At 51.4% G+C, this 106517-nt stretch overlaps 1 protein-coding gene and 1 pseudogene across 1 annotated transcript; both read left to right on the top strand.

The window, feature by feature from the left end:
- Nucleotides 1–16057: 16057 nt before the first annotated feature.
- Nucleotides 16058–102951, top strand: PRMT8 (protein arginine methyltransferase 8). Its single transcript, XM_057557709.1, has 11 exons — nt 16058–16364; nt 16458–16590; nt 51378–51563; nt 64745–64900; nt 67046–67109; nt 80066–80208; nt 80778–80865; nt 87756–87871; nt 93066–93216; nt 101295–101416; nt 102160–102951. Exons 2-11 carry the CDS (start codon nt 16516–16518, stop codon nt 102241–102243), a joined length of 1185 nt encoding a protein of 394 aa, XP_057413692.1. The 5' UTR covers nt 16058–16364; nt 16458–16515; the 3' UTR covers nt 102244–102951.
- LOC103013677 (forkhead box protein R1-like) lies at nt 77977–78591 on the top strand (annotated as a pseudogene).
- Nucleotides 102952–106517: the final 3566 nt, after the last annotated feature.

The following is a 106517-nucleotide window of genomic DNA, read 5'->3' as shown; positions in this document are numbered from 1 at the left end:
CATTCATTCATCTAACCACCCTTTATTGAGAGCATATCACTTCTTTGGTTCAAGATGAGGGTTTCAGGGCTTCCCTGGTGGCGCAGTGGTTGAGAATCTGCCTGCCAGTGCAGGGGACACGGGTTCGAGCCCTGGTCTGGGAAGATCCCACGTGCTGCGGAGCAACTGGGCCCGTGAGCCACAACTACTGAGCCTGCACGACTGGAGCCTGTGCTCCGCAACAAGAGAGGCCGCGATAGTGAGAGGCCCGCGCACCGCGATGAAGAGTGACCCCCACTCGCCGCAACTAGAGAAAGCCCTCGCATAGAAACAAAGACCCAACACAGCCAAAAATAAATAAATAAATTTAAAAAGAACTTAAAAAAAAAAAAATGAGGTTTCAGCAAAATTGGCAATCTCACCCTTCCATCTCAAACTCCCAGAAATGACAGAATATATACTTTAAAAAAATATAAGCAGTGCCAGAAATCATAAAAGGATGTCCCTGGTACATCAGAAATGGACGAATTCCTGAAGGATGGAAAGTAGTCAAGATCAGATTGATGAAGGAACTCACGGCTCCAAATGTCCCTATAGAAGGATTACTAAGAAATGGGCTCCGGGGCTGGAAGTGGCAGACGTGGGGCAGAGGGAAGGCAAGCATACATGAGAGGGTGAGCAGCTGGGGTTACCAGGAGGATCAGGCAGGCGGGTGAATCCCTCCACACCTCCGTATCTGACCCCCATGGGGCAGGCAGTGGGCAATAGAGATTGCTTGGATGCTTGGGTTAGAGAGGCAGAGCAGTGTTCTGGGTGGCTGACACAACCCAGGAAGAAGATGTCCACTTCTACACTCCCTGCTCACTCACTCTCCCAGGAACAGGCACTTTCCCTTGCTTATGTTGGAAAGGCTGGGGTAAAACCTGCCCCACCATATATCCAGATCCTTCCCTCTGCTGACCAGGCCCACATGGACTTTCTGATACAAAAAAATGAGCGTGCCTCCAGGATTCACCAAAAAGATGTGCAAAAGGTACGGATTGCAGCAAACAAAAGTTCACACTCAAGGAAATGCTGACCGTGTAAGCAGAATAGGACTTTTCCAGAGCCTTTGGAATAAGTACAGCTATCGGATCTGTAAAAAGTCAGCCAGAGACCTTGGAAACTAAAAGTGTTCACAACGACACATGTAAAAATCAACAAATGGGCTGGACCAGCAGAGTGTATGTAACTGAAGAGAAATTCGTGCACTGAAGGAGTTCTCTGCAGCATGTGGTCTAAAGGACCACGAGATGGAGCTACGGAAAGAAACACTGAGATGCGGAGGGCACATTCTGTCCACAAGAAGTTTCCAAAGGAAGGAAAGGCTGGAATGGAAAGAATAAAATAGAAAAGAAACACTGCTAGAAAATCTACCAGGAGATAGAAAAGAAACCATTTAAGACAAAAGCCCAAGATTAAATAGGATGACCAAGTGCCAAGTAGGGAGAATGACAAACACCTATAACTAGTTACAGCACAACCACAAAGTCAGAGGAAGACTACTAGAAAAAACAGAAACAAAAACTTAACAACTTCCAGAGAGAAAGAGGGGAGGGGAAAAAGATGATCTAAACAGAAGAAGGATGAAGAGGACAACAGACCTCTCACTGGCTACACTAGAGGCAAAAAGGCAGTGGAACCACGGGCATGAACCCTCAGGGGTGGGGAAGACAGTGAGCCAGGAATCTGTCCCCAGTAAAACTCTCCTTCAAGTGTGTAGGGGAAAAGAGTCGTTTTGGACATTAGGGATTCAAAGAGTTTACCATCCACTGTCTCCCTCTAAAAAAATTAAAACTGATCACAAAAGGCAGGATAAAAGTGGGAGTCAAGAACCTCCTTTTGGCCAACTGCACACACTTCTGTCTCAGAAAGAGACAGTCAGTTTGCTCCTAGCTGGGGATGAGTGGACTCACCCATCGTCTCCCCAGGACAGCTGGCTGAACAGAAGCAACTGCCACTATAGAAGGTCTTTGGCTGCCTTTGCGCGGTCACCATGGTAAAGTGTGCAATGGACCTAATGCTGGCGATCTCCTCTCAACCCCCATCAGAGCCCTTGCTTTTGTCTCTGGAGCCTAAAGAGGCATGGCTACCTGGCTGGGGCTGCCAGCATCCCATGAAGTGTTTGCTGTCTCTTAATTCTCAAATCCATCCCATGAGTGTTCAGAGGGGATGAGGCTGGGAGAGTCTCTCTCTCCAAGCCTGATGCTCTGGGTGGCAGTAGACACACCTGTGTGACCTTTACCCATTGGAAGCAGTGCAATGACAGACTTAGGTTGCTAAGAACATCAGGCATATGCCTGACTGGGAGGTCTGCCCAGTGGCCTGGCCAGTTTGAGAGACTGACAACTGTGCTGGATGGAGGGGGAAGATCCATCAGGAAGTGGCCCTGATGTCTTTGGGGAGGAACAAAGGAAGGAAATAAAAACTGTTGTAGGAGGTTACAGGTACTAGAAGTCCAGGCGAAGTCACAGGGTGCTGCTTTAGGACACCTGGCGGGTGGGAGAGGAGGCGTAAGGGGCTGCCCCAGGGTCCCCGGAGTCTGAGCTGGCAGAGCCGGTCCTGGCTGGTAAGTGGTCTGGATCCCCTGGCAGGCCTCTCCACAGAGAAAGGCTTGGAAGCTCTTTAAAAATTCATGCTATTAAAGTAAACTTCTCCCTCCAATTTCTCTCCTCTGCATAATTGTGTCTGAGAAAACCAAGCGGGGTTAATGTTCCAGGCATGAGTTTGTGCTTCCCTGGTGGCCGCTGTTCGTGGCTGGGCCTGGTTCCCTGTGGGCCAGAGCTGGTCCCAAGCCTCCTTCACCCACATGGGCCTTGGCCCGGGTTCTCCTTGGCTCTCCAGGTTGGGGGAGGCTGGGAACCAGCCGTGCCCAATCGGCTGTCTTCAGAAGGGCCCCAGGAACTCGGCTAGTGTTTTTATTATAGTCCTAGACTGTGCAATCTAGTGGGGGGCCCTTGAAGCCCTATGTCCTGCCCCCTGGCTCCAGGCATCACTAGATTTAAACCGTTTTCCTTAGATAACTGTCTTCATTGTTTAAAAAAAAAAAAAAAAAAAACCTCCAAAGACACAGCTACCGTGACATCTCTTGAAAAGGCTTTCCTGCTTTTCACTTGCTGATGGCCAAGAAAGGTTAAATCACTCCTGTGCAAGCCCTCTGGGTTCAGGGGAAGGACCAGCCTGAGGGCTCTCCCCACCCCCGAGGAACGCTGGACACACATGGCCTCGTGCCATCTTTGCCCCGGAATGAGGAGGCATCTTGGTTCTTGAACCTGCTGTGTAGGCTACATATTACATGTTTTTACATGTTACCTGTTAGTGTCGGGTTCGGCCCTCCAGTTTCTTTATTCATGCTTCAGGCACGATCCACTCATTTGAAAGCATCTCAAGGGAAGTGGAGGACACTGTGGAAGTGAGGGCAGAGAGGAAGAGGCAGTGGTGGTGGAGAAGATGGGAGAGGAACAGGAAGTCGTTTGTGACTGCCTTGCCAATAGACGCCCGGCGGTCCCAGTCCGCGGATGCTTTGCGTGGGCACGGAGAATGCGGAACCCCGGCTGGCATATTTCTCCATAAGTTCCCAGCTAGAGAGACCCTCTCTGCAAGCCTCACTTGGATGCAGTATTTTAGAACAGGTGATTCCTACCAGGAGACCATGAGCATTTGAGATCCTCAGGGGGAAGAGGTGGCATTTAAGCTTTCTTTTTTTTTTTAAACAGAAAAACCACTGTGCAGATAGGTAGGGTTGGGTGTTCTTGTGGCCCACGTGCTGGAGCCCTCGGAGCACAAGCTTTCCCAGTACTTTTTCTTTCCCTTCCTCATTTGTTTGGAGCTGGGGAAGCATCTCTCCTCTGGATGCCACCACGAGTTCCCAACAACAGAAGGGAGAGTTGAACGTGACCCACGGACTCAGCTCGTCGAAACTCTACAGAGGAAGAAGGGTGACCGGGAGCACCAGGGACTCGAAGGGCTGGGACAGACCTTAGTCACCCCCTCCCACTTCTCTCTTGATAACTCCCTCCCCAGGGTCTTCAGCAACTTGTGGCAGAGCTGGGATAACAATTTGAGACTCCTGGTTTCAGTTCAGTGCTTTTTCCCAACCCCCCTCCCCAGAGCTCCATGCTTTGTCTGCAGCCTGCCGACCAGGGCACAACTTATACCATCAGGCAGCAGAATGAAACCCCGGTGTAACCTGATTGGGAAGAGTGCGGGGTGAACTTCCACCCCAGAACAATGCTCCCATCAGCATGGAACTGATGCTTGACCTTCCACCATTAGAGATTCATTCCTTTGTCACTTGGAGGTGAGGCCGGCTTCCAGAGTCTCCTCCTGAAATTTACGTACCTCTGGGAAGGCCACCCGTGGCTGACAGCTAGCAACCCTCTTGGGCTGTTTCTCCAGGAGAGGTGATAGCTGATGGTGGTAGGGGTGGAGGCGAAGGCGGGACAGAAAGATATGAAACTCGCTGAAGCAGGAGGACAGAGCTGGGGCTGGTGTGAGAACGGGTCCTCCCTGTTGTGGACTTTCCATACATGCTACCACCCACCTGCCCACTACATGTAGGACAGAACATGACCAGATACACTGGTGAGAAATTCCCGTCACCGAGGCATGAGCAAATGTTTGGAAACTGAAAGGGAAAGACAGGGCTGCCCACCCACCTGCCCTGAGTACGCCCAGCCCGAGCCATCGACACTGGGGCAGGTCCCCTCTGCTCCCCCAGGCTATCATTTGCATGGATTGACCAGCATGGGCGCTTTCATCCATGGCTGAAGAACAGAGGTGCTTGTGCTGTTATTTTGTGATTGGAAGACAGGCGAAGAGACCGAGGCAGCAGAGGGGATGGTGTGTGTGATCTGTGTTCCACCCTGGCACGGGGCCTTGTGTCCTGGCAGATGAATGGAAGGGTTAGGGTCAGAAATGGAAAGGGCCGTTTCCCCAGAAGGCCCAGTGAGACTCAGAGCACGAGAAGTGAGCTTGGGGGCTCGGCAGATCTGCCCCAGCTTCTGCACGACATCGGGAATTGACAGGTGCACAGGGAGACAGCAGCCTCCACGGCCATCAGCATCCTCCTGAGGGACATTGACAACGTGGGCCATGGCAAGGCTCCGGGAAGCAAGTTCAAGGTTACTGGACGTTGACCAAGGGGAGCAGAGACGAAGAAGACTCAGTGTGAGTGCGTGCAGTGTGGTCCTGCAGGGTCTCCTAGAGACTCTTAGTAGGGTCTTCGGGGGGTTAGGGCACTATAAGGGATTCTCTGTCACATGAAGTTTCAAGAAGAGGAACTTTGGACCATTGTTGCTTAGTTGTGACACAGGGTGGAGTGGCCTGGTTATACTGGAGTTCCTCTTACACCAGCCGAACCCTGCCTGAGATGCTGATAGACAAAAATGCCTCTGATCCCAGGACAGGAAAGGAGCCCTTGGTCTTGCTTAGACAAAGTCCAGTGGTTCATGGGTGTAATCTCCTCCTTCCCCACCCAAGTCAAGGCCATGATTCTACAGGACTGGAAACTTTGTCCCAAACTCGGCTTGGGAAAGGGCAGAGTTTTCAGGGACTGCACTATCCAATCAGGAGAAGAAAGGGGGAAGCCTACCCTTGTCTTATGAACTTGAGGGTAAAATGAGGCGGAAGGAGGGGGATGAGATTTGCTCAGAGCCTCCCAGCCGGAAACCGTGACCTGAACCTTCCAGGGCTGGTTTATGGGACAGCGGGGAAAGATACAGGTGGAGATTTGTTTCAAAAAAAAAAAAAAGGCCATCTTCGCAGGCTGCGGCAGAGTCAGGGTGTATAAGCAAAGTTGTTCTGATGTCATTCTCCCCCTCTTCCTCCGCCATCCACCTGCCAAAGTGCCGACTCCTTCCTTCCTGCCTGCGATTAATCCTAGTTTGTTCAGGGTGCATTCACTGAGTCCTGAAGCTGTTGAGTGGCAGATTTGGCCACTTGCATAAGCTGGGTTTTCCAGAAGTTAAGGGAAAAGGGCAATGTCCTCCATACCTGCCAGTATGGTATGTGACCCAGGGTGACACCCCTCGGGGCAGTTACTAAGCAGATGTGACAGAAAGAGCTGCAGCAAGAATACGGTTTGATAGGTACCATTTAGATGGAGTGGCCCCGTCTCGAGCCATCGCCCGGCTGACAGATACTGGGCCTCTGGGGCTGTGCTGTTCGGAGAGCCGAACAGAACAGCGGATGCAGTTTTACAGAGTGAAGTTGGTCACATCCACACCCAGCGCACCGTCGCACCCGTTTACTGAGGTGTGCGACGAGCCTGGCTCTGGGTCAGGCCTGCTGCACCAACCTGACCCACGTTTGTTTTTTTTTGTTGTTGTTTTGTTTTTTTTTTTTAACGTTTGTTTTTTTTTTAATTGAAGTAGAGTTGATTTACAATGTTGTGTTAATTTCTGCTCTATAGCAAAATGATTCAGTTATGTATATATTTTTTCTTTTTAAAATTCTTTTCATTATGGTTTATCACAGGATATTAAATATAGTTCCCTGTGCTCTACGGTAAGACCTTGTTGTTTACCTACTTTATATGTAACGGTTTTCATCTGCTAACCCCAACTTCCCACTCCGTCCTGCCCTCCTCCCCCTCCCCCTTGGCAACAACAGGTCTGTTCTCTATGTCTGTGAGTCTATTTCTGTTTTTTAGGTAGGTTCATTTGGGTCATATTTTAGATTCTACATATAAGTGATATCATATGGTATTTGTCTTTCTGTCTGACTTTCTTCACTTAGTATGATCATCTCTAAATCCGTCCATGTTGCTGCAAATGGCATTATTTCATTCTTTTTTTATGGCTGAGTATATTCCATTGTATGTATGTACCACATCTTCTTTATCCGTTCATCTGTTGATGGACATTTAGGTTGCTTCCATGTCTTGGCTATTGTAAATAGTGCTGCAATGAATATTGGGGTGCATGTGTCTTTTTGAATTATGGTTTTCTCAGGGTATATGCCCAGTACTGGGATTGCTGGGTCATATGCTAATTCTATTTTTAGTTTTCGGAGGAACCTCCATGATGTTCTCCATAGAGGCTGCACCAACTTACATTCCCACCACCAGTGTAGGAGCGTTCCCTTTCCTCCACACCCTCTCCAGCATTTGTTGTTTGCAGACTTTTAAACGATGGCCATTCTGACCGGCACGAGGTGCTACCTCACTGTAGTTTTGATTTGCGTTTCTCTAATAATTAGTGACGCTGAGCAACTTTTCGTGTGCCGATTCGGCCCACCTCTTTTTGCAGGTGGGGATCTCGGGGCTCAGAGAAGTGGAGCGATGTGCCCAGAGTCACAGAGGAAAGTATCAGGATCTGGATGTAAAACCAGGTCTGTGTTCTTCCTCCTGGTGGAGTTGTGGGGAGGCATGGGCTCTAGGCTGTGTTCAGTCCCCCCACTAGGAGCGTGCTCGCCTCTGGGCTTGGTGTGGACTCAGTGCCCGGCTTGGCACTGCTTGGCCTGCAGTCACTGCTCTGAGGTCCCCAGGCTCCCCCTCCTCCCGTGAGGCCCTAGGAGAGAAGCGGCATGTCCACGGGAGAGGCCCTTAGCTTTCCCAGCATATTTCCATCGCAGGAGAGGGAAGCCCTTCCCTCCGGAAGCCACAGCTGCATTTGGATTAAACGGATACCTGGACGGTCCATGGAACCGAAGCCACTCTTTCCTTGCTGTGTGATTTTTAAATGTCACCCAACCTTTATGCAGTTTTTTCCCATGGAATAACCCTGAGAGATATGTGAGGATGATAACTGATTTTTGTTTTCCCCACAGGTGAATCAGCCCCAGGGTGGACCGCCCCTGATAGGATGAGAACTCTGGCCGGCTTCTCCAGCAGCCCAGCTGGCCGCTGTCTGGACCATCGCCCATGGCCAACGTTGTGTGCTGGGGACAACACATTAATCTGAATAAATTTTGAAGCCAAGACTCATGAGACAGGTATAAATTCTATTTGCACGTACCTGGAAACATAAAATGAGGCAGACAAGCAATTTTTGGGTAATCTGCCAGTTTGCACGATTCATGCATTGATAACGGATCACTGAGACCTGACAGGGTTGTCATTGACCAGAGCGCCGCAGCCTGGGCTGTCAAGAAATTCACTGGTTTTCCCATTGAGCTCTGCTCCTTGGTAAGCGTCTGGGAAATCAAGTGATGACTGATTATAATGACTGCTTGGTGATGACTTTGAGACCGCTAAAGTCAAACAGGACGGTTTAAAAAAATGGAATCTGCCCTTTGACCTCTGGAAAGCCCTAATCCTGGCCCAGTGCTGGAGTGACCATTGTAATGAACATTAGCTGCAGGCCCCCTTTGTAAATCTCCGACTGGACAGGAATAGACCTTCCATTTGATCACTCTGACACGTCGGGGGAGAGGGTGTCCCACTCCTCAGCCTTTGTTTTGGTCATCAGAGTTGAGTTTTGGTTTGAGATGCATGTGACCGGCCTTCGTTGTTATGTGGGTGTGGTTAGAAACATAATTCATGCCAGACATGAAAAGGACAAAGCAGAAAGGGGATGTGGGGCTTGTCTCATGCAAACCCCTTCTTTTAAAGAAGAGGCAGGGGGCTCAGAGAGGGAAAGTGACTTCCTCAAAGCCACCCAGCTATTGAAACGACAGAGCTGGGACGAGAGCACAGATCCGATGGCCCCCGGCAGTGATGCTTTTCCTCCGCATCACGCCGTTACTGTCCCACGTGGACAGACATGGTCTTCTCCGCAGAGATGCTGGGAAGGAAACTCACTTTTCTTAGAATGCTATTTCCTAGGAAATGTGCTTAATGCTTTATCTACATTGGTTCATTTTATTCTCCCAATGCATCTGCCAGAGAGCCATCACCAGGAAGCCACTTTTACACCGAGGGAGAGGCTACCTACTGGTCTGTAAGACCACAAAGCCCAGGCCCTTTCTCCCAGGCTCTGGCCAAAGGTCTCTCCTTCCTTTTGCTTCTTCTTCCCTTGGCCTCTCTCACACTTTCAGGCATCCTCTGATAGCCTGAAATGGGAGGTTTTAAGTGGTGTAAGGTTTCCTTGGGTTAAGGGGTCATGGGTGGGTCACATCTTATGGGCAAGTCTGAACACGACAAATGTTATCTCAAAAGGGACCAAACAAGACTCCTCTGGGAAGTGGAGGTTGTGGTTTTCCAGGTGGCGGGTTTCTATCAGGCCCCCTGAAAAGTGGCAGTGGTATCCTGCCTCCAAGCCAGGCTCTCCTTCCGGCACAGCCTTCTGGAAGGAACGGGAAATGAAGGTGGCCCCGAAGGCCTGAGTATCCTCTGTGGCCATTGCACCCACGTGGCAGGTAATTGATGCCTACTTTTTTTTTTTTTTTTTTGTCTTTATTATTTTTCAGACTATAGAGCCTCTTGGTAACATCCAATTCATGCCCGGCTGCCTAGACTTGGAATCTGGTTTCCCTCTAGGGAAAAATACCCCATGTCTCAGCCCATCTCGTGAACACTTTGCCAGGCTGTAGAGCTCTTGGTGTAGAAATGCCTTTTAAACAAGGATCGTGTCTTTTATCTCATGGATCTTCCCCCTCAAGTGCTTAATCCAGGGCTTTGAATGCAGTAAATATTTTTGTACTTGACATTGGAATAGCAGAGGGGAAGGAAGGCTGGATGTGCACCTTCCAAGGGTTCAGGCTACACTCTGAGGAATCAAATTTTGGAAAGGATCTGGCAATATATATTAAAATGATATCACTTTTGGGAAACTATCGTATGGAAGCAAAGCTCCTGTTCATAAGGGTGTATGTAAAAGAACATTTATTGCAAAATTGCTTAGAGTGACATTCAAGATACTTAGAATGACTTGAAAATCCATCAGTAGGGTGCTGGTTTACGAAAGCATGGCTTATCCACACGGTGAGACGTTTTACAGCTTTTAACAATAATAACTTAGATTTACATGTAATAACATGGAAAGGAGTCTATCATACACTGTGTAACAAAGAAACCAAGTTGCTGAGCCATGTCTATTACTCCATGTCTATACAACACATATACAGACTTTCAATTTATGATTTTACGACTTTACCGTGGTATGAAAGTGATGCGCATTCAGTAGGAACCATACTTTGAATGTTGAGTTTTGATCCTTTCCCGGGCTAGCGATAGGCAGGGAAACCCTCCCTCATGATGCTGGGCAGTGGCAGCGACCAGGTCTCCCCGTCAGCCCCGAGATCACAGTAAACAACCGACATACTTATAACCGTTCTGTACTCAGACAGCCGTTCTGTGTTTCACTTTCAGTTCAGTATGCAATACATTACATGGTGTATTTGACACTTTATTATAAAATAGGCCTTGGGTGAGATGATTTTGCCCAACCGTAAGCTAATGTAAGTGTTCTGAGCATGTTTAAGGTAGGCCGAGCTAAGCTGTGATGTTTGGGAGGGTTAAGTGTATTAAGCACATTTTCGACTTACGATATTTTCCACCTGGGAGGGTTTTATCAGGAGGTAACCCCATTGTCAGTCAGGGAAGATCTATTCATACGTTTGCATGAGAAACGAATGGAGGATACACAGCAAAATGTTAGTATCACCGTAGAGGGGTAATATTTTACATTTTAAAAAAATCTAGCAGAGGTTTATATTAAAGAAAAAACCCTTTGGGAATGGAAGAAATAGATCAGGGTGGTTAAGTGGTCCAGAAAGGAAACAGGTGGAATCAAGCACAGCTTTCTTTGCCGCCTCCATTCTCTGTGCACCTTCAGGTAGGGCCACCCCTGAAACTCCAGAGATCAGCCCTGCACTAGGGCAGGTCACAGTGTGTTATATGCCCCAAGAGGCACCAGTACTTAATGCTTTTGGGGGGCCAAGGCTGCGAAACTTCCCATCCATACAAGTTTTGGAAGCACACAAGAACTTTGGTATCTTGATAAAGAAGGTGTCCCCAGCCTTACCTGAATGGAGGCTACTATGCTTCTGGTCCAGGCCTTAAAGCCTCCAGGGTCTCCCTGTCCGTATCAACAGATAGCTCTTGCAGGGCCTTCCTGACTATAAGCCATTTATTATACCTGTATTTAACCTATGAGAACCAATCCATATGACCTCTGATAGTACCTGAATCCATAACCAACTCCTCCTGGAAGATAGGTCATCAGGGTAGGGCTGTCTTTTCATCTTTTAGTCCAGAATGCCTGGCACAGTGCTTGGCTACTGTAGTAGTTGTTGTATAAGGGCTAATGGAAGAAAATGTGTGTTAAGTTACTGCACCAGATAGACTGAGTTGATTTCTAGCTGGCTTTGGGGGGACTCAGGAGAGATTTTCCAGAAAAAGGCGAGCCTTTATGAAAGACTTGAAAAAGAGGAAAGGAGTGGCGTGTACAACTTCCACCAAAAAGATAAAGCTGATTTTTGTTGTGATAGCATTTTAGAAAGAATATTTTAGTATCTTTAAGGGCTCTGCTACTGTGTCCCTCTTCTGCTTTCTCCAGAGAACTTTGGGTTCCATCGTAGGCCACTGAGAAAATGTCTGGATGTCTTTTGAGTCCTTTTCACCCTGAGAGAAAGGCAGGTAAAAATAGTCTAGCTCTTCTGGGGCCTAAAACACCAAGGATTAAGCTCTGAATGCAGAACTACTAAGAAAATGCCTCCCAAATATAGTGAGAATAAATAGTCAAACCAAACAGTATCACATCCAGCACAAAACCACAATGAGTTGATTCAGTCAGACATTATCCGAGCAAGGAAGAAATAACATTCTGGTTTTAATGGCAAGAAAAAAAAAAAAAAAGGGAAGAAACCCAAATTACTTTGCAGGCGTTGGTGGCACTCTTACAAGTTGTTTTTCGGAACACAGTTTAAGAAATAATTCAGCCTTGGGTTGGGGAGGATTAGGACTGCAGAGGCTCTTGTGCAGGAGAACTTCCCAGGTGTGGGGCTGTCTGGAGGCTTAGCCAGGTAGTCGGCTGCTGCAGCCTTGGCTTGTCTCCCATCTCCCAGAAGACACGAAGCACACTGCTGGGTTCGCTGCTGGGAGGTGGTGATGGATAACGGCTGTGGCCTGATTCTTGAGGAGCCATGGATTCACTGCAGCGTGTCTCGGCCATATGTGAGCCCTGGCCACGTGTGAGGTTCCCTGAGGAGGAAGAGGGGGAAGACACACGATATTTCTTACACAGCCCCTTTTATTGAAGCAACCACACTTGAACAAGCTAGAATCTGGGCTTTCCCAGGCAGTATGGTCTGCAGGTCGGAGAAACGGCATCCTGGCCCCCAGGCACTGGATTTTGGGAGGCAGCAGAGGAACGGTTGGTTGGCTTCTGGAGTAGAGCTACTACACACAGTCTTCACCTTCCGGAGGCCTGGGAGGAGATGATTATGGGGTTGCAGCTTGGGGTGGATGGAACTTCAGAGGCCTTGCTCAACCTTCCAGGGTTTGCAGCTCTGCTACAACAGCTACCCCAAATCATTAGTCCAACTGAAACCTTCTAGTGACAGGAGACTAAATTTCTCTGCGGCATCTCATACAGCGGGATAACTTGTCCAGTTATAGCCCTCCACCAAGGTTTCGTAACAACCTCTGCATGCTCAACCAACCACCGCACAGCTTCACGCTCTCAAGCACCTCCTGCTCCTCAAGAACCTCTGTGTGAGGGCTGGATAACGTGGGGTTGTTGTAGTTTTGGGGGGACTCGCCTGTGACTTGGGGATCTTTCTCTGCGGGTCTTTTTATCTCCTCCAAATATCCTTATCCAGCTATCCTCAACCATGACTACCCGTTAGCATCACCCAGGGACTTAAAAAAAAAATCCAGACGCCTAGCCCTCACTAGATCGTAGTCTCTGGGGGTGGAACCAGAGCACTGGCATTTCTAAAAGTCCCCAGATGATTCTCAACAAGGTTGAGAGCCACTCCCTTGTTCCTGGAACCTGGGTAACCTCTTGAAGATCATGCCAGCATCCTGGATTCGCATGCCGACTCTACCACTGGGGCACTTCTCTGTGTTTTTGTGTCATCTGTTATGATGTGGGGACAGTGACAGCATCTCTCTACCTCAAAGAGTTGTCGAAAGAACTTCATGAGGACACATCTGGGAAAGTCTCCAGCACATAAGGGCTCTATCAAGTTTAACTCAGAGCCTAGCACAGTGCCTAGCAAATGTTAGCACAATGTCCGTGTGGTCTGACCATAAGCCAGGCATTGTTTTAAGCATTTTACATGTACTATTCAATACATTTTGTTGCACTGAAGATCTAGCGTAAGAAAAATGACATAAGCAAAATGTGTCTTCGGGACCTCTTTACCCAGTAGGACCTACTGTCCAGACGACTCATTTAACTAACATCCTGGAGAACTTCCTGTACTCCTTGTCATACGTCCTTTTGCCTCCCAGCAGAGTCCTTTCCAAAGCTCTTCTACAAAAGTTCTCTCTACGTCAAAGCCTCCAGGGTGATTAAATTAAGACCTGTTCAATGGTCATTCCAGTATCTTTTGTTGCCTATTGCTAAGCCCAGGGCCTATTCATGAGCTAGGTATATAAGTGATGCCCAGTAAGTTCTTCGTGGAATGACTAAATCTTGCAAAAGACTCTGTGACATACCTATGCAAAAGAGAAGGAGAAAGACCGAATTCTTGTGAACAGTGGGGATGGTGAGAAAATGCTACCGCAAAATGCCCACTATGTGCTAGGCACTTTTTATGCATCATGAATTTTCACAGCTCCAGGAGATGGGTATCCAGGTAATCTTTTGCTGTGTAGCAAATTACCCCCAAACTTAGTCTCTTAAAAGTAACAGTTATTTTGCTTGGGAATTTGTAAAGAGGTGGGAGCGTAGAAGGGGCAACTCCTCCCTGCTCCAAGGTAGCTCTGCAGAGGACAGGAGTGTCCCCTTTCAGGACTGCTCAGGCTTGTCCTCCAGCCACCCTGGAGGCCTAGCCTCCTCAGGCACAGCCCCGGGCTGGCTCGGGTTTGGATGGGTTGGACTACCAAACTCTTTGCTATGAGAATACAGCTCTCCATCTCAGCCTCTCCACTCCCCATTCCAAGGGGAGCCGTGCTTGGGGAGAAGCCAAGCCAAGCAAAAGATTTCAACAGAGAATGGAGGAAACACACCCACTGAGGTTCTCATAGCAACATAATCACGCACAGGCAGCAGCCTATTTCGGTGGGAGCTTGTCTGAGCTTCCCTCCCCGCCCCGGTTAGTCACAGAATGGATGCACTGCGCAGGCTGCAGCAGTGTGAGGTGGGGTAGGGTCAGGGGAGAGCGCTGGGCTGGAAGCCAGGGGCCTGGGGAGCTGCTCTGAGATGCTCCGTCAGCTAGCTGATGGATCACAGACACGTGTCCTCTCTCTGATCTCGGGGTCCTTCTCCGTCAAATGAGAGGATAGGACTGAAGAACTGGGAAGATCCTTCCTGGTTTCCGTTGATTGTACAAGTACTGAGCCTCTCTTGGTAGGAGATCAGATGTCTCAAGATCTTTTGTCTCTGAGAAGGATGCTTAGAGAAAATGGGGTTCAAGAGGGTAAAGGTCACTCCTTAGATTCAGCTCATTTGCCCCCCACCACCTTCTGCGTGTTGGCAGGATGTGAAAGGGAAGGAGAATGACCAGGTGTTGCCAGACTCTGCTCGCTCATCCTGAACACGCATCCAGGTTTGTGGTCTGAGAGAGGAAAAGGTTAAGGAGGTTAAGGTCATTCTTTCATTTAAATGTACTCCTTCCTCAACACACACACACACACACACACACACACACACTCACACACACACTCACATACACACTCACCCATTAACTCAAGCCTCTTGCCCACTCTCCATCCCCTCCTCTCCTCTCCCTCCTCCACTTATTGCAACGTATCCTCTCTTTCCCGAGGACCAGGTGATGGAAATGTCTTTAGATCCTGGCCCATTTCGTCAATGGACTCTGGGGTTAGTTGAGGACAATCAGGCTCACACCTCCTGGCTGTCAAAGGTGACGTTAAATAACAAATAGGGCATGCATGCAGGACTGCTCTGCCTAGGTAAGCACAGGGGTGAAGTGAAGAGAGCCAGGATGCCCAAGGAGCCCCTTTTAGGTCCCTGCCCTTGACTTGTGAACTGAAAGCTTGAAACTGCAGCTGTCTTCGAAGGAGTCAGCCCCAGAGGCCTGTTGTAATGGGGGACACAGAGCGCCCCCCCCCCGTTTTATTCCCCACCCGCCTGACAGATGGCCAGTAAGACAGAGAAAAAGAAGCTCTCAAAGTGAAGACAGGAATGCATTGTATAAAAATTCACACCCCCTGCTGCCGCCCAAACTCCCTTAAAAAAGGATCAAGAGAATCCTAATGGGTACGTGACATCCTCCTTCTCTCCCATAAAAGGGACTTCAAAATCTGGTGATGCTGGGGGAGGGGTGAGGAAGGAGAAGAGAGATGTGTGGGCAGGGGGCTGCCAGGGAAGACCGGGGCAGGGGGGGCGCGGCGGAAGGCTCACGCATCTGACTTTCTCCCACCCTCTTTCCCAGGCTACCTCTGGCTGAACCTTGGTCCCACCCTCTCGGCCTGGGCGAGGCTTGGAGCCCCAGGCCATTGGAGAGGGAGAGTGGGAGAAAAAAGGGGTCATGATGCCACACGTAGCCCTAGAGTTGAAGGAGTTGAGGACCCTCCCTCATCCAGGCATCCACCCCTTGGCTCCCCAAACCCCAAACGCGGAGGGAGGATGCAGGAATTGGCAGCGGAGCGGGAGAGCTGGGTGGGGGGGAGGGCTGGGATGGGGGCGAGGTGACCGTGGCCCAGCCTTGCCCAGGGCCCGTCCTCGGTGGGAGGACGCACACCGGGTCCGAGGACCTGCCGGAGCCCAGCCTCGGCGCCTGCCTTCTCTGAGCCTCACGCGTGGCCCGGCTGCGTCCGCGCAGCCCTCGCCCCCCGCCTCCCCGTCACCCCCTCCCCCCCCAGCAAGTTGTCCACGGCGCCCGGGAGTGGAGGCGGCCCAGAGACCCCCGGAGCCCGGGCGAGGGGGCGGCCCGGGGCGCGGGGGCCCTCGGTCTGCGCCCAGCAGCAGCCTCCCGCCCGGCCCAACCTCCTCCCCGCCCCCACTCACCGGCTCAGCCCCCGGGAGGGACGCGCAGGAAGCGTGTTGCTTCGCCCGCTGATCGGCAGAAGTTGAGAGGAGTTGTCGGCTGCCTCGGCCGGCCGGACTTTGCGAGCAGCCGGCGAGGAGCCGCCGCCGCCGCCGCCGCCTCCGCGGAGCCTTCGGGGCTCCCTCCCTCCTGCCTGGCCCGCAGCGCGGGTGGAGAGAGGCGGGGAGGGGGTCGCGGGCGCGACAGGAACTCGAAACTGTGTGAAGGAATCCGAAGCCGATGAGAAGGGAGGAAAATAAAACAAAGTGGAGACTGCAGGAAAGACTCCACCGTGGTTGATGGTACCGGCTGATGCTCCAGCAGAGGGGCTGGGTTGGGCTTTTATTTTATTTTATTTTTCCTCCCATTTTTCTCTTTCTCTCTCTCTTTTAAAGCTACACCAGCTCTCTCTTTCTGCACTATCTCTGTATCACCAAACCCTTGCTGGCTCTTATGGGCATGAAACACTCCTCCCGCTGCCTGCTCCTAAGGAGGAAAATGGCGGAGAACGCGGCCGAGAACACCGAGGTAAGGAGGCGAGAGGCCGGGCTCGGAGACCCCGCAGCCCGCCGGGACCCCCGCGCCGCGCGCAGCCGCCGCCGCCGCCGCCGCCGCCGCCGCCGCCGCTCCGCACCTGGTGCCAAACTTTCCCAGCTCCATCCCGCTTGCTTCTGCCGGCCGTGTGCGCGTGTGTGCGTGTGTGTGTGTGTGTGTGTGTGTGTGCGCTGGGTGCGGGAAAGACAGTGCCTGTCTCAGGCCCCCTCCCTCTTGAAAATGCAAAAGAGTCGCTCTCACCCCAGCTCCCTCTCCTGCCCCCCGCTGCTCGCTTTCCACCACCACCACCCCAACCAAGTCCCAAACCCTGGGCGGCCGCGCTCCCCTGCCCTCCCCTCTGGGCTCCGTTAGGGCTCCAGAGTGCCGGTTTCTGCCGGATCGGGATGGGTGATCCGGGGGCCAGGTCTGCTTCCTGCGGCGCCTTGACCGTCTTCGGCCGGCCGCTGCCTCGGCGTTAGCCTTCAAGCTCGAGCTCTCGGTCCCCGCAGCACCGCGGAGAGCTCCTGGCCGCGGGGATGGGGGTCGGGGAAGGGGGCCCCGCCGCGCCGCGCCGGGATGGCACTTGGGCACCACCAACAGACCCTCGCGCCCAGATCCGGGCCGGGGAGAGGTCTGCCCTCCAGCACCTACGAGCCGCCTCTGGGACGCTAACCCCGGGGAGGGAGCTCGGGCCGCGGCCACCTTAAGGACCAGGGACAGCGCCCGCGCCTGCCGCAGCCGAGCCCACGCGGGCCGTGGGGCCTGCGCGCCGCGCTGCAGCGGGAAATGGGTCCGCAGCCGCTCGTCCCGCAGCAGTTCCCAGGAGGTCGCTCTAGCTCCGCAAATTGCGCTCTCGTCCCCCGCCTCCGGCAGCCCAGCGGCTGCCCTTTCTGTACTCTGGAGTTGGCTCGGTGCCGCAAAGAGCCCTGCTGGGATTTGCGTCCGGCGACTGGAGGCTGCGTTCCTTGGCCTCGCTCTGACCCTGCTGTCATTACAACTGGGTTAGCCCGTAGGCTCTGGGCACCTGTAGTCACGAAGGGGATCCGCGTGGGCAGCCCCCTTCGTGGAGGAACGGTGCGCCGAGGGGGGGGGGGCGGAGTGGGGTATGTGTGTGAAGATCATCCCTTACTCGGTGGCAGGAAAAAGGCAGAGAGCAAATTCCCGGGCTCTATTAATAGCCGGGTGTCTGGTGGGGCTGCCGTGCGCTTCACATATGGTTACGCATATGCAGCGTGGGGCGGGATGGAGGTGTGGCACGGGGATTGTCCCTCTGTCTTGCTGGGTTGCAGAAAGGGGCAGAGACCCTTCCCGATCTTCTTCCCTTGAGTTCTGAACTGCAGCTACCCCCTAACCCCACCGCGTAGGCAGCAAAGCTTTTAAAATCCCAGTTCTCTGAGAAACTAGAAGCAGCATGCATCTGGCAACTGTCGATTTCGAAACAAACACGCTCTGGGGGAGAACAGTGGGGTGTTCGGGAGCTAACGCTGTCGCCTTGAGTTAGGGCAAAGCATGCACGCCTGCCGTCCCCTCGCCACTTCCTCTTCCCCCCCGCCCAGGCGAGCAGACACTCAGAATGATGTGTAGTGCAAGGCAGAGAACTAGCCTTACCAATCCCCTCGCCCTCCTCCCTCCCATCGCCCACCTGCAGAATGGGTTTCTAAAACTAGCCCAGAGTCCAGGCTGCACTTCCGTAATCTGTTGGACCAGCGGGCACGTAGCAGTCCCTACAGCCGTGTGGCTGGAGCGCTAGAAGCAAGAAACAGCTTCTCTCTGCCCATCCCCCTACCGCTCGGCTTCTAAAAAAAAAAAAGTTTTCGCAGGTCTCTAGCCGCCCCCCCCCCCGTACTCCGGTTGTTGCGCCGGGTCTGGGTGCAGACCCCGGCCAGGTTCCGCAGTGTGCACGGCGATGTGAGCTTCCCCACCTCGGCCCGAGTTCAAGGAGTCCGGAGCAGGCAGAACGACGCGCGCCAGGCTATTTTTACATGCTTCCCCCGCAGCTCCGCGCTCCCCCTTCTCGGCAGTTGCACATGCCAGCTCTGCTCAAGGCATCAATGAAAACAGCAGTATAGGCGGCCGAGCTCCTGAGAGCAAAAAAAGAAAAAAACAAAAAAAGAAAAAAAAAACCCACGTCGAACGCCTGGCACAAAGGGGGAGGGGCAGATCCAGCTGGGGGCTCCGGGAAGGGGAGTGAGTCTGGGGTTCAGTTCTTCACAGCTTCCCCTGAGAAGGGGAAGAATTCAGACTTGGTCAAACGTGCCCACTGGAGGCATCCAGGCAGCGTGACAATCACTTGGTTTTCTTCCAGGAACTGGCTGTTTTTGGAATGAGCCAGGACTAGAGCAGTACTTCCAAAAGTGAGGTGTTGTGGGTCTGCCTGCATTTATGGTGAGAGGGAGGGAGGCAAGGATGCCTTGTGTGTGTGTGTGTGTGTGTGTGTGTGTGTGTGTGTGTGTGTGTGTGTTGTGTCTGTGGTGGTAGCGCTCCTTGTTTTTTAATTCAACACATCTTTATCGAACACTGACTGTGCCAGGAATGATTAGGCTCTCGAGATCCAAAGATGAAGACACCAGGCCCCTGCCCTCAAGGAACTCACAGTCTGGTGGACTGTAGTGCCGGATGATCCAGATAGTTTCGGTAGCACCTTTTCCTGCCTTTCCTTGGCGTGGTTTACAAGCACTTTATCTCATTTCATCCTCACCATAATCCTGTGAGATGAGCAAAGATTGGTTTTCATTTCTTAGCCCCATTTTACAGGTGAGGATGCCGAGGCTGAGAGGTCCAGCAAGTTCTGAAAGTTACCTGGTCAGCTAGGACAGACAGCCTTGGAGCACAGACTGCCCCCACTTCTGGTTCACTGCCCTTTGCCCTACATTGCTACTTCTATTCTATTATTATTATTATTATTATTTTGGCCACACCGTGCAGCATGTGGTATCTTAGTTCCCCGACCGGGGATCGAACCCATTCCCCCTGCAGTGGACGCAATGATTCTTACCCACTGGACCGCCAGGGAGGTCCCTACGTGACTTCTAAGAAGATGCCACGTTTGGATGGCAGCAGGAGAGAGGGATAGGGAGAGAGGATGTTTGGGGAGGGAGAGATGCGGTGTTGGGACAGGCAAGGGTGACAGGGAGAAGGTGACCTCTCGCGAGGTTTTTAGGGAGAGATGTTCTAATCCTTCGGCAGGAAGGAGAGAGTGGGGAACAAAACTACCTGCTTGTGAGCAGAGCCTCCCTTGACCAGGGAAGCTTGGAGCTGGGGCGAGGAGCATCCAGCGTGCAGGCTGGGTGGGCACGGAGAGTTCCGTGTCCGCTTTTTCTGGCTCTGTCCCTCAGATGCGCTTCTCCCCCTCAGCCGAGGGCATCATCCCCTGCTCCGCACGTGTCATTAGAAATCTTCTACTGTCTGGTCTCCTTCCCAGCCCGCTGTCTGTGCAGAGACCACCGCCCTCACTCTGCCCTCACTAAGGCAACAGCCTCTCTCCTGTCGTCCTCTTCTCTAATCCAGCCCTCGATGGGCTTTCAGAAGCACAAACCTGCTCATGATCAGACATTGCTTTCAAAACTTACCATGTCGCCCTGTTGCCTTTAGGACACAGGATAAAGCCCATTTCCTTAGCCCTTCAGTACCTGCCCCGTGCAGTTCTCTGCAAACACTGACTTCATGTCTGAATGCCTTTGTGCTTCCTGGTTCCTCTACCTGGGCTACTCTACACACACACACACACACACCCCACCACCGCCTCTCTGGAAACAAAAGATCTTCCTCAACCAGCAAGACCCAGTTCAAAGGTCTCTTCCTCTGAGAAGCCTTCCCAGATAGGCCATTTATCCTCCACCCCATGGTGAGTGAGTTTTCCTTCTCCTTCTTCTGTGCTCCTAACGCCTATCTCTCACTTTTCCTATTACAAGATAATTGGCTTTTTTTTTAAACATCTTTATTGAAGTATAATTGCTTTACAGTGGTGTGTTAGTTTCTGCTTTATAACAAAGTGAATCAGCTATACGTATACATATATCCCCATATCCCCTCCCTCTTGCGTCTCCCTCCCACCCTCCCTATCCCACCCCTCTAGGTGGTCACAAAGCACCGAGCTGATCTCCCATTGGCTTTTTTTTTTAAATTTTATTTATTTATTTTATATTTATTTATGGCTGTGTTCGGTCTTCGTTTCTGTGCAAGGGCTTTCTCCAGTTGTGGCAAGTGGGGGCCACTCTTCATCGCAGTGCGCGGGCCTCTCACCATTGCGGCCTCTCTTGTTGCGGAGCACAGGCTCCAGACGCGCAGGCTCAGTAATTGTGGCTCACGGGCCCAGCTGCTCCGTGGCATGTGGGATCTTCCGGGACCAGGGCTCGAACCCATGTCCCCTGCATTGGCAGGTGGATTCTTAACCACTGCGCCACCAGGGAAGCCCTCCCATTGGCTTTTTATATGTCTATTTCTTCAGTTGGATAATGAACTTTTTTGGGGGAGGGTGTCTACCCTGGTCTTAACACTGTGCCTGACACAGAGTAAATGAAAAATGCTAACAAATGTTGACTGATTCAGGGGATTATGAACAAGCTCGTGAGCCTTCTGGGTGTTAATCACTCACGGCTTTCTGAAAATTGGGCCTCCCATCTCCCACTCCTGTGCTTAGGTTATTGTGGACCCTGAAAACTCAAAAAATGAGTAGAGTTTCTGGGAATCGAGGTGCTGCAAAGCTCAAAGCACGGGTACACTTTGGTTACCCGTGTACCTGCTTAAGAGTCCGTTATTACTGACTCTTCCCGTGGGGTGTTTGTCTGAATAGCAGATAAATGGATTAATCACAATGTCCAATTATGAACCCTGGGGGATGATGGACCCTTCTGAGCTTCTGCTTGCTTTACTGGTTCTCGGTGAAAGCCTGATGCATTATGTACAGTGCGACTCCCTGATTGGGGTTTTCGCACCTCAAAGGAGAACCCCCAGGGGTGAGAAAACAGTTTTAGCAAAGGAGTCATTTTGGAGACTGGTTTTTGAATGTGCTATTGACTTACCGGCCTGGGGAGAGAGAATAATTATGGGCTGGGAAAATTCCTACCATAGGACAGTGGGGTTAGGGTACCAATGGGTAGCTGCCTTGTGAGTTATGGGGAGAGCTGGGCTGAATTCCGACGTGGTGTACATTGTTGGTTTTGGCTCATGGTTCCCTCTTCTCAGGGTTTTCGGCTCAAGCGTGTGGTCCTATAGCACAAAGGTGAGGGGAGGAGAGGAAAGAGGGCAAGAGGAGGCTGGACCCAGGCCCACTTCTCTGGGGTCTGCATCGTGTCTCTTTCCGATGAGCGTGGGGCTCTGGAGCCAGACTGCCTGGCTTTACACTGAACTCAGTGGACGTGTTGTTATGATGAACAAGTCCCCGAACCCCTCTGGGCCTTGTACGGCTGTTGCGATGATTGAATTAATTAATTCGTGCAAAGGGTTTAGAGCATGGTGAGCTCCCGAGGCCTGCAGGATCGTCAACCTGTCAGCTTTTAGGAGTCGCGCCAGAAAAGTGCCAGCTGGATGAACTCTCCTACTTCCTTATTTCTCCAGCTGAAGCGATCGCCAAACCACAGTCTACATCCCTCAGCAAACACGGATTTCAGCCCTGAGCTGAGCTCAGGAGCATTAAGAAGATGCCCACGTATCTTTTGCGCCCCCCCCCCGCCCCCGAGAGACTTGGCTCTTCAGAGAGCCCTCCGTTGGCTTTTGGCTGTCAAAGAGGGTGAAACCACACTCCCGTCTCTGACTCGGGAGTGGGTTTCATTTCCTCCTCGGCGCAAACTGCGATGTGAAGTGATGATCACATTCCAGCGTGGAACATGCAAAAATCTGTAAAAACAGCATTTACACCTTGGAGTCTACGATGCCAGCAGGAAAAAATGGGCAATGTGGCGAGATGTGAGCTGCCAAGGTAACTGGAAGTGGGATCGTGTTGTTGTGTGACAGGCAGGCGTGTTGTCCCATCGTGCACCGACTTGGCGAGAGGAGGGGAAGCGCCGGCGGGAAGGGCCCTCCGGAAGGTTACTCTGTCCGCGCTTCCAGCCCTGAGCCCACTTCCTGCACCCACGACGCAGTTGGCCCCTTGGTTGCTTGTTACAGAGCTTCACAGGAGGCAACTGCCCCAAACCCCTTGTGCATCTCAAGAGTCAGGAAGTTAGTTCTGCCTTAGGTCTGAGCTCCATCTCTTCCATTGCAATTGGAGTCACCTTGGTTTATGTTATTCTAAAAGGAGATTAAAAACCGTCTGGCTGCCTTTGCATTTTGGGCTGCAGGAGGGGTGTCTCACCCTCTTTACCAGCCTCTGTTCGGAGTGATTCCAACCCCTTCCTCTGAAATTCTGGATTAGCCAGGAGAGGCGTGTTTGAGAAGACATGCCCCTCCGGTGGTCCCCGGCCCGCTGGATATTTCACACATCAAATGGCTTTTCTCCTTCACTTGTTATTAGAAGTCCCTCAGGCATCACGGCTTTCTCCAGATTTGTAATGGGTGACCCATAAGCAAAGATCTCTTTTTAAAGTGTAATTTTATAAGAGCAAACAGCTCGATGTATACATTTTCATAAAGTCATAGAATCTTAGAGCCGGATGGAAACTTCAGATCATTCAAATTAAGAGACGGGAAAACATTCCCAATATCAGAGTGCTTCGGTGTTGGTGTCGGGTCCATGTTTCCTCTTAGGTCAATGCCATTTCTACCTCCTTTAGCACTGGCTTGACTGTTTTTACATTTGGTGCTAATTTTCTGGTATATCCTGATACGTAATATCGAAAACCAGTGTTTCCCTACGTAAGATCTAGGAATTGTGCATAGCAAGATCTCTCTCCTTTTCGTACGACACGTAAAATGCTTCGGCATATATCGTCTTGTTTAATGGGTGCTATCATACATTACATACATACACACATATGTTACCTCCTGTACGCCATACATTACATGGCAAGTTACATATTATTGCCATCGTACAGATGAAGAAACCAAAGCACGGAAAGTTAGTGTTACTTGCCCAAGATCCCACAGCTAGTAAATGATGGAACTCAAACTCTGGTTTTCTAGCCACTGAGACCTCTGCTTTTTCCAGTCCGCCGGGCTGTGAAGACAGCAGAAGGAACAGAGTAGACACTTAAAATACAAAGAGAAAGAATGGAGAAATTAACAGGAGAAACAAAGAATGGTGGATTGGGAAGAAACCGAGGAAAAGACACCAGCCCCGGCTTTCCTCTCCTACTTTCAGTTCTCACTGCTATGCCCCGTGGGTGGCGGGGACCCGGTATAACTTGTGGCCAGGACAGTCTTCGTTCCTCCCGGATGTCCCTGGGTCCGGGAGTCCTAGCTGGTGGGCCAGGCAAAACTCTTGACTAACAAATTGTACCTTTTTGGAAGCTGGACCGAGGCCACCATGAACTCTCATCCAGCTTCTTGCATGGGATGAAATGAATAGCAGAGACTTCAGGACAGGAACTTGGTTTTTTAAATTTATCTTTGTAGTTTTATTTCATTGTCTAGGGCTCGTGCAACAAAGTACCACAAACTGGGGGCTTAAATAACTGAAATTTATTCTCTCACAGTTCTGAAGGCCAGATGTCTGAATCCAGGCGTCAGCAGGGTGGGCTCCTGCTGGAGGTTCTTAGGGGGAAATCTGTTCCCTGACTCTTTCCCCGCTCCTGGTGCTTGTCAGCTATGCTCTGGCTGGTAGACACAGCACTGCCTCTCTGCCTCCGTCTTCACGTGGCCTTTTCTCCTACGTGTGTCTGTATCTCTTCTTCTTCTAAGGACACTAGTCGTATTGAATCAGTGCCCACTCTGTCCAGTATGGCCTCATCTTAATCCGATTACATCAGCGAGGTCCTTGTTTACAAATGAGGTCAAATTCACAGGTAACAGGGGTTAGGGCTTCAATACATCTTTTGGGGGGACTTGATTCAACTCATAACGTCACCCAACATGGTGCCCACACGTAGTAGGTCTGAGTAGAGAGTGGCTGTCAGATGGCAACGAATCTGTAAAGAGGGATCAGAATAGTTGCAGAGTCAGTGAAGGTTGTCTCTCTCCTTTTTTTAAAAAAAATTTTTATTTATTTATTTATGGCTGTGTTGGGTCTTCGTTTCTGTGCGAGGGCTTTCTCTAGTTGCGGCGAGCGGGGGCCACTCTTCATCGCGGTGCGTGGGCCTCTCACTATTGCGGCCTCTCTTGTTGCGGAGCACAAGCTCCAGACGCGCAGGCTCAGTAGTTGTGGCTCACGGGCCCAGCTGCTCCGCGGCATGTGGGATCTTCCCAGACCAGGGCTCGAACCCATGTCCCCTGCACTGGCAGGCAGATTCTCAACCACTGCGCCACCAGGGAAGCCCTGTCTCTCTCCTTTAAGTCTCTCTCCTGCTGCTCGCCCAGTGTCCATCTTGCCCACTGTTTCCGCAGAACCTTGGTCAGGCCCCCTTTCCTTGAGTTGCAGCAAAATTATAACAAGAGCTGCCATTTTCATGTCCCTATTTTGTGTTGGGCGCGCTGTTCAGTGCTTCGTATGCATTGCCTTGTTTAATTTACGCAACATTACAAAGCAACTCTTCTTATTCCCATTTTGTAGTTGAAGAAATGGAAACTCACAGTGGTTGGTTGTCTTGATGAAGATTATAGGACCAGTACGTAGTCCCATACTACAGTCCTGCTGCCGACCGGGGCCTCTTCCCCCTCTTTTTTTTTTTTTTTTTTTAATTTTTATTTATTTATTTATGGCTGTGTTGGGTCTTCGTTTCTGTGCGAGGGCTTTCTCTAGTTGCGGCAAGTGTGGGCCACTCTTCATCGCGGTGCGCGGGCCTCTCACTATCGCGGCCTCTCTTGTTGCGGAGCACAGGCTCCAGACGCGCAGGCTCAGCAATTGTGGCTCACGGGCCTAGTCGCTCCGCGGCATGTGGGATCCTCCCAGACCAGGGCTCGAACCCGTATCCCCTGCACTGGCAGGCAGACTCCCAACCACTGCGCCACCAGGGAAGCCCCCCCCCCTCTTTTATTCACATCCCCAGCGGGAAGCTCGTCCTCGCTTTTGCCCACACCAGGTCCCACCCACTGAGAGCCTCTTGGGGGCTGGAAGGAACTGGTAAACGTCCACGTGTGGGAGAGGGGGAAGCTGGCTGGAGCCTGCCAGGAGCCTGCCAGCCTGTACCCGGCTCCGTGTGTTCAATCCCCTTGTCCTCACGGAGGATTTGCTTTCCATCGTTGCCAGAGAATTATTGTAGTGGTAGCATTGTGAGCCCATTCCTAGCTTCCGTGGAGGGCTATTCTGGAGGACGGGAGCAGTAAGGACTTTCTCGGCACCTTCCAAACAGTTAAGCCACGTGGGTCACTGGCTTCTGGGCCTGAGGCAGTTTTGTGCAGAGGTTTGGGGCGCAGGCCCTGGGGCTCGTGCCTGGGTGCAGACCTCAGCCGGGCTGGGTCCTGGCGTGCACGCATTACACCGTCATCTGTGCCCAGTTTCACCATCTGTGTCGTGGTGGTAGCACCTTATCCCGCGGAGCTATTATGAGGGTTAAATGAGTGACTTCGTGTGAAGCTCACGTAGGTACATGGCAGACGCTCAAGATGAGCTACGATTTATCATCCGGGCTTAGCCGGTGGTGTCTCAAAGGGGCGGGGGGCGCACAGATGGATAAAGGGCCTCCACTGGTGACGTGATGGACTCACTGATCCACACGTTCTCAGGAGGGACAGGGTTTTCCACGCCCCGCGGGTTGGCCTGCCCCACTCCACACGCACACTCAGTGTTGGGCTCCAGGGCTCCGGTGTTCGCAATGTCCACAGCAGGAAAACAAAACCTCACGGAGCCCCTAGGGATGGAGAGAAGTGGCAGATGGGCACCCACCGCTTCAGACCTCTTGGCCTTCTCCGGGCGCCCCCAAGCCCTGCTGCTGGGACAAGAGCCACTCCTACTGCTTGATAACTGGATTGATGTTCCCCACGTTCCCACGGTGGGAGAACAAGGCCTGGCGGGAGGGGAGGAGGGCAGAGGTGTCACCCAGGCAAGCGCCGCAAATCAGGTATTAATTACCGAGTTAAACACCCTGTCCTCTTGGCCATGAATCCAGTAAAGGACATTCACCGGGGGTGAGGCCCAACCAGAGGGTGGTACAGCTGAGACCAAACCACTATAAAGGGAACGGCGATTAGCAAATCCCTCCTTCAGGTTCCCATCTGTAGCTCTATTGTGAAGGATCATCTCTTGTTAGCTGAAGGGAAGGAAAGGGGTGGCCTTTAACAGCTGGAGCTGCCAGAAAATGAGAGGCTGCAATTCCCCCAGACGCATTACATCCAAGGGCTTCATCTTGCCCTGACAGGCAGTTATGACAGCACTTCTCTAAGGAGACGCAATCAGAGAATCCCACAAAAATGACTGCAGCCCATCACAAGGGTAAATGGGATCCTAATTAAGGGATGTTCTCTATTAACGTGCATCAGTGGGATGTTCTCTATTAACGTGCACCAGTGCAATTCTTGCCTTCAGGTACCTAGCAGGGGAGTGATGAATATTTATTGAATGGATAAAGGAAATAAACTTGCACATCACACGTACACCAGCCAACTTCCTTTTGTTACAGAGGCTGTCTACTCCCAGCTCTCCAGAGTGAAAGCTGCGGTTCCCAGTGTACAGTCGGGGAGGGATTTGGAGGCAGACCTGAGTTTGAGTCTCATCCTCATCCCTCTGGGATTAACACCCATTTTTATAATCCATGAAGATTAAATACAATCACAGGAGAAGACAGAAAAAAAGAAACTCGACACATGTTTTCACCTTTTTCCTCCTGTTGTAACTTTGCGTTTATTTGCTTAGCTTTTGTTTTGCTTTTGGGGGAAAATTTGCAGTGCAAAGTGGGAAGAGTCCTTTCGGATTTCAGCGCGGGTGGATGTAGACAACCTCGTGCAGGCTGCGGGGCGGCGGGTGTGTTTATGCGTGGAGGTGTGGACACGCACGTGAGTCTGCGGGGCCGTCACGCAGAAGCACGTGCTCGTGCGCTTATGTACTTGTCACGTGTGGTTTGTAGTTCACAGCAGGTAACACACAATGAGGTGCACATTTAACCACTAGCCTGGAGCTCTGGGGTTGACCCAGGGACTGATGACTCAGTGTGGTGGGGTGTGTTGTATGGGGGGGCACCTGGGGGTGGGGGGGCAGGGAGTGAGGCCCTGGATGGGAAACTTGTAGAGCAGATCTGAGGGTCAGGGTCAGGAAGGTTAGCAGCCCTGGCTTTGCAGCTGATGTACGACCTTTGTTACGTAGCTTGGGTGCTGTTTTCCTTGGGTGGGGGCTGGGTGGCCACCCTCTCTGGCGCTACACGCTCTCTCCAGGCCATCTCACGCCTCTTCTCTGATGTGCTGATGATTCCCAGGCGAAGCCCAGACCCGGCCCCCGAGCTTGGACTGTATGTCTGGCTGCCCGCAGGACACCTCCGCTCAGGGGCCACACAGGGACCTCAGACTCCTCAAGGCCCCTCCTGGTGTCACCGCTTCCCCCCACCTCTGCCCCCTCCTGCTGGTCCTCATCTTGCTGAGTGTGAAGTTACCCAAGGCACAGGCCCCGGCTCCTCTGCCCCGTCTCCATGGCTGTCCTGGTGATTCTGCATCTCATCGGCTTGTCCTTTGCCCTGAGTTTGTCCTCCTCTTTCGGGTCCCACTTTGGCCGGCCTGGGCACGCCCCCCCCATCTCTTGCCTGGATCTCTGCATCACCTCCTGGATGCCCCCCACACAGCCGCGCCTGGCTCTGGTCTGTCCTCACAGCAGCACGAACATGCCTTCTGAAGTGGCGACCTGACTGTGCTTCTCCCCTCCTCGGACGCCTTCAGTGGCTTTTCCGTTATCATCGGAGAAGGACCCACCTCCTTGCCGTGGCTTAGCTGGCTCTGCAAGCTCATGCCCCTGAATGCTGTTCTCTGAAGTCCTTCCCTTCCGCTCCAGCTACACTCACCTCCTTCCCTCCCCTCATCACCTCCTACTCTTCCTTCAGGTCTCAGCTTAGATGTCACCTCTTCCAGGAAGCCTTCCCTGGCTCCACCCCCTCATCTAAGTCAGGCTTAGCTCTCCCGCCATGTGATCCTACAGTACCTGTGCATCCTCTGTCACGGTGCGCATTGCTTTGTACTCACTGGCTGACTTCCTCGTCTACAAGTCCACCGTAAACTCTGTGAGGGAAGGGGCTCCGTCCGTGCTGTTCACCATCGGATCCCAGCACCTAGCACAGCGCCTGGTACCTGTTAGAGGTTAAAAACCTTTTGTTCTACGAGTGATCATTGTGACATATACCTTTCCTGCACTGAAAATGTTCTATGGATGCTGGCGTTTAAATCATTATCTATGGCTCCCTTCCTTCTATGCTGGTTGGGACTGTCAGTCACCCAGCGTCCCCTAAAGAGGAAGTCTCTGAGGTCATAGCCATCATCTGCCAACCCAAAGCAAGGCTGCAGGTAAGCTGCCCCAGACAGATGTTCACCGCTGCGCGACAAGGGCAGGACTGCAGAGAGAATGGTGACACTCAGTGCAAACTGGGTAAGAGGAGATTTTCAGACAAACAAGGATATACGTTTTGTACCCTCCTGAACAGGCAAGCCTTAAGTCTCAGAAAGGGCGGAAGGGGGCGGTCAGGGCTATGCCTGGGCCGTGGGGGGAATTCCCTGCACTTCTGCGGTGGGAAGAGGGGGCAGAGAGACTGTGGAGATAGCTCTGCAAAACCTCACTCGAAGCAGGGCAGTCTCGGGGTTTGTATCAGACAATGTATTTTCTTCCCACTAGGCCTGGTGCTTCATCATCGGCTGATGTGAGCAGGGGCCATGGTGGGGTGGGGGAGGCAGATATGTCCAGACAAGGGGTCTGAGCAGCCCTGAGCCTCCGGCTCCTAGCTGCAGGCTCTCGGGGGCCCCAGGCTCCTGCGCCGGGGCCGGCGCTCTGCAGGAGGATGCGACTTCGGGCCCAGCTGCTCCTGAGCGTTCTTTATTCACGGCTGTCTTAGGCCGGCACTGTCATTCACTCTTCTATTTATAAAGTTAAAAATAAGATGCTCCATATTCCAGGAGGGAAAGAAAAGCAAACCAGCGGCTTGGGCTGCCGGTACAGCAGGGCCCTGGGATTCTGTCCACACGGCCAGCTCTGGTGGCTTTTCCTGGAGGCGTCACTGAAGCTCGGCCAAGCCTGTGCCCACCTCCCTTTCTTCTTCCAGCTCTGCTTCAGCATCAGAGACCAGAGCTCTCAGCCCCGCCCCCACCCCTGGAGGGTACTGCACATGCCCTAGTCAAGGCAGCTGGGTTCCATCCTGAGCACCAAGGCGGCTCGGCCTCGGCCTCCCTGGATTATTCACTCTGGTTCCTCGGGCCCTCGGCGGATACCAGGTAGCCTGGGAAGAGCCGAGAAGCTTGAGGCAGAACCCGCGGCCCTGACTCTGTTGCCATCTGCCCTCTGCCTCTCAGTCACCCGTGTGAGAAACGCCTGAGTTGGTCCTTGTCTATCGCACCTGATAGGGCGGCCCTGAACTAGACGGAGGCCAGGGCATGAGGACCTTTGGAAAGCGGGGAGGCTTTGTGCAAGTCTTAAGCTTTGCTGTGACTCGCCTGCTGCTTGCTGCAGGCGCCTTCCAGGCCAACCTTGTGCCTGTTCCCCCTGATCGAGCTGCCAGCGGGGATGGAGACAGCTATCACCATCCTCCACATGGCTTCCCCTTCCAGCCTTGCCCACGTGTGCTAAACTTGTGCTGTTGAGCACGCGAGATGCTTTCCCCTCGAGGTGGCAAATGGTGTAGAAAGTGGAGGTTTGGGGAAAAGCAAAGAGGTGCTGTCAGTCTGGGTTTGGCGGGGAGCTGACCTCTTCTAGGATCCTGACTTGAACAAGGGCGGAAGGGGAGGAAGCTGGCAGGCAGGTGTTTGTCCGGGAGAACGAACCTCTCTCCGGAAACCTCTGCCTGCGCTTCTGCTCTCCGCCTGCCTGCTGGCTCGGGCTCTCCCTTCCCCAGGCTGGGCCCTCTGCGCTGCTGAGAGTGATGGCTCTTTCCTTTTCAGGCAGGAGAGACGTGCAGGGCTCACGGTTCAGCTGGCGGGGCAGGCAGCCTCAGCTCCTTGGCCCCGGGCTCTGGGGGCCTGCATCTTGGAGAGGCTCCCGTCTTGGGCAGTGGTTCCTTTAACCCCCGCATGACCAGACACTTGATGTACCATGGGTCTCGCCTGTTCCGAACGCGTACGGGGTAGAGGGAACGAAGGGGAAGGTTTGAGTTTCAAACCTGGTAGCGCCATACTTCCTCGTCTTCCCCAGTGTGCGCTGCTGGACCGTTATTTCTAAAGTACTGGGACCTGGCATGTCTCCCAGGGTCCAGGCCGAGCCCGGGTGTTGTATCCCTTTGGTACCATGGCTGGTACCAGCAGCCGAGCGCCATGCCAGGGGCCCAGAGGAGGGGTGATGCCACGGCCATCCCTGCAACCACCGTCCTCTGACATCTCCTCGCCCCAGGCCTTGGAGCCCCCTTGTTACCGACTGCAACGGCCTCTAATCTCACCTGGTCAATCGACGGCATCAGACGCTGTTTGTGTGTCGTTTTTCCCCGATTCCCTCTCCTCTTTGGGGTCCTGTGTCCTCCTTCCTCGCATCTCTCCCGCACCTGTGACTGTTCTCTCTCCAGCCCTCCCGTGGATCCTTCTCCCTTCCCCCCCCGTAGTGACGCTGACCCCGGCTTCCCATCCCTGGATGACCTCATCCTCCTGCACGTCTTGTGACGTCCAGACCTGCACTCCTGGCTGGGTTTCTCTTCCTCAGTGTGCGGCAAGCACTTCAAGTCCACCCCGACCCAAACCGAGCTCCCTACCTTTCCTCCGAGCTTGTGCATCTGTTCCTGCCCCGGGCTCCTGCCTCCTTGAAGGGCACTAGTCAGCAGTCATACCAGGGGCCTCCCTACACTCACTTCCCCGCCCCCAACCCCAGAGAATTTGCAAGAGAATCCTGCCAAATCTACCTTCTTCCCATCCTTTACTTGCATCTCTTTCTCCTTATCCCGCTGCCTCCAATCAGACCATCATTATCCTTTGTCCAGATCACTGCAGCCGCTGCCCTGCTTCTGTCCCTGCCCTTGCCAGGTCGTCCTCTTCGTGACAGCATGATGCCTGCACTCCAGGTGGCCTCAGTGGATGCCGGCTGAGCGAGTGCATGAGCTATGGGTAGAGACGCTTTGCTCAGAGGAGCAAAGGCGGGTGTTTGTTCTGCAGCTGCTGGACGTTGTGAGTTAACATCAGGGTCACCGTTCTTCTTCTCTTCTGGCCCTGGTGGAGATGCTTGGGTATTAAAGAATTTAGGTTTGAGCTCACGGGGTTCAGGAGACCTGGGTGATAGTCCAAACTCTGCAGCTTGCTTACTAGGGGACATGTCTTTTCTGAGCTGTCTTTGACCCTGAGAGCACAGCAAAAATCAAAATCAGGGAGCTTGAGGTTCTCTGCTGCTGTGCGTTTTTACCAAGGAGCCTTATCCTTTAGGAGGAAGAAGGACAAAGATTATGACAGGGCGTGAACCTGGAGAGGTGGCTGAATCCGTAAGGAGAGGTGCTCTGGTCGTTCCTTATGTGAAACGTCGTTCAATCCACCCGGCATCACCCCACTCTCCCAGAAAGTGCTAATGGGGGACTTCCAGGCTGTCCTTCTTCCCCTTGCCGTCGTGACAAAATGGGCTGGGTCTTGAGGGTTCCAGAAGCCTCTCTGCAGAGCTCTGATTTACTAACCCAAATAGGGCAAGTGCCTATTGAGCAGATAACTCTTATTTAAGTTTCCGTATGTTTCGGGGTGAGTGGGGATTTTGTATTGAGGTTGAGGGGCTGGCTGAGTGACCCCCAGGGAGTCCCTTGGACCCTTTGGGCTGGTTGATCACATCTTACCTGAAGCCAGGGGACAGGACCAGTGAGTCACTGAGATACCCTTCAGGTTTCCGGCGCTGACTCTGCTCTTCCCGTCGCAGTGTTCAGCGCATGAATTGTGCTTGTGACAGGGTGCATACCCTCTTCTCTCTCCAAGGTAATCTCCCTGTCACAGTGTCTGTCTACACCTCACTGTGCCTGGACCTTTTTGGAAAGCCGGCCACTTGCCTCTTGTGCGTCACTTTCCCGTCAGTATCAGGGAAGTGTGTGGTACCCAGCATATGAGTAAAGAGAACACCACAAGTCACCAGTGGGAAATGTTTAATAGCGACGGTTTTAATTCAGCCCGTTGCCTCGGCAGAACCATTCCCTACAGCGTATTATTTTGCAGTACTTTATCCCGTCCAATTTTAGATAATGAATAGCCACAGTCATATCCATGACTGTGGCTAGATATGGCTCTAGTGATTTCATCCAAGGAGCCTAGTGTGACTTAACACATCTGGGAATCCTTTTCTAGGCCCCAAATCCTGAAGGACAAGGAGGGGCTGGGCAGAGAAACAGGCAGGAGTGATAGCAACTGTCCTTTGGAGAGGGGGGCTCCGAGGAGAGGTCCGCTGTCAAGGTCAGAGAGTTGACTTCAGGGCCAAAGCCGGGCTCTAAGCCCTGACTGTCCCATGTGTCAGGTTGCTGTGTCTATTTCCCAGTCTCGGCTAAATCCATCCTCTCTCCTCTGCTTCCTGAAAGGTGGTCTCTTGTCCCCCCACAGAAAGCCAAAGAGCTCAGTTTCCTTCGAGGTAGGTGCCTGGATGGCTCTGTGCCAGAGCCCTGGCCGGGGCTGGAACCAGGACCCTCCCGCTCACCTTGCTGGGATCCCGTGCCGGGGACCAGATCCGTGCTGGGGTATGGCTGGTATTTCTAGCCGCAGGATGTGGTTTGGAGAGGAGTTGCTCACCCAGAGCCTTGGAGCCTTTCCGATTCCCCCAGCTCTTTCACTGGGGATCCCCAACATGGCTGGATTAGGGGGTCACCCTTCCCCAGGGGGAGGGGTATGCATGAAACGATGTGCAAGCGTGCTGGGGTCTTACATCTGCTCTCCTCATGTGCTCTCCATCCTTCTCCAGCCTGCTCTCAGCCCCAGAAAGCTGAACGGCATGGACTGGATCAACAGGCTCCCGTCCCACCCCAGCTCCCCCAGGCTGCTGGCTGGCAGGTTCCACGGTGGGCTGCTGTGAGCTGGGGGGCCGCCAACGGGAGCATCCGCAGATCAGAGCAGGGAGGGGCGTGAGCTCAGAACAGCTATTCCTCCAGCTCCTCCCCCGTGGGGTCCACCGTCCACTCTTCCCCTAAACCGAGGCTTCCACGTAGCTTCTCACGCAGCCCTCACCACCTCTGGGCTCCAGTAACTTCTCTCTTCTTGACCCCTGACACGTAGAGGTCACCGTGGGGTCATCTTACCAGCACCGGGGGCTTCCGCGAAGCTGCTCTTACGAACAGAAATACTTGATGGTGTTCACCCAGCACTTACTCTGCCCCAAGCATCTTCCCAATCTCTTTCCATAGATAATCTAATTTCATTCTTAAATAATCCTGAGAGTAGATGCTAATAATGTCCCTGGCTTGCGAGAGAGGGAACTGCGACTCAGAAAGATGCAGTGAATGTCCCCGAGTCACGGAGCAAGGAAGTGGCGGATGCTGGTTCCAAACACGAGCAGCCATGTCCCAGGACCCAAGCGCCTGCTGGTTACTGGTGGGATCCCTGGACCAGCCACGCCCGCCTCATCTGGGAACGTGGGAGAAATGCAGATTCTCAGCCCCGCCCCAGGCTGACCTGCTCCGAGGCTGGAGGGTGGGGCCCGCAGTCCCCTCTCCAGGAGTGGGATGTCCCCCGGGGTTTGAGGACCACTGCTCTCACTGACCCCGGCTACCTCAGCTGCCGTCCCTTTCCCCCAGCCTTGCGTGGCTGGACTGGCGTGGCTGGGTCCTCCTCCGGCCTGCTCTGGGGAACAGGCTCTGTCAGCGCCGGGCACTGCCCTGGGCTCCGGTGGTTTCTGTTTTCTGTGTTTGGTGACTGTGACCAGCCCAGGCTCTCCTCCCAGCTGGCTTCTCAGGGCTGTGCTCCTATTTTTCTGGGCTTGTCTTCCACGGATCTTCTCCTTTCTCTGGGCTTCAGTGCCCCAGGTGTGAGCACAATGCTGAGAAGTAACAGGAGGACATGGGTCAAACCTCCCTGCACAGATGTTTCATTTGGCCTCCCGGTTCCTGCTCCCACAGGGGTGTCCGCATCCACCCCCTCCCTCCGCTTCTCCACGCGGCCCACGCGGTCTCCGCATACATGCCTGCTTGATCCACAGTCTCGAATCCGGTGCCGCCACTTTCCGCGGATGGGAATCCAAGGCCAGAGAGGGTAAAGGTTGGTCAAGGACGCCCAACGAGGCAGGGGCAAAGCCGGGGCTGGAGAAAGAGCTCCCAGGTCCCAGCGTGGCCTTCGCTCATCGCGTGGTCCTTGCTCTGGGGCTGAGGGTCGCTGAACCTTCACCAGCTGCCCAGTCAGACACTTGCCTCTTCAAGGTCTTTTACAAACCTACATAAAGGCAGGCCCTCGCCAGTTTGTTGGAGATGGGGTCCAGGGTGGGGTGATTCACGAGAGGGACAGATGATTGTGTTCAATGGAGAAAATGACCAGGTGCTTAAGAGGGTCCAGAGCGCTGCACGGTGGGACCTGAGTGGGATGACTTTGCCGGGAAAGTGATTTTGTGGAGGCAGGGCTGCCATTACTGGTTTCCTGCCCCTCAGAGTCTCGGCCTCGGAGCACTGTCCCTCCTGAGTCTGACTCCACGTTCCACCAGTTTCTGACTCTATGACCTTGAACCAGTGACTTGTTGTCTCTGAGCCACAGGTATGCCCTGGGAAAATGGCCTCTTGGGCTTGTCTGCATCTTCTGTCCCATCATTATAACAATATACTTTCTTCCTCCTCTCAGGAGTGAAGGGACCTTGTGAGTGAATTTGCACTGAAGTGCTCATTTGACAAGTAAACGTTTAATGTGTTGTATTCACCACCACTCCCAGCCAAGTCTCTTGATTCAGGAATTTTGAAAGGGATAGAAAAGATAAAATGGGAAATGCTGCATCCAGATTTCATAGGCTTTAAATCCAAGGATTGCTTATTTTAATGGTTTTCAAGGCACCAGAATAATCAGGTTTTGTCTATTTTTCCTTCTGCTTCTATCCATTTTTTTCATGGTGGTCAAATACGCGTAATATAAAACTTAACTGTCCTAATCATTTTTTTTTTTTTTTTAATTTTTGGCTGCGTTGGGTCTTCGTTTCTGTGCGAGGGCTTTTCTCTAGTTGCGGCAAGCGGGGGCCACTCTTCATCATGGTGCGCGGGCCTTTCACTGTCGCGGCCTCTCTCGTTTCGGAGCACAGGCTCCAGACGCGCAGGCTCAGTAATTGTGGCTCACGGGCCCATTTGCTCCGCGGCATATGGGATCCTCCCGGACCAGGGCTCGAACCCGTGTCCCCTGCATTGGCAGGCAGACTCTCAACCACTGCACCACCAGGGAAGCCCTGTCCTAATCATTTTTAAGGGTACAGCTCAGTGGTATGAAGTACATTCACATTGTTGTGCAACCATCACCACCATCCATCTCCAGAACTCTTTTTGTCTTGCAAATCTGAACTTCTGTGCCCATTAAACAATAACTCCCGTTCTCCCCTCCACCCTCTGGCCACCACCATTCTACTTGTCTCTATGGATATGACTAATCTAAGTGCCTCATGTAGGGGGAAGCATAGAGTATTTGTCTTTTTGTGTCTGGCTCATTTCACTTAGCATAATGTCCTCAGAGTTCATCCATGTTGTAGCGTGTGTCAGAATTTCCCTCCTTTTTCAGGCTGAATAACAGTCCATTGTATGTATAGACCACATTTTGCTTGTCCATTCTTCCATTAATAGACACTTGGGTTGCTTCCACATTTTAGCTATTATGAATAATGCGTCTGTGAACATGGGTGCACAGATATCTCTTCAAGACCCTGCTTTCACTTACTTCGGGCGTATACCAAGAAGTGGAATTACTGGATCATATGGTAATTTTGGTTTTAATTTTTTGAAGAAGTGCCAAACTGTTTTCCATGGTGGCTGCACCTTCTCGGTGCAAAAGGTTTCCAATTTCTCCACATCCTGGCCAACACTTATTTTCCCGTTGTTTTGTTTTCTTTAATTATTAGCCATCCTAATGGGTGTGAGGTGGTGTCTCCTTGTGGTTTCAATTTGCATTTCCCTAATGATTGGTTCTATCAGTTTTTGCTTCATATATTTTGCATCTCTTTTATTAGATGAATAAACATTTGAAATGGCTGTGTCTACTCAATGAAGTGACCACTTTATCATTATGAAGAGATCCTCGTTTTCCTGATATTATTTGCTGTGAAATCTACGTTCTCTGATAGTCTTATAGCTACTCCAGCTTTCCTTTTATTCGAGTTAACATGATATACTGTTTTTCATCCTTTTTTAAAAACTGTTTTTGTGTTAGAAGTAAGTTTCAAACAGGGAGGCATATGGTTGTTTTGAAAATCTAATATGATAACCTCTGTTTTTTAATTGAGGTGTTCAGACCATTTATAGTTAATGTAATTATAAATATTATATTGATCCTGTAGGGTTTAAACCTACCATCTTGCTATTTGTTTCTATATTACTTATCTGTTCTTTGTTACACTTGCGCTCTTTTTTAAGCCTTTTTTGGGGGACGATACTTGAGTATTTCTTAAGATTCCATTTAATCTTCTTTGCTGGCTTATTATGTATAACTTTTTGTGCTTTTATAAAGTGGCTGCCTAGAGTTTGTAGTAAGTATATTGAACTTATCACAGTCTCTCTTCAAGTAATATTACAGCAGCTCACATGTACTATAAGAATCATACAACAGTATACTTCCATTCCTTCCCTTCTGGCCTTTGTGCTATTGCTATCATACATTTTATTCCTACCTATGTTATAAACCTTAGAAGACATTGTTATTATTTTTTAATTTTTAAATAATCATTTAAAGAGATTTAAATAATAAGGAAAAGGTCTTTTATGGTTATCCATAAAAGTTACTTTTCTAGAGCACTTCATTCTTGGTGTGGATCCAGATTTCCATCTGGTATCATTTTCCTTCTGCCCAAAGGATGCCCTTTAACATTTCTTATAATGTAGACCCGTGGATAATGAAATCTTTCACCTCTGTATGTCTATGCAAATCTGTACTTTCCCTTTATGTTTTTTTTTTTAAATTAATTAATTAATTTATTTATTTATTTTTGGCTGTGTTGGGTCTTCGCTTCTGTGCGAGGGCCTTCTCCAGTTGCGGCAAGTGGGAGCCACTCTTCATCGCGGTGCGCGGGCCTCTCACTATCGCGGCCTCTCTTGTTGCGGAGCACAGGCTCCAGACGCGCAGGCTCAGTAATTGTGGCTCACGGGCCCAGTTGCTCCGCGGCATGTGGGATCTTCCCGGTCCAGGGCTCGAACCCGTGTCCCCTGCATTGGCAGGCAGACCCCCAACCACTGCGCCACCAGGGAAGCCCTCCCTTTATGTTTTTATTTATTATTTTTTTAATAGTAATCTTTTATTTATTTATTTATTTATTTATTTATTTATTTATTTAATATTTATTTTTGGCTGTGTTGGGTCTTCATTTCTGTGCGAGGGCTTCCTCTAGTTGCGGCAAGCGGGGGCCACTCTTCATCACGGTGCGTGGGCCTCTTCTCTATTGTGGCCTCTCTTGTTGTGGAGCACAGGCTCCAGATGCGCAGGCTCAGTAGTTGCGGCTCACGGGCCTAGTTGCTCCGTGGCATGTGGGATCTTCCCAGACCAGGGCTCGAACCCGTGTCCCCTGCATTAGCAGGCAGATTCTCAACCACTGCGCCACCAGGGAAGCCCTTTGCCTTTATTTTTGAAAGATATTTTCACTGGGTATAAAATTCCAAGTTGAGAGATTTTTTTTTTCCTTTCTGTATTTTAAAGGTGGTGCTGTCCCGTCTTCCTGTGTTGTTTCTTATAAGAAGTTGGCTGTCATTCCTATATTAGTTCCTCTGTATGTAACATATCTTTATCTCCCGCCCCTGGATGCTTTTAAGATTTTCTATTTATCAATGGTTTAAGCAATTTGATTGTGATATAGTTTGGTGTGGTTTTTTCCCTCTAATTTCTTTTCCTCAGCGTTTGCTGAGCTTTTTGGATCTATAAGTTTATGGTTTTGGTCAATTTGGAAAATTTCAGCCACCATTTCAATGTTTCATTAAGTATTTTTCTGTTTCCCCTTCCTTTGGTTGCCACAGTCACATGTGTACTAAGTCACCTGAAGTTCTTCCGCACCTCACTGATGCTCTGTTTAGCTTTTTTTTCCAATCTTTTTCTCTCTGTGTTTTATTTTGGGTAGTTTTTATTGCCTGTGTCAATCTTTTCTTCTGTGACATGTAATCTGCTATTAATCTAATCCGGTGTATGTTTTTAAATCACATATAGTTTTTATCTCTAGAAGTTCATTTTCTACCTTCTATGTCACCACATGACACACTTAATCTTTCCTCTAGTTTCTTGGACATGTGAAATACAGTTACAATAATAATTTTAAAGACTTTGTCTACTAATTTCATCATCTTTGTCCTTTCCAGGTTGATCTGGAGAGATTGATTTTTCTCCTCATTATAGGTAGTATTTTCCCACTTCTTTGGCAAGCCTGATAATTTTTGACTGAATGCTAGACATTGTGGAATCCACACCTTGTTGGGAACTGGATACTTTTTGGATATTTTGTATTTCTAAGCTTAGTTCTGGGATGCAGTTAAATCACTTGGAGAGTTTAACCCTTTCAGGTCTTGCTTTTAAGCTTTGTTAGGTGGAATCAGAGCAATCTTTAACCTAGGGCTAATTTTCCGCCACTGAGGGGGGAAAAAACTCTTCTAAGTATTCATGAATTATGAGGTTTTTCCACTCTGGCTTGGGGAGACAAGAACCCTTTACTGGCCCTATGTGAGTACCGTAAAGTCGTCCCTTTATCTTCTTTGTCGTTATTTTCCTGGTCTCAGGTAGTTACTTCACATGCATAATTTGGTCAGTCTCAGCTGAAGACTTGAGGGGCACTCACTCCAGATCTCCAAAGCCCCCTCTCTATAGAGTCTTCTACCCTCCAGCACTCTGCCTTTCAAACTCTAGCTGTCTTGCTTTCCTGATTCCCACCTCTGTCTCTTCCACCAAGGAAGATGCCTCACTCTGCCTGGGTTTCCACTCCCTACAACCCAGCTCAGATATACAAGTCAATAAGCTGAGCCATCATAGGGTTTGCCTTGTTTGTTTGTCATCTTTCAAAGGTACAGTTTTTCATTGCCTGATGTTCAGTGTCTTGAAAACTGTTATTTCACATGCTTTGTTCAGCTTTTAAACTGACCGTCAGAATTGCCTGGGAGTGCTTTGAAAAATCCAGATTCCTGGGATCTGTCGTTGGCTAATTTGAGGCCACCTTTGGAGTAGATCTGGATATTACTGGGTGGCTGACATTGTTCCCTTTCTAGCTGGAACATCAGTATTTTCAGTAAATACATTGGAATCTCTGGTTAAAGGAGTTAGTCACTTCTGCTAAGAATCTGGGTGGAAAGATATTTATTTCGAGCAAATGGGTTTCCTAGAACTGGATGGAAAGTGTCTGGAGGAGTCCTTGGAAACCAGATGGGAATCTGGATTAAGCTGATGTGGCTTTGGTCTTGGCCTACAACTTGTGATTTTCTTTCTGATTTGTGACTTTGTAGCTCGTTTTTCTCCAGCCATTGGCTTATTGGACAGATAATGGGGCCAGAGACTCTGTGAAGGGCCAGTTCTTGGGTCCTGAACAGCCCCACTGTGGGGACTAAATCGGCCAGTTAGTTTCTCTGAAACTCAGCACCATTCCCTGCAATTCTGGTCTTGCAACACTTCGCTGTGAAGAGATTGTTGGAAAAGCGTCTACAAATACACTTGAATCTGTACTTGAAGCCACTTGTAGTCTACATGGATGGAAATATGGGGGTTAGTAAATGCATTCTGTATTTGCAAGATATTTCCTTCTCCTAGAAATCCTGGGAGATAAGACAGTTCTCGGTAAAGACATTTGGAGCACCACTGAACCCTCCAAAGAGTGTTGAGTATTATTTGGATTCTTATGATTATTCTTCTCAGTTTTGTCTTCCTTGCTGCCACCTCCCCGCCCTCTCAAGGGGAAAGAAAGGTCTCTGGTTGCATGGTGGGAAGGAACCTTGCATAATATATTTATGAAGGGCAACATTGACCTGGTAGAGGTGTAAGGATACTTTAATCATCACATCTTTATTGAGCCCCAGCTCTGTGCCAAGCATTAAGGGGGAAACAGTGACATAAGATCTGGGTACCGGTCTGAAGGAATTTACTTCTTGGCTGTAGAAGCAACACCTACAATTGTGAGAAAATTTGCATGAGACTGTTTGCCAATAAAAAAGGACAGAACGTAACCAGTAGCTTTGGACCAACAGATGCCACAGGAACCCAGAATAGGAGCAGGAGAGACCAGGTGTCAGCGTCTGGAGAAAATGACTGAGTTTCCATGAGGGTCATGTTCTTGAAGACAGCAACTGCATAATTCTCAGAAAGCTCTGGGGAAGAGGGGTAGAGCAGAGCCCAGGCAGTAGACGGTGTGGAGGGTGAGGACAAGGGGTCAGGCAGCCAGAGGAACAGAGCGCTAAGGGCAGCCAAAGCCACTGTGTCCAGTGCCAGAGGAGGGCCCAGGCAGCATTCCCAAATAACACCAGGGCAGAGAGTCAGTTGGCCAGAGATGCCAGTCTTGTTCTCCTCTATCACACTTTAGAATTGCCTCTGAATATTTACACACATAGCAACTTTAGTCATCACAGAAGCCTGTGGAAGAGGCAGGACACATAATTATTGCCATTTGACAGAGGAAGAAACTGAAGGTCGGAAAGGTTAAATGGATTTTGCATCATAACCTGAATAGGGAGAGAACCAAGACCAGAACCCACAGGTGCCCCGAATGTGTGACCTCCGTCTGACACCCTCTGCCTCCACGGTGACCCCGGCCGAGCGTAGAGTCACCTGCGCAGCTCAGGTCCCACAGGGATGATGTGACCCATATCTGGGACGAAGCCTTCGTCCAACTCCAGGCAAGATGAGGGTGGGGGAAGAGATTGGCTGTATCTTTCTGCACATCTGTCCATAAAGGAAGCAGAGAGGGTGCTTGGTGACATCCTTCAAGTCAAAGGAGAGAGAGGCCCGTGTTGGCTTGGGGAGGGGAGAGGAAGGGAGGGGAGGGGACGCATGGCAAGTCTGCTTTGTAAACCCATTAAGGAGGAAGAGCCAGGAGCCAAGCATCCAATTAACCTGACATCTCTTGCAGCCAAAATATCTGAGGATATAAGAAGAGAATTCAATATGTGGAGGCTTGGGGGAAAAGTGACTAATAGCTGGAAAACAGCCCCAGTTTATTTAAAAAACAGGTCAGGCGCAACAACTCCAGTAGATTCCTTCCCAGCAGTTCCAGATCTGGGAGACAGAGCAGGTGCCGTGTGGCTGCAACGCCGTCCTGATGTGAAGCAGGCATGGCCGTTGTGCCACAAGCAGACTGCCAGAGGGGCTGCCGGGAAGCGCCGGGACACCGTCCACGGCTGCCAAGGGCTGCCCTTGGAGTTGAGCCACACTGTGACCCTGGCCGTGACAGCAGGATAGGGACCGGCCCAGGCCACCCAGCCTGCAGGTGGCAGAGCCCTCACCCAATCCTGGTCCGTTTGCTGTGAGAGCCAAGGTGCTTTCCATAGCCCATGGCCGCCTCTCCTTCAGGTGACCTTGGCCCGGCTCTGACATTGTCCGGGAACCTCAGTAGCACCGAGGCAGGGGTAGGCTGGCCTCTGAGGGCTGCGCCAGGGGTCACAGAGGAATGCAGAAGGCAAGAAGCTGTCCCCAACCTTGCCTGGACCAGGGCTTCACAGGGAGCCCCGGGAGGGCTTGTTAAAGTACAGGCTGGGGCTTCCCTGGTGGCGCAGTGGTTGAGAATCCGCCTGCCAATGCAGGGGACACAGGTTCGAGCCCTGGTCTGCGAAGGTCCCACATGCCGCGGAGCAACTAGGCCCGTGAGCCACAACTACTGAGCCTGCGCGTCTGGAGCCTGTGCTCCGCAACAAGAGAGGCCGCGATAGTGAAGAGGCCCGTGCACCGTGATGAAGAGTGGCCCCCGCTTGCCGCAACTAGAGAAAGCCCTCGCACAGAAACGAAGACCCAACGTAGCAATCAATCAATCAATAAAATCTTAAAAAAAAAGTGCAGGCTGGCAGCCCTCACCCTCACAGGAACGGATTCTGCTGGTCTGGGGTGGGGCCTGACACCCACCCAAGGTGACTGACACAGACTGTAAGAGAGAAACGCTGCCCTCAGTCAGAGGCCTCAGACGGCTTCCCGCAGAACATTAATTTCTAGAGATGTTCATAGCTCTCTCAGGGAAAAAGAATGCCGCCGCTATTACATTGGTAGCACTAGACACCCTCATTCCCTCTGGGAGATTCACGATTCATTTTAGCAAATTAAAACCTTAAAAGGATTGCAATTAAGAAATCTTTTTATATTTTGTAGTATACACATATATCAAATCATTACACTGTGTGCCTTCAACTTACACAATGATATATGTCAATTTTATCTCAAGGAAGCTGGAAAAGAAAAGAAATCTCTTTCGCTTTTTTTTTTTTTTTTTGGCCCAAATTCACTTGACCACAGAACCCCTTGTTCCAGGAGTGTCTGTTCTGCGGGAAACAGTGTGGAAAAACGCAACTCCAGACAAGCCGTTCTCAGTCTCTGGGATGCAGCGGAATCACGTGTGCGGGCCTGTGTTGGAATAGATTGCTGGGCTCCACCCCAGAGAGTCTGATTTAGTGTTGCCAGCGAGGCCCGGGAACGTGCATTTCTTACAAGCCCCCAGGTCACGCTGATGCCAGCGGTGCGGGGACCACGAGCCACGGCACGAGGCCCCTCTGTGAGCCCAAGGGTGAGAGGAGGGAGGGTGAGACCTGAGGGTGCGTGGCAGGACCCGGGGGAGGAGGATTCCAGGGAGCACAGCCTTGGAAGGGGCTTGAGTCTGAAGGGATGAAAAAGCATGTGAGGGCGGGCTCTGCTGAGACGCCAGAGTTAGCATCAGGGACACAGTATAATAGAGAGATGCCAGCTGGTGACAGCAGCTGACGCTCTGTGACAGGCACCAGTGTCTGGCCTCACCGCAGGGGGCTCTAGAGAGAGTCTGTGCCTTTAAAAAGCCAACGCTAGAGGGGCGCATGAGGGTGACAGTTGACAAATGAGCAAGCCTGGGAGCGATGCACAGGGAGACAACTCCAGCTTGTAGGCCCAGCGGTGTCTAGACCCTTCTCCCCATCCCCGAGTCGTGCAGGCTTCTGAGCCCCAGGGGGAGGAGCGGTGAGCCAGGTCCTGGCATCTGCTCCAGCACCGTGCTTCCTCCTGGGGAGGCTGGCTGCAGGATTGCTTTGCTGAAACCCCCTCTCTCAGCCCAGGTGATAGGAAACACGGGTGCAAGGGAGTGGATGGGAGGGTGGAACCAGGCCCATCTCTGGCCAAAGGCAGGCATGAAAGCTTTGTATCTGTGGTGTGGTCATGGGGGACCGGAGAGTCCCAGGTGCCCGACACAGCCATGCCTGCCTCGCTGCTGCCCGACACCCACCCTTAAAATGTTCCCCCTTCAGCTGAGCTCTGGCCCCTACCTAGAGGCAGACAGATGGTGCTAGAAGATCTAGCTCCGGGTCACTACCGATCGCATGGACCACGGTCAAGATGGCAGTCTTGTGAGTAAACACAGGGGGAGAAAAGGGTGATCCCAGGCTGGGTGGGGAGACGATGAAAGCAGCTGGGAAGGAACATGCAGTGAGACCGGGGCCGGGAGCCCCCCTGCTCCCACACCCTCCTCTGCTCCCCCTGCACCACCACCCCTACCCCCTGCAGGCCCCTTTCTGTCCCTCTGTGGGACTGCAGCATGGCAGGCCGATGCTGAGGACAGACTAAGGTTAGAAAAAGCTGTCTTGACATTTGGAGACAGAGCAGGATTTGGCTCCTCCAGGGGCGCCTTTTGTTCTCGGGAAAATCATTTGTACAGCTTGGGCCAGTGCCAGTGACAGCCATTTATAGCCCAATGGGCTTGGGGTGGCTTCGGCTGCCTGGTGCAGAAAGCGCTGGCTGCTCTCCACCCCCGGCCGTCTGCCTTCGCCTCGGGTCTCCCCCACTCCCCTCCCTCCTTAAAGCCTCTCCTTCCTCGCCCCATCCCCTCCCCTATTTTCTTAGAGGTCCCAGTTCTAGATTTGCGCACGTGACCCCAGACACCTTCCCTTCCTCACGTGGACCTCAGCTTCTCCTACAAACTGGAGCCCACTGTCCACTCCCTTTGGAACTCAGTCACCTTGGCGAGGTGCCTACCTGTGCCAACCTCCACCGAGGCATTGTCCTCTGTTTCCACATTGCCTTTGACCTTCATTCTCCCCTCCCAGGGCTGGGCTTCCTGCCTGGGCTTGCTTTGCCACCCACTTCTGAGTACAGGGCCTGGCTCCCAGCAGGAGCTGTCAAGCTTGGTGGGACTGAACTGGCCCAACCACGGTATCAGGGTCAAGAGCACAGCTTTGCTGTCAGACAGATAATAAATGGTTCACATCTTGGCTCTGTTACTTGCTAGCTTTGGGCTTAGCAATTGACTGAATTTTTGAGCTTCAGTTTCTCTGCCTGTAAATTTCAGTACCTCACTTATTATTAGGCTTTTATGAGATAATATTTGTTAAGTGTTTAGCACAGTGCCTGGCACTCAGGGGGCCCTCAGTCACTGTTAGGGATCATCACCATCACCACCACCATCATCACCACCACCATCATCACCACCACCATCATCACCATCACCATCACCACCACCACCACCACCATCATCACCATCATCACCACCACCACCACCACCATCATCACCATCATCACCACCACCACCACCACCATCATCACCACCATCATCACCACCACCATCATCACCACCACCATCATCACCATCACCATCATCACCACCACCATCATCACCATCACCATCATCACCATCACCATCACCACCACCACCACCACCATCATCACCATCATCACCACCATCATCACCACCACCATCATCACCATCACCATCATCACCACCACCATCATCACCATCACCATCATCACCACCACCATCATCACCACCACCATCATCACCATCACCATCACCACCACCACCACCACCATCATCACCATCATCAACACCACCACCACCACCATCATCACCATCATCACCACCATCATCACCACCACCATCATCACCATCACCATCATCACCACCATCATCACCACCACCATCATCACCATCACCATCATCACCACCACCATCATCACCATCACCATCATCACCACCACCATCATCACCACCACCATCATCACCATCACCATCACCACCACCACCACCACCATCATCACCATCATCACCACCACCACCACCACCATCATCACCATCATCACCACCACCACCACCACCATCATCACCACCATCATCACCACCACCATCATCACCACCACCATCATCACCATCACCATCATCACCACCACCATCATCACCACCACCATCATCACCATCACCATCACCACCACCACCACCACCATCATCACCATCATCAACACCACCACCACCACCATCATCACCATCATCACCACCATCATCACCACCACCATCATCACCATCACCATCATCACCACCATCATCATCACCATTATCATCATCATCATCATCATCATCATCATCGTTATCATCTACCCTCATTTTTAGGTGCAAGTGGGGTTAGGTAAAAAAATTCTGTCCCTGAATCCCCAGCCCTGCCCATGGAAATCCCCCCCACCCTTGGAGGACCAGCTGGACACCTCTTCGGCAGCGAGCCATCCTCCAGTCTCCAGCTTTGGTGTTTCCATAGCCTTTTATCTTATCTCAGCATTTAGGAGCCTGGGCCTGTTCTCTGCAGTGGGATGGGGTGGACCAGGGAGATCGCAGGTGAAGTACTGGGGAGAAACACTGTGCTGAAGATGCCCTGGGAAAGGCCAGGCCTGGGGGCAGGACACAGCATCTGAAGAGTCCCGATCAGCAGTTGGTACTAAGAATAGAAGACAAAGTCACAAATCCTCTCAGTGGAAGGTGACCCTGAGCAGACTGGGAGCAGGCAGCAGCGGGAGGTTTTCCACCTGAGCGGCGCCCTGAGCCCTGGGCCCTGGGGAGGGAGGGGGAGAGCAGGGCAGGGCGGGCCAAGGCTGGAGGCCACCATGTGGATATGCTACCAGAACCTGACAAAGAGTCTCAGGGGACCCCGTGGAAGGGACCTTGGACTCAGAGTTGAATGGAGCTCAGGGGTGCAGGAGGCCCCTGTGACCTTGACCATGCAACAGCCTGGTCCAGCTGGGACTTTTTCTCTCTCTCATGTATTTAAATGGAGTCGAGATTGGGGTGAGCTTCATGCACAGAGCCTCCTCCAGCTTTAGAGGCGACTGCACAACTTCCTGAACACAGCATCCTCTGGACACGTGAGGCTAGACAGAGGTTGGCTTTGTTTTAGTGCCCTTGTCTGGTCTCTGGGTCACACATCTTCAGAGGCGGGGCAGTCACAGAACTGGAGGCATGAGGACACGTCCTCCCAAGCCTCTCCCCCCGGGTCCCCTGGTGCCGCCAAGGTCCTCCGAGAAGGATGCTTCCTGCTTCTCTCCCTGCCCCATCCTCACTCCCTCTAACCCCTCCCTGGCGGTCTCTCCCAAGTGAACCCCTCAGCTCTGCTCTGTAGATGGTTTCCAAATCCAGAGAGCCAGCCTCAGTTTCCCATCCGAGGTCTGGGATCACATTTCCAAATTTCTACTTTTGGCTGTTTACAAATGTAGTACTTGTTAGTGGCATACATTTAAAAAAATATATATATATATATATATAACAAGCACAAGGAAGGAAAGCATGCACTGTTCACAGCCCGTGAACAAGCACCGTGACTATTGCGGCCGATCCCAGTGCCTTCCCCTCCTCAGTCACAGGCATGAAAACGTTTTAATTCTAAAAATGCGATCACCCTGTCTACTCATCTCCCACTGGTTCTCCTCAACCCACAGTTTGTCACGATCGCGTTTCTGTCATTAAACACTCTTCTGCGACATTTGAAGTGGCTGTGTAGCCTCCAGTGTGGACGCACCATAGTTTGTACAATCGGTTCTGTTTCAAGGAACCCCCAGGTTGACTCTTTATTTTCTGCCATGACAAATAGTGTCGTCACAAAATTCTTACAGCTACGTGCTCAAGATTATCCACGATTATCCTTTCTTTAGGATAAATTCCCAAAAATGGAATGGCTGGGTTAAAGATTTGTGCTTTTCAGGGCATTTTGTCAAATTAGTTTCCCAAAAGTCTCACTAAAGGTATATGCAAGCACCTATTTTTCTGCAACCATTACAAATGCAGTTTCAGTCTTTTTGGAAGGGGGAGGTTTGAGCTTATTTGGTATTTAAAAGTTATAACTTTTTGTGTTCACTTGAAGTTACCCGATTTCTAGAGAGGTTAATATTTTTGCAGCACGTCAATTTGCCGTTTGTGTTTAGCCTCATGTGAATCGACTGTAAGATCCTCTGTCCAATGTTAAATTGGAGATGTTCCTCTCGTTCTGGCTGGCTTGTCAGGGCTCTCTCCATATTAAGGTTATTAACCTTTGTCTGCCATGTATGTTAGAGACGTGCTTCTCAGTTTACCATTGACCTTTCGGCTGTGTTTATGGTATTTACCGGCTGGGACGGCATCACTGCCTGCCTGCCAGACATCTTTCCTTATATGATGCAATGACATGTCCAACTTCTCAGAGCCAAATCGAAGTTCATTATTTCCCCCCGCCCCACACGGCTCTTCCTGCTGACTCACTCATTTCTGTTAATGTCACCACCACTTTCCTAGTCACCCAGGCTTGAAATGTTGAAGTCATCTCTGATTCCAGCTTCTCTCTTCTCCTCTCCGTTCTGCCAGTTGCCAACTACTGTGGGTTCTATTTCTGCTATTTCTCTTGCAGGCAGCCCTTCTGACACCACAGCGGCTCGTTATCTCTTGACTGGACTTTGGAACCAGCCTCAGAGGTCATACCTTGCCTCCCCAGCCCGAGTGGCCCCCTCTTCCTTCCCCCTTGCCCCTCCTGCAGGCTGCTAGCGCGTCAGTTTTCCCCAACTAGAGCTCAAACCTAGAACCCCCTGGTTACAAACTGCCAACAGCTCCCCGTCGTCTCGTATTAAAATACAACCTCTTAGCCTGGCTGTAATCTCTGCGAGCCAAATCTCCCACTATCCGGGCCAGGTTCCCCAGACACACTCACTGCTGTTCCACGCTTTTCCTGGTTGCTGAAGCCACACCCTCCAAGAACTCCCTCCCACTGTCGCCCCCCACCCCACCAAAATCTGCGGAGAAAGCTCCCAGCGATCCCGGGCCTCTCTGACTCTCTCACTGAAGTGACTTCTCTCTCCTTTGAACCCCCAGAGCAATCTGCTTGACCTTCTCTTGTAAAACAAATCTTTCTCCATCATCCAGTGGAGGCTCAGGGGTCTTCTGCTTCCACTAGACAGCGTCCTTTGAGGGCACGGTTCCCGCACGTCTGTTTCTTCCACGGGACCATACAGCACTCACAGCCGCCGACGTTCAGTGGGTGTTTGTGGAATAAAAAGCACCAGCCCGGGTGGTGATGCCTGGAGATCATGCTCCACTGCTGTTCCCCACCCCAGGCCCGGCCTCCTGGGACAGGGCACCCCGTTAGCCGATGGGCAGAGCGCAAGTCCCCTCTGCAGGAGGCCGAACTGGGCTGATAGTCTCCGGCCCCAGGGCCTGGGTCACAGTCACCTCTTTGTCCCCATGACCGGTGGTTATTGAGGTGAACGGACCCTGAATCCATCCATCCTTTGCCTCGTGATGCAATGCGTGATGCGTGATGCATGGTGTGTGGTGCGTGGTGGGCACTTTGTAAGTTGGCACCGGCGAAAGAATCTCAGGGGACCCCGTGAAAGGGACCTTGAACTCAGAGTTGAATGGAGCTCAGGGGTGCAGGAGGCCCCTGTGACCTTGACCATGCAAGAGCCTGGTCCAGCTGGGACTTTCTCTCTCCTTAATATATTTAAATGGAGTCATGATTGGGGTGAGCTTCATGCACAGAGCCTCCTCCAGCTTTAAAGGTGACTGCAGCCAGCACGGGAGTGTGCAATTGACAGTCTATTTTTAGCCTCCTGGAGACCGTGACCAACATCCCAAGTGGAGGGTGGGCACACCTGCTGCATTCTAATGAGGCAGCCCGTTGCCTCTGCTGCCAGACAGCCCGGGATCGTGCCGACCTGAAACCTGATGTTGCTAAACTGGGAAGTCTGCCTATTTCCCAGAGGCTGTAGCCTAGATACACCAGGAAAACAGGACCATCACCCCACCCTCCCCAGCTCGCTCCCCTCCAGCCTGGGACTCTGGGCAGTCTTGGGGCTGTGCCCGAAGCACGATGGAGGGGATGGACTCAGATTTCTTGATCTTGCTCTAGGACCTCCTTGTTTCCCTTGTTAGAAAGGAGATAGTAAGTCTGCATTGACCCAGCTTACAGATGAGAAAACTGAGGCATAGAATAGGGAGATGTTAATGTACTCTGAGTACTGCTGCTACTAGTAATGAGAATAACAGTAATAGAGCACTTACTATATGCCAGAAACTGTTCTAAACTCTTTACAAATATTAACTCATCACTGAAAATAGATTTTTCAGGATTCTGCCCCTTTTGAGGCCTTTGCTGAGCCGTGCACATCTGGATTCCCTGCACTTCAGGGAAAGGTGTTTCTTCTCCTGGCAGAATGATGCTTCTGCAGTGAACTCTGAACCTCTGGGCTTCCATCTCCTCCTCTGTCCTCCCGTTAGCCCGTGGAGGACGAAGGGCTGGTCAGTGCCGGGCAGCAGCTGTGGGGTGTGGAGCTGAGCTGGCTGTCAGGGTCCGGGAACCCAGGAAAGGGCAGTGCGCTGGCAGGAGGCTGGCTATCGGTGTGGGCGCTTGCATTTCAGAGGAAACTTCCGCTGAAGTTCAGAGTAAAACTGTGAGTCAGAAACTGGGGGTGGGTGGAGCGGCAAGACAACAGGTGTGAGAAACCAGGACCTAAGAGACCTGCATTTTGGGGGCCAGGTGCTGCTTGCGGGGTGGAGAGAAGTCCAGGGGCTTGATCTGCCTAAGGACGCAGGTGGGACTCATTTTAAGAACTCAAACTCGCGATGCGCTGGGCCCTTCTCTAAGCACTTTCCAGATACCAACTTGTCTAATCCTCAGGATGACTCTAGGACATGCGGACCATTTTATTCCCATTTTAGAGTTGGGGAAACTGAGGCACCAAGAGATGAATAACTCTGTCCAAGGTTGTGTAGCTGCGAGTGGCAGGGCTGGGATTCACGTTTCGGGGGGCTGGCTCTGGAATCCATACTCCAGCCACTCTGCTCTGGGATGCTATGTGATGCCATTACATCTTTCCCTTTATTCGCCTCTAAGGGATGGTATTATTGTCCCCATTTAACAGATAGGCAAACTGAGGCCCAGATCGGCTCAGGTCACCCACTAGTAGAAGATGGAACTGGGTTAAATTCAGGTTGGTTGGGCTCCTGGGTAGCACACCACCATCCCACACAGCACAGCCAACAGCTTGGGGACACCATCGCCCCTTCGCTGTGACTGCTGTAGCTGATTGGAGCCGGCTTGGGGCGGGGCGGGAGGGGGAAGGAGGGAGGGCGGAGTCTCAGAGGGCAGGACCTCATGGGTGCTGTTCACACCTGCCCCTTCTCTTCCCCGCAGGTGAGCAGCCCACCCTCTCAGCCCCCGCAGCCCGTCGTCCCAGCCAAGCCTGTGCAGTGTGTCCACCATGTGTCCACTCAGCCCAGCTGCCCGGGACGGGGCAAGATGTCCAAGCTGCTGAACCCGGAGGAGATGACCTCGCGGGACTATTACTTCGACTCCTACGCCCACTTTGGGATCCACGAGGTAAAGCATCCTGAGTTGGTGGCCGAGCGGGGCAACCTCGGTTCTGCTGTGGCCGTGCTGTTTCCTTGGACAGCATCATGTGTGCAGCTCTCTGCTGTCAGTAAGGGAGTTCTCCCCGTCGCTCGAGAGCCCTGGCCCTGTCTCCATCCCAGGGGACCCACAGGCGGGGGGTCAGGGCCAGGCCTGGAGCAGGTGAGCAAGTGAAAACATATGTGTGGCTGTTCCTCAGCCGAGAGCAAGTGGTGCTCCCGTGGTCCTTGTTTTACGGTCCAGCACCCTCGCCTCTTCCTGACCCTGAGCCTGGGAGGTCCAGGAGGACTGGACGTCCTTGGTCCTTGCTACAGGAGCTCGAGTGCTTTGCAGCTAGCGTCCCAAGGCCACAAGGACCTTCTGGCTTCATGATGTCCAGTCCTCAGTCAGGCACGAGCCCTCAGGTTCATCCTGGACCAATGAGCAGTTCCAGGGAAGAATCAGCAGGCTTCCTTGGAAACCTGGCTTTGTCTGACACCCTGATTGATTCTCAGGAAATTCTTATGTCTAAATGCTGTCTTCTTCCGTAGCAGGGAAGATTGATGTTAGCTGTAGAACAGAACAGAGCTTCCCAACTAGAGGCTTCCTGGCTGCAGCGGGGACCACAACAGTATTTTTACCTCCCTCCCCACCATCTCCAGCACTTTCTCACCCCAAATAAACAACTGACATGAGCCGAGTGCTTGCTCAGGGCCGGCCACTCTTCTGAGTACATTATACGTGTCATTTCATTGAATTCCCAACAACTCTTACGAAGAAGGTATTTCTATTATCCCATTACAGTGTGAAGACGTATCGAGAAAGGAACAAAGGCTTGCTTGCTATGCAAATGCTTTTTGAAAATAAGTCTCAAAGCTCCCCTTTCAATTAGATGCTTCTGTAAACCCTTCCTGTATCCAAACAGTGATGCTGCGTTGCCAGAAGCGTGTTTAACAAGTAATAGGCGACATGTTTTTGAGTGCCTGCCCCACACTGGGTATTGCTCCCAGCATTTTATGTTACTGGCTCATTTATTCCTGAGGTCAACCCTGTGAGGTTGGTATTATTATTATTTGTCCCCATTTCACAGATGAGGATATAAGACCTTAAGAATCTTATCAACCTTCCTTCATCTTTGCTGGTTCCTTTCCGTGCAAGGTCACGAGCTGATAACACGCAGAGCTAGAAATGAAACCTTCACATTTGGGGGGCCCGGGGCTTCATTTCCTAATTTCCAGGCCATACAGCCTTTCTTTCTTTCTGGAAACTTTGGCTTTGTTCCTGCTGGTCCTTTTGCAATTTCCCGTGGAGGTAGAGGGTGGAGGGGTTTGGCCCCTGAGGACTGCTCTCCCCATCAGAGCATTAATTAGGCCTGGGGCCTGCAGGGGAGGGGCTGGGCCCTGGGTTTAGTTCTGGGGGCCTGGCCCAGGGGGGCCTGGGCAGCTGAGCCTGCAGCTTTTGGTGGGTCCCACTGGGGTGGGGTCGCGATGGTGCACGGAGTCCGGTCCTAGGCCTGAGAGGTGAGAAGGTCTGGGGGGCAGGAAGGATGCTTTCAAGAGCTTCCCTCCTCAAGACCCTGCCTCTAATTAAAGGACAGTCCTGTGTCCTTGGGCACCTGTCTCAGAGCAGATTGCTGGGAAGAGACAGCAGTTCCAGGGATCCTAAAATGCCCCCCTTGGGCCTGCCTGGACCCCCATTAGGGACCAGCCGAAGGCGGCATGCCCCTCCCATCCGCCCTCCCGTCCTCAGGCCCCAGCCCCGCAGAGCCTCCTCCAATTGATTCCCCCCGCCCCTCCCTGCAACACACGTAGGCACCTGGGATGTGCTCTCCGGTGCCGTTGTATCTCTGTGATTCCTTCAGGATGGGGTTCCCCGGCACTCCGCACATTGTCTGATTTGTCTCGGTTTGATGAAACAGCGGCTAATCTCATCACTCAGGCGCCGCCTGGTCCCCACGAAGGCCGGGCATCCGGAGCGTCTGATCTCCACTGGGAGAAGACACCCAGGGTCACCAGGTACATATAGTATGTACCAGGCTCCCTCCATTTCATGTATTGCTAGAAGAATCAGACCTGTTCCTGCACATATACAAACACAGTGCAGACTGAGCTAATGAACTTGGAGTAAAGGATCTGCAGGTCACCATCTCATTTCTCTCCTTAGTAACCTGTCCTAGAATAGTTTTAGCAGCCCTTCGCAGTGGGAAGTGCTTCCGGTCACCCAGGTTAAATCCTTCTTGCTGCTGCTGGGGGCCAGGTCTAGATCCTGGCTCCTGGGGAAATGCATAGGTCTTTCACGCTGGGGCAGCTTAGCTGGCCTCCCTTCATCCCTGAGCTTCCCCTCCGGCCTGTTTGGTCTCCATGATCATCTGCTGTAAAAGGAAGTGAGGGCAAGTAGATGGCCTCCTACCGTCGTTGTCTGCAGACAGGGCCTGTTCATTTCTCGTTGTCAAACACAAGGGATCTCCTTTCCATGCCAGACGGCTCGTGGCAATGCCTTTGCCTCCTCAGTCTGGACAAGACCCACGTCTCACCATCCCATCCGGAGCCGAGCTGGCCATTTGGCAGCCTTTTCCCGTCATTAACAAGATGCTCACACGGGCGGGCAGTGGCACTGCCAGCTCGCTGATTAATAGTGATCAGTGAGTGTTTGGGAAACATGGTGCAGGCTGGATAGGGGTGGTTCAGTCTATAAATACAAACAAGAAGCGCCAAGTGGCAGAGGGACGCTACTGGGAGCTGGAGAGCACAGCAGGAGGTGCTTCTGGACACTTTTCTTCTTGCATCCCATGGCCTCTCCTGAGATGACTCCGTGCTCAGCCTCCGGAGGTCAGGGGCCAGGGAGAGCAGGCCTGTGCATTCCGGACCAGGGCCTCTGTGAAAAGAAAGGAGTCCTGAACAGGAGCAGATGTGACAGATGTGTCCTTGTGCACAGAGGGGAGGGGCCCAGCCCCATGACCTCTGAGATCCTAGCTCTGAATTCTCAGCATCTTTAACAGTCAGCCTTGGGCATGGGGCCTCAGCTGCCAGAAGAATCAACCCCAGTGGGGCCCTGTACCCAGCCCCCCAGCCCTGGGCGCTGAGCCCACTCCTGGCCAGCTCTCTTCTTTTCACAATCTTACTGCAGGGTTTTTTGAAATAGATTCTTCAGGGCCTCATTTCCCAGCAATTAGTCAATGTGCTGCCATGTGTTCAGTGGGAAGGAGATAAAGTCACCCACAGCTGGGGGTGGGAATTGTTTTCACTGAAGAGTGGCATGCTCCTGGCTGAATGTCTGGAGACGTCTTTGGGCTGTTCTCCTTCAGGGGTGATTAAAGCAGGGGTATGGGAAGGGTGGGGAGAGACAGCTGTTTCTTTGAACAGGGTGAGTAGGGGAACTTACAACTTCTCCCCCGCCCCCAGAACTTGTGCTTTCGGAATGAACTCCTGTGGTCTGGAGCCTTAAGGAAGGGAAAGGGGGTGCCGAAGAAGTGATGAAAGACAATGAATTAAAGGGGGGCCCTTGGGGGGATCCCTTTTAGCAACAACAGGACCTGCAGAGATACTGGGCCAACCTAATTCCATCAGGAAAGGCAGTGAGAACTTTGAACTATGAGTATGATTGAGAGATTTCTGAACCTTTGTCATTATTCTGCCTCCGTTCCTTACTCACCCTCAACAATTCCTTCACAGAGATGAAAAGGTCACAGTTTTCACAAAGAGCAAGAGCTAGCACTTTGGCAACATTAACTCTGCCTATTTAGTCATGACAACAGCCCTACGCAATAGCGGCTATTTTTACCCCATTCTCCAGGTGAGGAGATTGAGACATGGAATGCTGAATGATGTTCTGGGCTGGCCGGAGAGCTCAGAAACTTCGGAGCTATGATTCGTGTGCAGGAGTTGGGCTCCGTCCTTATAGAGCACCAATTTCACACCGTGCCCCGTGCCTGGTTCTAGGAATACCGTCTTACAGTCTGTGGTCTCACAGTTCTGAGGCCTTGTCCTTTTGATGTTGAGAGGTCTTGCAGTGTTTCGTTCCAGAGAGCTTCTGGAGAGAGGCTTGAGCTCACTTTCGAAGTAGTTAAGAATCAGACATGAACTCAATTTAACCAAACCCTCACCTTATTCAGTTTCTAATATGACCAAAGATATAAGCCTTGGGGCAACACAGGAGGTAGTGCTGGGCTGAAAAGCAAACACAAATGTTTTTAGCCCCTGTGGGGCCCCAGGCCCTGTTACAGGAATTAAAGTCCCGCATCCCAATCCTACTCAACTCCTAAATCTGCTCAACCCCCGATTGGATTGAACTGACCAGCCCATCATTCTAGCTGCCTAACAAAAGAAAGGCTATTCCCTCCTGGAAAAACAACAATAACAAACTAACTTCAGCTACTATTGATCCTTAGACACCATCTATGGCATAAAATAAAAATGATTAGACCTGTGAAGAAACAAGAGAATTTGGTTCATAGTCAAGAGAAGAATCATCAATAGAAACAGATCTATAGACAGCCCAGCTGTTGGAATGATTAAATAAAAATTTGTAAATAACTATAATAAATACGATTTTAAAAAATTTCCAGGAGGAGATGGATACATTAGGTGAAATTGAAATCCTACAACCGAAAAATACAATAGCTAAACCAAATATTCGCTGGATGGGATTAATAACAGATAGGATACATAAAAGAAAATATCTATGACCACGAGGACAGGGAAAGAGAAATCATTGAAACTGAAGAACAGAGAGAAAAAAATTGACAAGTGAACAGAGCCTCAGTGACTTTTGGGACAGAATTAAGTGGTAAAACATGTGAGTAATTGGAATTCCAGAGGAGAAGAGAAAGAATGGGACAGAAAAAAATGTTTGAAGAAATATAGATGGATAAATGTCTAAAATTGATTTTAAAAAAACCCCAAAAACAAACCCCCCAGCAACTCTCTGGATTGATTTGCTCAAACAATGAATCCACATCTGAAACAACCTCTGCAACTGTAGTCACCACCTGATTACATTTATGATGATCCGTAGCCATTCTCCAAGCTCCAGCTCTCTTCTGCACAGGCCAAATCGGCAAATTGGATGCAGATGTGGGTTTCCTGGAATTAGTCTCCTGGATTAATGGATCTCATGGAGCTAGTGTTCCAATAGTTCAGAGCCAGTGTCCAGTAATCCTCAAAAATCTGTTTATTTTCCTTTCTCCAATGCACACATGCTGGTAAATGCCTGCAGGTCATCTTGGAGAAGACTTGGAGGAAGATTAACAGTACACATTTCTGTCAACATAACAGGGTTTCTCCTCATGTGACATGGCCTCCCCTTCATTTAAGGGCTCCTTCGTCTGTAAATTGGCTTAAGTCTGGGAATCCACTGAGGGGCCATGACTCCCTCTTTTGGTGATTCAAGCGTGACTTCCATTCACGAGACCTATAACTTTTCTGCTTAAGCAGATCAAGTAAGAATTTAGTGTGTTTTCCACTGTTTATTTTCTAGAGGTACTTTAATGAACTGGCCATAGGTCTTGGTGAGCCAGATTATCCTGAATACTGCTTTGGCTCTCCTATCCTTTACAGTAACCATGCCCACCTCATCTTTGGCGATTACACACTACAGTTTGGCCCCCGATACCCCAGGATCCTACTTGGATATTGTTCCCATGGCAATTAGGAATCTCAGTTCCCAGTGTAATCTCTGATCTATAGAGAAGGGCACACAGAGCTCTTCAAGGCTACTGGACTTCCCTCATAAACTTCTTCCTCACAGCTGTGGTTAGAGGTCTGTTCTCTGGCGTTGGTGAGCGAGTCTCATGTGACAGACGCATTTTAACATTCCAGTCTCCTGAAGTCTTTGGATACCTTCCTCTTCAGCAGATCAAGGAAGTTCTGGCATTTCCACTTCATTTAGTGTAGACTAACTTTTGGTCCATGTTTCAGTCAATCAACCATACCAACTGTTAGAGGCATTCCAAGCCCCTGGAGGTAAAACAGTGAATCCACAGTCTTTGCTTAGTGGACCTATGTCAATAGACTTGGCTCAATCCAACTTTATGTTCCCTCCGTCTTGATCCCTCACCCTTACTATACATCCCCACATCTATTCCCTATATTTTAATCTATATGTTAGAAGTATCATGCAGTTCTTTTGATGTGTATCACACCTCCTCATGGGTCACTCTTTGTGCCTTGTTCTTCGGGGTCTGCGTGGAGTCAAATCCAGTTATAGGGTTGGTGGGGATGGGTCCTGAGGAGTATTAACATTACCTGGCAAGCAACTACCTCAAAGGACACCAGTACGACTCTTCAGGAAAAGGAAAACAAACTTTCTTGGGCAGGGGTAGAAGGTGTTTCTACTGGCAGAGAAGACAGTAGTTTAGGGACTTGAGGTCCCAGCTTCATCAGAATCTGCCTGTATGTTCCTGTTCCAATTTTCAGGACCCCATTCTTTCCCAACAGATGACTCAACTTTAACAAAAGAGGCCTTGAAAGGATGGGAATTCAATTTGTGTTGTAATTCAGGCAGGATTAGACTTTGGCTTTGGTTTTCAGAAATCTTGACCCTGCAAGAAAATAAGGTTTTTGTTCCTTTCTTTTATTTTCTTCCTTTTCTTTTCTTTTTTTCCCCCAAAGTCATAGAAGTTTTCAGGTGCTATATGAAGACCTTGAACTGGGAATTTAAATCCCTGAGCTCATCATTTTCTTTTTCTAAGTTTTCTAGCACAATTAGCAGTAACCAACCAACAAGTCCACCCCATTACATTCCTTACTTTGACTAAAATGTTCTAAAGTAGCAAATACTTGGTCATCCGGACGGAGTCTTGTCTTCTGTAGGAACTTTGTCACTGGTGTCTAAGGCTAAAATTTGAGTAACTCTTTTGCCATTTCACCAGTGCCCTCTTCACCAATGGCAATAGATTTCTTAGTGCCTTTAAATCTAATCAGATCAGAAAACCAATTCCAGAAAACTCAGAACCAATTCAGAGAACCCATTCTTAGATTCTGCTCCTTAGGAGCTATTCTTGGTACGAAATTTTGTATCGGTCAGGGCTCAACCATGGAAGCATATGTATAAATTCAGTTCAGGATTGCAGGGAATTGGCTCATGCAATTGTGTAAGGTTGTTGTCTCCATGTCTGATGCTGAAGCTTGAAGTACAGGGTAGGTAACCAGGAAAGGACTATGAATGCAAAATAAGGGGAGATCAGGAGTAGCTACAACTCATAAGCACAAACTTGAACCCTATGAGGACGGGCTGAAACACACATCCATTCTATTGCCTTTGACCTTGGTGGGGACCATATCCTATAGAGCCTGGAGTGTTTCACCTTGGAACTAAACACACACACACCTGGCTCAGGAGTCAGAGAAGCTGAAGGCAAAGGTAGAGCAATTGTAAGCCCAGCTGCTGCTTCATGCCAACAAGGTGGATCAACCCATCAGCAGTGACAAATGTGAACTACAAAATGCTTCCTGCTTCCTTTGTATCTTCTGAATCTCGTGGGAATCTCCCTCATGAACCACCTTGACTGGAGACATAGTAGAAAGACAATTCTGGGAAATATAGCTCCACCTGGTAAGGTGACTGATTACAAAGCCATCACACATGTGTGCACAGAGCTTCAAAAACATGAAGCAACATGTCCAGAGCTAGAGGGAGAAAAATACATCCCACTGTTGAAGATTTTTGAACACTTCTTTCTTGGTAATTGATAGAACAGATACACACACAAAAAAGAGTAAGGATGTAGAAAATCTGAACAACACCATCAAACAACCCAACGTAGTAGGCATTTATACAACATTGCATCCCCAGAGTACAGAATATACATTCTTTTTAAGTGCACATTGAAACATTCACTAAGATAGATCATATGCTGGCCCATAAACACATCTCAATTAAGTTTCAAAAGACTGAAATCATGTAGAGTATGCTTTTTTGGTCATAATGGAATTAATTTAGAAACCAGTAAACAGTAAATTATCTAGAAAATCTCCAAATATTTGGAAATTAGGCAGCAACTGAGAACAGGGTCAGAGAAGAAATCACAAGAGAAATTAGAAAATATTCTCAGCTGAATGATAGTGAAAGCACAGTGCTATGGATCTGATGTTTGTGTGTCCCTCCCCCCCCAAAACTCATGTGTTGAAATCCTAACTCCCCATGTGATGGTGTTAGAAGGTGAGGCTTTGGGGAGGTAATGAGGTCATGAGGGTGGAGGCTTCGTGAATGGCATTAATGCCCTTATAAGAGGCCTTGCTTCCTCGGTCTGCTTTCCATCATGTGAGGATACAAGGAGAAGGCAAACCAGGAAGTAAGTCCTCACCAGACACTGGATCTGCTGGTACCTTGATCTTGGACTTCCCATTCTCCAGAACTGTGAGGCATAAATGTTTAAGTCACCCACTCTATGGTAATTTGTTATAGCAACTGAAGTGACTAAGACATACAACATATGAGAATTTGTGGAATGCAGTTAAAGCAATCTTTAGAGGGAAATTTATAGCTTTTAAGAAATTTTTTATTTACTTATTTATTTATTTATTTTTGGCTGCATTGGGTCTTCGTTGCTACGTGCGGGCTTTCTCTAGTTGCGGTGAGCGGGGGCTACTCTTCATTGCGGTGTGCGGGCTTCTCATCGCAGTGGCTTTTCTTGTTGCAGAGCATGGGCTCTAGCACGCGGGCTTCAGTAGTTGTGGCGAGTGGGCTCAGCAGTTGTGGCTTGAGGGCTCTAGAGCATAGGCTCAGTAGTTGTGGTGCACGGGCCTAGTTGCTTCGCGGCATGTCGGATCTTCCTGGACCAGGGCTCGAACCCGTGTCCCCTGCATTGGCAGGCGGATTCTTAACCACTGCGCCATCAGGGAAGCCCCGGAAATTTATAGCTTTAAGTGCTTCCATTAGACAAAAAGAAATGTACAAAACTAATGATCAGAGCTTCCACCTTACAAAGGTAGAGAAAGAAGAGCAAATAAAGCCTAAGTTGAAGGAAGGAAATAATAAAGATGAGAGCAGAAATCAATGAAGTAGAAATCAAACATTAGAGAAAACCAACAAAGCCAAAAGTTGGCTTTGAAAAGACTAATTAATTTGATAACGTTTAGCTAGACTGATCAAGAAAGAAAAAACAAAAATTATAATATCATAAATGAAGGCAAGGACATCATTACAGATCATATAGACATTTAACAGGTGACTAGAGAATATTATGACAACGTTATACCCATAAATTTGACAACTCAACCGAAATGGATAAATTCCTTGGAAATATACCTTGTTAAACCTGATGTAAGTATGCATAGAAAACTAAAATAGCACTCTATTAAATAGATGAAATTCATAATTTAAAATTTTCCCACAAAAAGAACTCCAGACCCAGATGGTTTTACTGGTGAATTTTATTAGACATTGAAGAAAAATATCAATCTCATGCTAACTTTTTCAGAAAATAAATGAGGAGAGAACACTTCCTAATTTGTGTGATGAACCCAGCAGAACTTTGCCAGAGAAGGTAACAGAAAATTACAGGTCAATGTCCCTCACAAATATAGATACAAAAATCTGCAACAAAATATGTATAAATAAAATCAAGCAATATTATAAAGGATAATACGTCATGACAAAATGTTGGTTCAACATATGAAACCAATCTATGGAGTTCAACATATTAAAGAACAAAGGAGAAAAGTCACATACAATTTCAAGGAATGTATAAAAATCATGTGACAGAATTCAACACCAATTCATGATAAAAAGTTCTCAGCAAATTAGAAATACAAGAAAACTTTTCCAATCTGATAAAAGACATTTATGGAAAGCTCACAGCCAAAATCATACTCAATGGTGATATTTATATATCATTGGAACAAAAGAAGGGGGTGTGTGTTCTGTTCAGCGTTTTACTGCATGGTAACCTTTGCAAGTGCAATAAAGCAAGAAGAAAGAACAAGAAATAAAAAACATATAAAGTAGGAAAAAAAGAAATAAAGTTGTCTTCATTCACAAGTGATAATATTTTTAACAAAGAAAAATAAAGGAATCTAGGGAATTCCCTGGTGGTCCAGTGGTTGGGACCCGGCACTTTCACTGCCAAGGGCCCATGTTCAATCCCAGGTTGGGGAACTAAGATGCCTCAAGCCATGAAGTGTGGCCAGAAAAGAAAGAAAAGAGAAAAAAAGGAATCTACAGATAAATCCTACTAGAATTAATATGTGAGGTGAGCAAGGCTACAACATATAAGGTCAAGGTGTATACTAACATAAAACAATGGGAAAATGAAATTTTAAACATATCTTTTACAATACTATAAGGTATCATAAAATAAAATAGTTAAGAATAAATCTAATGAAAGACATACAAGGCCTCTATACTGAAATCTATAAAACATTGCAGAGAGAAATTAAACAAAACCTAACTAAAGGGAGAGCTATTTTAGTGTTTTGGGTTGTAAGACTCAGTATTGCTAAGGGGTTAATTCTCCCCAAATAGATCTATAGATTCAACGCAACTCCAATCAACTCCAGGAGGCTGTTCTGTATGAATTAACAAGTTGGTTCTAAAATGTGTATGGAAATGCAAAGGATGCAGAAAAGCCAAAATCATCTTGTAAAAAGAGAACTAAGTTGGAGGATTTACATACAGTACTTTGTTTCAAAGTTAATACAAAGCTACTGTAGTTAAATGACAGTTAAATTGATATATTAATGGAACAGATCAAAAAGGCCACCCATATATATAGTCAATTGGTTTTCTGACAAAGGTGGCAAGTTAATTCAGTGGGGAAAATGATAGTCTATTCAGCAAATGGTGCTTGAACCATCTATTTGTATGAAAAAAATGAACTCCCGCACCTTATACCATATACATATGTATATACATATATCCTTATACCATATATAAAAATTAATTTGATGTGAATCAAAGACCTAAAACTAAAAGGTACAACTATAAAACTTCTAGAAGAAAACATAGGAGGATATCTTTGTGACCTTGGGGTAGGCAAAGATTAGGCAGGACAGACAAAATTCTAATCATAAAAGAAAAAAACCAAAATACTGGTCTTTATCAAAATTAAAAACTACATTTCAAAAGACAAGATGGAGAAAATGAAAAGGCAAATCACGGATTGGGAGAAGATATTCATAACATGTATATCTAACAAAGGATTTGCTTCCAGAATATAGAAACTCCTACAATTCAGTAAGGAAAAGATAAATAGCTCAAAAGAAAAAAAAAAGGACAAAACAGATAATTTACAAAAGATATATATGAATAGTCAATAAAATCATGAAAAAATTATCTGCATCAATAGCCATCAGGGAAATGAAATTAAAGTTGCAGTGCAGTAGCAGTGCATATCCATTAGAGTGACTAAAAAAGGTTAAAAAATTAATAAGACTAAGTGGCCAGCATATGAAGAAACTTGAACTCTGGATCATAAAAAGACAACTATTTTGAAAAACTGTTTGGCAATTTCTGATGAAATTAAACACCTCCCCTAAGACCCAGCAAACCCACTTCTAGGTGTTTACCCAAGAGAAATGAAAAGATATACAAATCTTCCTCAACTTACAGTGGGGTTACGCCCTCATAAACCCATCATAAGTTGCAAATATGTTAAGTTGAAAATGCATTGAATACACCTGACCTACTGAGCATCACAGCTAAGCCTCGCCTACCTTAAGTGTGCTCAGAACGCTTACATCAGCCTACACTTGGGCAAAATCATCTAACACAAAGCCTACTTTATAATGAAGTATTGAATATCTCATGAAAAACCACTGTAAGTCGGGGATGTCTGTATTCTCAAAACTACTTAAACAAGAATGTTCGTAACAGCTTTATTCACAGCAATCCAAATATCCATCATCACGTGAATGGATGTGAACATGTGATATGTTCATACAGTGGAATACTAGTCAATAACAACAGCAACCTTGGATACATGCAATAAAATGAATGAAATCTCAGAAATTTTGAGTAGAGAAAGTTGGACACAAAAGTGTACATACTGTATGATTCTGTTTATATGAAATTCTGGAACTGGCAGAAGGAATCTTTGAGACAGAAATTAGATCTTTGGTTGTCTGGAATGGGGGAGAGGATTACCTGCACATGGGCATGAAAGGTCTGGAATGATGGAAATGTTCTATGTCTTGATTATGGTGGTGGTTACACAGGTGTACGGTTAGCCATATATTTAAAATCTGTGCTTTTTATTGTATGCAAGTTACATTAAACATTGTACTAAAAATCCCAATACTATTGATTAGTCAGAGTGTTGGCTGATATCTTTTTTTTTAATAAGTTCTATTTATTTATTTATTTTTATATTTATTTTTGGCTGTGTTGGGTCTTCGTTTCTGTGCGAGGGCTTTCTCTAGTTGCGGCAAGCGGGGGCCACTTTTCATCGCGATGCGCGGGCCTCTCACTGTCGCGGCCTCTCCCGTTGCGGAGCACAGGCTCCAGACGCGCAGGCTCAGTAGTTGTGGCTCACGGGCCTAGTTGCTCCGTGGCATGTGGGATCTTCCCAGACCAGGGCTCGAACCCGTGTCCCCTGCATTAGCAGGCAGATTCTCAACCACTGCGCCACCAGGGAAGCCCTTGGCTGATATCTTTAATGGACGAAGATCCCTGCCTCACCACCATACACAGATAAATCATGTTCTCCTTGGGTTGGAGATAGTAGTAAAGGGTAGTCTAGTTCCTCTCTTATTACAAAGCACTTAAATAATAGTGGATAAAAAAACATGTTTTCTATTCTTAAAAACAAGCAAATAGAAAAAGTACACACACACACACACACACACACACACACACACAGACTCCTTTAATAAGCTGTTTCACAATTCTCTCACGATGGCAGAAAGTTCTGCTTCAGGTCTAACTTAAATCTCTCATGCTGTGTTTGTATCGCTCCTTTCTTTGGGTTTTTGATAAGTTGGAGCTTTCCCAGGTCTGGACGTGAGTTTCTCCTTTAATGGTACAAGGCGATCTTTCGCCTTGTAAGGGGCAGAGTTTTAGGGTGTTGTGTGTACTGATGCAGGGAGCCCCTGACACAGCTGTACTCTTCCGTGGCTCTGCCTCATGACAGAACTGAGGTCCCTGAGGAATTTGTCGGGACAGCCCTGGGCCCATGACCTGGCAGGTGTGCGCCCAGGTGCCCTGAATACATCAGCTGTACCTTTCCTTCCATACAGGAGATGCTGAAGGACGAGGTGCGGACGCTCACTTACCGGAATTCCATGTATCACAACAAGCACGTGTTCAAGGACAAGGTCGTGCTGGACGTGGGGAGCGGCACTGGGATCCTCTCCATGTTTGCTGCCAAAGCAGGGGCCAAGAAGGTGTTCGGGGTGAGCATGCCACTCCCTCCACTGGCCCCTGCGGGGGCGCTGGCCCTTCCAGGTCCCCCTCCTTGCTGGGATCACACCCTCCAGGAGGAAGTCAGACATAGCTCTCAGGAGGTGGGCAAGCCTCCTGGCTCCCTGTCACCTGGGCATTGCTCCTGGCCTTGTCCTGGAATAGCTGACATTTGTGGAGGACTTTTGACTTTTCTGAAACCATTTTGGTGTCATCATTACCTTAGAGTCCTTAGCCCTACTGTGGGCTGTGGTGGCGGGGCAGAGTGGCTACACCTGTGAGCTCTGGTTGGAACCTCCACTCTTCCACTCCCGAGAAGTGTGATCTGCACAATTCACTTCTCTTCTGTACCTCGGTTTCCCCATCTATAAAATGGGCATAATTACAGTACCTTGCCCACGGGGTGACTATGAGGAGTGAGTGATTTTAATACGTAAGTCAAGTGCTTAGAATGGCGCCTGGCGTTAAGTCAAATCCTCAGTATTTATTAGTATAGTTGGGGCCCTAGGTGATAACAAGACGGTCTTCTTTCTCTGTTCTTTAAAGGCAAGTTGGTAGATTTAATTCTGCTGTTCTGGCTACTGCCGCCTCTCCAGCTAGAGGTGGTGCTGGTGGACCTTCTGGGAAGGCTCCCACAATGCAGCTGCACACAGCCTGAGGACGGGGGGCTGGGAGGGTCCGGAGCTGGGAAGAAACTGAAAAAGAAGAGCTCTGAGCTTCCGACTGACATTTGAAGAATGCAGTGGGTCTAGGGCTGGAAAATGGGAATTCATCTTGATCAAAATTCAAGGCACGCTGCAGTCAAACACACAGCACGTGCACAGGACAGCCCAACGCAGAGGCGGCGGGGAGCTTTCAGTGGGGCTTCATTAGCTTGGTCATCCTGCAGCCTGCCCTGAGACCCCCCGGCTCCCGGTTGACTAGAGCCCTCCAAGTCCCCGTGTGCCCCATCAGTGCCTGTCCCTAAGCCCCTGGCAGGAACGGCATCCCCCTCCATGCCTGACCCGGAGGGTACCGGGGCCTTGGCTGGAGGGGGTCTCTGGGACACCTGAGCTGTCTCAAGACACCTCTGTTGTAGCCTTGACTGGGAAAGCTATGATGTACTCACCTGACGTGCGTGTTGAGGGTACGGGGCCAGCCCGGACGCCCAAGGTCAAGTCGTGCACTCTTCACGGTACTGCCCCTCCCCACCGGCCAGCCTTCCTTCCTTCACAGGGCCTCCCCTACAGGATGGGGGCTTCTGGCCAAGGGACCGACTCCCCTTCCAAGGCACTCACAGAGCCTTAGGGCAGGACGTGCACCCCCTGTAACGCCCCACCCTCCCTCCCAGGGTGTCTCTGAGGCCCCAGCTCAGCTCCAGAATCGGACGGGAGCCCAGGGCTGAGCCAAGCAAGGCAGGGCTGCCCGTCCTTCTCTTCCAGGTGCGGGGCTCCAGCCGTAGGTCTTGGCAGCTGTCCCTCTGTTGCCAGCAACCTGGCCTCCCCGCCTGGCCCAGACCTCCTACCCCCAGGCTGGGGCTTGGTCTGCTGTTCGCACAAGGTCCTGCTTTCAGCGGATGGTCAGCGAATCTCTCAAATACCTTGGCCCTTTGCTTAGGAGATTTGGGGAGCCTGGAAAGGCTTCTAGATTCAAAAGAACCAATTCTTTCAAAGGTGGAGACTGCGGAAGGAATGAGAGTTAACAGGCGTCTGCCCATGGGGTGGGGAAGGATCTTAAGATGCCCTGAGGCCCTGACTTGCCATTTTCAGATGGTCCTTCTTGTGGACCGTGCCGTTTAACCAGGGAGGGCTGGGGGTGGGCGGATGACCTCAGGGAGGCTCACAGCCACTCTGGGGGTCTCTGCCTCCCACCTCCTCTCCCGGAAGGGCAGTGACTGTGCCAGGAGAGTGAGGCCTGCCAGCCCCTCCCAGATCTCCCAGCTCAGAGACTGGGCCCTCCATCGTGGGGCAAAGGCGGACCAGCGGAAGAGCCACTGGCCCGTGCGTCGGGAGGGCTGCGGGTTAGGTTTTCATCTGCCACGAAGTAGCCGTGCAGCTGTGGGCAGGTCACCGCACCCCTCCAGACTTCTGCCCCTCCATCTGTTAAACTGGCCCTGGACATACGGTGATTCTTGCTCCTTTGCTCTGTGTCCTTTCTAGATTGAATGCTCCAGTATTTCTGACTACTCAGAGAAGATCATTAAGGCCAACCACTTGGACAACAGTAAGACTTACCTCTGCGTGCTTTCCCGTGGATGGAAGGGGGTGAGGGGGCTTGTACTTTGTTGTCTGGGTGGCAGAGACTGACATAAGAGCGCTTGGCCTTGGAAGCGTGGAGGCCAGCCGAGGCCCTGTTAGCAGGACTGTGCCCACGGGGCTCTGAGGGTCCCAATCCCTGCCAGGTCAGCCAAGGGCACGTCTGTCCCAGCTCAGCCTCCAGTGAGCCCAGCCTGAGGCTAAATCCTTCATTTCCAAGCCCTCTGCCTGGCCCCAGCTGTAGGCATCTGTTGAGTTTTGCAAAATGGCAGCCATTCCTCCACCTCTTCCCTCTCCACGAACCCTAGCCCTACCTCTCTTGACACCCACCTCGTGGCATCCCCCCCAGACCCCAGGCTCTTCCTTTGGAGAAATCTAGTCCTCTCACGCCACAGCCCCTGCTGCTGATGGGGCTGTCTTGGCAAGTAGGTTGCCCTTGGGAGCGGGACCTTCTTGCAGCTGGAGTCTGAGTATAAAGATGTGTGTGTTCCCTTCCTTTCTTCTCCTCACTCCTTTCCCACGTGTTCGTGACATCCCTGGCCCCTCCCTCTGGGACCCGTCTTGAACACATGCACCCCCGCGAGGGTCCCTGATCAGAAGAATTTCTGTATCTCCCATCAGTCAGCGGGATGAGATTTAGTCCCCAGGCCCTGTGCTGAGCGGGGCCAGATCACTCAGGGTTTATAAACTAGGAAAACAAGGTTGGACTTTTTTCCTAAGGATGATGAAGACTTTTTGAAGGATTTTAAGCAAGGGAGGTGCATTCTCTATGGTGAATGGGTTGGGATAGGCTGTAGGCATCAGAGTGCAGGTAGAGACTATTTCATAGCCCTGGGGGGAGGTTAGGCCTGTGGTGTGGCCAGGGTGGCAGCAGTGGAGGTGGGAAGAAGTGACCTCTTGGGCGATGCTGGGAAATACAGGCCAGAGGACTCGCTGACGGACTGCCTGGGGCAAGAGAAATAAGACAGGAGCAGGGCTGGCTTTTTGCCTTGAGTGAGAGTGGATGGTGGAATGTTGAGTGACAGGAGGAGGAAGAAATCAAGGGTTCTCCTTGGCATGGGTTAGGTTTGCGATCCCTGGGGAGATGCAGGTGGACGTGTAGAGTGAATCTGGAGTTCCAGGGAGGGTCAGGCTCTGTGGTTGGGAGTCTTCAGCGTATAGATGTTATTTAAAGCCCCAGAACAAGTTCCCTCAAGGATAATGTAGAGCTACAGGAGAGAAATGGGCCAAGGATGGAGCTCCAGCGCATTTCAACATTTGAAGGTCAAGCAGAGGAGAAGAGGCCAGCAAGAGGCAGAGAAGATACAGTCAGTGAGGTCAATGGACCTTCGGGAAAGAGGAGTAAAGGAGGAGGATGCCAAGGGATCCAGTAAGATAAGAACAGAGACGTGACCGTTGAATGATTGTGACCATAGAGGATATTGGGGTTCTTAACAGGCGCAGACTGGATGGAGGGTGGGGATGGAAGTCCAGGTAAAGTTGGTTAAGGAGAGACTGTGAAGGAAGGACTATAAATAACTCCTTTTGCTGTGATGGGGAAACAGAAAAACGGAACTGTAGCGACAGGGAGAGGTGAGGCCAAGGAAGGGAGTTGGTTTTTAAGGATAGGAGATATGAAAACATGTGTACGATCCCACTGTCCTGTAGATAGACAGAAAAAATTGCAGATTTGGGAAAAAGTAAATTCAGAAGCAAGGACTTTGAGAAGGTAAGAGGGGGTGGGATCCAGAGCACAGTGGAGGAGTGGGTCTTCTTCTTGGAGAAGGACAACTTAGCCACGGTAACAGAGGGGACGTGGGGAGTATGGGTCCGGTGGAGGTGGGCTGCTGGAGGGAAGCCCCGATTTGTTGCTTCCATTTTCTCAAGGAAGAAAGAGGCCGTCATCGGCGCGGGAGATGGGGAGGGGAGGGTGTGAGGGTTTTGGAGGGAGATGAGAAGTGATGGGATGGCCTTGCAGAGGGAGGGTGGGAGGGCTGGTGCAGGGGAGGGTCAGCGCCCGCTGGAGATGGCTGGACACAGACCTGCAGGGGCCCCGTCCTCCCTGGTGTGTGGTTGTTCCCGACCACGTTCAGCGGCTCCGATCGGAGCGGAGGGGAGGGCCAGCTGGATCTGGGCGCCGCTGGGGACACAGTGGAGGGAGGGAGGAGCCAGTGGTTGATCACAGTAATGGACCATGGAGTCTAAGCTGGGGGAGGAGGGAATGAGGGAGTGAGGGGCGGTGGTGGGCAAGTGATAGTGGGGAAGGGGCAGCGTGGAGGGGGCCGTGGGCAGAGTCCAGGTGTCCTTCCAGCCTGGGTAGGGGAAACGTGGCTCACATCCCCCCGCCCCGACCTCCGGCTTGGCGTCCAGTCTCCCTTGGTTCTGGGGAGCAAGGTGTCTCTGCACACTCGTTGGGAAAGTCCTTGACCTGGGCAGAAGGGACAGAGAGGGTACCTCTCGACTTGCCTACTAAAGATGGAGAAAGAAACCGGCCAATTCTTTCTCTACAAGGGAGACGGAGCCTGGCGTCCTCGTGTTTTCATCTGACCTCCCTCCCCCAACTCTGAGAAATACAGCAGGTGCTTCTCCCCACTTGAGAGATGTGGAGACTGAGGTTAGGAGACGTGGGGCAGAGCCTCTGCTCTCGGCTGCCGTTCCTGTGCTCTTTCCCACAGTGTGTTTAGTTTGACAAGGAAGCGCCGGGAGTGCCTGCCAATCCTGAAAGTGAAAGTTCAAACCTCTTAGGAGGGGAGGGTGTGTGCAAATACCTGTGGGATCAGATTCCTCTCAGAATTACTGAGTCTCGACCCTGGGGGCCCTCAGGAGCCTCCAGAGAATATTTGGATCCTCCCCTGCCTCTGCCCTGGTTTCACTGCCCAGTGATTCCTTCCCCCGGGGGTCTGTCCAGCCCCCTTACCCTGTATCTGTCTCTCTCGCTTCCGGCTGTTGGAGTCTGGTGGGCCAGCCTCCCTGGCTCATCTCTGTCCTCTGCAGAGGGTGATGGCCCTGCAGCCATGGCCGAGTGGGGACGGGCGCCCCAACGGGAGGAATCCCTGACCTCCGGGAGGGGAGGGGGCAGCACCCTCAGAGGCCCCTCTGGCTCACAGCTCGAGGTCCCTCCTCCCCTCCCCTGCCTCCAACACTTGTAATTTTTTTATTCCCCTTCCTTTTTCCCTTTCCTCCTTTTCCTCTTCTTTCTTTTAACCTTCGGAATATCCCAATTTACAGAAAAGGGACAAATAGAGCTGTTTTTTCCTCTGAGTCTGGGAGCAGGCTGTTGACACGATGCCCTGTCATCCCTAAACATGTTAGTGCATGTTTCCTACAAACAAGGGCACTTCCTACGTCGCCACACGCAACCATCCAAATCGGGAGGCCAGCTTCCACCGCCGTCGAGGTCTCGTGCTCAGGCTGCAGCTGAGGCGGGCTTCCGATGCAATAGCATCCTTCTCGGCAAGAGGACTTGGTTCTGACCCGCCCACTGCACTTTGTTGTCCTGTCCTGGTTTCCTTCAAGCCAGAACCGTCAGATGCCCCTTAACCTTCGTGGCCTTGATGCTTGACAACCACAGGCCAGTGTTCTGTGGGATGTCACTCAGTCTGGGGACGTGGGACACCGCCTCACGGCTGGATTCAGGTCACCCGTCCTGCAGGGATGCCTCGGACGTGATGCTGCATCCTCATGGCATGCTGGGTGGCGTCCTCGCAGTGTAGGTGTGTCCTGTTGAGACGGCGTTTGCCTTGATCCCTGGCCTGGGTTATGTCCACCAGCCTTCTCCCCCTTCATTAGTGATTAGTAAGGTTTTCTGGGAGAGGTACTTTGAACCGTGGAAGTATTTCCTTCCTCCCCATTAATTTCCTCTCTTATTAGATCGGTTATAACTGTTAGTGTCAGTACTTAACTCTGACGCTCAAATTCTCCCTGACTTGGTCCCTGGGAGCACCTTCGAGCTGCCGCTATGTCCTGCCCGTGTACCCCCTTCACTTTGCGTGAGCTTTCTTATCTTCCGGCACAAGCGTCCCAGGCTCATCTCGTACTTTCCACGTCTCTGTTCTAGAATCAGCCATTTCCCTGCGGAGTCTTGAATCCTTTTAGTGGACAATGGCTTTTAGAAATGAGGACATGGGGCTAGGTGTGCCCATTGATTTTAGGGTGTCGAGACTCCCAGACTGTCTCCGTGGGAAAAATTTGTGTGTGCTCACATACGCTCACGTCTGTGGTGTCACGTATGTGGACACGCGTTGACGTAATGCATGTTTCCGCATCTATGCACGTTGTCCAGGACGCCTTCATGTGATACCCCTGCTTCTAATTCAGCACCTCGGGGTTTCCTCTCATCTTTCCCCCTTTTCCATGTGATTCTGTCCTCTGACAGTGAAACCCTGGCTCTCATCCTTCTTAATATGTTTACGTACTGGGTCAGTCCCCGTATATAAACAGTCGCCCACTGTCACCACCTCCTGCCCACGCACCTGCCGCCCTGTGCTGGGCTCCGACCCCCATGCCGGGCAGCCCCCCGCATGACCACCTCGTCTCTGGGCTCAGGCTCCGGTGGGTGGAGCCAGGCTGACTCTGCACACAGGCCCCCCCAGCCAGGTCCCTCCGAGGGACCTCAGATACCCCCTGGCCTGTCGTGTGCTAGTGGCATCTGGTTTGCTCAGCCCGACTCATGACTCCTGGAGGGAATCGTTCCCTGCTCTATATTTTGATGGCTCACACTTGATTCTGTGCTAAGGAGGTGACGGCCCAGGAGGGACAAAGTGTTGTCCCAGGCGAATAGCCACCCCCGTGCCCCGTGCCTGTCCTACTCCTCACACCGTCCTGGGGGCCTTTTCAAGGCAAAGCCGCCTCTATTTCTTCTTCCCCGGGGGGAGCAACAGGTGGGTGGAGCTGGCGAGACCCCCGGGGCCCTGTCCTCGGCCCTAGCTCGCTCTGCCTTGGCACGTGTACTAGAAAGAGGACAGCTTGGCTTCCATGGAAATGCTTTTGAAACGCTGCAACAGCCAATTGTGTGGGTCTCGGGAGCGTAGGTGTAGAGACATAAATAACAACCCAGGACATAAAATACCTGCTACCCAGAATCAATCAATCTCCCTCCCTCTCCGCCTCCGTACGGCTCCCGGGATGGGTTTGTTCCCAGGCAGACGCACACCTCCACGCAGCCACCTGCAGACGTGCCGCCTTCACGTGGCTCCTGCCGCCGAGGCCCGCACATGTGCTCAGACTATCCTCTTGCACTCCAGCACCGACAGCTCCCATTTCCTCTCTTTCCCTGCCCAGGAGACCAGTGGGCTGCCGGGATGCTTAGGAAGGCGGGTTCATTTGTGAAAGGTGACAGAGGAGCTCAGGGATTGAGACAATTTTTTAGTTCTAGAGAGAACATTATAATCCATTTACTCTTCAGAAAAGTAAAGGGAATAGTTGATGCCTCCTTTCTCTTCTTCTGCCCTGGGGCATCAGTGCCACAGATGGAGAGGCCTGAGAAGAACACGATGCACAGAGAGGCGGTAGGAGGAAGGGCTTCGTCAGGTGGCTCCCCGTGGAGGAGACACCTCCATGCCCAGCTTGCAGGGCTCCTGGGGGATTAGATATAATGCATGTGAGGTGCCTCGCACCACAGGCATTAACTGTAGGTCCTTCTTACGTAAAGGAAGGACCTTTATGTAGGAAAGACCTACAGTTCTGCACTTTGCTCATTCCTGGCCACTCGCCCCAAGCCTCTTATAGACGATGCTTGAATTCTCCGTTCCTGTGACATCCCTCTATGCTTGCAGCCGTCCAGTCCTGGGATGAGTCCCCTGATGGGGACCCCACTACCAGCCGCCTGCGGCTGTGACCGTTCGAAGCACTTCCTTCCACTGAGGTAGAGCCTGCCTTCCTGCAGCCTGACCGATGCTCTGTGTCGTCGCTTGGGGACCACAGAGAATGAGGGGAGGGGGCACCCTGGCAGCCCTTCTCCCACAGATCCAGGAGACACACCCCCAGTTCCCTCACACTTTGCTTTGGTTTCAGCCCCCTTCTCCTCTGGCCATGCTTCAGTGTCCCTCTCACCCCGCCCAAGGACCCAGCCAGGCGGCTGGAGGGGCCCAGATGCCTCCCTGCTAACATCTCCGGCTTGCTTAGCACCTGTGGGGAACACCGTGCCACGCTGGCGCTGAGCTGGCATCAGCCACGATCTGCAATCTACCCTCACGTGGCTGCAAGCAGCAGCTCCTAACCTGTGTCCGGTCTGTGGACGCTTTGCGTCCAAACTGAGAATCACACTTTACATTCACATCAAACCTCACGTTGTTAGATTTCCTTACAAACTACTTGGTCCTTCCTTACAAACTACTTGGACCCCCCAGAGCCTTACTCTTTGGGGGTCACTGTTCTCTGCGTGGTGTCGTCTACACACTGATAGGAGCCCTGGGGGAGTAGGGCAGCTCCCATGGGCTGGTCCGGTTCAGCTCTGAATCAGCACCTTTGAATACAGTCGGGGAGCAGCTGTGAATCCACACAATCATTGGTCAGCTTCCCCGCCCTGAGGCCGTGGAGGGGGTGCCTTGTCAGACCCCTGTGGAAGGCTGGCACGGTGGTTAAGAGCTCTGGCCGGTTCACACTCAGCTCCAGCAGATCAGCTTGTGATCTTGGATACCTGACCTGTGCCTCCGTTTCCGGCTCTGTGAAATGGGAATAATAGCGGTACGGACCACAGAGGGTCATTGTGAGCCGTACATAGTTACCGTATGTAAAATCACGGCGCGCTGGGGCCCATAGTTAAATTTTCAGTGAATTTGCGGAACAGATGCGGGCATTTTTGTGGCTTGAAATTGGCCACAGTGGGAGTATTTACATGGAGAAATCAGCAGATGCTACAAATCAGGGCTTCTTTCCTGGAGAGCCCAATGGTTAAGTGTCTCTCAGCACAGCCCTTCGTAAAACACGACAGTGTACGATGTGCAGTTAGCAGCTAATAAATGTTAGCTATTGTTATGATTATTTCGTTCATTAACTTGACTAATAGCCCTGTCCAAAGAAGGCATGAGATTAATCAGATATAATTGTTTTTAATGAACCTGTACTAGTGGCTCCTGGCAATGGCTGCTTTCCTAACTGATCAGAAGCAGCCCGTGAATAATCTGAGGAGTGGGTTTTGTGCACCACTCCGGGGGACAGGGGGAGTCGTCAGCCGCCCTCCGGGCCCTGCTCCAGGTGCTGCGGAGTTGGCAGAGGACGGCACAGACCAGGTCTTTGCTGTCGTGATGCTTTCTGTCTCAGGGAGGGGACAGACACAAAAGCAAGTGGACACACAACATCACAATAGAATTACAAACAGTGATGGCGCTTTGGAGGGACAGCATGGGGTAGTGGAGAAAACTGGGGGGTCTGCTTTGGATGGGGTGCTCGCCCAGGCATGCCGGACCCGACTCACACCGCCCGGCGAGAGGTTCTCTCCCAGCCCTGCTGCTGGTGACGTCACGGGTGAGCCGGAATTGGGTGTGGTGGGAGCGTTTACACTGCTGACTGCGGTGGGTAACCGGGTCATGATTCTATCCGCTCGCAGATGCAGGACAGGGGTCTCAGGGAGCTTGGTGACGTGTACCAGGCTGCACGACAGGCCTCGGTTTTGGCTCCCCTTTTGACGTCCCAAACTCTGCTCCTCTCATCAGACAAATGGAACAATAAAACCAACCACACACGTTCCCGTGAAAATGATCGAGGTTAACATATGTGAAATCACTCTGCCAGCTGCTAGTCAAATGCTACTGGTGTTTTACTCTCAGAATTAGGACTAGTTTGAAGATCTTTTGTCTCTGAAGCCAGTACCCTCTTTTGAAAATTGCTTATTCATCCATCCATCCACTCGGTGAGGATTTCAGTGAGGAGTCAAGGGCTCTGCTCCGTCCTGTAACTAGGAAGCTGAAGTAGACAACGGAGAGGAGGGGATCAGAGGCTGGAGGTGGGTCAGGCCCTCAGGAGGGGTGTGCGGCTGGTTCTGTGTCGCCCAGATAGGCGTGTGGGTCACGTGGCTTTGGTGCCACGGGGGCGGGGGGTGGTGGCATCGGGGCGGCGCTGCGGCCCAGTAACTCGCTCCCTGCCCTCACGCTCACGACCCTCATGCCCACTCTTCTGTGGCACAGGGTCTGCTCTGCGGGCCAGGGAGGGGCCTGCAACGGGGACACCATGAACTTCGGGCTCTGTGGGGTCAGCTGACTCTGATGAACACAGGAGGGGCCCAAAGGAGATGGGTCTGGGCTGATTTTTTCTTTTTTTTTAACTTATTTATTTATTTATTTATTCTTGGCTGTGTAGGGTCTTCGTTTCTGTGCGAGGGCTTTCTCTAGTTGCGGCGAGCGGGGGCCACTCTTCATCACGGTGCGCGGGCCTCTCACTATCGCGGCCTCTCTTGTTGCGGAGCACAGGCTCCAGACGCGCAGGCTCAGTAGTTGTGGCTCACGGGCTTAGTTGCTCCGCAGCATGTGGGATCCTCCCAGACCAGGGCTCGAACCCGTGTCCCCTGCATTGGCAGGCAGATTCTCAACCACTGCGCCACCAGGGAAGCCCTGATTTTTTTTTTTATAAGTCAAACGAGTGACCAGGAATCAGAGTGACTACATTTCTGTAATAATCACTCAAGACAAAAAGAAAAAAGATCCCACTGAAAACAACCCCCCAAAATATCTGGGTGTCTAATTTGAGAACTTGAAGTTACAGGGGAAAATCTCCCAGGTTAGAGGTCATGGGTCCCCGTTGTACACGTACGTATGACACATCCTTCTAAAACGTACCAGCCAGGGTCCTGTCACAGCTGGTTGAACAAAATTTCATCATCCTTATGGAACAGAAACAAGGCTCCAGAGGGTGACCTCAGTGCCATCCTGAGAACTGACACAGTCTTAATGATGTGGGATCCAGATTGGGAGTGGGGTTCTGCAGCCGGTAGCTAATCAGAGCCTAAATATCAGTGGCTAAGATCCCCCTTGAAAAGGTTTGCCATGGAGACGAGATGCCCGGGGCTGCATGTGCCCACACAGGCTTCAGAGACAACCCAATGCCCTCACTTGGTTGCCATCAACCCCACCACAAGAGGCAGCATTTTGCAGATTGGAAACTTACATCGGGGAGTTTCAGTGGTTGCTAGTGGCGACTATGGAAAACAGGAAGAATGTCCCTGATGATTCAGGGGGGCGATTGTATTTGGGTCCATAGAGACAATGTAGCCTCTTTTTCAAAAATCAGGATTGAGGAACTGCTGCAATTTAGAGTCAGACTGGACATGAAGGCACTGCTTCTTCATTGATGTCAGCCGTCTCCACTGGCAAACTTCGCAGAATGCCTTACACATGCTCAATACATATTTGAAGACTCAGAGCATGTTGGAGCTGCAAAGTATCTTAGGGATTTCTAGGTTCAATCTCTCTCCCTTTTTACCCTGATAAGGAAATTGAGGAAAAGAGGGGAGGAACTATTTGATGGAGGTTACTTGTCAGATGGAACGAGAATATAAGTCTTCTGCCTCCAGGACCCAAGCGTAAAGTTGTGAAGGTTGGGCACTGCACAAAAGCACCTGGACAAGGGGATGAAATGGGTCTGGAATCCAGGCCACAGCTGGACTGAAGGGAGGTGTGCATTTTTCCTTTCACAAAGGGCCCATCTACTCAACAAGCCAAGTTGGGGGTGGGGGTCATGCCTGCTCCCAGAAATATTTGGATGCAGAAGGGTGATAAGTGGACAGAGGTCCAGGCTGTTCAGCATTGTAGGGAGTTAATTGATTCCTTCTGCCTTTGATAGGCAGAAACTGTGATTTTTGCTGTTCTGTGATCCACTGCACCTATGATCTATCTTCTATCTATCTATCTATCATCTATATCTATCTATCTATCATCTACATCTAACTATCATCTGTATCTATCTATCATCTATATCTATCATCTACATCTATCATCTATATCTATCTATCTATTATCTACATCTATCATCTATATCTATCTATCATCTACATCTATCATCTATATCTATCTATCATCTATATCTATCTATCATCTACATCTATCATCTATATCTATCTATCATCTACATCTATCTATCATCTACATCTATCTATCTATCATCTATGTCTATCTATCTACCTACCATCTACCTGTCACCTGTTGTATCCATGTTGATCAGGGTAAGCAGCTAATGGGTAGCAGGGCTAGTGCAGGAACAGCCTGCACCCTCGCTGGGGGGCACCCGAGGAATATTCTGTACATTCCTGTCTGTTGGGCTGGGTTAGAAGTTCTTGTCCACCTCTGCTTCCCACGGTCTATGGAGTCCTGTCTATGGAATCACGGGCGAGCCTTGTCCTAGGCACCCAGAGTGGAGGCCATGGGGCACCAGAGGCAGGAGAAAACATCTTCCTGGGCCTCAGGGAGGTCGTGATTAATGCAGGAGGAGGGACCGACCCATAGCCCCGCAGTCATGTGCAGACATTACGGAAGAGCCTTCAAGAGATGTGCAAAGAGAAAGAAAACACTTTCAAATGTTTACAAAAATAAGACAAACCAGGCTTTGCATGCAAATGATTAGGCAGGTGGATCCGGCATATATCTGCCAGTGCTTTTTCGGAATAAGAACTAAGTTAGGTACTCTATTTGCATTTTCAAAAATCCCGTGCCTTGTCCCCTTGTGGATGATCCTTCTGCATCCTGGGTCCTGCTCTAGCTTGAGTTCCTGCCCTTGGGTCTCAAGCCCCCGAGGAGCAGAGCTTTGACAGCCCCCTCCCCTTCCCAGCCTTTTGGTGAAGACTAGCCCTTCCTACTCTTCCTTCCCAGGGGCAGGGCTTGTGCGCAGGAAGCAGGAGGACCATGCAAGCCGGGGGGTGATCAGGGCCAATGTGCCCTCAGCCACCCCCAAAAGAAGAAGACTTTGCCAAATGCCCAGAGGCCACAGTGGTGGAGTCGCCATCACTTTCTGGAGACCAGTATCCCCCTTGGAAGCGGTTTGCCTCTTCCCCCAGCAACTGGGAGCTCACAGAGGAGGAGGAGGCTGAGGAACAGGATGACAGCTCCGCGGTGGCTCTCCCGTCCCCTCACAAAAGGGCCCCGCTCCAGAGTCGGAGGCTTCGGCAAGCCAGCAGCCAGGAGGGGAGGCTCTGGTCCCGGCCCCCTCTCAATTACTTCCACCTAATTGCACTGGCATTAAGAAACGGTTCCCCCTGTGGCCTCAACGTGTAACAGATCTACAGTTTCACTCGACAACATTTCCCCTTTTTCTGGACGGCTCCTGAAGGCTGGAAGAATACCGGGCGTCACGATCTCTGCTTCCGAGACAGCTTTGAGAAAGTGCCGGTCGGCATGCAGGCCCTGATCCTGCCTCTGGAAGTTGACCCACGAGGCGCACCGCCGCTTTGCAGAGGAGGCCAGCACCTTGGCCTTCAAACTGGGCTGGAAAATATCCAACAGTGCATGAGCCAGCCAGATGTGATGCCCTCCCTCTTCGACCTTTAGTTCCACAAACCAACCGTCAGCCCATGCCTTATTAAAGTTATCTGCAGGAAAAAAAAAAAAAAAAAAGAACCCCACTTTGTGCCCAAAGTGCCTGACTCCTACTCCTTCCAGAGGGGCCTTATCTGATTAAGCTTTGATTAAACGCCACGCCCTGGAGAGCAAATCATCATTAGACACTACTGATGGGCACCCCAGCACCATCCACTGTGAGGGCGGGGAGTAAAGCTGGTGACCTGAGTGCCCTTTGCGGTCTAGGAGTCTGTCATCCACATTAATTTTCAGGAAACTCAGATTCAGGACAGAGGTGGTGTTTTGTTTTCCTTTGTTTTTTACTCCTGAGTACAGGCCATTGTTTAGTTTTCCCAGAAAAGCTCAGGCATTGGGTGGTTTTTTTCAGACGATGGTACAGAGTTTCCTTCCAGAGGAAAGGTTCTGATGGGACCAGCCAACCAATACATCACCCTGTGTCAGTTGCACAGCCCGTGGCATCTAAGATAGCTTTTGCTCTGAATGCAAAACGAGATTCCAAAACTCTGTGTATGTCTACGTCAAATGATCAAAAACTCAACTGAGAAGTTTCTCCTGCCACAGAGGGATGGGTCTTGGAAGGGACTCAGGAGCAGAGGCCGTTTAGAGAAGGGCCTTTGTCCTGATCTTACCCCCTTTACCTCTCCATCGGCCGGTCACCAAGGAGACAGTGCCAGATAATTCTTGCCTTCTCTAGAGCCCCAACCGCGAGCCTGCACTTCACCTGCGACGTTTCATTACATCAGTACAACCTCCCACTGTGTAGATATCACTTCCCCTGGTTGTTCTCCGGGGAACTGGGGTTCGCTTGGGTCAAGTAACTTGCGGAAAGTCATACAGCTGATAATGAGAAGATCCAGCACTTAAACCCAGGTTTCCTGAGTGCGAAGCCCATGCTCTTGTCAAAACACCAAACTTCCTTCCTCTCCAGCTCTAGACGGGCACCCCGTGGGGCTGAGCCCGGGCTGTGAACAGATACAAGGGTAGGACAGGCAGCCTCTCTTCCTGCTGTGGGTTTGAATCATCGCGGTAGCCTGACATGGGGTGGGGACGCCGATGAGTGTGAGAGTCGCTGCTTATCGGACCCGGGCTCTGTTTGCACGGTCATCATTTAACCCCTCTAAGCCTCAGTTTCCTTAAAGAGGAGAATAAGAATAGAGTGTTTACTTCAAAGACTCGTTGGACGATGACAGGACAGGTGCCTGTCTTGGGCTTAGCACAGTGCCAGGCACATAGCAACTGCGCAATACGTTTTAGGGGGAACATGCAAAAAGTTTTCAATCCTCTTAGGGTAAACTAGCTTGGTGAAGGGGGAGATATGCCACCTCCTAGAAGGAGAGTCAGAACAGCGCTGACACCTGTAGATGGATCGGGTGCTGATGTGGGGTGTTCATGGCTCCCGGTCAGGGTGCCCGAAAAGCGTGGCCGTGGGGTTCTTATTTTCCAGTCATCACCATATTCAAGGGGAAGGTGGAGGAGGTGGAGCTGCCCGTGGAGAAGGTGGACATCATCATCAGCGAGTGGATGGGCTACTGTCTGTTCTATGAATCGATGCTCAACACCGTCATCTTCGCCAGGGACAAGTGGCTGGTGAGCCTGCCGCATGCCGCCCCTTCGCTGCTCTGCCGGCCGCCGTGCTGCTCTGCCCTACCGCCTGCAGCCTAGGAAGAACACAGCCACCGCTTCCAGGCCCCTCTCTTTAAGCTAGATTTGCTTCTGGGGCCAGAATGAGCTTTCTTAGGTCTAACCTTGGCCTCTTTTGGTATAATTGACACCCATTCTTTGCTGTCCAAAGTCTGTGCTGGTCAACAAATGCTAGGGACTTGCATGACTGCCAGAGAGCCCAGTGTGCTTTTGACCTTGGCTTCTCCAGGCTCAAAAGTTAAAACATCTTCCACCGTCCCTCACTGGACATACCTTTGCCCCTCCCCATGTGTCCCATTGACCCCACCTCGGCCCCTTGAGTTTTCCCATGTACCAAAGTCAAAAGTGAGCTTCCCTGCCCAACCCTAGTCCCGGCCAAGGTGACAGACAGTCTGCTGAGTGAGAAATCCTGGCAAGGGGGTGCCTGTCTGGTGACTCTATGTGCAGTTCAAAAATGTGATGTCTTTGTCAGGTGAATAGATTACGAGACCCATTTCTCCACAATTCATCAACAGAAACCTGGAGGGCTTATGTTTCCAGACCGGGCAGCATTGTACGTGGTAGCAATTGAGGACAGACAATACAAGGACTTCAAAATCCACTGTAAGTCACCTTCTGATTGGCTGTTGGGCTTTTTTATTTACTTATTTTTGCGCGTTTGGGGTGGAAAGCGCTTCAGAGGGCCGAGGATGTGCAGCTGCTCTCGCGGACACACCTGCTGTGCCTCTGGAGTTTACCTGTGACGCTTTCTGGATTCTTCTCTCTGGATGTTTTCCCCTGGTCCCAAGAGTGGGGTTCTACAGAGAGGAAATAAGCAGCGCGGCTGGTGGGAGATAAAGCGGGGAGAGAATGAACACAGTGCGAATGGAAAATGAACCAAGCAGCAGAAGCCGAGGTTTTGCAGAGCTTTCCGGGGGGCTGGAAGCTGTTAGGGGTCATTTATCCCCAGCGTCCACGCAGGGGCAGGGACCGTGGGGTCTCCAGCCAGGCCAGTCGTTTTTGAACCCTGCTTTTGTACCCTTCAAACTTTTCAGCATAATACTGATTCTGCTTCACATTAAGTAAAATACGGGGAGAGATGGGGGCTGGGCGTGTAGGTGTCGGGGGCAGGCAGGGGACTTATCCGCACCTGTGTTCATTATGCCTCATCAGCTGAAAACGTGTTCTCTTAGAAAAAAGCCCCCCAGATGCTCCAACGTTTTATCTGGTCCCCAAAGGGTTGTTGTGTTCTATTTCATTTAAAGGGTAACCATTCTCCGTGACCCAAACCTGGTTCTCCGTGAGATTAAACGGATTATGTTTTCATAAGGTTTAGAGACAGCTGTGTGTCCTCAGCCAGAACTAAAACGACTAAGGGGCAAAGACCCCCACACACAAGCGGGCATGCGTGTGATGCAACCAAAGCACGAGCAGAAATTCCAAACGGTCTAATGGGCTCTGCAGATCTGGGCTCCGGCCCCTGCAGTGCTAAACCCCCTTGGCAAGACTACCTACAGTGGAGGGGTTCCCAGACAGAACAGATGGGCCTCCTGCCCCCAGAGGCGGGGCCTCCAGAGTTCAACAAAGTCTTGTGCCATCTAATCATCGTTCGTGCTGCTGGTGATACCACAGCTGGGCTGTGCCACAGCGTGGGTGCATCTGCGTGTGTGTTCACACCCTTCTGGAGATATAAACTCAGAGCATGAAGTTCAGAGACGGGTTCAGGAGAAGACGGAAATGGGACGATTGTCTGAGGCTCTGTGCCCTATGCCTACAGCCCTTCTGGCATCATTTCCAACATTCGATAAACAATGAGAGGTAGGGGGGCTGAGGTTAGATGGCCCTGCTGTGAAGTTGGCCAGCCCTGGCTTCCCATCCTATGGGTGACCGTGAGCAAATTACCTAACATCTCTAAGCCTCGGTCGAGATGAAATCCCCAATCCTATAGACTTGCCATGAGGATTAAGTGAGGTGATCTATATTAAGGGACGTGAGAGTTCTTGGTGCTGCATGCACCAGCCTGGTCTCTGAATGTATCACTAAACCCCTTCCTGCTCATGGCTCTGGCCCCCGAGCCTCACTGCCAAGCTTGTTGGCCTCCAGTGGCTCAGAATCTAGGACAGATGTGCCCTCCTGATAAGTTTCAGAAAGAGCTCAACAATGAATGTTGATCAAATGCATATATAAGTAGGACATATTTTGCCCTGGAGCTGCGTAGTAATGCTGTTTTTGGAGTTCTTGCTGTAACTGTATAAATCGTGTTTGGGGGAGAACATTCAGGCCCATTCTTTGTTCTCACGTGCACTAAATACTGATTGAGCTCTGACCCTCGGCACAGCTCTTTAAGGAACTTCCTCATGGTTTAAAAGCAAACATACCTCACCCTCCTCCTTGCCTGGATCATGGACCTTGGGCTCACGCATCTTGCAGTGAGGACTGGACCAGTCCCGACAGGCGCTGGGGCACTGGCCGCTACTCAGGTACCAGCCCAGGACTGGAGACCGTGGGGTGGAGTCTTGTCCTGCCCATTGCAATGTTCATACCTTCTGAAAAAGAAAAGAAAATTAAAAGTCAGCTCCATTTTTTCTTGTGGAATCTCTGTAGTCTGTCAACACCACTCCCCCCAAAACCAAAAATCAAACACATCTTTAAATTTTATTTAACATATTCTCGAGTTTTCTATTTAAACGTTTTTTTTTTAATGCCCTGTTTCTGTTTTTAGTGAAGGAAGCAAGCCCATTTAGAAATCTGTTTTAAATAAACAGGGATTTTGATTGCTCTGAGCTCTTAATCAAGAGTGAAAGCATAAAGGTTAATGATTGCCAAGGGAACCATTGTAAGCAAATTCCAGTTGGCTCAAGAACCAGCTAAAAAAGAAAAATCTTCAAGTGGGGTAGGAGAGGGAGACACGCCCAGTCCCTTGCAGAAAGGAAATTAAGAAAACAGTTTCTCCCCTTCCTTCCCCGCTTCTCCTCCCCTCCCCTCCTTTCTCAACCACGTGCAACACGGGAACACCAGCATGAGTGAAATACAGAACCTGCCCTCAATTTGCTCACCGACTACTAGAGAACACACAGAAAGAGAGACATGATTGTCATGTACGAGGCTCACAGCGCATATTTTGTTGAGTGAATGAATGAGAAAGTAAATGAAGGAATAGAAGTAAACCAGCAGACAGATGTGCAAGGTGGACGTTTTAACCCTGAGAGAGGAGCAATCATTAACATTTTTTTTTTACTCTGGGGATTTCTAGAATCTCAGAATTGGAAGGAAATTTGGTAGATATTCTATTTGATTTTTTTGCCCAGTACATGAATCTAGAACCTGCTGAGGGTCAGAGGATGGGCATCAGCTTCCCCACCGACGAGAAGATGACAAGGAACCCCTCGTGTAGATTCGGTGGTGCCCGTAGCTGAAGGGTTGAAGGGCAGAACCTCTTGGAGGGCTCAGATGCTCTCCATGGGTTTCCCTTCCACCACCACCCCGACATCCAGAGTTCTATTTCTAGCCTATTTTACGCCAGGAGCTGACTTTGATCTAAGAGCCTAAAGTGTATTAAACTATTATACCCGCCTTCCTTTCTGCCTAGAGGAGAAGCTGTACGTGGCACCTGGCGGCACTTGCTCTGATTTTCTCTGAGGCAGTCCCATTTGCCCTAGCAGGGAAGCTCAAATTACTTGGGCCAGGGAAGGGAGGGATTGTGTAGCTACAGGTCTCTCCAATGAAGAGTGAAATTTGTTTTCTGGTCTTTCATATTCCTGTCTTTGTTTTCAGGTTTATTATCTCCTCTGATATATCCATTCTGCTCATAAGCCCATTGGAAGAATTCTTCATCTCTGATACTGTGATTTTCACTTCCAGCATTTCCATTGGCTCTTTTTTATAGTTCCCATCTCACGGATGAAATTCTTCATCTGTTCATGCATGTTTTTTCCATTAGGTTCTTTTAAAAAAAAAAATAGGCAGTCTCTCTCTACAGGTTACATTCTTTTTTTAAAAAAAATTATTATTTATTTTTTGGCTGCGTTGGGTCTTCTTTGCTGTGCGTGGGCTTCTCTAGTTGCGGCGAGCGGGGGCTACTCTTTGTTGCGGTGCGCGGGCTTCTCATTGAGGTGGCTTCTCTTGTTGTGGAGCACAGGCTCTAGGTGCGTGGGCTTCAGTAGTTGCAGCACTCGGACTCAGTAGTTGCAGTGCATGGGCTCAGTAGTTGTGGCTCGTGGGCTCTAGAGCACAGGCTCAGTAGTTGTGGTGCATGGGCTTAGTCGCTCCGTGGCATGTGGGATCTTCCCGGACCTGGGATCAAACCCGTGTCCCCTGCACTGGCAGGCTGATTCTTAACCACTGCACCACCAGGGAAGTCCCTCCATTAGATTCTTTAAAATATTTATTACAGGTACTTGAACGTCTCTGTTAGATAATCCCAACACCTGATCTCTGAGTCTGTTTCTATTGACTATTTTTTCTTTTGGTGATAGGTCATATTTTTCTTTCTTTTCCATGTGTCTTGTAATTTTTATTAATGCTGGACCTTGTGAGTAATGCTGGACAGTAGAGACAGATGCATAATTTATGCCCAGAGAAGAGCATGCCTTTTCCTCTGCCAGGCCATTAAAGTGGGACTTTTAGTCCATCTCGTCTGTAGTTATGGTAGGTCTGGGCTTTGTTGCTGCTTTAGTTACATTCATTGCACCATAGCATGGTCCTTTTCAAGAGTTTGTTTTAATACATAAACTAAATTTCACAGGTCCTTCTGATGTTATTTTTTTTAATCCCCAGAAAATTAATTACAATATTTCCTGGTGGCTGATGACCCTCACCCCCCATTCACTCATTCAATAGGCAAGACAGAATTACAACAAAAGATTAATGTGCTTGATGTCTATCCTCTCCCATCCCCGCCTTGCATATGGTAAAGAAGCTAGTGGGAAATGAATGGTCAGCAGAAAGGAGAGAAAAAAATCTAATGTCCTGGCTGATCGGTCATTGAATAACTGGAAGTGGGGCAGTCTGGCTGGGGAGATAAGACACGAATTAACCCCTGAGAAGATAGCTAAAACACGAGGCATTGTGAAGCAGGGCAGGCTTAAAAGTTTGGGGATACATTCCAATTAAAAAAGCGTTCTCCGTGGATCTCTACTGTGCCGGATGCTCTGCTGTAGGTGCTGAGGATACAGGGGGAGAGGTCGCGTGGTTGAGAGTCGGTGGGGAAGGTGTCACAATGGCCATTTGAGACTTTAAGTCCATTTGAAAATTGGACTGGAAGGGACTCCGAAAATCATTTAGCCCAAGGATTTCTAACTGGTTGGAATTGCCTATGTAGACGTGAAAATTCCAGCTCACTGGGGCGCAAATCTGGAGATTCTGATTCAGCAGGTCTGGCTGTGGTCCAGGAATCTGTATTTTTAAGAGTGTCCCAGATGATTCTGGAACACAGAACCACTGAACCAAACTCCTCACTTTACAAAACAAGCCAGAGATAAGGGGACTGATCTGCCACCGTCACACAGCTTGGATGGTGGCAAAGCCAGAGCGCAAACCACATAACGACAGCAACAATTGTGTATCAAGGGCTTTCTATGGGCCAGGCACTGTCTTATGTACTTTACATAAATTATCACGTTTATTCCTCTTAACAACTCTATAGAGTAACTATCATGATCGTCATCTCCATTTTAAAGAAGAAACCAACTCTTTGGGAGGTTAAATTCCTGCCTAGAGTTGCACAGGCAGAGCCCAGCAGAGCCCAGATTTGAAGCCCAAAGCCCAGGACTTTAACTATTTACCCACACAGACTCTTAGCTATCTGCCTAACTTTTTCACTGAACCTTAACTTAAAGCAGGGCCGGGAGAGAGAAAGAGCAGGTACGTGGCTGCAGGCCTCTTGAGAAGGGGTTTTAAACAAAGGCGGTGTGTTTTGGTGTGCATGTTCTATCTGGGTGAGCATGGACAGCTATTTCCAGATTCTAGAAGGAGGTCTTCTCTGAAGCATGTGCTGTTGACACACTTCCCCAAACATAGGTAGGTTCAGTTGGGACTTTGGCAAAAGCCTCGTGTATATAATGGGATCTGACTGGCATCTTATCCTCAAGCCAGAATTTCACAAGTGCTCACCCTCTGGGAGATGGTTATTTTCTCGGCCTCCTCTCCCCGAGGAAGGTCTTTGTGTGCCCTTGAAAAGAATCTGAGTAAAAGGAGCACAGCTTTCCCTGATCATTCACACCTCCCTCCTCCCACCCCCCTCTCCTAAACACGTGCAGGCTCATGAGTTCCCTAAGGTACCATTTGTTTGGTGAACATTTAACAAAAAATTAATCCTGTAAGATTTTAGAGAAAAGTGTCTCTACCGCAGTGTATTTCTAAACCCCTCTGAATAAACGGACAAGTGAGATTTCAGCTGGCCAGTAACTAAAGACTCCGCTCAGGCACGCTCTGAGCTGTGGGGAGAGCAAATGGCTTTCCTGGTTGCTCTCACGACTGAGTCAGTGCAGCTGAAGGATTAGGACCCAAGCCGGGTTTGAGCCCCAGCTCCACGGTTTCCCTGCTGTGGGATATTGGGCCAGATACTGCCTGTGAGCCGGATGCCAGCTTCTGCAAGCCCCTGTTTTCTCACCTGTCGTATGGAGGTATCCTCACGGGGTTGCTGGGGAGATTCAGTGAAGGGTCTGGCCAGGGCTAGGTGATCAATCAATGATTACCATCATTTAAGGGTGATCTTGGACCACCAGACCTGCATTCATTTACTCTCCAACCCTGCATCCTGAATACGTCCCCTGCTTAAAGCATCTTGTGAACAGCCCCAAGGGGCCAAGGAGCACTGTGGGGGTGCTTTGTGCCCCAACGGGGGATATATCTTATGAGATGGATCTTTAGTGAGAACATCACGGCGTGTGAGAAAGTCAAGGCCTCTCCTGGACCACCCCTGCCCCTCATTTTTTCAGTTGGGAAAATGGAGATTCAGAGAGGTTAGGAAATTTGCACAAGGGCCTGGCCAGTCAGTGGTGGTGCTGGCATTCAAACTGCAGCCTGTTGCACTGAAAGCCCATGTTTCTTTCTGCTGCTTGAGAGGTTCAGCTGGCGGGGATGGGAGGAGGGAAAGAGATGGGCCTTGTCGGTGTGGAGAACGAATGGAACAAAGGCTCCGGGGTAGAAATGTGGACGGCAGAGGAGAGAGTTCGTAGGAGACTCTGAGGCTCAGAGAGGGGGCAGGAGAGCAGGTACAGGAGAATCAGGAATTTGGGTTCTAGTCCTGACCCTGTGGGAGTCTGGCTGTGTGACCTTGGAGAAGTTTCTCAGCCTCTCTGAGCTTTACTTTTCCTAACCCTAAAGTGGGACCTGTACAAACGAGATGGTGTGAATGAGCGTCTGGCACATTGCAAAGCTCTCCACCAGGCAAGCAACTCTCCTGTCCTCAGGCAGGGGAACACAAGCTGCCCCCCACCCTCTAGGACTCAGGAGGGTCTGGAGACTTCTGGGGGTCCCGCTGCCAGCCCTCACTCCTTGCTCTGTTCCCACAGGGTGGGAGAATGTCTATGGCTTTGACATGACGTGCATCCGGGACGTTGCCATGAAGGAGCCCCTGGTGGACATCGTGGACCCAAAGCAAGTGGTGACCAATGCCTGTTTAATAAAGGTCTGCAGACGCGTCTTGCTCGGGCCTGGGTGTGCGGGGACCTTGCTATGCCACCTGGATGCTTGGGCCTAGAGTAAAGCCCACGCCAGCTCCTGCAGGGCCCCAAGCTGTGAGGCAAGGTCACCTTGGCCAGAGCCTCTGGCAGCCCATGGTGACCCGTCAAAGCCGGCACTGTCACTGAGCAGAGCTGGGGCGAGAGAGCCACTGGACTCCACGTGGCACAGGTGGGGGGTGGTCGGTGCGTGTCGCTTGGTGCTGTGAGGTGGGGAGGGGTGTCGGGTGGGCTTGGAGGAGCATCAGAGGGAGGACATCCTGGAGGCTCAGGTCGGGGGAAGCCCCTCCATTCCGAGGGGGCCGGCCTCTTAGGCACGAAGTCCCACACCTCAATCCGCTGTGTAAGCAGCCTCACGCCCGCCCCTCTAAGCACACCTCTGACCCGGCCGCGCGAGGCTCCCCTCCTCCTGAGTGCCCTTGTTGGTACGGGCCCTCACGGCTTGTCCTCCGAGGCTTTCTTCAGCGCAGACGGAGAACAGCTTGCCGGCATCCTCGGCAGACCAGTCCTTACCCAGTGCATTCTTATCGCTAAACATCCAGACGTGCCGAACTTGCCAGGGTACAGATCAAAGCCCCCCGAGACCTCCCCTCCCTTCCAGCCCCACACTCCTCCTAGAGGCACCGCTGTCCACAGGAGGAGCTGATCTGTCCAACCCTTTTTCTAAGTATCTGCATTTACGTATGCTAATTTATCTTCATTTACATATGCTAATCTATCCTGTCCAACGATGGAAAACTCTTGGTATTTCACTGCTTTTTTTAAAGTCTAGAAAGACATCAGTCTCATAGGCTTCAAGTTAATGTCTTTATCGAAGAATCTGGGTTCACTGTGTCAGTTGTCATCAGCCCTCCCAGCCCTCATCTTGCTGAACCACACCTGCCTGCCCTGGTCCTGTGCACATCACTGCTTTTTCGGGAACGCTGGGGGGACGCGACGGGGAAGAGCCCAGGGGTGAGGGGAGGTTTCTGCAGGACTGATGCAAACGGCTGCTTTGTCCAGGTGAGAACGGTCCCTCGTCCCTGGTCACAGTCTTCCTGAGAAGAAACGCAAGCCTTGTCACCGTGGCATTTAAAAGGGACCTCAGAGGACAGATAAAACTAGATGTACCTCGTACAGGTCCCATCAGATAGACACCACCTCCCTTTTGGAACATCCTGCCTGAGGATTCTGGCTCCAAGTCTAAGCCTTGGCCTCGCACCGAAGGGTTTTGCTGCTTCTTAACTCGGCCCTTTCTGAGTCCAGGCAGGGTTGATGAGGAGCAAACGTCCTTTTATTTCTTCCCACCAGCCCCTCTGTCCCCGAAGCCTCTCTCTCTGGCTTCCCAAACAAGATCCAGTAAAGTACACCCCAAATAACTCACCCATAGTGCAAAACATTGCTGCCAATATTGTAGTATGAGTAGAAATCTCCTGGTGCAGCTGACTGCCAAAATGACGCATGGCAGCTGTATGGAACCGATGATGGGCGTCTGCCCATGGTGGCGTGGGGATAAGATTCCTTCAATGTGCTTGGGCCCTGGGTCGCTCTCTGCTCCTGCCCTGCAGGTGTGGCCACGGCACTTGTGCACGTCCATGGCTGGTCCCAGACTGGCCTGCTCTGTCCCCCCCTCCTTCCTCTCCCCCTCCAGCCAGGAACAGGCAAGGGTCTCTCCTTGGTTACACCTGAGTGCAGCCTGGGACTGTGGGTATGGGGGGGCTGGAGCTCTGGGCCCTTCATGCCTGTCACCTTTCTTCCTGAGCTCTGAGAAGGGCAAGGACGGCTGTGTTTGCTTCTGCCACCAGGAGAGCCGTCCGTCAGCTCTCGCTAATGTGCTCAGCACCATCTTCCTGGGGAAAACACTTGCCCTTCTTCACACACTTAATTGCTATTTTCATCGCTATTAACGTTGTGGCTTGTGACACTTTATTATAATTAAGACTCTGTTTTGACCAGACTTCTGCTCTGAGACATCCATTTGTAACATGATGTAGCGATGGGGACAGCATCGGCCAGGGCTCCTCTGAGTCACCGATGCCTGCGGAGCCCTGGCGCCTGGTGGGGCGGCCTGAGGCCGAGCCAGGGGTCTCGCTGGGGTCTCAGAGAGGCTGCAGCGGCTGCTGAAAGAGAAAGCCTTCTGGCAAAGGGATCAGGGCTCTGGGGGCCAGGATAATGCGTCTGCCTCTGGACACTTTGGGCCTGAGAGGAGGGAGGGCCCTGACCAGAGGCCTCTGTGTCTCTGAGGCCCCGCCACAGCCGACTCACCCACACAGGCTGCCTGTCCCCACCCCAGAGACCAGCAGTCTCCTCCCTCGCGCCCATTCTAACGCAGATCGTACTTCCAGCCTGGACGGTTTTTGTTCCTTCAGAGGCCCCTATTAAGATGCAAATGTCCGTAGGACCTAGAGAACGCTGTCAGGGCATTGGGGGCTGACATTGGTATCTGAGACCCTATAGAGACGGAGTCCCTGATAGAGGGGGTGTTTCTGTGTGTGTGTGCGCGTGTGCAGGCGTACCATTGCTCTGTGCACGCTGAGAGTGGTGAAGAAGTGAGCAGAGGACAGAGGAGAAAGGAACCAGGTCCAGATGAGTCACGGGGTCTACTTCCCAGGTCCCTCTCTGAGTCCAGGCCAAGAGGCTTGGATATTTTTAAGTAAACCACAGAAAGTCGTGGAAGGCTTTAGATCCAGGGAGTGGCATAGTGTGAATGCGTCTCAGAGAGATTAGTTGGTTGGTCTGAAGGAGAGGCCTGGGGAGGGGATGGGAAGGAGAGTCCTCAGGCAGGGAGACAGTTTTAGGAGAAGAGTGATGGGTGTCAGGGGTTACATCGCTCGCTGAGGGCGCACAGACCATAACGTCCAGACCCCGCGTCTAAAGGGTTCCAGTCTAATGGTGGGGACAGGGGCAGAGGTGGTGAGACCCCTGAGATGAGCCAGAAGCAGGGTGGAAAGACCAGGCGAGGCCCATGGCAGAGGGCGCCCGAGAGAAAGGGACAGGGACCTTGGAAGGAGCCTGGAGCCTGGCGGGCTGGCCCCAGTGGAGAAGGAGAGGAAACGTCAGTGAGTGTAGACAGCGTGAGCCCAGCCCAGTGGACCCTGCCGAAGCCCTTAACAAAATCACAGTTAAGCACAGCTGCTGTAAGAGTTTTGGGGCTGGAGGGACCTGCAGACACGTGGCCGAGAGGGATGGCAAACGTCATAAGCTGACAGGTACTGGGGCTAAAAAGATTTCCCCAACAGGGGCAATGGCCCAAACTAACAGGGTGACATGTAATGAAGGACCCTCCCCCCTGCACTCGGGTCCCAGAAAAAAGGATATGCGAGGGATGTTGTGGGGAGGGGCTTGGCCAGGGGGAGCCGGCAGAGTGCGCTTTGAGGTCAGAGGCTGCTAGAAGTGGGTCCCAAACCAGGAGGGTGAAGGCGTCAGACGTCATGACTCAGGAGAGGCAGTTTATGCTGGAGAAGAAAAGGTTTAGGGGACCCACGTGAGCAGGAACGGGCGTTGGCTTGTTCCGTGGGTGGAAGTTACAGAGGCTGGTGTGGGCCCTGCTCGCTAGTTCTGAAGCAGGACCTACTGACTGGAGACATGGGGAAGGATTGGCCGCCTGGAAGGCGGTGAGTGCGTCCTCCCAGGCGGAGTGCAGGAGCCCACGGCGGCCACTACCTGGAGATGCTCCCCGGGGCTCGTGCATTCTCGGGGCAAAAGGAGACTGGCTTTCTAACCCCATCGAATTCTGCATGCCTGACCCGGGCTCACAGGGACCTTTAGTCCTGTTCCCTGTCCTTGGGCTTGCATCTGAAGTGATGTCACCGACTTCGAGGGCTCCCACAGTCCCCTGCACCTGCAGCCCCACCCTCTTCCCAACCGACAGGTCAGAGGATGTCACAGCTGCCAGCCCGCACCGTGACAAGGCTCTGGGCTGGCTGGTTGCCTTCACCTCACCTGCGCCTCTGCCCACTGCCCTCCTGTGGGGACAGGACTTGGCTTTGAAGCCCCCAGGATGCTTTGCATCAGGTTTTCCTTTATTCATCCTAGAAACGTGTAGAGATAAAAGTCTCTGTCTCTTCGCTGCTCTTGTTTCCCCACCCGGAGACCCCTCTCTCCTGGTCATTCCCAACATCTTCCATCATCCGGGTCTCAGGGGCGCCCCCGGGAACCGTTCCAGGCACACAGGTGTCTGTCTGGCCCATACAGAGCTTTCAGGACAGAGGTCTCTGCCATACAGCCCGGCAGTGGGAGGTTCTTCCTTAGAGCTCACTGAAGGCGGTCTGGATGCCTCCCGGGCCTTGGAAGGTTTGCTCGGTCTCGCTGGAGCCGGCCAATGACAGGTCAGCATCCTTCACGCAGAAAGAACAGCACGTTGCAAACCATTGTTCATTACTCCTGCTCCCACGCAAGATTGATTTTCAGCCACTTCCCAGCTGAAACTGTTAGACTTATTATTTCCTTGTGTTGTCCATTCCTAGCTAGAACTGAAAAATTCTCACCTCTTATTTCCCCCTTGTATATTTTTTAACTGTCCGGGCTTGTGATAAATGGTCAGCCGACTTCCCCAGGCTCAGTCTGTGACTGTGCGGGCTCGGTCCTCACCCCTGAGATAATACTCCGTACCTCGCATTGCTGGGAAAGGAGTCGTCAGGTCTGCCGGAATCTGGGAGGGCTTGACAGAGCACACGCTGCTGCTTTGATTCAGTGGGTCTGGGATGCCCTCCCCTCCCCTCCCCACCCCTTGGAACTTGCCCCCCCGGCGATGCTGATGCTGTCCTCCAGGGACCACACCGTGAGAACAGCTAGATGCACCAGTGATGCCGAGGTGGACGGCTCTGAGGATATCTGGGTTGGGTTTACGGCTGCTCTCATTCACCCTCCTCTCCTCTCCCCTCCCCCGCATCAGCACTCATCCTCGGCAGATTTACCTTCCTAATTCTGCTGTCCTCAGGCTCTGACTCAAATCTGTTTGCAGCATTGCCTTAGCGGACCCCACCCTAGAAAGGATGGAGGAGGTCATGGGGATGGGGGGTGGGTGGGCCTGGGAAGTCCCCCCGAGAGCCATGACACCCTGGGGAGTCTGCCATCCATAGTCTCCCCGGGGAATGAAGCTGAGGATGGCCCAGACCCGGTGGAGGCACTAAGGGTCCGCGTTCTCTCTTCTCTGGGCTGCAGGAGGTGGACATCTACACGGTGAAGACGGAGGAACTGTCCTTCACATCCGCCTTCTGCCTGCAGATACAGCGCAATGACTACGTCCACGCCCTGGTCACCTATTTCAATATCGAATTTACCAAGTGCCACAAAAAAATGGGGTTTTCCACAGGTGAGCCTTCCGCTGGCCTTCCAGACCCTCCTGGCCTCGTGCCAAGGCTCTGTGGGACGTGACCTCCCCGGCCTGGACGTGGGGCAAGGGCCGGGGGCATCAGCCAGGGGCCCTCACTCGGCACCTCCTAAGCCTCTCCAGCCCTGGAGGAATCGCACGTCCCCAGGGTTTTGGCTGCCCGAGGAGAAGGTAAAACGCTTGTGGCTGGAGTGGGCAGAGCTGAGAGCAAGTGTCGGGTGGGGAGAGGTAGGCGTGGAGGCCACCTTTCAAATGCACGTTTGTTCACTTAGTGTTTCCCGAGCACCTTCTGTGTGGGTGGAGGATACGGAGGGGAACAAGGTCTCTCTCTGTCCGCTGCCACGCCTCATGACAGGTTCAGCGTCTGCTTCCCTAGGCTGCAACCTGTCTCTACGTCTCCCTCCTGTCTTCCCAGCTTCTGCCCATCTTCATTAAGTCCCTGACGTGCTCCAAACTCCTTCAGAGGTGCCTCATTGCCTGTACCAGATAAGCCCAGATTGCTCCGCCTGGTAAATGGCAGGGGGTTGGTGCCCTGCCCGGCCCCACCCCACTTCCCCAGCCTCATCTCTCAGCACCCCACCCCTTCGCTGCTGCCCACGCAGCCCAGCACGCGCTGGCCCTGCAGCTCTCTGCACCCAGGCGTCTTCAGCCCCTCGGCCGCGGCCTCTGCACGCCCCAACCCCTCGTCCATCCAGGGGGCAGGAGGGTCTTCTGTCAGATTTGTCTCCTTCCCTCCTGTATTTGTCTGCTGGGGCCACTGTAACCAAGTATTCCTCGTGGTTCTGGAGGCCTCTGGAGTCTTCTCCTGAGGCCTCTCTCCTTGGCTTGCCAACGGCCGCCTTCTCGCCGTGTCTTCACATGGTCCTTCCTCTGTCCTCATCCCTGGTGTCTCTGTGAGTGTCCTAATCTCCTTGCTCTACAAGGGCACCAGCCACATTGGATGAGGGCCCACACTAAGGGCCTCGTTTTAACTAAAGACATTCTCTCCAAATACGTTCATATTCTGAGGTCCTGGGGGTCAGGGCTCCAGCACATGAATTCTGGGGGGAGACGATTCAGCCTATGGCAACTCCCCCATCCCTCTCCTCACCTGGCCACCTCCGGCTCAGGCTGCACCTCTCAGCTCAGGTATTATGATCCCCTCCTTCCCTCTAGGGTCAAGGTTAGGCCTCCTTCTCGGGGCTCCCTAACATCCTGTGCTTATGGCTGTCATGGCCACGCTTAAAGTGATACGGGTGCAGTCTAACAAAAAGATAACAAAAGGGTATAAAAAGGGGCATAAAGAGTTAAGGAAAAAGACCTCTCCCCCATCCATCCCAATCCCATGCCTGAGAGGCATATTTGTTAACGATTTATTTCGTAGCCTTCCAAAAAATTTCAGTGGTGCACAAGCAACTACATACCTATATACACTTTTTCTCTTTTTATTTGAAATAATTATAGACTCACAAGAAGTTGCAAAAATAGTACGTAGATTTCTGTGGACCGTAGACCCAGCTGCCTCCGCTGGTGGCATCTTCCATGACAGGAGTACGACATCCAGCTACACTTTTCTTGGAAACACAGGTCGGCTCGCACCATACACACTGCCCTCTGCTCCCTGTGTTTATTTAACCATGTGTCTTGGAGATGCCGTCATAGCCGCACGGAGATATATCCAATCTCTTTTTTTAAACAACTACCCGGGATTCCAATGCAGGCTGTGCCAGTATTCACTGAACATTTCCATCGTTTTCTGCAGACCTGGGTCTCCCCACTGCTGGGCTCACATCTCATTAATCTCTGCCTTCGAAGCTCCTCCCAGCGGGCTGTGGCTCAGAGATTTCTAAACAAGTCTCTGTTCAATGCGTTTATGAAGCTAGGATTCCTGCCCTGAGCATGTGTTCATCCTGACCACTCATGGGAGGTCTTCCTGGGAATTGGGAGCTTGTCGCCGGGGCTGAGTGAGCTTGCACGTGGCGGGGATAGGTGAGTTCTACCAGCATTTGAAGATATGATGATTCACTTCCTGAAGCCATGGTGCCAATGGTCCTCTTTCACGTGGTGACAGTGATCCCACTTGATCATGTTGTTTAATCCTTCGTCTGTGTTGCCCAGTTTTCTGATACCTTGTTTGATGTATTTTACATCTATACAGATGAATGATACTGGGTCTGTAGATTTGTTTTCTTGTGATCTCTCTCTCTCTGACTTTGCCAGCAGAGTAATTCTGAACTCAGAGAATAAGTTGGGGAGTGTTTCCTCCTCCTTTATCTGCTGGAAGAGTTTTTGAAGGATCAGTGATATTTCTTTTTTAAATGCTTGCTGGAATTCCTTAGTGAAGGCACCTGAGCCCGGAATTTTCTTGTGGGAAAGAACGGACAAGAGACTTCACCTAATCCCTCACAGAAGGGCTTTTTCCAGAGTTGGTGTCTCCTGACCATCAAGACCAGGGTCTTCTGGTCTCCATCAGCCAGGCCAGTGCTGGTGCCTCCTGATCGTGGGGAAAACCAGAGGGCCCCGATCCGGGTCACTGTCAGCTGCTACCCTCCCTACGGGAGCAGCAGACGAGCTTATCTTCTCAATGGGTACGCAGGAACAGCCAGCAGGGGGAAGGGGTATTTTACCTGGACCTTGAAGGATGGGTGAGACTCAGCTTTGCAGTGGGGAGGATTGGGGCAGTGAGGGCTGAGGACGAGCCCGCTTGAGGACTGTGCCTGTGACTGGGGGCCAGGGATGGAGCAACGGTGGCTGGCTCTGCTTCCTCCATCCCTGGGTGATGCCTCCCCCAGGGCCCGCCCTGCTGCAGGTGATGGGAAAGTCAGGCGGCAAGGGTACTCTGGAAAGAGTTCTGTGTCTCTAAAGCCTGGGCTCCAGCCCCGTAGCTCCAGGCCACGTTTTTCTTTCCCTGAGATGATCTGTTTCCGGTGGATGACAGTGTGGTTTTGGTCCAGCATGTAGCAGACGTCTTTACCATCTTGGCCATCTTTACCAGCTGGCATGGCTTTGGCAGTGGGCTCTACTCAGACCCTCTGCACTCTGACCAGCAAGGAAAGAATATTTCTTCTTTGTTTTTAAGGACCTCAGGTGCGCAGAATTAGATTAATCCTAATTCGTGGTTCATGACGTACTACCATTGTGGGATCATGCACAGTTCACTTTTGGCTTATTTTTTAATTAATACAAGGGACACCTGTGAACTTGCCACCTAACTCAGTAACTAGATTGTAAATAAAGTGTTATTAAATTAGAATGTAATAGTAACTAGAATGCATTATTAACTAGAAGGTAATAATTCTAATTATAATTAGAATGTAAATACATTAGTTAATATCAAGAGATAAACTATTGTTAATTAGAATGTAAATATTAACCAGAAATACATTATGAATAAATATAATATGATTATGCATATAATTAATAAATGCAAGTAAAGTAATTCAGAGTCACATAATAAATCCCCGTGAGCTCACCATCTAACTCAAGGACTTAAATACTACCAATAGCTTTGCGGCTACCTGGATGGTCCCATCTTATCCCCTCCCGCCACATCGCCTCTAAATGAACATTGTCCTGAATGTTCAGTTCCTTATCCCCTGCTATTTTAAAGAAGTTTTATCACGCGTATGTGTAGGCCTAAACAAGGTATCGTTTGGTCTCAGCTGGCTTTGAACTTCAGGCGAAGTGCAGCCAGCTGTAAGCGGCCCCTCCCCATCGGCCCCCAAGGTTTGCAGCTGCTCCGAGAGACCCACGCGAAAGCACATCACGGATCGTGCAGCTTGAAAACAGTCCCCGTGAATGGCGCTGGTGTCTGCCTGCTGCGGCTCTGGGCAGAAGCCGCTGCAAACGGGCACAAGCACCCAGGGTTCCAGGCGCTGCCGGCACAGCTGCCCCGCCCCTTGGACACAGCCTCGGAGGGCGGGGTAGGGAATGGGAACTGGGCCCCCTGGGGCTACCGTGTAGCGGCTGGAAGGGCAGTACCCAGAGTAGAAGCAGGCCTGCGCTAAGTCCTAGCTTTTCCAGGAAGCCGCAAGGCAGGGCGATCAGGCCGTGGAGGTGGTCTTAAGTGAAATGACATGGTTGGACCTCGACTGCCTGGCAGCCCCTTCCCAGCTTTGCCACCCTGTGACACTGAGCCATTTTCTCAGGTCAGAGAAGCTTCCTCATGCATAGTCTTTAATTCTCCAAAAAGCCTGTGAAGCCCCCAGGGAACAGAATCACAAATTTACAGCTAGAAAAAGTATTAAATTCCAGAAAGAACTACCAGCCACTTAGCCACTGGGAAGAGAAAGAGGAAGCAGGATTCCACTCGCTCTCCAGAAGCACCAGGAAAACTCTTCCTGTGAGAGGCCCCAGCCATTTGTTCCACAGCCCACTGTGCACCCCACCCCCATCCTCGGTCACAACTCCCACCGGACTTTATGGCCAGCTACCTGAGTGTCTTCTCACTTAGGCTGCAGGATCTCAGGGGGCAGGGCTGTATTGGCTGCTTTTCCCCACATTTAGGACCACATCAGGCACATGGCAGGCATCCTGAGTGGATGTCTGCTGAGTGAATGAATGATTGAATGAATGCATGCATGAGTGAATGTATGAATGAGTGAATGAATGAATGCCTGAATGAGTGAATGCATGTGTGAGTGAATGTATGAATGAGTGAATGAGTGAATGCATGTGTGAGTGAATTATGAATGAGTGAATGAATGAATGCCTGAATGAGTGAATGCATGCGTGAGTGAATGTATGAATGAGTGAATGAATGAATGCCTGAATGAGTGTGTGAAAGTACGGTCATAACAAGGAAGCCTGAAAGCCACTTACACTATCTTGAAGGTTGTAGTTGGGGTAGAGCGGGAGGGAAAGTCTTGTCCACTGACCAGAACTCTGGATGTCGTGGTCCACAGTGATACTGAACGCTCACCCTTGTGCACAGCAACTTTCTGGAGAATCCCTAGAACATTCCAGACCACGACAATGAGGCAGCACCGCTTTACAGGCCAGACCCATAGTTGATGGATAAATGAAATGATATACCACTTTCCACAATGATTAAATAACCACCTAATGCAGTGGCTTAGCAATACCCTAACCTGGGCCTGCTATGTTACAGATAAGGGGACCAGATAATTCATCTTTCAAATGAGGACACTTTGAGAGTGAAAGGGAGAGGAAAACGGTCCTGGGCACAGCAGGAGGCTGGTCACGCTTAGTGTATCCTTTCCCCTTCCCATCACCTATCCTCACAGTCCCTTGGGAGATAAACTTTCTGCAGATGCAGAAAATGAGCCCCAGGGTCACAGTGCAAATGCATGGCAAAGTGGAGACTGGACACTGGGCCTACTGTTGCCTAATTAAATGTCCCTTCCACTGATAACCCATCCAAGAGATGTATTAGATGTAAATGATTGAGTCTGCACAGCAACTGGCTGTGTATCTACAACACCTGGGGGGAGACTTTTACGTCTTAGCAAGCCTGCCCCCATCTCACACCCCAGAATTACTGAATTCAAATCTCTAGACTGGAGTCAGAACATCTGAATTGTCATCAACTTCTCCTGGACACCTTGATGGAGAAACTGCATTGAGAAAACTGCTTTAGCAATGAGTCCATGGACCCATCGTGGAAATGAGATGTTTGGGGAAGTTCTTAACCTGTTGATATTGATGTCAAGGGGAAATATCACTCTCCTCCAACCCAAGGCTGGTGTATTTTGGGGGACCAACATCAGAGGTGGACTTCTGGGCTCGCTGGCTGGCAGAGCTGAGCCAGTGAAGTCTCTGGGAGTCTCACAGGCATCTGATTAGGAGGCAGAAGGAAGCTGCTGGAATCTCCTTGCCTGAAGGTCTTTAAGAACAGGAGAGACACCTGTCTGGGTTGGCGTGGGTGGCAGCGGGGGTGAGAGTGCTGTCAGTCACACGCTGCCATTCTCCACGCACCCCGGAGACGATCTTTTTTTTTTTTTTTTTTTAAGAAATTCACGTTCATTTATTTATTTATTTATGTATGACTGTGTTGCGTCTTCATTTCTGTGCAAGGGCTTTCTCTAGTTGTGGCAAGTGGGGACCACTCTTCATCGCGGTGCGCGGGCCTCTCACCATCGCGGCCTCTCTTGTTGCGGAGCACAGGCTCCAGACGCGCAGGCTCAGTAATTGTGGCTCACGGGCCCAGTTGCTCCGCGGCATGTGGGATCCTCCCAGACCAGGGCTCGAACCCGCGTCCCCTGCATTGGCAGGCAGATTCTCAACCACTGCGCCACCAGGGAAGCCCCGGAGACGATCTTTTGACGATGCGTTTAGATGTCATTGGAAGGGAAGGTGCTGGGAGCAGGTGGGCTTCGCCTGTGGACCGCAGTACGCCTTGGAGACCAGGAAGGCCGGGTGTGTTTGGGGATCCAGGATCCGGGCGGCACAGGCTCTATGTTCATGACCCTCCTTCAAGCCCTTCCAGATCCTCCCCTCCACTAGACCTTGAGTTTGTATCGATTTCCTAAATGCACACATCGAAGGCTACTCGAGTATCCAAACCACTGACATTTGATCAAGCTAGTTCATTGCAAAGGACACAGACAGACAGACTCTTCATCACCATTAAAATAGATCTTGGGGTTTGAACGATCTTGGTCTGACTGGGTATAGGATAAATCCCCAGTCAGGTTTTGTGTGAACTCCTCCGGGCTGGACCGCAGGTGTGCATACGGTCGTGGGACAACCCCAATCCTTCCTGTGATTCAAACTCTGCCTTCTAGTGATTCTCAGGGCCTAGCCTTTTTTCCAAAGCCATCTCTAAGGCCACATATAAGTCTTCCCATGTGACAGCCTTTGAAGTATTTGAAAGGCACTTATTACATCCTCCCTAAGTCTTCCCACCTTTAGCTCTGGTCCTAAGCAAAGAGGGAATCAGTGTTAATGAGTCCTGCATCCTGGTGGAGGGCGGTAAGAGCCTGAAGGGCAAGAGGAACTGACTGTAAGATGGGTTCTTCTACAACCCTTAGGCTCCAAAGCCGCAATGTCACCAAACACCTCTGGGTAACTTGAAGCGTCACAACACGCCCCCTCTGGGGCTTTTTACCGTCGTTCATTTATTCGGTACTCACAGACCTAGAAAGGGTGGTGATGGGCTCTGAGGATAGAGCAGTAAGCAGACCCCGGCCCTCACGGAGATTGCAGTCTTGTGGAGGACACAAACACGTAAAAAGAGACAGAGACGGTTATGCAGGGGCATGACGGCCGCCGTGGTAACATAAGCCCAGGGTGCCCTTAATCCAGCTGGGTCAGGCAAGGCTTGCCCAAGGATGTGACCTTGAAGAATGAGGAAGGGAGAGGCTGGTGATGAGGGAGGGAAGAGTGTCCCAAGGACGGCTGCTGCTGAGGAAGGGGGTCCATAAGACAGGACCCCTCATCTAGTTGTAGAATTTGTAGTGTGCCCAGAGGGATGGATGGGATTTCATGGCAAATACAGGGGAGGGGAGGTGCAAGCCTCAGTGTGGCTTTGGATCATGCATGAGGTGTGGGTCCGTGGAATGAGAATCATCCCCAATTTCTATTCATCCAGGTAGGAAGGCACGGCTGAAACCCCAGGGCAGGCCTGGGCCAAGGGAACTAGGATTGGTTTTAGGACAGAGAGGCAGGCAGGGAAAGCTATTTGTAGGATTGGGGTATCTGGAATTGGCGAAACTGGCTTAGCCGTGGAGTTGGCATGGACGGTGTCATTTAAGGGGACACAGGATGCACCACCCTCCAAATCTCTCCCCTACAATGTCTGAAAGTCTTCACTCTGTTGAACTAATGAAAAACAGTGGCACTGTGAGATGCGTGTGTTAATGTCGCCCCTTGTATGACTCTGTAATATCAGCTTGTTTCTCTTCTGGTCCCCAGCGAAGACCCGCAGTCCCGAGGTGGGGGGGCTTGACCCCAGGAGGAGTCCCTGGGCTGAGCGGGGCGTCCTGCGGGCTTGGAGCAGGCGCAGGGGCTGGGTGCCTGACCCAGCGAGAGTGCTAGCTGGGGAGTTCAGCAGCGTCCGGGCGGGGTCCCGGCCCCTCTGGAGACATCTCCTCTAACTCCTCCTTCTTGTCATCCTTCAGCCCCTGACGCCCCCTACACCCACTGGAAGCAGACTGTCTTCTACTTGGAAGACTACCTCACTGTCCGGAGGGGGGAGGAGATCTACGGGACCATATCCATGAAGCCAAATGCCAAAAACGTGGTGAGTGCTGAGGCAGCCTCTGTGAGGCCGGGGTCAGAGAGGAGGAGGGACCCCGGGGCCTGGCTTCCCGGGAGCTGCCAGGACCCGCTCACTCACCCGGGTGCCTGGCTGCCGTGGGCACAACCAGAAAAGTTACAGGGGAAGCGGTAGGAAGGCGGGTTTGGATGGGATGGCCTCCTGCAAGGACTCCCACCTGGACCCCTTAAGACTGGGGAACTGGAGCCTTTCTGCAGGGCACCCTGGGGACCCTCCCAGCCGTGAGGACAGCTTCCCGCCCTTGGTGGGAGGTGTTTTGAGAACAGAGGCTGTGGCCGTGGACTTTGCCTCATTTAGGACCAGCTGAGCCAGGAAAAAACAGTGTGTGGTGGCTTGGAAGACCAGGTTCGCACTCCTCAGGCCGGCCTGGGGGGCTGGGGGCCGTGTGAGTCTTTCTGAGCCCCCTGGGGTGAGGGCACGTGCCGGGCAGGCGCCGAGGGTGGGAGACTCAACCGCCCCACTTCTCCCGGGATGAAACCAGAGGGAACATCTGTGTATTCTAACAGGAAGCACTTAGGTTAGAAATCAAAGGCCTTCCCGTGAGGGTGACGAGGCACGGGAAGAGGCTCCCGAGGACTGCTGGTGGGGAGGGGCGTCCTGAGCTGGAAAACCCTAGCGGCGCAGAGGCGCCCGGCCCTCTGCCTGCGGGGAGGGGGGCGGTCCCCGCCTCCTTCCGCGCTGATGCCCTGGCTCCTCCTTCCTTGCAGCGAGACCTCGATTTCACAGTAGACTTGGATTTTAAGGGACAGCTGTGCGAAACATCTGTATCTAATTACTACAAAATGCGTTAGCACACGTGGGAGGCTGCAGAGAGCGAGCGAGCACGGAAACTCACCTCCATCTGAGGCGCCGCCACAAGGGACCCTGTTTGCAGGACTACACGCTCCAAACCGGAGTCTGACACTCTGCCCTTGAGATTGGTGAACTCAGCCGGCCTCCTGAGGGCCCTGCCACTGGACAGAGGGCCTCCAGCTCCTCGGCTCTGCTCTGGGGGCCCTTCTCAGAGGCTCTGTCGTCCCGACAGAGAGCCACGGCCAGCACGGCAGCCGGGCCCCGATGGAGGAGTCCACGCGTGTCCCCATCGTCCTCCTTAACCGTGACTCTCGGACCTTCAAGTTTTGCATGCTGCAGGCATCTAGGACAGATCGCTTCACTAGACCCTGGAGACTAGCGTCTTTGATAGCATAAGGCAGACTCCGTGCGTGCGGCGGTGCGCGTGCGCATGCGCGGGCAGCATACCTATTAGTTCCTTTACCCGGCACGCTGGTATGTGCTTGCAGATACAGCCAAGCGGCAACGTCTGTGTTCATCCAGGGCTGTGTGCGTGTGTGCGTGCGCGTGTGTGCGTAGAATATATATTACTCTCAGAGGAGATTCTGTTGCTTTCGAATAGGAATCTGTTTTGTGATTAGTTCTCCCCCTTCCCCGCCCCTTCCCAGCTATGAAATGTCCTCTGTACTAGCTCCGGTCTCCTTTTGACCGGACTGTGACTCCGAACCCTGGACACAGGACCATGCACTCCGTGGGCGCCCAATAAATGCACATGAGAGCGAAGCGATGGGGCGGCTGTGTTCTCGGCGCTCTGGGCAGGGGGGCGGGAGGAGGTCAGAGGCCACAGTGGAACAGAAGATCCAATCGTGCTGCTCGCAAAAGGAAGGTAGCTCCTTGGTAAAGGGAGCCTTAAAGCTAGGACCAGTCCAAGGGCTTCTCCCCTGTGACCCTCAGGGGTGGGAGGAGAGTCCTGCAGCTGGGGTGGGGGGACATGAGTGAACCTCGAGTGCTCCAGAATGGGAGGCGAGGTGTAGCCTGGAGAGAGGCCAAGGTCGGGGCGGGAGAGGCTGGGAGGGTCCAGAGGAAGCAGGAGATGGTAGCTGAGCTCACGGTCCTGGGCTGCTAGTGTGAGACTAGGGCAGGGTCTGAGGGCAAGGCCGGTGGAGGGACGGTCCAGGGCGTGGTGGTGGACAGTCTCGTTCCTGCTCCCTCACCCCATTACTGGCTGCCTAGGTGGGTGTCTTCCCTGGCCTGCGCCCTCCCCATCAATGGGAGCACCCCCCCGTCTTGAATAGGGCACCCACGGAGCCCAAGTGAAACAACTTGGGTCCTGGAGGTGACATCCTAGGTTCTACGGAAGCTCCCTTCCCCAGAGTGGTTGCTAAATCTCCAGTTCCCAAAACGATTTCTGCCCTGCCACCTCTACCCCTTTAGACTCTGGTCCCATCGTGGAGAGGGCAGAGCCAGATGGGGGCCTGCCGGGTCAGCAGAGGCCTGGGATTCTTCGAAGGCCCAGAATGTTCCCTCCTTGGGAAGGAGCGGAAGGTGTGAGCTACTGCAGGGGCCTCAGGGAGGTGCCTGGTGACCCCTGATGCCGTCCCGGGCTGGAGAGAGCCCTGGGCAGGCAGAGCTGGTCCTCCAGCAGGGGTGCCTCGTCCCATTGTCTGCAGGTCACACACTGTGATTGCATTTGCCATCCGGCTCCGAGGGGCAGGTGTGCCCTGGGCCAGGCAGGGCCTCTGGAGTTCTTCACCCGTCCCCGTTCCCCCCTTGCTGCTCCAGGGCTCAGCCGCGGCAGGAATGAGACCTCTGTGGTCGGGATGATCACGCAATGAAAAGATGGGGCCTCACCCATGCGCAGGGACCAGACCAAGCTGCCTTGAGGATTCAGTTGCCGAGGGGCCTGAGGGCGGCCTCTTTGGTGTGGGAAGGAGCGAGCCAGGCCGGCCCAGGCCGTGGGCGTCCAGGCCCGGCTCTGCCTCCCGTGCTCTGTGGCCCCAGTGAGTGCTCTCCACACTGTGTCCCCGGAGCCCTGGGGCCTGTGGGCCGTACCAGGGTCGGTGGGCAGGGCTCTGGTCCCCCTCCCCAGATTCACCAAAAGAACAATTCTTCCCTTCTCTGTTTTTATATATTACTAAAAATAAAGATAAAACAAAGAAATGAAAAGGAACCGAGACCAAACCAAGGACCTTTGAAAATGGCTCACGCAGGCGACCCTCAGTCCACCTGGCCCTGACGCCCTGAGGTCAGCCATCCCCTGGGGTCTCTCTCTGCTCTTCTCCCCTACCCACCAGCCCTGTGCAGTTTCACCCAAAGGGCTTTCTTCGGCCCCAAAGCAGCCTTTGGGTCTCGGCTGGATGCCCACCTCTTGCCCCAGAACGATATTTCCCCTTGCTTGCACATTTATCTCCTGCCCCATCAGCTCTGGAATATTCTCCCTGGACCTGTCATCACTCAGAAAGGGGACAGGCTCTGTGGGAAGCCATGGAGGCTTGGTCTGGAGTTTACAAGGCGGCTCCTAGCTCTGAGGACGCCCCGCTTGGCAGGCAAAGTGGGTTTCAGTCCCCACTGGCCCCATGGCCCCGTGCCCTTGTGCAGTGTACAAACTGCATAACGGTACACAGAGGCCCTGGGAGGAGCTGTGGGGAGCCCGCAGAGCCGTTGTTTGTTTCCCTCCAGCTGGTGTAAGGCTGTCCTGAGTTTCAGTTCTGAGCCAATCATGCTTTCCTTTAGAGACCTTTTAGGGGGAAACTCCTAGGCTTGGTCCAAGCATGGTAACAGAATCTCTGTAGGATGGAAATGCGAAGTGTTTGGTTTGGTTTGCTTTTTGGTTATTCTTTAGCTTCCAAGACAGGCAGTCTCACCTGTGTCATGTTCCCTGGGAGAGACACTCAGGTGCTGGGAAGACAGAGGGCCCATTTAGAGGCGGTGGATGTAGCTGACAGAGCCCACAACAGGGAGATGCAGAGCAGGCCTCAGCTTGCCTGTAGGTGGGTGTCCTGGGAATGGCAGTGCCCGGGAAAATGACAACCGACTCCAGTGGCAGTGGCCCCTGCCCTTTCATTGCCCTCTGGCATCTGCATACGTGTTGGCTTCCCCGAAGCCCTGGGAGTTGGGCACGGAGGCCCTGCCCACATTGGTAGCTGAGCCTCTGGGCCCCGGGGGGAGGAGGAGTGGGGTCCTGGGGGAGCTGGGCCCCCATCTCCACACCTGCTCACATGTCCTCTGCTGCCCTGCTCAGTCCTCTGCATCTCCGGCCTGGGAGGCCTCTCTTTGTAGCTAGAGACAAACACAGTGCAAATCGTGGAAGGCTTTTGTCCACATGTTTTGGACAAGAAAAATAGAGAAACTTAATAGGGGAGAACAGTGAGTGCATTAAAAGAAGGAAGGGGGTTGAGGAAGAACGGGGGGTCCCCCAGAGGGCACGCGAGGGGAACCCTTTAGTGGGAGTCGGGGAGCCCCTGGATTCTGCCCATCCCTGGGCAGGGAACCCATCCAGCTTTGGAGAATTCCGTCCATGGCCAAATCCCACATGGCCACCAAGAGCCAGCAAGGTTGATGACCTTCCGGGAGCTCGGGGCATTTGGGAGCTGCAGGCGTTCCTGACACCCCTGGGAGCCGGGCGGGGAGGCCCAGCAGTATTTCGGGCCTCTCCAGTCACCAGACGAGGAGCGGCACCGCCACGGCCTCCCCCGGGCCCCGGGTCTTCAGCACCTGCCACCCTGGCTCCTTGCTCTCCTCCTGGGCTGCAGGAGTGACGTCTGGAGGGTGTGGAGCAGCACCTCCACCACGGCCCCCTCCCTCCTGCCCGTGGGAGCGCCGCAGTGGGACTGTCATCTCCCCGGATTCCGTGGGAAATAAGCAGTGTCTGCTCTGAGCACGTTCGGGACGGGATGAGGGCTCAGCTCAACAACAGGGTGCTGCGGAGACCACTTCGCTCGTGAAAACGGTTTTTCCCTGACTCTGCCTCTTTCTTTTTTCCTTCCTTCCTTCCTTGACTGTACCCGACTCAGTACTGACTTTCTCCGTGTCCCTCTCCTCCCTCTCTGGGGAATTTCTCCCTTCCGTCCCACCCCACTTCTCCCCAGGCCTGCAGCCGCAGTGCCCCTTTCGTGGTCTTATTTGGCCTGGATTGTTCATGGGCCCCTCTGCGCTTGCTCTGAGGTCCACTGCAGGCTTGGACTTCCCCGCTGGACCACAAGCTCCAAGGGTAGAGATCTGCCTCTTTCTGCCGGAGTTTCCCCTGGACAGAATGGGGGTGCAGGTGGGAGGAACAAGGCAACAGTGGACCAGC

Source organism: Balaenoptera acutorostrata, chromosome 11 (genome assembly GCF_949987535.1).
Source record: "Balaenoptera acutorostrata chromosome 11, mBalAcu1.1, whole genome shotgun sequence".
Taxonomy (NCBI): domain Eukaryota; kingdom Metazoa; phylum Chordata; class Mammalia; order Artiodactyla; family Balaenopteridae; genus Balaenoptera; species Balaenoptera acutorostrata.
The sequence above is the reverse complement of the archived record's forward strand: the minus strand, read 5'-3'. Positions and strand labels throughout refer to the sequence as shown.

Bases quoted from the DNA above. Each gene is read 5' to 3' on its own strand.
- PRMT8 (XM_057557709.1), top strand. From the start codon at position 16,516: ATGGGCATGAAACACTCCTCCCGCTGCCTGCTCCTAAGGAGGAAAATG. The intron at 51,564-64,744 runs GTAAAGCATCCT...CCTTCCATACAG, and splicing joins CCCACTTTGGGATCCACGAG to GAGATGCTGAAGGACGAGGT. The intron at 80,866-87,755 runs GTAAGTCACCTT...CTGTTCCCACAG, and splicing joins CAAGGACTTCAAAATCCACT to GGTGGGAGAATGTCTATGGC.